The sequence below is a fragment of the Zonotrichia leucophrys genome, chromosome 4 (genome assembly GCF_028769735.1).
Source record: "Zonotrichia leucophrys gambelii isolate GWCS_2022_RI chromosome 4, RI_Zleu_2.0, whole genome shotgun sequence".
Taxonomy (NCBI): Eukaryota; Metazoa; Chordata; class Aves; order Passeriformes; family Passerellidae; genus Zonotrichia; species Zonotrichia leucophrys.
The window spans coordinates 51,924,383-52,051,558 of record NC_088173.1 but is presented as its reverse complement, the minus strand read 5'-3'; the positions used below and the strand labels follow the sequence as shown (position 1 = coordinate 52,051,558).

General features: G+C 44.3%; 1 protein-coding gene across 2 annotated transcripts; it reads right to left on the bottom strand.

The window, feature by feature from the left end:
• Positions 1-12,217: 12,217 nt before the first annotated feature.
• LOC135447015 (bifunctional heparan sulfate N-deacetylase/N-sulfotransferase 4) lies at positions 12,218-75,069 on the bottom strand. 2 transcript variants are annotated; one of them, XM_064711665.1, is made up of 15 exons: positions 74,395-75,069; positions 60,089-61,332; positions 42,511-42,598; positions 40,289-40,443; positions 34,245-34,430; positions 33,210-33,338; positions 22,769-22,951; positions 21,796-21,892; positions 21,572-21,695; positions 20,537-20,711; positions 19,847-20,017; positions 18,416-18,525; positions 15,602-15,704; positions 14,888-15,376; positions 12,218-12,718 (listed from the first exon to the last, which is right to left on the bottom strand). In XM_064711665.1, the coding sequence occupies exons 2-14, from the start codon at positions 61,073-61,075 to the stop codon at positions 15,257-15,259; spliced, it is 2,628 nt and encodes an 875-aa protein (XP_064567735.1). In that variant the 5' UTR covers positions 61,076-61,332; positions 74,395-75,069; the 3' UTR covers positions 12,218-12,718; positions 14,888-15,256. The 2 variants fall into 2 exon arrangements, with proteins under 2 accessions (XP_064567735.1, XP_064567734.1); XM_064711664.1 differs by having other exon boundaries at positions 12,220-12,731.
• Positions 75,070-127,176: the final 52,107 nt, after the last annotated feature.

Below are 127,176 nucleotides of genomic sequence, written 5' to 3'. Positions count from 1 at the left end.
GGTGTCCCACTGAGTGTGCTGAGGGCTGTGCTGCAGAAAATGTGCCTGAAACCAACATTTTGACCAAATTGTTGAACTTTGGTGGAAAGGATGAGTAACCTTGTTGGTGCATGGTCTGAAGCAGCGTAATTATGAATCCCACAGATTTATGCAGTGTTTGGATTCTTCCTGTGAGCTTCCATGAATGTGCTCTGTCCATCTTTTTGCACGCTATCTTTACTTTGTGAGTGAAGGGCTCCCGTTCGTCTCCCTTGCTTGCTATTTATTTCCACGTCCTCCTGGAGGGGCTGTTTTATCTGTAAAGGGAGGAAAAAAAATTCAGCATGTTTCAAATAACCTCCATCAAATTAGAAGTTGAGTGGGAAGCGTTCCCACAAATGTCCCTTGGAATTCATAAAAGGCCGGACATCAAAAGTGATGGAATTATTTAAGGTTTTATTTTCTCTGGCTGGAACAACAGGAGATAAATCAGGGGAACGATGTGATGTCTTCCCAGTGTCTGCATCCAAAGCTGTGTGAGAAATTCTGTGAGCATCTGTAGAGCAGAGCCTGTCTCCATTTCCCTTTCATTGCCATGCAGATTGCTCTCCCGGGGTGCTGGGAGTGGACAGGCTCATGTGTGCCGGGTAAACATTTACAGAACAAAGTGTTACAGTGCCCAGAACGATTCCAAATCGGCCCTGCTGCAAATTGCCGTGAGTGGGAATCATCTGTGGCCTGAGGGGATCCCTCAGGAGCCTGCAGAGCCGCGGGACGGCGTGAGGGGAGCCTGGGTGTGCCTGGCCCTGCAGCAGGGAAAGGAAGCACAGTCAGAGATCCAGCTCTATCCCGAGCTGTTTCATTCCTCCTGTGCGGGTGGGGAGGCCCTGGCCCAGGGGAGAAGCTGGGGCTGCCCCTGGATCCCTGGCAGTGCCCCAGGCTGGAGCAGCCTGCAGCACTGGGGGGTCCCTGCCCGTGGCAGGGCCTTGGCGCTGGGTCGTGTTTAAGGTCCCTTCCAGCCCAAACCATTCCAGGGCTCTGCGGCTTGGCAGCAGCTTCCACCTGAAGCCTAGCTGGTCTCAGCCACTGTCTGTGGGTACAAGGGACCTCCCCAGGCTCAGCAGGAGCCAAGGAGCTGGTTTTATTCAGGGAGCAATTTACCCATCTCTCACAATGGTGGCACATCCAGCAGCTGACCTGCAGGGATGGGAGCCTCTTCCCTGCTGCCTCGGCACGGTGGTGTTCAGCTGCTCTCTGTCCTGGGTACCTTTGCAGCTCCTCAGGAGTTCAGGATTTTGGAGCAGTCCCTGGTTTGCTGGGGAATAGTTCAGTTGCGTTTGGACCTTTGTAACTTCCCCAGTGCTCAAGTGTTCTGTGGAATGTGGGCAGCGCTTCCGGAGGCCTTGGGGACAAAGGCACCTTTGGATGAGGTAAATCTGGGTTGTGAAACCCCCGAAATGAGGAGACTCAGTGGGAAATTCAGGGAGCTCTTTCTCTGGGGTGATCAGAGGAGTGCAGGACACAGAGGAACCCATCTGATCCCACCCTGCTCTCCCAGGCTCTGGCAAAGGCAGATGGGGTTTGGGTTGGGGTGGAGAACAGGAGCCCTGGAGGCTGCTACTCCAGCTGTAAATCTGCTGCTTGTCTCCATCCCATTGCTCCTATAATTCACAGGCACAGCTGAGCTGTCAGCACTTGGCTTCTTCCTGCAAGGACGCTGAAATGGGGTTTATTGGTTCCTTTCTGAGGGTGAAGGGTCTTGGATGATGCTAAAATCCAGACCATGACATCCTCCTCACAGGAGGAGGCCAGATACTGCAGTTCTTTATTGCACAGATATATAAAGGAGGGAATATAATAACTAATTAGAAGGAAAATAAGTGTACAGACCTAAATTTTTTTTTTTTTTCAGAAAATCATCTTTGTTTTCCAGAAGAGCTCCTGATTCAGGGAGGCATTAAACCACCTGCAGTGGGGGACATGGCTCTGCCCAGCACCTCCTGTTTGCTCCCTGGCCAGGCAAGAATTAACACGGAGTTGTGAGGGATGAGAGACAAATGGCCTGACTGCAGAGGGAAGGGAGGAGAAAGAACAGGAGGAGTTCTTTGCTCAGCACCACTGTGCTGATCACTTATTAAATTACATCCATTGTGGCATCTGAAAGAGCTCCTCCTTTTATCTCGACAGCCATCAGGATGGAAACAATAATAAAACTCTGCTGACAGCTGTCACAAAGGCGGCTTTGTTTTCAGAGCCCCTCTTCAATTTCTGCTGGATCAGAGAGCAAACAAAAGAACAAAACCCGAGGAAGTTCTCGCTGGGCCGGTGCAGGGAGAGGAGGAGTGTGCTAAATGCTGCTTTTGGTCCTGGCTAGCTGCTGGCGGACCGAAGGGGAGATGGAACAGCAGGTTCTGGGTGTCACCAGGCCTGGCAGCAGCTCTGCAAACACTCCCTGTGCAGCATCACTGGGTGCTTTATCACAGCTCCTGACTCCGTACAAGACATTTTATAATGAGATTAGCAGGAGGACCTACAAGAGCAAAGCCTCCCACCCAGCACCACGTAATTAATCCATAAAAAATAAAGGCAGGTTCTCTCCTTGGCAGCTTATAAGTATTCCAGGCTTTGCAGTGTCATAGCCTTTGTGACAGCTTTGAGCTTAAGGAATTAAAGAAAAAAATTAAAAACCTTAATTCACTAATTTAATTCTAATTAATTCATTTTCCCAGAGTCTTCTTTGGATTGCAGCTCATAGCTACAATATTTCTCCAGATTCTGGATTTCTGGATTTCTTCCAGATTTTTTTTCCCCCAAGCTTTGCTGCTTTATTTGTGGGCAGATAAGGAGTGCATAGATACACTTGTGGTCCTCAGGTTGTATATTAATATTCTTTAACCATCCTAAAGTTCACCAATTTAATGCTGTATCATCCAGGAACAGCTTTTTGTTAAGCAAGTTTCAGGATTTTATGGCTTTTTTGCTTGTGAAATTTTTTTTAAAAGAGCATTAAAAAATTCTCTCTCTTCTCTAGCACTGCCCTGGAGAACTGACATTCCCACCAGGAGCAATCTTTCAGCAGACAACATTGGGGCACATTTTTGTGCCCCTCAGGTTGGTTTTGCTGAGTGCATCCACACACCCCTGGAGCAGGAACAGATTGATTCAGGTAACTCAGGTTGGGCCTGGCTGCCCACGTCTGTGTGAGCAGCCTTTGAGCCATTCCTGTGAGCTTTGTCCCCAGGCTGGCACCTGCTGGTGGCTCTGTGGGCAGGGTGGCAGGAGGCTGTGGAGGCTGGAGGGGGCTGAAGTCCATAAACAGGCACATTTCCCACCTGGAGAAGGCACGGAGCCTGCTCCTGGGAAGGCCTTAGGGCATGAACTGCCTGTGGCAGCCCTGCCCTGCTGCCTGGAGCATGAATTCATTTTGGGAGAGCAGAAATGCTGCTCCCAGGAGCTCGCTGAGAGCCCCCTGGGTGCTTTTAGCTCTCTCCCCTCGCAGGCCAACAAGGGGAAAGCTGCTGGAGGGCAGCACCAGAGAGCTTTGTAATCCTGGCAACGCTGCCCAGGAAGCCGATTCCCTGGGCTGGCATGGGGAAGTTTGTCTGCACCAGGACTGGACAGTGGGAAAATGCCTTTTAGAGGGAATGGGGTGGGTTTGTTTTCTTGTTTTGGGCTTTTTGATGCACTTATACGTTGTGGGGAGTGGTGTGTGTGTGAGTCAGAGGGAGCTGATGCAGCCCTGCCCTGCCTGGAGCTGCTGCCCGAGCAGAGAGCCAGGTGGCACTGTGGGGCTGCTCACCCGGGACCGGAGAGGGGCTCGGGGCTCTGAGCTGCTCCTCTGCCTCGCTTCCTGCTGCCTCTCTCATTTACATGAGATGGAGCTGAAACGTTCAGTTCCTCAAAGAAAAAAAAAAGAAGAAGAAAAAAAAAAAGAATAAATTCAGTTATGGGAGAAGACGCAGCTCCTTGCTACTGAGAGTATTTAAGCTCTGCAGGGTGGGAGACAAGAGCTGTGGCCCTTTTGCATCAGCCTTCCTGCAGAGCTGGACTGGCTTTGCCAGGAGAGGGGAGTGGAGGAAAAGTCCTCTTTTGAGAACATTCTTGCCCTCTTTTCTTCTAATAGCCATGGATGCATTCCTGCTGGAGGAGGGGAGGGCAGTTTTAAATACCTGAGTTCAGGCGTGGTCCCTCCTTTTCCCATATCCATGTGTCCAAGCAGCCTTGGAGTCACCTCCACATTTATTTTAGTGGGGATGCAGTGGGAGAGGGGCTTCCTCTGCAGCGCTGAGGGATTGTCAGGCTGGATTGTCACCCTGTGCACATCACCCAGCGATGAGCCCACCGCTGATCAGCCAAGGGCCTCAGTCCTGTCACTGCTCCTGTGTGGGGAGAGGAGATTTTCCACAGCAGGAGACAGACAATTCCTCAAACTCCAAGCAAAGCCTGCCAGAAAAACATCTGTTTGATACTCAGGCAGCTAAAATGAGCCATAGTATTTATTCCCAGCGCTCTGTCTGCCCTAAATATCAGATCTGTGTGAGTATCAAAGGGGCTTCCAACCGAAGCACCGTGGCTCTGACAGCAATAAAAGACAGGCACCCACGGATAACTCTTCCCAATGGTTTTACAGCCAGGTAATCAATATATCACCACAGACATGTTGTCTTTTAGTTGCCGTTTCTGCACCACCCAGGATGTGGTGTTGACGCCAGACAAGGGTACAGGAGCTGGGGGATCGATAGCAAACACTTCTTTAGGTGTATTGATTACCCAGAAAGGGATGAGGATAAATTTTTTTGTGTTCCCACTATGTCTCTGAGCCTGTTAAAAGGAAAGAAATGGCCTGGTTTGCTTCTCTATTTCTCTCTTCTGAGAAGCTGAAAAAGCCCCCAAAACAACATGGCAAGAGGTTGGGGATGATGGGTCTTCTTTTATTTTTTTAGACAGTGGGGAAATCTAATATATTTCTCTTTTGACCTTCTGTCCTCTTTCCGCATCTTGGGAGCAGAGAAAACAAGGATGACAGCTAAAAAAGACAGAATGCCAAAACAGGAAAAAAACCCCAACCCTGAAAAGACAACTCCTGACATGCTTCTATTAATCTAATGAGAATTTGGTTTAGTATTGAATTAGTGAAAAAAGGAATCTGATTACTTTTCATTGGTATGGGAAATGGAAGCTGTGTTCCACGGGGGGGGACTTGACCTTATACTGCAAGCACTCCAGACCTTGCCTTGGCACAACTTTTCCCACTCAAAATTCCAGGTGTGCTCAGCATATTCTGGAATTAGAAGAGTTCCTTCTGGGCAGGAAGGCCACCTCTCGAGGACACCCATCCCTGTTTATCTCCTGAGCTCCTGCAGAAGCTGGAATTGTCTCCGTCAGCAGCAGGCACCTCTCGGGGTCTGGAGAAGCTTGGTGAGAAGTGAAGGTCGAGAGTGAAACAAGTGGAATTCTCCAGCTTGATACCTGGAATTAAATGTAGCTATTGTGGCCAGTGTGGGGAGGTGTGGTGCTGGAAAATAAAACTTCCTGTGAGAAGTTAGTGAGCTCCAGGGCAGACCCCTGAGCTGCAGCCAGCCACACCAATCACTGCAGGGTGATGAGAGATCATTCCATCCCCCCTCCTCCACACCCACCAAAAGTAACCAAACACAAACTGGAGCTCAGACACAAAATACACCTGCTAGGTCAGGAGTTTATTTCTGCCTTAAACTCTCTGCTCCCCAGGCACTCCCTGGAATCACCTTTGCAGAGGGCAAATTTCCTTCTAGTAGCTTGGAAGATTATTATTATTAAGATACAATTGAGAAAAAAGATCTCAAAATAATGTCATCATCAGTGCTGCCAGGGTTTTTTTTTTTTTTGCTTTTGTTTTGCTTGGTGTTTTTGAGGAACAGCCTTTTGCTGTAATGTTGTTTTAAGGATTTTTTTTTCTTAGTTTCTTTTTTCCAAGTGATTTGTGAACATCTCTGTCACCCTTTCATCCCTTTTGAAAAAGCTTTGTTTTTGTGAAGAGGCTGCAGCATGTCAGAATGAAGTGCAAATACCCACTTCAAGGCTCTAACAAGTTCTGTGCCACTAAGAGCCTTTGATTCCTGCATTTAATTATGTCACATTGGATTAGAATAATCCTATTCCTCCTTGTTTCTCCAACTCAGGTTTCCATGCTTATCTTGCACTTAATTAAAAGTGCCTCCTTCACTGCTGGGCTGGTAGGGAAATGGAGGCTGACACAGGCGGAACTTTGCACTGGAGGGATCTTATTTTTAACCTGCCATACTCTGCACCTATAGACATATATTTATCCCACTTCTCATTCTCCCCTTGCCTAAAGCAATACTCATCTCAAGTCCAGGAAAACGAAAGGTTATTTTGTGAATTTGCTGTTAAACATTTGCAAGATATTCAGAGGTGTGAGGAAAGGAGAAGTTGAATACTGTGCTAATTTCTAGCTAAATTTGGCTAAACCTTAGCTAATTTCTTGGCAGAGCTTTCCCCACCTCCCCTTTTTCTTTTAATAGCTGTGTTTGGACTTGACAGTCTTAAAGGTCTCTTCCAACCTTAAGGATTCTCTGATTCCATGATTTTATGGTAGCAATGAATTTGGGATTTTTACCCACTGACAGGAAATGCTGACAGGAGACAAATAAAGCAAGTGTGCTTTTGGCACTCTGTACGTGATTATTAAATTTTGAGTTGGCAGCTGCTTTGAGGCACGATGCCTGATTTTGAGGTCTGTGTTTTTCATCTCTAACTTTTCTTTCAGCTCCAGGAGTTGAGAAAATTTGTTGGAATTTTCTGAGCACCTGCTCTTATTTCCAGCCCTAATAGCCTTATTTCAGCTCTGTTCTGTGCAGCTCCACTCAGCAGAGCAGCTTTTCCTGCATGGTCCTCTGGAGTCGTCCTGGTGTTTTGGGATCAGCCCAAGGATTTTAGGGCATTACGCTTCTTATTCCTGAGGCGGCGATTTGGGATTTTTGAGATTAACACGGCTTTTCCCTTTGATCCCTGTTTTCTCCTTCAATCCCTATTTGCTCCTTCCTTCCTGTGGTGCTACAAGTGCAGATCTGGCCCTGAGCCTCCTCTGCCCTGGCTGTACCTACGGTCATGGGGCTTCGTTTTCCTGAGCACTCCCAGCCTGGTGGTGGTGCTGGCTGTCATCTCTGTTCCAGTGGATAAGGAAAGTGTTTCAACTCTGCCACCATAACAGGATTATGCTTTTAAACCCTCCACGATTGCAGCTCCAGAGCAGCATGCTGAGATCAGGTTTGGGTTCCCACGGCTTTTGATTATTTTGGGAAGCTGGGGAGCGCGGCTGCGATTCGCTGCGCTAATTGTGGCGCCCGGAAGGGGGGAGCTTTGGCTTTCCCAGGCAGTCTGCAGCCAAAACCACCCCTCTGTGATCTGCCGGGGGCTCAGCCCCTCCAGGGCTGTCCCTGTCCTGGGTGATGCTGTGGGGGACCCCAGGAGCTCCCTCAGCACTGGGAATTCCTGGTGAAGCTGTGCCAGGCTGGTTTGGCTTCCAGCAGCTGGCTGGTGTCTGAAAGCACCTCCAGCACTCCTCCAACACTTAGTAACACCGAGTATTCAAGCCTGGTAATTGCTGCTGTGCTCCAGGCCCTGCAGAAGCACCTCCTGAGGCAGGATGTCCAATCCCTGTGCCACTGACATCCCTTGGATGAGGACTCACTCTTTGCGCCGCTGCCAATTTTCTCCTACTCTCGCTTGCTAAAATAATACATCTCAGTCACCTCTTAAATTAGATACAAGCTTACCCCTGTGACAGAGTTCATGAAACCCGTGTGCTGTTTCTGGAGAAGAGACTGGAATATGCTTTTAATTTGGGAAATGCCACAGGTGCCAGGTCAGTCAGCTGGATTTTATATAGCAATTCATAGGAACATGGATGGGTTTGGTTTGGAAGGGACCCTGCAGAGCATCTCGTGGGCTTGTTTTTCCTGAGGTGGTTTGCCAGGAACCCCAATTTTCTTTTCCATAGGCAAAGTTCTGCCTCCAAAGAAGTGCTTTCTCCTTCAGGGATGTGTTACTCATTGCCTATTCCCTGCTTTCAGTGATTTCTCCTTGGCATCACAGTCTCCCCTCCATCCACACATCTCTGAGTGCAGGGATGGCTCTCAGCAGTGCAGCAAACTGCATCTCCAAGCTTTCCCAGCACACACTTGCCTGCAGTGCCCAGCCTGTGATTCATGGGAAAGCCCTCTGCAATCCCAGCACAAGGAGCTGCAGAGTTTTCCTCCTTTATTACACAGGAGGGTGGGTGCCTGCCCCACAATTCAGCTCTTCCATTGGAAAAACAACAAAGCTGTGAAGGAATAAATTATTGAGGCCATTAATCAACAGGTGGCAAATGGAAAAGGCAGCCAAAATGGAAGGGAATTGTCTGTGGGCAAAATAGAGTAATTTTAAATGGGCACTAAGGTCTGTAATTGAAGGTGCAAGAGTGCAAAACTTTACGCTGGAAGGAAACCAGAAAATGGGTGTGCTTATGGTTGGGCACTTATGGAGTTTTATTGCACATTACCAAATTTTATAATGTCTGCATTGTGTCACTGCTAAGTGTCCAGAATTAATATTCTTTAATGTGTAAAATAAAAGTGTGTTTAATATGCCAGTATTAAATAGGCCCATGGCAAAGTCAAGTCTCCGAAGGATATTTCTCCTTTAGCACTCAGTATTTTGTCAAAGAACATTTTATGAAAAAATCCCACACTAAGTGGGCTGCTGGTAAATGCTTCCCTTCCCTCAGAGCTCAATTCCTCAGGGTGGTCTTTGTGAAAGGGGGCAAAAAAAGAGTTTGTCATTTCCAAAGGCCTGTGGATGGAAACAGCCTGGACAGGTCCGTGTGCAGGTGGGTCAGCACCTGACACTGGGAAAGGGGGATGGATTGCCCAGCCCGTGCTTTCCTGACAGAACTGGAGCTGTCAGACTGTCAGAGCTGGAAAAGCACTGAAGTCTTGGTGGAGATTTTCTAAACGCTGCTGAGCCTTCCCAGAGGACTCCCAGTTCTCTTCCTTTGGGATTTCCTTATAAACAAGCATCCTAATTTACAGCATTTCCCTGATTCCTGCCTCTGTTCTAGGCCCACTCACGGGCTCACCCTGCACAATTCACCTCATTCCTTGATTAATGCTTGGCTCTGTGAGCATGCCAAGCCCTAAGTAAAAGCACTTGGGCTTTATAAAAATATGGAGCTATTTTGGAAAAAAGGATCTGCAGTACTACAGGAATGGTGATTTAGGATCCACACTAAAACCTTCAGCTGCCGAGCAGGCTCCTGTGGCAATAAAAATCCTCTGTTCTACAGATGTTTTGCACACCAGGGCCAAAACACTGTCACAGGATGTCACCAATATAAAACATGTCTGTCAGAATTTTATGTCTTGGCTTGTCCCACGTGGGAGGGGGGAAAAATGGCTTGTCATGAGCTGGGCTTTAGAAAGAATGTGAAAACGTGGTCTGTGTTAAAGCCCTGACACGACACCTTCCCACAGCAATCCAGGCAAGCCTCCAAATGCTTCTTATTCTGCCACTTCTCTAACGTGGAGGGAAATAAAAGAGGCTTCCTGGCTGTGCATCTGACCTTTGGAGAAATGAGTTTTAGTGTTGTGCTGAGGTGCTTGTCCCTTCTGATTGTCCTGGCAGCTTTGGATTGCCTCCCTGTACCTTGCTAAGCTTTCATCCCCAGGTTTGGGATCACATCTTTTAAGAAGATTGAAGGGAATTAAGTCCCCAGGCTCAAGACTCCTTTTCCAAGCAGCTGACAAATTGTAGTGTGTTCTGTGTGGCAGTTACTGGAAATAGCTGAAGTCTGCAGAGGGTGAGCCAGAATCCATAAAAATGTTCTTCCTAGTTAGGATGACAATTTATAATTTAGCTGCAGCTCCCAGCCTATTGATGGCAGATTTACTCACAGTGCCATCCAGCTCTGCCGTGCTTTATGACCAAGGAGCTTCCCTGCATTGAAACAGAGTGAAAACTGTGGGAATGATGCAGGAAAACCACATCAGAGAGATCCTCAGCACTCTCCTAGAACACATTGTCCTAATTAACTAAAGGTAATAACCTAAAATAGGGATAACCTAAAAGTAATTGAAGCCTGTGTGGTCTGGGCAATGAAAGGTGATGCTTCCCTGGGAGATGTGCAGTTTTCCTCTGTGGAAGCAGGGAGCAGAAGTTAGCCAAGGAAGAAATTCAGCTGGGACTGAAATTTGCAGGTGAATGAATAAATGCTGCTGATGAGAAGTAGCCCCAAGGAGTGTGGGTGAGTAGGAAAGCACAAAGGGGAAGCAGGCTACAGCACTTCTTGTAGGAAGGCAGAAACCCCAAAATCTAAGACACAAAACTTTCTCCCAAAATAAAAAAGTACCCAAAAGGTGATTTTGTGCCTTTTTTTCTTTTTTAGATCAGATTGCTTATGAAATATTAAATGCTTCACGTTGCAGAACAATTTCTCTTTGCTTACTTGGTGTGATTACACAAAGCTCTGCAGGAAGATGTGCTGCAGCTACAATGTCATTAAATAACATTTTCTGTTGGTGGGTCTATTCTCTCCTTCACCAGAATATTTAATTGCCACTGATGCTGATGGGAATTGAGAGCCTTTGGAGGGCGTGCAGATTTAATGTGGAGATGATTCCCCAGCTAAGGCAAACACAGTGAAACACACACACAGAGAGTTGAAGAAAAACTGTAAGTAAATATCTGCCTCAGAGCAAGTTCTGAAAAAACTCATCTCCTCCAACATCCAGCTCTTCCTTGTAGCTCAGCTCCTCCTCTGAAGGGAAGCTAAATTACCAACAGGGTATGTGTGTTACAGATAAGTTCTGCAAGGCAGCAGAACATCCACCAGGCTCTGAGAAGTGGCAAGTACAAAGTCAATTGAATGGCATGCAGTTATCTCCCAAATTATAAACCACACTTTTCCACCCCCGCAGCATTTTATGGAATTGCAATTCAGATTGAGAAATCCCACTCCACCCGCTGCTGACCTTCTCCTGGCTGAAAATAACCTCTGAGAAAAGCCCAGGATGACTCCAAGTGCCAGCCCATAAACCCCCCTGACCTTCTGTGACGGAGACAGATTTGTGTATTAACGTGTCACATTCCCAGTCCCAAAGAAATAGGAGCACTATAAAACTGGCCCAGGTCTGCTTGGAGGGAGCTGCAGCAGGACAAACAGCTTTGCAAACCCAAAGTGGCAGATCTGGCTTTATTGAGATGTTTTAAATGTTTTTCTCCGCACCCAGCAGCTGCAGCTGACTGAAATGCAAATATCAATCTGGTTTCCTGGGAAGTCTTTAATTCCTCATGAGCAGAAATAGGAGTATAAATTATATGCAGGATTCATTTCTGCCATTCTATAAATCAGTTGCTGACTGGGATTTGGATATTTACAGGCCTGACAAAGAGCTCCTCTACTCTCCTCTCCTCTCCTTGGACATAGGAAAATCTCTTTACACCAACAGATCACCTCACAAGTTAGTTCAGCTTTCCAGGTTCTAGGACAGAATAGTCTGATTCATGAATTTTCTGGGAGTAGTAAAATTTTTCAAGAATTCTGCTGTTGTTTTATTAAATAAGACTGAGGCAGGAAATTTGCCTGGACCTGGAAAGCCTGATGGAAAGCCAGCTGATTTTTAGGGCCTACAAGTATAGGGGCCCACAAGTTTGGGGTTTTTTGTTTTCCTGGGTTTTTTTAACAGATTTAGACTCCTAAAATACTTTGGAAATTTAGCTACCTTTGAAAATTTGTCTACAAGTACCAGGCAGACCTGGAAAAAAAGGGCAAAACTTGTGGTGAGATATCTGTAATGTCATTTCTAATTTGCTCAATGATAGAAGCTCTAGGGAGGTGGAATTAGCTATTCTGGAAGGTTTGTAGAACAAATCCTCGACTCTGCTATGATTTCACCTCATTCTGACACAGATCAGTAAAACAATTGAATATTTTATAATAAAAAATAGAAGCATTACGAGATTTTAGGGAGAGAAAGAAAGCTGTCTCATACTTCTGAGTGCACAGTTTGAGGAATTTGCAGTAGCTGGAATCAGGGCCTTTCAAGATTCCTCAAACGGAGCAGAAGAAAATTATTTTTAATTAGGGCAAGAGCTTGCTTGGGGCTGCGTGTCCATCTCCTGTGGGGTGCAGGGAGGGCAAACTTAGGGAGGGCAGGCCCAGGTTTTGGCTCAGGAAATGGGAAGGAGGGTTTAAGGGAAGAAGCAAAGCTCTGTCTGTAATACACCATCAGAAGTGTTTATTCTGTGGCAGTGAGAAGAACCCATAATCAGCTGTGAGCACATCAATTATTTAAAACAATTCCAGCAAGTACAGCCCTTGACCTCCCTCACCATCCCCACCCCCCCCAACAAAAATACTTTGAGTGATCAAAATTCATTTTCATTCCTTCTGCTTCAACACCAAGTATTTGTTCAACTGGATTTGCTGTCATCATGTAGGAGGGGAAAGAAAAATTTAAGTAAAAAGAGCTTGGGCAAGACAGTGAAATTTTTCCTCAGCTCTATCAACAGGATGTCCTTTGCTCTGAAATACTGCAGAAATCACAGAAGTCTTATAAAAGTTATCCAGTCACTGGAGCACTGAACACTTCAGAATCTGTGTCGCTTGCAAATCCTGATTTCTTTTTGGCAGCTTTTCTAGATAGGAGAGTGATGGAGGAATCGAGTCCGTGGGCAGGTCCACACCTTTGCAGTCACACTAAAAGGATGAACTGGAACACAAAAAGAGAAATAAAGACAGTGTAAGAAATGTTGTCTGACAGGGAAATTCCTGTCCCATGAACACAGAGTTATGTAGAAGAAACCCCAAACTTAGCCTTAGTTCAGTACAATCAAATCAGCCATTGGTCACTGCTGATTTATGTCCCTGCTTGACACAGATGTCGCACACTCACATTCCTGTTAGAAACATCAATTTTAAGCCTGTTATGAACATAATTTGTTACTGATGGGAGCTAAATGAGTGGTTGATGTCTCCCTTTGGGTGGCCCAGCAGAGGGGCAAGGAGCAGCCCACCCCTGGCTGTTCAGGGGATGAAAGATCCCCCATGTCCCTGCCTCTTGTGGGGCGGGGAGAAGGAAGAGGAGCAAACACAGCTCCTGGTTCTGCATTCAGGGCACATCCCCACCGCCTCATTACCATCAGGGAGCCTGGACCCATCCGCGCTTTCGTTACACAACCTCCTCCTCCCCCGGGAATTTCTAATTCCGCCATGTTAATTTGTCTGGGGGACTCTCGGCAGCCTGCTCCCCTGTCAGAGAGGACATTTGCTTTATTAGACAACATCTCGGAGCAGTTAATCCTGCAACTTTATTTTAGACCTTGAGAGGTCAATGCATAATTTAGGGGGGTTTGGATTCCGTTCTGATCGCTTCTTGCTCAAAGACAACCTCAGTTATAGGAGCTCAGCTTTCCCAAAGCTCTGCTTTCATCGTCAGCTCTGCTGCCACGGGCCCTGACTGCCCTGCCTGCCCCACAGGGTCACATCCTGGCATTCTCATTTCCAGGGCCATGGGAGCAAACTGCAGCTGCAGCACTGTGAAACTTCAATCAAAGCCTGCAGCACAGGAATCCTGTGGCTTACAGACAGAAAGAAGGACCAGCACGGTCTTGCCCAGCCACAGCCCTCTTGCCTTCAATAATTGTTGCATTTTTGCTGCCTTTGTTTTGCTGGTCTGTAAGAATTGCAACAACAATGTGGTCAGTGACATAACAAGGCATAAGAAAGCAAAGGAGATCATTTCCAGGCAGTTCACAAAGGCTCCTCTGTCACACGGTGGTGCAGAGAAATTCTGTGTTGGTGGGTCCTGTTACAAGTGGAGGGAGTGAACCTGGAAATAATGTTATTTCATCTTTGTGACACATAAAGAAGTCAATTCAAATGTCAGTTCTCAATGGAACACGAGATCTCTCAGAAATGTGAGGCCCATTCAAACCTAAAAAATAAGAGTGAGGTATAAAAATATCTGGTGGATTTTCAGGACCTGGTGCCATTACAGAGCAGAGAGCTGGAGAGATGGACTTCTTTCTAAACAAAAAGTTAAGAACAAGAAATAATTTTCTGGATTCTCTAGTGTTTGTCTCATTTCCTTGAAAAGCTCCTGAAACCAGTGTCATGTTTATTCAGCTTTTAATCAAGAGTGAGGCAGTCCTTTTCTAATTAAAGCTGAGCCAGTTTTAATGCATTTTAACAGCTATAATTCTATCAAATGCTCCATTTAGATACTCTTCTCTGACCAAGCTTTACTTATCCAGAGCTCTCATTATTCCAGTCATCTGTGGTGTTGCCAGTGCTGTAAGATAAGGGATTGTGGGTTTCTATGTTACATACAAATACACGTGTTTACCACTTCCAGGTCTGAGGAATGACCTCCATCCGGGACAAGTAAGGAGTTTCTGCCCTGCCTTGCTGACCTTGCCCCCACAGCTCTGAGAACCAAGCACAGTTCATGTCACATTTCTGGTAAACCACCCTTTCATTTCCCTGGGGGCACAAAAAGCAGACTTTTAAAAGCGAGTGTGTGTCTGATCTAGAGATACACAAGGCAGATATTCAGGAGCGAAGATACGTATGTCATACATGTTTGTGTGATACACAGGGGCCTTTCAACTCCATAAAAGTCTACAGGAAGGCTTTGTGCTCCAGCACACTGTTTGTGTCCAGAACACTGAAAAAGGTAATTAAAGGTACTTTTCTGCACCAGTTTGCAGACTGAGACCCTAAATGACTCACCCAGTGTCTGAGGTTTCAAAAGCAGACAGGAGCTCAGCTGTCAATACCAGGCCGCAGGCAGCGCCCGCTGCACGGCCTGCTGGAACATGAAAGGATTTGCAAACCGAAGCGGGAAAAGCCCAGCGCATGACCAACCTCCGAGTGCAGCGAGAGACGTTCCCATCCTCTGCCCGCGTCCGGACAGCCTGCGGTGTGTCGTGCGGGGTCCGTCCGTCCCACGCTGAGCTCCCGGTGCCCCGGAAGGGCGGAGCGAGGCGCGGCGCGGCCCCGGCCGGGGTGCAGGAGGAGCGGCCGGGAGCCGCCCGAGGGGCTCGGTGCCGCTCCGCCGGCAGCGCGGCCTTTCCAACGCTTGTCGGGCTTGGGTTTGGGGCTTTTTATGTATTCTCCTGTGGTTTGTCTGGGTTCGCTGGGAAGGGCGCGGTCCGTGAGGTCCTGTCCTGACGATGCCGAGGGAGCCGGAGGGTGCGGGCGGGCAGGGATGCGCCGGGCCGGGCGCCCCCGGTGCTAGCGGACCTTCTGCAGCTCCTGGCGCAGCCACGAGGGCAGCGGCTGGCCCAGGCTGTGCAGCAGCTTGGACAGCTCCACGTTGTGCTCGCGGTAGTAGCTCGACAGAAACGCTCGGGACTGAGAGGGGGGAGAAACAAACCAAGATCAGGTTAAAGGAGACCCCCCCCCAACACAAATTGGCTCTCACAGGGGGAACTCAATGCCCTCTCTTCCAAAGCTCGAGTTTCTGATTTTTAAAAACATCAATCCATTGAAAATACAACAAAGGGGAGAAAAGTAATCAGTGTGTTTATTTAAGGTCGGTATTAAAACTGCTCCCATAAATTTCTGAACAGCCCTTACCTCTTGGTCCATTGGTGGGTATTTCCGACCTTTGCTTTTCCCCAGGCACTTTGTTTTCCCTCCTTCCAATAACTGGCACCAGAAGCCTTTCTGAGGGTCAAACCTGTGGAGGATCATATCTTTTAAAAGACCTTGCTACAGAAACATTTCCTGGCTACTGAGACATCAGTGTTAGCCCAAAATTAATGCTGCACGCATCTCCCTGGATGACTGGAATTCTGAGGACAGAGGGGACAACCTGTATAAACTCTGGGGATTCATTTTTTCCCACAAATCTGCCTTGGAAGTGTCTAAAGGCAGGAAGTTTTCCCCACGACCTGCACTGGGTAATTTTTGTTGTCCTTGTCCAGCCCACAGGGTGATGTGCAGGTCTCCTGAGGAAGCGCTGCTTGGGTGCTGATGATTTAACCTTCATGAGGAAGAAGCTGGCTGCTCCCTATCACTGCATCTCAATACCATTTTCCTTCCTAGGGTGGCATTGTAGCATAAACACTGTCTTAGCAGCCTTATCTGAGCCATGCCATTTGATTGTGGAGTCTGAAATGCAGAGATAGAAGGGGTTTGGATGAGGGCTTGGAAACGGGCTCGCTGAGGAACGAAAGGCACCACGTGGCGTCGGGTTTGGAATTTACTGCTCTGGGACTGGAAGCAGCCATAAAACATCCAAACACTGCCCTTTCCTGCTGCTCAGCAGATGTTTGAGAGGGATGAAAGATAATTGGCTGGAGCACAGAGTTAATTAGTTACACATCACCTTTCTGCCCCTGCCCTGTCCCTACAATACGGATGCAGAAGTGAGTGAATTTCAGGAGAAGGGTGAACCTCCTCCGTGGGTTTTTTCTTGCCCAGCCTATTAATGCAGCCTGACTTTTGTTTCCTAAATTGTCTCTGCAGCTGTATCAATTAAAAACAAATAAATCATTGATTAAATGGGTATATTGATGATAGATTCATTTCTGCTTTGGCCTTTCCCATCTGCTCCCTGCATGGTGAAGTGCTTTAGCTGCCTTGCATTGATTTCCCAAGAGGAGCAGCAACATCATGTGCTGGGTAAAAGGGAAACTGCAAAACCGTGCCCCAAACAATCCTTCTGCCTCAGAAGCACCTTATTGAACATTACGATGTGCAAATTTGGGAAGGGGGAAAGAGGGTGAGACAGTTCAGGCTGAATTCAACCCTCTGTGTTCAGAAATCACAGAATTCTCAGGGCTTCTGTAAATGTAATTGGGCACAGTGGAGGTATTTATTTAAAAATAGTGATAGCCCTAAGGCTGAAGCTACAGGGGAGCGTTTTAGAGCTGTCAGCAGCAAGCCTTGGAGGCCTGGTTATCTCCCCTTCCCTGCAGAGGAAGCCTGCGGGAGAGGCAGGGTTCTGGGAAGGCAGTACCTGATGCCAGAGGCAGGGAATGCCTGGGAGGGCAGAGCCAAGCAATGCACACGAGGATCTCTCTCACTCTCTGACAGAATGTAGCAGCCCTCCGAGGGAGAACACTTTCCTGAGCACATCCTCTCATCCTGCCTTTTCCTGCAGCCCTGCCTCTGTGCCCCTGCGCTCCCCTCCCATGGCTCCCCTCTGCCTGGCTTGATTTCCCTCTCCTGCAGGACTTTCACACAATTACTCAGGGTGATGGACTTGTTGCCCAGTGCTGTTCACAGGCCTGGCTCCTTAGGCTGCTTCCTGACACCTTTAGGAATGTGTGCTGTGCAGTGGTTAGGCAGTAATGACTAGGAACCATCCTAGGCAATCTTTTCCCCTTTGACAAGCCCTGCCAGAAAGCAGCTACACACTTTAAAGCATTTTCCCCTTCCATCCCAAATCCATGCAGAAGTGAGGGCTTCCACAGCACATTTGCATTCTTGATGCCTCTAAACAGGGAGTGCATAATTTTATGGATCTGTTTACAATCCATTTTTCCTGTCCAAACCAGTATGAGAGGCCAAATTTCTTCCTGCTGTGCGACTCCATGACTTTAATTTAGTTCCAGCAAGGAAGATGTATGTCTGTGGGTGTGGATTTTAAAAACCCAGCAGAAGGCACTGCAGATGTGCAGTTGTGAGTTGTTCAAGCATCGATAGCTCAGCTCTGTGATCAGACTCCTCCTCCCCTCCACCCTCTTTGGAAACTAGTGACTTAAAAAATTGCATTCTGAAATCCAAAATTCTTTCTCTAGAAAAAGGTTTTGGCAGAGCAACTTCCTTAAGCACTGAAGTCTTACTTTCAACCTGTGATATAAATACTCTGAACCCTGCCAGGAGAGGAAACATTAAATGGAAATTGCAAGCAGAGAGGAGCAGTGTGGGGCAGCTGCAAAGTCTGTGGTTGTGTTTCCCTCAGGACCAGCCTGCAGGGAAGGTGAAGCAGAGGCTTTGCTGCTTCCCACCCCATGTGCTGGCTCAGGGGCTTGGAGAAGCAGTGCCAGGCTTCCCAGGCCACACATGTCCCAGGGCTGGGGCTCTAAGAGATGATGTTCCTCACACAGGGAGGCTCAGGGCAAAAGTCCAATTTTCTGCTGGACTACGAGGGGGGAGGGGAATTCAGCCCACTCCCTGCCCTGCAGGAGTCTCAGCTGTACATGGAAATCCAGACAGGAAAATGGGACTGGGGAATGAGTGCTTCTCACCCAGCCTCTGCCATCAGGCTCCTTTGGAATGCTGAAGGCAAACTTTCCACACCTGACACTGCAGGGAAAGAACCCCGGGCTTCTCCAATTTATTGTTGTCCTGATGTGTTTGTAATTAGTAATGCAGGGATCCTGATGGGAGGGGATGTGCCCTGGGACCCCACAGGGCAGATAAGAAAGGGAACACACTCACGTTAGGGCTTCAGAGTAATTGTAGTGAGGAGAGACTCCCAGAAACTTCTGCACTTCATCCATCACAGTAGCAGGGTCACTTCTCAGCTGCTGTCCATCAATAATGAGCAACTGCAGGGGTAAATGTGGCACTGATTTGGAAACAGGACTAAGGGTAACCAAAAAATGGCATTATTTCACTTCTGTGACAATCTGGATTTAAATTAGCTTCAAATGACTTTGTACAGTGCTAAAAGCATTCATGTGGATGAACCCCTTTTTAGGTTTGCTTTTTACTTTGTTGAGTTGGATTTGCATAGGTGGGCACCTTGTAACTCTGTGTGTGCACCTTGTTCAAATGCAGGAGTTAAACCTCCCAAGCCAAACCTGACACTCAGACAACTCTGAGAAAAGAGATAAGGAAAGGATGTAAAATATTGTTGAGGTTTACGATGTGTCTGTTGCAAGTCCTGAGGAGAGAAGGCAGCAGCTCCAGGTGAGGGCAGAGCCCAGGGAACAGGGCATGGGATGCTCAGCACCCTCTGCATGCTCAGTTTGCCAGGACATCCCCCTCTCCTCTGCAGGAATAAGCTGGGATGAGGTGGGCAAGGAGGAGACGTGGCCTGTTGGGTCCCAGGGCAATGCTGCCCTTGCTGCCAGCTCAGCAGCTCTGGGCAGGACTCCTCCCCATTTATCAAAGAGTACAAAGGGCAGAGGAAAGAAAGAAGTAAATGACTGAGATTTCCTCCCTTCCCGTGGAAACGGGATTGACCTGCTTCTCCTCTCTTTAGTACAGCTGAGGCTGGATAAAAACAAAAATCAGGATTGCAAGAAGACAGAGCTTCTAATTCTTTTTGTTGTTTGGTTTGTTTTTTTTCCCCCGGGTCCCTGACAAAGTAGGCAATGCTCAGCTCTGCCTCCTTTCAGCACATTCTGTCCCACCCAGGGCACACTCTGGGCATCCTTGCTGGTGACAGAGCCTTGTCCAGCTTTGCCTGACAGCAGGCACAGACATGAACTGCCGCGTGGCCATGTCCTCGGATAAGGAGAGCCCATGCATGTGCTTTGCAGCACTAAAATGTTTGCTTTAGGTTATTTTATTATTTTATTATTAGTAGGTTATTATTACTTCAACAATGGAGGTATTCTTTAGATCTATGCATTTAGGTAAATTTTTCATGGCGAAGTTATAAAAGACAACGCAATAAAATATCTGAAGGAAGAGGGGGCAAAAGAAGGAATCTGTGCTCCAGCTCTAAGAAAGGCCAATTCCATCTGAGGATCAAAGACATGCGAAGCTTTCTATGATGGGGACTGGCTAGGGAGCAGGATGACATTTATATTTCTTGAAAGCCCTGGTGTGACGCTGCAGCTGCGGCTTTCGCGGGGCGCAGGAGCCTCGGGGCAGCTTCGGGCCGTGCCGAGGGCGGCCGAGCCGGGCGCGCTCCCTTACCTGGGCGGGCGGGAAGTGCGAGAGCCAGCGGTGGATGTGCAGCGCGTACCAGCCGGGCTCCAGGCAGCGCCGCTGCAGCGCCCGCAGCTCCGGCGGCGCCCGCGGCCCGCCCGCGATCACCTCGTAGAAAGCGAAGCGCAGCGCGGCGGGGTCCTCGTGCGAGCGCTGGTGCTGCGGGGACGGAAACACGAGCCGCGCTAGGGATGCTGCAGATCAAGCCTGAATGCTTAAAAACCTTAAAAATCGCTGTTTTACTGCCTTGCCTCGGCAGCTGGAAAGCTGACAGTGAGACGTGACCCGGTACAAGCTGCAGCCCCTGGCCGTGCTTTGCTCCTTGCAGAACTTGCTGGCAGGGTCAGAAATGATGTATTTCATGCTGTCCCGGGATTATTAATCCCAGGCTATTTTAACACCGCATTTAGTGTTTCCTTTATGTGTTTGCCTCTGCCATTTTCACAAGCATGATTATATATTTCCCTAAAAATAGGATTTATAAGTAGTGCAGATTTTGTTATGGAAGGGTGTGGGCTCAGTAAAAGGCAAAGAAGAGCATCCCGGAGTTTCCTGGGGAAAACAACAGGCTTGCTTCTGTTTCCAAGCAGAGAAAAAAGGACATGGGTTCCCACTGATGCCACCACCATCCCCTGGCAGTGGCCCCACTGTGCATTCCCGGGGCGCAGAATTCCATACCTGGTACCAGGAGTAGGCGCGGTCCGACGGGTCAATGAGGATGGTGATGATCTTGGCCTTGGGGATGAGGGAAGCAGCTCTCCTGGGAGCTTCCTCAGAGTGGAAATAGTTGGCACTTTTCTCAAACAGGAGGTTGGTGGTGGTGTTGGAAGGAGTGGGGAAGAATTCCATGTACCTTGGAGGGGAAGAGACTGGTCAGAATGAGCAGCAGCACAAAAGGGTCATGGCCCCGTGCTTCCCATTTCATGGTGGGTGACAAGGTGAATTTTCAGACATAATTCTCAAGAAGCAAAATTGAATTTTTCAGCTCAGCCCAGACTGGAGTAATGGGAATGCATCTTGGCTCTTAGGTGGTGCTGGTAATAGCTAAAGCCCTCATGAAGTCTGGTAATTAGGTTTTTCCTGTGATGGATGGGATTTTTTGCTAATAACTTCAGTGTCAAAGGGATATCTTTCACCAGTTTGGAGTGAGTTCAGTTTTAGCTGCAGGAAAAAAATTGGGAAAATCTTCAAAATGTCAACATTTAATGTCAACATTTAAATGTCAAACTGTTTCATTTTAACATTGTTGAAGTACTTCATTTTGGGACTGACACATTTTTGCTTTTGGACGCTTTCAGAATTGCAAGATTTGAATTTTGGCTTTGAATGGTCTTTTCCATTTAAAATTGATTGGATGGATCCTTGTGAAGAGATAAATGGAACGTCACTTCATGAAAAGCCACTTTGGAAGGAACAGAGTGTAAGTCAGTGCAGCTACAGCTATGACAAGACAGAGATGTTACTCATGACAGAACTGCCTCTTGCATTCATTTGTGTGAAAACTCAGAAAATTCTTACTGTAATATCTAAACAAAATTAGGGGCTTGATTAAATGCCCCATCATTACCAATTAGATTCTCTTTCCATCTGATAATTCCCAGCATAACAAATTCATCCAGTAATTAAGGGGATGTCACACCCGCTCCTGGAATTGTTCCACTGTGATTTTCCATGCATTAAGAATGAACACCTCGATTTTGTCATTCTCCTTACCAGTCAATCCCCTTGTGGTAGTTGTTGCCATTGAAGAATTGAACTTCCTCAAAAGTTTTTGGGCTGGGGAGATTGCTGATAATGGAAGGGTGCATCAGAAGGAATAAATAAAGGGCTGTTGTACCTATGGCGATGAAAAGAGGTGCCATTAGGAAATATTAAAAAATTAAAAAAGGACCTTTGACTCTGTAGAAACTTTTAAAAGCTCTCCTTGTGCTCCTTACCTGTTTTCTGGGGTCCTATCACCAGGAATTTGGGCAGGTGGTCACAAGTTTTGTCTCTGGACCAAATATCCCTGTGTCTCTTATCGTCACACGGGTTCTGAAGGACAAAAGGTGGTGGTGCCCATCACACTGGGAATCTGAAACCTCTGCAGGGTCTGAGTGTTCTGCACTAGTGCCAGAGCCCTACACTGAGCAGCAACACCCCACAGTGTGTGTACAGTGGTTTTGAATGGCTGAGGACAAGGTTCAGTCATTAGCAGAAAAGAAAAAGAAGGGGGAAAAAAATTGGAACATTGATTTAATCAAATTTCCATTTGAGATTCAGATGGAAGCCTCTGGATGGCTTTGAGGCATTACTTTTTGAGTTGTCAGAGTGGTTCTGGATGCATGGGGCTTAGTGCCAATTTTAATTTACGTGAGAATGCAAAAGGGAAGGACAAAATAGAAATGTGGGATATTATTCATCTCCTTATCTTTCTCCTACCTATGAATGCAAAATAAAAACCTGTGAACAAAAGGCCCTGCAGAAGAGGTTGGGACTGGCTGCTCTTCAAAGCAGTTACCATACAGATGCTGCTTTTGCAGAGGTAACAGAGGATACACTTTGCTGGTGAATAAAATTAACTAAATGTGATGGAGAAAATCATCAGCTGAACAGAATTGCTGCAGCCCAGTGAAAATATTGTAGATTTATACTTCCTTTGTAGCTGGGCCAAAAGTTATAGGGGAAATTTTCTGCACCTTTTTGCAAGTGCAAGCCCTAAATAAGTGCACAGGTTTCCTTGGTGCCCTCCTGGATTTAACCTTGTGTAACCACAAGCTCAGTGTGGCTCACAGCATTCCAGGCAGAAGAGGCAGGTACAGGTAACTGTGTTGAACTCACATTGCCGCGCTCGAAAAAGGCTTTTTAGAAGAAAAGATGCTCGCTCCAAGGAGGGGGCTGCAGCAGGAGGAGGAAGAGGAGGTGCCTTACCTGCCACAGCGGGTCGGTCTGCTCGGGGAAGAGCTGGAAGTACTTGTGGGCCAGCTGCACCGGGGGCAGCGTCTGCAGCCTCAGGTTAGTGGAGCTCCGCACAAAGCTGGCCAGGTTGGCAAAGGTGTAGAGGCCCAGGCGGTCGTTGCCGTAGTTGGACAGGTGGGTCATGAAAATGCTGATCTGGGGGCAAGAGGAGCCTTTCAGGCGTGGCACACCACAAATCCAGTTTGCTGTCCCCCCCCGGTGCTGGCTGGTGTGCCTGGAATAGCACGGCTGTAAGTAAGGGAATAAATCCTGACACGAACGCTCCCAGGCTTTGTGAAGGATGGTATCTCAGCTAAGTATCTCTGTCTTCATTTTCTCCTTAAAGCTGATATAACTTCTTGTTATCAGCCTTCACGTGGCCACTGCCTTGTAGACGTCATGATTTATTTCAGAGGAATAAAGAGAGTTTATAAGAATAAAGTGACAAATGTATTTCCCAGAGTTTTCTTTCCACGAGGGGATTAAACTCAGTTTTGTGGCTGTTTTACCTGTAGATTGTAATTTTTTACTTTTATGAAGATGGCACCAAACTGAATGCTGTCACTTGGCTGTTTTAGTGAGTGCAGTGGCCTGAGCTGGGATGGACTGACAGTGAAGGCAGATTTGGGGACTGAAGCAGCCTCTCCTGAAGAAATGAGCTGTCAGCAGTGGGGACACCTGGCAACACTGGGGACACCTGGTTCCCAGTAAATGGTTTGCTCTGCACAGAGATAATTGTGTCCAGGTGAGCCTCGTCTGGGATGATTAGGAATGGGAGGAGTTTATAAAGTCACGTGCAGGGCAGTGGCTGTGCTTTCTTCTTTTGGAAGCTGCTACAGGAGTTGTGTTCAGGTCAATGCATTTTGAGTTTGTAAATTCAAAATGAATGGAATTGATGTGCTGGAGGGTTTTTCTGGGTGTGTTTTGAGCGATGCCTTGCCCAACCCAGGCCTGAGGGACAGTGTTTTGTCAGCACCCCTTTGGAGCCTGGGCTGTGGGTCAGATATGCCTCAGATAGCCTCTGAAATACCCCTGTGTGTGTCTCAGGAGGGTTTTTAGCAGTGATCCACCTGCAGAAAAGCTTTCCCTCCTGCAGGTTCCTGCTCTGCCATCCCAGGCTTGTCCCTAGTCCATCAGGGGATGAGAAGGCACCAGCTGCCCACTCTCACCCTCTTGCTGTGCCAAGGTGATGCTTCTTTAAGCACCAGCCCCCAGTGCTTGGAAATGTGTCCATAGGTTCGTTAAATTATTAACAAGGAGCTTTTAGTGCTCCTCCAAGGGGGAGACAGATGGAGCTTAGGAGAAAGTGTCCCTCATGGCTCCTCTGCAGTGGGATGGCATTCTGCACACTTTGTGCCACAAAAGGAAATTTATTCTTCCCTTTTATTCTGCTCTGGGCCTGGGCTAAGCAGAGATTGGAAGCTGTACAAGTTGTTTTTTTCCTGTGGATTGATTTGGTGGATTCCAGTTCTTGTGTGTTTTATGACCCCAAGTGTTTGACATAAACAGAGCGACTTAAAATTGCCCTGAACTTGGTGCATGTCCCTAAGTACTACCCCAGAAACCATAGGGAAGGTAATAAATTATCCTCTCCTCACAAAATAAACCCCAGTGAACCCAAACAGATCCTTGCTAGATCAACTCCCGCAAATGTGCAAAGTTCTTCCTGTAAACTGTTTTAAAGTGCTGAAAAGGAAAATATTTGTAGGGAATGTTGCTGGAGAATATCACCTTGTTTCTGGAGCATTTGTTTGATGAGTGCTAAATGACATTTAATGTTATTGCACCAAATGAAGTATGCAAGTAAATCTGTGTGCTCCTTGTGCTTTGTTTACACTTGAAAATGGATGAGATTGTTTTCAATGTTAAAATGTACTTGTAGGAGAAGAGTATTTGCTTATTCTAGGAGTTTCATTTTGTTGCAAACCAATTTAAAAGACCCAGTCAATCGCTCTTCATGGAGTCAAAAGATCTTGGACACTCTTTTGACTTCTTGTGCTCCAGTGGTCTTTTTGGAAGTGAAAAAGCCCCAGATGTGATGCATTATTCATGGAGTAAAATGGGATTTAATTCTTTGCTGTCTACCTCCAAATCACTGGGGATGAAAGGTGATGGGTTTTAACTGCTCACTTTAGAGCATGGATGATCGCAGATTGTTTGCAAACGAATGGCAGGACCATCGCACCCTCTCACTGTGTGCTTTTTGTCTCTAGGGCTATTTCACATCACTTACATCTAGAATTTAGATATACAGTGTTTTCTCTATTTGGAATCTTGTTTTCTCTATATGGAATGTTTGTATATGCAGGCTTGTGTTATAGAAAATGAAACCTACAGTAGTTAGTAGAGAGAAACAAAGGGCTTTTAAAAAAACCTATTTGAATAGAAACCAGTGGCTTGAAACTGTATTCTCTACTCAGAGTTTGTGTGCTTGCTCTGGATGCACTGCCCTATTAATTCAGAGTAAAGAGCTTTTTTCCTTCTGTAACTGCCAGACTTAGCACAGCTTTACCTAAAAGCACTTGGTTTTGGACAAAGATGAGCCACCTGCCTCTGGAGGGCACAGCTGCAGTGCATCACAATCTCAAGGATGGCAATTCTGTGTTGGGAATAAAAGATTGGCTGATTCCTTTCTGTTGCTATCTGAAACTCTCCCTAGCCATCGATCAAGCACTTGCAATGAAAAAATCCATTAGGAAACTTAGGTATAAATGTGTTCCACCTCATCTTCTCAGCCACTGCACAATTAAATAGGATCAATGCTCCCCTTTAGGTCCTTTCCTCCTGCTGCCTGGCCCATTGCTGGAAAGCCCAGGAGCCAGAGCTGGGTGTCATGTGGGAATTCCACTGTTCTGAGAGGAAATGGATGCTTAGTGTCTTTAGCTTTTTTAAATAAGGTTTGCCAGAAGGGAGGAATTAATGTGGGGATTCTTCTGCAGCTAGGGGGAGGCTGGGAGGGAGAATTTTGTGTTGACAAAGCACTAATTTTAATAATGACAAATGGCTTCTCTAGAATTCAGCACTATTCATATTCATGACCCTTCTGCTGCTGAAGCAAAATCATTTATATGCCTGAAAATCGCACTTTTTTTTTTTTAGTTTTTCTCTCTTTCCACTCTGCACATCTGTTTATAATTTAATACTCTTGACAGCATAATCAAATATTTTCCAAATATAATATCTCTAAAGAAAGCAACAGAGTCAGTGTTTGGAGAGAAATATTTTTGTCTTTGATTGAAGGGGAAACAAAACCACGGAATGGCATTTTATTTCCTGTGCCCATATTCATTACTGTGTCTGCTCTCCACCTTGAGCGCTCCCAGGATGGGAGTTGGGAGCTGCTGTCCAGCAGTGGTGGCAAGTGGCCTTGGGACAGCTGTACAAATGCTGCAGAGCCTCTCTGCTCTTTTAAAATTCCCTATTGGAAGAGCAAAATTGGTTCTCATTTAGCCAGAAACGCTCTCTGCTTTTCCATTGTTTAGTTGGCAGGATTAAATGAATTCCTCAGTATTGACAGAGCAATCTTGTGCCTTGTTCCTTTCCTTCTGAGAATACAGTTGCTAGGTTTGATATTTTACTTTTTTTCCTGTTATCTCTCCAAGTTTTGCTTCTAAAGTAAAGGCTAAATCATGAGCACATTCCACCCCAGCCGATCATGTACATTTGTGACACCTCATGATGTGTGGGGTCCCAGACAAAGAAAACTGGTTGGGAGGTTCTAATCCATTTGTTATATATATTAGTTATGTATTGGTTTTTTTCAAAGCCTGAAAGTAGAAAAAAGAGGGGGTTTAGTTTTTTTCCCCTCTCAGCACATGCTTTGAGAGGCTGTGAGAAAAGTAACTACTGCTTCTGACGAATTTGTGCAATTGGTGTGTAGCTGGGTGAGGGTGGAAGATCTGAATGGAAGTTTTATGGCTGTTCATTTGTCACACTTGTGCAGGTGATCAGCAGCACAGCTAATTGTGCCACTCACGTCTGTGGGCCTCAGGAAGCCTTTGCAGAAGTCTACAGCAATTCAATTCTCTTGTTGTTTCCATTTTCTAGTGAAATTCATGATACAGGAATTTGTTTTCTTGTCATCTGTGTTTTCTCATTGAAAAGACTTCCTCAGACTATAAACTCTCTCTTAAAAAAGGAAATAAATCTACTCAGTTCAGACTTAAGGACAAACCCAAGTTCAAATTAAGGAAATGAAGCAGATTGCAGGGGTTTGGGATACTGTTGGTTTAGGTCAAGCTGAACAAGGGACATGCAGGCAAAAAGAAGCCCAAAGGATGATGACTTTGGATAAGTTTGTCTGCCATTTCTCTTTAGACATGTGGTAAATGAAAATCTGCTTCTGCCTGGGCTTGGAATGATGGAGGAATGATGTCTCTCATCCCTGACATGACACTCTGCAATCTCCAGGCCGAGGAAGGAAACATTCCCTGGCATTCCCTATGGACCCCAAGTTACAGAGCAAGTGTAAACCATTCTGTTTATTCTGAGCACTCCTATAAAAACTAAGAAAGAGTTTTCACCAGGATATTTTCTTTTGAACTGCAAAGAAATGCCTGGCAAGTTACTATAGGCTGGAGATGCAGGAAATTTATCATTTGTTTTTATGGCAGTTCTACTGTCATGTTGCTATCTTAGCAGTTTTCTGACTGCTCTGGGTGATAGAGTGTTCATAAATGATGATTAATTAATCCAGTTTGGTGGCCTACTCTGAGCAAACAAACCTCAGAGTTAATTTAATTCTCCACTCTTGGTTTCAGAGAAAAAAAAAAAAGGCAGCGTTTTCAGTTCACTAGAGGATATAATATTCTCAAATCAGCCACTTTCCAATTAATTTGAATGGCAAGCACAGTGAGGAAATTTAGTTCTTGGCCATTTACTTCTATTAAGGATTCATTTTCAATAATCAGAGAGTTCCGAGTCAGCTTGTTTTCACCTGGAAGACTTGCTGCTCTCACTCGAATAAATAATGGCATGGTGTGTGCATGAAGGTATCGGGTTCTTTCCCTCTCTCCCCAGTACCCCCTTGCTGACATGCAGTCGTTGGCTGCTATTTCTGCCATCACCCAACTTGCTGGGAAGGAATTCTGGTGAAATATCAAAATGTGTGGAGTGGAGCAGCAGCTTTCATAAAGCAGGAAAATGTCATGAAAGAAGGAAGAGAGATGTGCTATCCTTGAAATGTTTTCCTGATCCTCTGGGTTTCAAGCTAATTAGTTTCTAAATGTGCTGCTGAAGGCTTGAGTTTCCATGGGATAATATTTCCCTGCAGTAGCTCTGTGCAGCCATGTGGGATGGAGGGGGGAAAATAATGATTTACCACAGGGGGAAAAATATTCAGGACCATGAGAAAGGTCAGGGTTGATTTGTGTGTTTATGAACATTAAGATAAATTGTGATGTAACTTGTTAACGAAACTCCCTTTTAATTTGGCGGAATGAACCTTTCCCTCTTGCCAGGTTGGAGAGGAACACGTGTGTCCCTGTGGGCTGCACCCTGATAACTGCAGCCCCACAAATATTGACATTTTTTACTGGGAGGTTGCCTGCCTGATTTTTTCTGTCCCCAAAATGTGCTGAGATGCTCAGCTCACAGAGCCCTCAGCAGAACCGCACTGTGAATTACTTTTGGATTGCAGCACATTTCCTACAATGCCCAAGGTTATTTTTTATTCTTTCTATAACTATGCTCAGAGAAACAAAGCAAATAAAAAGAAAAACATTACCAGCACTCAAGATGTTCCATAATAACATTCCCAAATCTCTTGTGGAAGGTATAAATTAACCCCTCTCTGTATTTGCTTTTAATATGCCAAAGCAATAACGTGTGATTGTCCTGTCTCTGTGATGAGAGGGAGCAGGGAACAAGAATAAAGTCTTCCAAGTGTGGCACATGCAGGATGTGGAGAATGCAGATCCAACAGGCTGGGAATGAGCAAAAGCCCTTTAGTCATGGGGAGAGTTTAAAGATGGAAATGCCTTTAAGTGGCCCTCAGAATTAAAAGCGTCCCATGCCACTTCCCAGGGAGTTGGAATAATAATGTACATTATTATGGGCTGCCTGTAGCTTCTGCTGAGGGGAGTTCAAAGTTACCTTTCAATCACAGGTCTGATTTCGCTCTCGACAACCAAATTCCTGTGAAGAAAAGCTAATCTTCCTGAAACTCATCTGCCACGTTTCACCTCTGCTTAAAGCTTCTTAGGGGTGTTTGATTGAAGTGGGAAGAGAAGCCTGAAGTGTTTAACTTCACCCTTTTTCTGCTGCTTTTCCATTTTTAACCTGATCTGTCAGTTGCAAATATGTGATACTTTGGTGGCTTTATGGGCCAAATGCTGTGCAGGGCGTGCCTGACTCTACATCCTATGTGGGGAGGCAGGTGTAAACCTAGAATAGGGAGGGTTATGCATATAAAAATAGGGAGAAAAATTACTTGTGCCCACTTTGATGGTGGAACTACGGAAAGGAGTCAGTGGGAGATGGAGTAAAAACACCCTGTGAGAGGAGGGGGAAAGGAAGAGTCAGTGCTGATGAATTCCTGTGTAACAGGGAGAGAAAAAAGGGTGCTGCAGGAAAGGGGTGCTAGGATCCTGGGTTATCCAAAAGCTTTTCAAGATGAATGGGTAATGGGAAAACGTCTATCCCATTGGCAAATAAATCCAATTCACTGACTGCTCAACCAAGCCCGTGGGTGTTGCTGCTTCTCCTCAAAGCCCCACACACTCATTTTTGCTGTAGGTGCCTTTTGTGCTGTCACTTGCCGGCTTAATAAAAAGCTCTCCGGTTTAAGGAGGTGTTTTTTAGGAGAAATGACTCTCTCGCTGTTGTTGGTGGAGGCAATAATATTTAGGGCTGTATTTATTAGCTTATCTTGGCTGTTAAATGTTTATGGCTGTTGTTTATGGCCTGTGGAGCAGGGGAGGGAAGGAAAGGAGCCATCAAACAGATAGTGGGAGACCTTGTGGCTACTCAAGAGGTGATAAATAGAACAGTTTGTAAAAGCATTAAACATGTCAGGCTCTTCCCTCGAGACCGAATGAAGGGCAGGGTCAGAGAACCCACTCGGTTTTGAGTCTGACATTTGGATGTGGAAAATCTCCCTGAAAACTTCAGCACCAATGGAGCTCTCTCTAACTTTGCCTATGAGAAACCCTTTTTTTTTTTTTTTTTTTTTTTTTAATTTTTTTTATTCTGCCTCTGAAATCTTTAACGTTTTGGGGACTTGGTTACAAATGGGTTGCCTTTAATTCTGAGTTTTCACAGGTTACATTTGGAAGCAGAGAGGGATTTGCTCTGTTCATCCCATTTGCTCTCTCCTCCTCCTGTTCTGTGTTTGGTCATGATAGCAGATGATGGGAGCCTGGGAAAATAGCACAGCTTCCACACCAAATTCCCTTTCCAAAAAAAAAAAAGCAGGCTGGTTCTGCTGCTCGTTTCTCTATGGAGTGTGGCAAAGCCAGAAGTGCCTGGAGAGTTGATGGGAAGAGGTTTAAAAGAAAACCAATGTGGCACAGCACTGGTGAAATAAACAGTGAGGGAGGGAGATTGTGAGAACATATTCTGTGAGAAGAAAAAGTTATTCTAAAGCACAATTAAGCTAAGCAAATAATGAGCGGTAGAATTTTTAAAAGGCTGAAAATAACTGAAATGTTGAACTCCTTTGAAATGCCATAAGCTTTCTTTTTTCATCTTATATAACCCAATGAAGCAAATGTTAAGAAGATATCTCAAAGCACTGCAAAAAGTTGTAAAGAATTGAGAAGGTTTAGGAAGAGAAAAAAAAAATCACATGATGCTGTTCAACGCGGTTTTAAACAGAAAATAAATTTTTACAAGTTTCAAGCTGACTTTGCTGCTGGAGCTGTGGGATGCTGCACACCTGCAGAAAACCTAAATATTTTGTTCATAATGCTGATCAGAACCAGAGAATTTTCTAGCATATTTACATAGCTGGGTGGTGTTACTTTCCCATTAAGGACATGGTGATTTTCTTTTAAGATGCTCTTTGATACTGCACTCCTGTCTTTGAAGATACATCATGAGCAGCAATGTACTTTTTGGAGTATTAATGTGTTTTCTTCGCTTAAGATCTACCTATACTTAATAGAAATACTTGCGCTGTTACAAGAATCATAGTGTTGGGACAAGTTTTATTTTGCTATCAAAATTAGATTGGGCACAAAACCAGTTTTGTAAAGCTTTTTTACATTTTGGTTGGTTGTAGCTTTAGATGTAATTTTTCCCTCTTCCCTTATTTCTAGTGAGTGTGGTGGTTTTGCTGCTCTCTTTGCTGCTGTGCAAGTGCTGATGCTACAGCTTTTGGGAGGTCTGTCCTAATTAAGATTTAGTGACTAACTGGGTTTTGATGTTTGTCAAACCACATAGTAAATAACATCAAAGATGATTATAACTTAACTCTGATTGAACAGTCAGCTTTGGTCTGGCAAGGGAGATAAGAAACTTTAAACTAAAATTTTTCTTACTTGTATCAAATAGTAAAGCAAAAGTCCAAGAAGATAATATTTAATTTTCTGCCCCAAACTGTATTTGTATTTCTTATTTGTACATACATCTGAAGCTCCTTGTTATTGCTCTTAGCCTCCACATGAAGGAAACCCTTCAGAGGGGAGCTGGATTGATACCTTTGAAAGAGTTTGGCTATTTGGGTTTATTTCAAGGCCAGTCTGTTTGCTGAGCCTTCCCCACTAACTTCAATGAGCTTTGCTTTGAAGTGTTTATGCAAAGAGTAAGCACCCCAGACTGCAGACTTGAGCAGCCTGCTGCCTTAGCTGGATTCTGGAAAGGTCTGCCTGGGATTCTTGTAACCCTCATTAAAACTCCAAGGAAGTTGGTTTGATTTCTGTCTGTCTTGGTGGAATTTATCCCTCCTCTGCCTACCACTAAATCATCTCTGCCAGACATGACTCATCTTTAGGATTCATAAATTAGACAGTGAAAATATCTCTCTGAGCCACAGAGTATTTAGTAGAAGCCATTTAAAAAAAAATTCCATCAGAAGATCCCCTTGACAATCTCTCTGCAAACTTTATTTCAATGCAGTGTCCCTTGGGCACTTTCTCATTTAACCATCTGTGTGATATTGCTTCATGGAAGCACAAACATTTTTGGTATTTGAGCTTAATAGGTATTTGTAATATATTTGGTGAGATTGCTAACCATGATCTGAGGAAGGGATGGAGTTTGTATATATCTTTTGAAAAACTGTTTAATCAAAAGTTGATCACGGCAGTTTTTTCAAATACCACCAGCAATATCTAGGGCACTCTCAAGTTATTGGGACACAGACTGGCTGAGGAATTTGGGCTGTTCTAAGCATTGCTTGTGGGGTTAGGAGTTGTACATGCTCTGCTGCACTGCCCAAATCTGAGGAAATCACCTCAGTGAGAAAAGCACAGGTATTCATCCAAGTATGATAAAGCTCAGTGTGAATTCCAAGCACACAGTTCAGGAAAGCATGGGAGGAAAAGCCAGCCTGAGAGAAGTGCAGGTAGTGGGGAGGCAGGATAAAGAAGAAGGATCTGTTTTATTCTCAAGTGAGGTGTCATGTGTATGGTATAGAAAAATTCCTGATAGAAAAGTTCCATTTCTCTAAGACCACTGAATCCCACTCGGACACCAACTTACTTACCCAGCCAAATGTTCACTCACCAGCATCTAACTGTATAGCACCAAAAATCTATTTTTAGGTGTCTAAATGAAAGTGACCTGGATTTGAGTCAGCTCTACCTGAAGTTGCTTTAGCTCTGCAGAGGAGTCAATGAGTGCTGGAGTTGAAACTCACTGAAAATGAGGCCACCTGGAAAGACAGGGACATTCATCTTGTGCCTGGTGCAGCCTGTTCGGGTGCAATGGGAAGGAGGGAGGACAATGTCAAGAAAAAATAATCAATACATGGGGGGGATGGCTCTTTTGCTTGCTCCTTGCACCTCTAGGCTCCTGTCTTAAATGGTATCAGGCGTTTTTTTAGCAGCTCAAAACCTGTTTTTAGGAGCTGGTGATGGAGGAATGGTATCAGGCCTGAGCCCTGGGGTTTCCATTGAGCTATATGAGGAGTGCCTGAGGAGCTAAGCTCATGAAAAAAAGAAAAAAAATGAACAAGATCAGTTTTTTCTACCCTCGCAGGTTGGTTTCAGCTTCACACACGTCTCTCAGGGGGACCTGGCTTCAGGCTGGGAAACAATAAGGAGCTGGAATTAATGCATTTCCCAGGGAATTGTTGCAGGTACAGTTGTAGCTGGAAATTGGCAGAAGACACTTTTCTCCTTTGTTCTTAAACTGCTTGTTACGTCTGAGCAAGTGGTCCTGGTTTTGATTTCCCAACCTGATCTCCTTCCCTTTCCCCCTCCCTCCTCCCTGCCAGTCAGCACATCCAAAACCAGCACAAGAAGGTACCTACGGGGTTCAGGAGAACGGTGAGGAACAGTTCCCCTCCTCGGATACTTTTGTCCAGCTCCTGAGGACCACCAGGATATTCCTTGTAAAAAATAGTGTGAGTGAAAAGGCCACAGGTCTGTCGAGGGAGCACCTGGGAACAGAGGAATAGCAGCTTATTCAGGTATTGCAGTGCCATAATCGACCTGGGGAAGGACTTTGGTTTCCCTTAATTCAATATTTTATATAGCTTTACTCAGTTAAAACAACAACCAAAACCTACATTTGTAGAGCATTTGGTACACGTGCAAAAATACTGCTGATCTTGAGTCTGTTCCAGCAGTAATTGGACTCTGCAGGAATTTGCTTTTGAGCCACTCCCTCTGCCTTGTTTAGGGGATCGCAAATTGCCCTTGGTATGCACAGGCAATATTCAGAGCAGCTTTTGGGACTTGAAACCATCCCTTGGAATATTTGTCAGTTCACTTTAGAACACCCAGCTTGGTAGGACAGGCCTAAGGGCTTGCTAGGTTTTCCTGTCCTCTGTGCACTTTTAAGTGGATGGGAAGAGACTTCTCTGCCCTGGGTGAGGGGTGTAAGAGTCAGGCAGGTGTCCCGGTCCTGCCTCTGGGAATTTCAGGAGCAGAGCTGAAACTTCAGCTTTGCACAAGTGCTGGAGGAGATTACTTACACCTGTTCACCTTCCCAGGTGATGGGTTTCTAATCCTTTCCTGCATAGGGATGAGGCAGAGCTGGGAACAGAGGTCTTAGGCCATTTAGTGATTTCACAGAGTGCAGCCACAACTCGGCTGGTAGTGATGGGGCCACGAGCACATTCAGTTTCTGAGGAATACTTCTACAGCTGCCTGAGTCTGTGTGACTTTTGTCCCCCTCTTTTAAACTGCCTAACAAATGCACTCTTTGGGCATCCTTACAGCTGCTGGATCCTGGGGAATTTTAAGGAATGCTAAGGATGCTGGCAGAGGCGAGGCCTCCAGCAAGAGCAGCCCCTCTGGAGTCCCCGCAGTAGTATCGCTATGAACATGGAAATGCAGTGTACCATGATGCCATTGTGGATGAAGCCCCGTCTGTACCGTGCGGGTTTCAGGTGCGGGTACTCCTCTGTGCTGGTCACACGGATGTGCCACACCTTCTTCCAGGCCTCGTAGAGCTGCACGTGCACCGGGTACACGCCCGAGTGGTGCGGGGCCACCGCGTAGCCCATGCCCGTGGGGATGCCGTGCTCCTGCAGGGTGGGCACCACAGGGATGGACACGTTAGGGACACACAGAACACCTCCCACGTCGCCATTCAAATGTTGGAATTCATGTGTTCCTGCACGCTGGGGCACTGGAGAAGCTGCTGTCCCTACACAGAGTGGTACCTAGTGTAGCACGAACTGGAATTACAGCTGGGTGACTGCAGTGAGTGAGGAAGGAGTAATCCTTCTGGATTATGTTCCATTGCTGTTGCACGGAATAGATTTGCCTCCTGTTCCATTACATATTGCGCGTATTTTGCCTGCTTCTTTTTAAAGGTAATCTAGTGAACCACTGCTGCTTATTTACTAAGCTAGTAAACAGACGGAAAAAAAATGTTGCAGTGACATATATGGGGTTTTGTTTCCTAGTTCTGGCATAGGAGAAAGATTCCTTCCTAGTTTTATAAGTAAATGTTCCTCATATCTTCTGAATCTCCTGATTTTTTCCATGGTGTTAGAGTATAGCAAAAAATAGCTTGGACTGCTTTTACATTTTATCAATATTTATATTTAGCTCAATTCCTCTATGGAAATATATGCGTGTTCATCATATAATCTATAGGTTATCTTGCTAATTTCCTCCAAAGACACAAATTCATCTTGCTCCCAGTACTACCAGACACGTCAGCCCTTTTCTACTCCTTTAAAACTGATCTGCAGAGAGAAATGGCTAAAATATGAGATGATTATTTTATGGGGGGTTTTTTGTCCTTCCTTTTGCCCACGTTATCCATTGATTACTTTAATTCCAGGAACAGCAGGTTCTGCTGGGCATCCTCAAGTACTTAACAAAGAAAGGGTTTTGATTCATTGGCAAAAATGAGGTTAAATCTGTAGGGAACACTAATTCCTACATTACATAATGCAACCACTTTAAATGACCCACTCCTTATAGTAAAGACCTCCGGTTACAGACCGATCCTGTAAAAGAGAAACCCAAACTCTCTATTTTGTCATTTGCTGAGGACATAAAGTAATTTCAGTTTGTTAATGCTGTTACCTACTTGAGAGGCATGAGTCAGTTTAAGGGTGGAATGAGGGATAGCTCTATAATGACAGATGGTAAATCACCCTGTTCTCTATTTAATTTTTTTTTTTTTTGCCATGGACATGTAAAAAGGAAAAAGCTGTATCAAAAGATTTCTTAGAATCTGGCCATTTATTGCCATGCCTGGGAGGTCTGTGATGCTCAGACTGTGAAACTGTTAACCTGAATACCCTGTCTCAGCTTTCATGGACAAACCTTCACAAAATGTGGGGTAGGGAGCACACAGAAACAGAGATGTGAGGCAAATGTGTCCTGGGGTTGACAATGAATGCTGCTCCGGATGACTTATCCCAAAGTAGGGATCTGGATGAATGTGTGTAAGATCCTGTTTATCTCCTGGCTGTTTGATGCTGGAATTGCCATGGCAACAGAATGCTGAAATGGTGATCTGCCATTCACAAATCAAATCAGGCAGTTTTTCAGGAGTTCTCAACACAAAGCACAAGTTAGTCTCTGAATAAAACCTGCTCACTGCATAGCTCATCACACAAATACATCCGATAGCCAATATGGAGTTAAGAAGAAACAACTATCAAATAATTCTGTTTTCTTTGGGCAGTTCTATTTGCAGTTGACCTGGGAAGATTAAATACTGTGTGTCCCCTTTTAATGATTTTCTGATTTTTTTGTTATTAAACTTATTTTGGGAGTGAAAACTCATGTGTTAAAGGAGGAGTATACTGGTGTGTCAAGATATAAGAAATACTGAGTATTTTTCTTGTGTATTCTAAGGAGCAATTGCCGGATTTTTGCCTTGAAAATGGGTTTTTTGATTTCAAAATTTGCGCTTGTGGGTTTAGTTTGGAATGTAGGTATGATTTGCCATTGTTAGAGAAAATAAGAATGCTAACTTTTAATTTAATAAATTTTATGTCTACTGTAGGTCTTTGCACACAGTCAGTCAAGGTGCAGGTGTGAAGGCTTTTATTAGATGCAAAAGCTAAATTCAACCTCAGCTAAGTTTGCACAGCCTTTTGGCTTTGTCTGATAGCAGGTGATGCAGCAAATGAGTATTTCAGAACAAAACAAGGTGAGGCAGAATAAATCCGATCCTGCTGCACAGGATGATCTTATCCCATATTCACAGCCCATTTTTAGAGGCAGTGGGCAGCTCTCCTTCCCCACATGAAGTACAGATATTAATAACGGGCCAAATGATGCTCTTTTCATCACATGTAGATGCTTTAGCCTTGACTGTGCGGTCCCTGCGCCCTGCCACTGTTGGGATTTAATTGGTGTATTAAAAGCTCCTGCTGTCCTTGTGGTTTGAGCAGCTCAGGAGGTGCAGGCAGAGGAAGTGCTAATGTGCATCTGCAGTTGGCTGTGAGCAGGAGGTGGGAGCCCAGGAGTGCTGCCAGACAGGTCCTCAATTGATTTGTTTGGTTCTACATCTTTGTTTCTCCTTCCTGTCAGCTCCCAGCTGCCTCGTGGGGCCACTGACAGTTTTTGCCCTGTCTCTGCTGTGCTTTGGGCTTTGTACTCGCAAATGAGCACAGGAGATAATCACTGAGCAAACAAACCAGGGATGGAATAAAGAGCGACAGGCTTTGAATTAGATACATTCTACTTGTTTTTGTCAGATAAGGATGTACAAGGAGGGAGGAGGAATATCTTGTTATTGATGGCAGGGAAAGCTTGGTTTGTTTTAGTTTTGGAATATATGCTGTCAGAGATTTCCCCTTGAGTAATTTTTTTGCCTCTCTGTGTATCCATTGCATTGCCTATAAACAAGGAGAATAGTACATGAGGAATTATCAGTTTGTAAAATTTGTTCTGAGATTTTGTTCATTAATGTTTTTAATGGATTTTGGGATTCTCTGATAGAGAAAAAACCCAAACCACAAAACACGATCAACTCAAACCCAACTGATAATCAAAATAATTTTAATTTCCCACTTCCTTAGGTAGGCTCTGGAACACACCATCCATATTTGCATAAATAGGATGACATTGGGATAGCAAAGCTTTGGGTAGCCTGTAACTTTAGCACAGTTAAAACCTCTGCCTCTTGCTGGGGCTGAGGGTCTCACGCTTGATGGGGGATTTGGCTGTGAGGACTTTGGGAATGGGGCTGTGCCTGGTGCAGCTGTGGGGCCACCACTCAGGTACACTTGGATAAGGATTTTGCCAGGCAGATTTCCCCTGCTGCCTACCAGATCCAGAGCAATGGCACAACGACATTTATTGCAGGATGTGAGCAAGTTTCTTCCTCTCACCACGGAGGCAGTGGAAATGATAAATATCCCAGGGATGCAATTTGGAGGGCTCTGGGTGAGGGCAGCCTCCCGGTTCACATGCAATGTGCGTGGAAGGGAATCCTCGAAGGCAGATGCACAGAGGTGTCCATATCTGCACTGAGATCAAGGCAATTAGATACCTAATTAGCAATTAGTTCTGTGTGTAAAAAGCTGTTTAGGTACCTGATTTCTATCTGTGTGCTGACAGGGCTATTTGAGGCTGGCTGCAATTGTAAGCTCCATTTTACAGAGCTTTGTTAGGAGGTATGGATAAAGCCATGTGAAACAGAGCCAAGGCTTTTATCTACCAACCAGAGGAGACAAAAGGTCATAATAAACAGAACTTTTGGGTGTTATTTGGCATCTTCAGCAACCTTGAGTATTGTTCTTGGATATAATGGTGTGCTCTCCCTTCCAGAAAACCTTGTTACCTCCTTAGCCATGTTTAAAAAAAGTGAACAAAGAAATAGCACCTTAGGTGAAGAATTAATGTGCTCACACTTCCAAATAATTACTGCAGCTTTTCTTGCAGAAGCTGACACAAAGTGTCACCTGTATGTGCAGCCAAAACAGGAGGCAGGGAGATATGGTCAATAAATGAGAAATGCAGGAGAAAATGGCACCAGCATCAAGCTGTGTTCTCCTGACTATAATTTAGTGGCCAACGGACAAAACACATGTAACATCAAGCAAATTTTCCATGTATTGTTCCAGACGTCTAATTTAAATTTGGATCCACCTTGGACATCAGAGAATAATGGGAAGAGGTTTGCTTTAACTTGGAGGGCTCAGAGAAGTGCAGCTGCAGAACAGGGAATTTGTTTCTCGAGTAAGACATGATGCTGAGGATGAGACAGCCAGGGAGGAATGAAACCACTCTGAAGCCATGGCTGGGACCTCTCTGATAGCTATCAGGGAGGCTGTCATAGAGGGAAGATGAATTTCTCCCACAAGAGAGAATTTCAGAGGAAGCCTTTTGAAAAGAAATGTTCTCATAAGTAAATGGTACAGCTCATATAGATTCAAGGTCAAGGGGTTGACACAACCCCTGTTGAAATGTTAGCAGGAAATAAAAGTGTAATAACAGCAGCTTTTCACTGACATCAGCTCCTTATTTATAGGCACCCTAAGGAGTCTCTACCCTTCAGGACACAGGCTTTATCTTTCTGGAGTGGAAGTTACAAACAGATTCCATTACCAGCTCTGTTTTCAGGCCATGCTATAGATTTTACTCCCAAAGGTAGCTCGACCTGGGTGACTCCACGCTTCCTGAAAATACTAGAATTTCCCCAGAGGTTTAAAGATGAAGGGGTTGTGTATTTTTGAGATATGGATTATTTAAAAAATTACTCTTGCATTTCAAGTCTCAGATCTGTTTGTGTCTCTGGGCCAGGCTGCACCAAAGGCATGAACAGGCTGTGCCAGGAAGGCTGACAGGGAAGCAGGAGTGTAGAAAGGAAAGGAAGCCATCCTGCCAAGCAGGAGATGGGAAGGGAGGCAAGTCTGGCATAACAAGTAAACAGTTAAGCCATTTTTAATTAATGTTCTTTAAAGGTTGGTTGGAAAGTATTTCCATAAACAAGGGAATAAATTGCTTCCAACTGCTTGTTCAGGCATCTGCCTCTGCCTTTTTCCTGATGTGCCTTGGCTCATGTGAGGGTTGGGAGGAAGGGGCTTGGCCTTTGGAAGCTGGGAAGGGTTGGGGAATGCTGTTCCCAAAGCAGCAGAGAAAGCCCCACTGTGTCCCTCAGCTCCTGTGAGCAGCTCTGGTTGCTTGGCATTTCTGTGCCTCACCAAAGACCACACGGTGTCTTTGCAAAGCCAGCATTTATGGATTTCAGGTTCTCTGCCATGTGCAATAAGCCAGCAGAATTATCCTGAAAAGGCTGTAAATAGTACAGTATTTATATATATTATATAAATATATATTATATTTATATATAATACAGCTGTACAAGTACTGTGAGGTGTGGGCAAGGGGGAGGGTGGCTCATGGAAGTTCAGAGCACAAATGAGGAAAAGGGAAGCACAATTATCTGTCGATAGCAGCAAGAGGTTAGCTGTATTCAATGACCTGCATTTTCCAAGCCAGTCATTTAAAAAGACACAGTGATACCCAGAAGCTTCACTTGTCAGCATCAACATTTGCCCCAAACCACACACCAGGTTTAGAGTTCACTGCAGCTTCCTCCCTGCCTTGCTGAGTGTTTTGCAGCAGATTTGCCAAGCTGATAACCTGAGTACAAAGTGCTGCCTAAAGCTGTTTAGGCCAGCTGCTGTCTGCTGTGTTTGCACGGATTCTGATCCCCACGGTCCTGCCAGGACGCTGGGGCAGGGCTGCTCCCTCTGCAGAGAGCCTGTGTCAGTGGGAAAGGCCAAGACAAAATTTAGTTTTAGTCACAAACAGGCTGGGCTTGGGATGAGTGTCTAACCTCATGCCTCTGTTTGCATGCCTGAGTAAATTATAGGTATTGCATAGACAAGCATGAAACCCGTGGGGAGGGCATGGCCACGGTAGTGAAGGCATCCCAGTAAATCTCTTGGGAACTCTTCCTCACCATTGCAAACTCTTTGTTGAGGATCATCTGCTCCACCAGCGAGGACTCGTTGTGGAAGAGGTGTGGCTGCATGTGACTCCACATGTGGGGAAACCACCAGAACTCATCCACAGATCTCAGCAGTAGGTCATCACCCTCATCCTCCTCCTCTGTCCCTGCAGAGGGAAGAAAGGAACAAAAAAGTTACTAGAAAGCCAAAAAGGCCCATAATTGCTTTTTATACACAGAAGAGTCTGCCAAAAACCCTGGTGTCCTTGGCTTGTCTCACTGTGTTCCTATTATGTTTACAAACTATGGGAATATTAAATATAAACGGTAGGACTTTCTTTTTAACATATAATGATCTTCAAAACCACCCCCTCCCCATTTTCTCTATTTGCTTTATTTTAATGCCACACTATCTTTTTATCCCATAACCTGGCAGATGGATTTAATATGACAAAACAGTGCCAGGAATATTAATGCTGTTTTCCAGGTCTTTTGAAAGCTGGACAAATGATGATGTTTGGTATTAAAGAAAAGGTATCAGTTATTTTCCATTTTGTCCCGATGATAATGTCACTATTAAATACCAAGTACTCTCCATAAAGGCAGCATATGGATAAAAATGAAATCTTATCAAAGCTTCCCTTCCATCCTCCTTGTAACTACTCCTTTATTAGCCTTGGTTAATTGAAATCTGATCATTTCTGGTAAAGTGTGAAACAAGTTTTAAAATACAACTAGGTGGAAAGCATGAAGCTGTAATGGCAAAGGCTTCCAAATATTTCTTAGGGTTCAATATTCAATTTTGACCAGATTTAATCTTGAAGGAAACCCAATAAAATCTCCTGTGTTAGTGAAGGGGACCTGCTTCAGGCAGAAGCGAGGATTTGTGGCTGTGACAAAGAAAACCTTCAATTTGAGAGAGGACACAATGCTGCTGCCACCATTTGCAGACACATCTGCCCTGCTTTTCCAGCCTGGAAAGGCACAGTGACATTCCAGTAACCTCACCTTCAAGCCACCCAGCAATATTTGGTTTTTAGCACATTTCCTTTGTGTTCGTTGCAATTGGAATGCTTTCATTTTGTTTCAGTCTAAGAAATAATTGCCAAAACCAGTCTCCTGATGCAAACACAGAAACCCTGTCTTCTTACAGGCCCTTTCATGTTTTGCAAAACTCATTGGAAGCGAAAGCTCCACGGATGTCACTGTTTACTTGGCAGGAAGATCCAGAGATCCCTGTTCAGTGCCTGCACTTCAGCTCTTGGCTTTTATTTTCCATTTCTGCCATGGTTTTTGAAGAATGCCACTACAGAAGGAGAGCAGTGCTTTGAACCTTTCTCCCAGAGTCACTGAATCCCTTTGCTTCCCTCTCTGCAGCACTCTGCGAGTTCTAAGGAAGCTGCTCCCCTATGATGGGAGTGCTGCAGGAAAAAGAAAACAGCCTTGTTTACTGGAGAATTCCATACTGGAAAGAAAGGCCTGATGGCTGCTCCCTCTGTGCCCTGCATTTTGGGAGGGACTGCTGGCTGGTTTTGGGGTTTGTGATTCACTTGCAGTCACTCAGGGCATGGGCAAGTGAAGAAACTTAACCCAGGCCTTCAAAATGGGGCAGAGCAGGGAGAAAATGGAGTTTGTGAGGCAGCTGTGGGTCTCTTTGATAAGCCCAAGTTAGGGATGGAGAGGAAACAAGTGGGTATTTGAAATACAAAAAGAACTACAAGAAGAGATTGTAGATTTAGGTCAATTTAGTGCCTTATTAACTTGTGAAGTAGAGTGTGGTTCTTGAAAAAAACCTACTTTTCCCCATTATTTTTTTCGTACATTTAGATATACACCTAATAAAACTTTGCATTTTTACTATAACAAAACCCAACCAAGATGAAGCGTAATCCTTTCTGTTTTAAAGAAGAACAAATAGATGTTCAACCATTTCAGTGTCCAAAGGGGTAAAGACACACTATGAATGAACTGCTCAGGTACACAAGGATGCCCTTGGTGTTTTCCTGAATGATGTGTGGTGGTAAATCTTAGTGTTATAAAGGAGGCAAAGTTGTTGCAGAGATCTCTCTAATTCCTCAGGAGACAGAGTAAGGTTTTTCAGGTGTGATAGGTATGATGAAATATAAAAGATTGGGAAAACAATGTCTCAGAGCCTCTGATTATTTAGAAAGGGAATGTTTAAACGTAGATTTAAAATTCTGTCACCTATTTAACTGCATGAAGTTCCTTCTTACCTGTGTGGTAAAATTTTCCTGAAAATCCAAGGTTGAAGGTAAAATTTGCAACCTGAGTGCGCAGTAAATTTTGAGTCTCTAGTAAAGCCTGAAATAAATAAGAAATTAACATGGATTTAGAAAAATTAATATTATTTTGGGCTCATCTTTTTTTTTATAGGTCTATTACAGAGAGCTTAATTTGTTCCATGAGAGTTTGATGGGCTAGACAAGCTAGTGGGAGTGTCCAAGGAGGTGATGGTTCTGTGCCTTGGCCCAGGATATTTTCCCCTGGGGCACTGATCCATAGCAGGACCCAAACCCTGCCACTCAGAGGCAGCAATATACTGGCTCACTTCATTAGTGAAGCTTGATAAAATGTGCTTAAACCCCAAAATAAAATTAGGAGTACTGCTCATCATCTAGGCATGAAGGTGTTGGGATTTGCTTACCTGCAGGACCATTTTGGGCTGTGTCTGAATAGCAAATTCAGGCTTAAGTGTGAATGAGCAAAGCTTCAGCTCTGGCCTGTGGTAGAAGCTGTGTCCATGTCATAAATGCATTTTTAATTTAATTATGTTTATTTATATTCTCTCCTCCAAGCTAAGATAAGCCCGCTGGAAATGAAAGGAAGCAAAGGGTGCTGCTTATGGAAGAAATAGTCTTGGCCACTGGTCCAGTTTTTGTTCTGGACATATTTCCAGCTCCTAGGGAAAGGGAGAAGATGGTTAAACCTGTGTGAGCTTTACTTGATGTTTGCTACTGGTTGTTAGCTCTGCACTGCTCCTGGAGCTGCTCCTTGTGCACGGATCTGCTTTGGTTCCCAGCCCCTAGAATTTGGGGTGCTGCATGTGAGATGGGGAGTGCATTTCTCTCCCTGTTGGCCTTGCCAATGCTGAATAGGTTATAAACTCTGTTTTCACCCATTTTCTGCGCCTCCATTATGTGGCCCTGGAGAACTTTTCCTATTATCTATTAATAACATTCCTATTGATTGGACCTTCCTGTTCTTGCAGAGTTCGAAGATAAAATGATTGCAGTGGTTTACACCCTACCCCAGCCCAGATAATGTCCTTCATTTGAAAAAAATTACATTCTCTATGGTCATAATTTCCCTTAACTTCATAGGAAAATAGGTTTTTCGTCTAATTTAAGCAAGGACCAGAAACCAGAAGTATCTCCAGTGCAGGATAAACCACAAAAGCAGGGTTTAAGCAGCTGAGGTGTGTGAGTGTAATACAACAGACTTCCAGGCAGGGTGCATCTGCCTTGAGTTTTTAAAATAGAAACATACTTAGAGTGACAAGGAAGATGTAAAATTGAGATAGTGTTTATCAGCTGCAACAGTCACCAAGCAAATTCCTCTCCTTGCCGAAGGAAATAAAGCAATCTTAAGTCAGTAAATCTTGTGCTTTAGCATTAAATATTAAGGTGGTTGTATGGTTTCCAGCCTATCTTGCCAGACATTTTGTAAGTTGATTATTTCAATCCTGTGACAATCTCACATATGGGACTATATTTACATAATATATAACAAGTAAACGTTCACTAAAATGCAAAACCTCAGAGATGAACACCACTGTTAGCTGAGACATTGAGGAAAATCCCCAGCTGGTAAAAATCCCCACTAAATTGACACCATTAAAGTCAGAAGCATAGAATCACAGTCGTTATATTTTAGAAGATAATTTTCCAAGCTATCTAGAGCATTTTCGATATGTTGAGAAAGACTGATGGGCTGAGCAAAATCAATTTAATTTTCCTTTGAGGGAAGAACATCTTGAGAAATTATCATCACTTAAGGTGCAGTAGGAGAAGGGGCAGGGAGCAAACAGCATTTCATCACCTGGGCTCCTCTCCTGCTCCCCTCACATCTCAGCAAGGTGACAGAGGTGCAGGATAGGCAGGAGCCTCCCAGCCCAGCCTGGCCTCATTAAAAGCACAGAGCGAGGATTAAGATGTGAATCCTGGAACCTGCAGCGTGCCGAGCATTTTCCTCTGTCTAAAGGGCAAATCTGTCACTCAAACTGGCTTTGGCTTGGTCCTAAAGGCTTTTATCTTGCCATTTCAATTTCCATATATGCATATTAATTCATATAATAGGCAGTTCAATTTTGTTGTCATGACCTCCCCTCTATTTAATGCTAAGAAGATATTGTCAGATAAGGCAGTCTAAACTCATTTTGTCACTGCTTGTCTGTTTGGAGGAAGGGCACTCATGTCTTAATATGGAACAACTTTTTAGGTGATTAGGGTCTGCCTTCCCTATTTTTAATGCAAGAGTGGAGAAGCTGCATATCCCTGGCACCCAGGGCCAGAAACCTTCCTAGGATTTGCCCGGGCTCCATGGGAGGCAGAAGGTATTTATCTGATTTGATTCTGAAGGCTCTGCAGGGTGGAGAAGGTCTGTTGGATTTGAACGGCTGGAAAGCTGATCCCGTCCCAAGGCCACGTGTCACACAGCTGTTCCCACTCTGCCTGCTGTCCCTGGCTTCACAGGCATCCCCCCTTCCCTGGGGGCTCAGGGATCTCCATCCCACCCCTGTCCCCACTGCCTGCCTGTGGAGTAAAACCAGCACTCCCTGCAGAACCACACGTGGTTGTTTTTGGACGGCTGAACAGATCATGCTTACTGATTATCCCTTTCCAAGGAAAGAGCCATGGAGCACACTGTGCAGGGACAAACAGGCACATCTCTATGCCTGGCTAAGCAAAGACAGGGCTTTTCTTAAGGTAAGCCCTTAATTGCCTGGAATCTCTCAAAACTCATGGATTTAACCTTATTAATTGATTCTTTGCTTTGTCAGCGAAGCTTCTCTCTGACACTCACAAGATACAGTTTCTTCATTACATTGCATTCAGTAGCTTTTTACATTAATCCATATAATTACTTTTTCTAGATTTGAAGTTGCTGTGTCTTTATTCTTCATAATTGGTGCATCTATTAGGAAGAAGTTGATATTTCCCTGCTATGTCCTTGTTAATTCTAACTCTATCACTCATTTACATAATAAACTTTTTGGGGCGATTTCTGCAGGAACATTTCATGCCTAATAAGAAGCAATTTGCTTTCCTTCATTAAGTACATTAAGACTTCATGCCCCAGACATCATTGACTGTAAACATTTGATTCTGCTCAAATTTAATGCACCAAGGCATTTTGCTCTGCCATATTAGGTTTATTTATGTGCTGTGTTCTGGATTGTTAGCTGCTAATGAGACTTTGGCTCTTATTGCTCTAAGGCCTGAACAGTAACCTCATTTTAATGAGTTCATTATTTGCTGCCTTCTGAGTGGAAGACAACAAATTTTCCTTTTAATTAAAGGTCAAAACACCTGTGGCTGAGGGAAGTGTAGAGGTTATCAAATCCTTAGAGAAGGCAAATGAATGACTTGGTGTGATTTTGATGCCAAGCATGGGCTGGCCAGGCTGAGGTAGAAGGTGCCTCTCTGGGGAGCAAAACTCCAAATCTGAGTTAGGCGATAACAATGCCAAAATGCACTCAGAGGTGTCTCAGGGACATGGTATTAATAACAATTTTTTAATGCATTTATTCATTTTTGTCCCTAACATCTGTCCTCAATGCTTGTGCAGCTACGTAGCCCTGAGGTTCATTCCCAAGCTGTTCTGTGCAGCAATTTGCTGCTGGTCCGTGCAAAGTTGGAGGGCTACAAAGTAATAGTTTTTACTCTAAATTTCCAGCTGAAATTTTCTGGAAGGAAAAAAGAGAAAGCAAAGGATACTTCCAGCAACGTTTCTCTGCACTGCAGGCAGCTGCTGTCAGGATGTGATTTTTTGATTGCCTCTTCCTGCTCTTGCTCCCTCCCTGAAATCTATGCTAGGATAAAAAAATCTGACTAAGCCTGCTGTGGTCTTGGCAATTTTCAAAGCTGGTGGAATTGGAATTGATAGGAATACCACAAAGCAGTTAAAATCATAGTAATGACTGTAAGGAAGGTGTGAAATAACTAGCCACTGCTATTTTCTGACAGGAAAGCTGTCAGTAAAAAAGCGATGTCTAGCCTGACATTACTGATGGGGTCACTGCAAGACCGGGATTTTAAGTTCCTTATTTTCAGCTTTCAGATTGGAGCATAAATTTCTGTCATAAGGGGGACAATCAACTCAGCTGTGTTTGCACTTGTTAAAACTCAACTTGCTGAGGAATTTTTAAGCCCAGGGAAGCTGAGTTGATGATTTCTGTGTGGTGAGGATTTTAGCCAACTTCCCATGCTTATAGCAGATAATACCAGAGTGTAGGAATTAGCAAGAATCCACATTATTGACTTGGTGGCTAGAGTCTGAAAGCAGTTTAGAAGTTGGTGTCAGTAAAATCTTTAATGGGATTTTGAAATCACTTGCTCTGTACCCTATGCCAAACCTGGCTGGAATAGCAGGGCCTGGATCAGAGGGAAGCTGCCAAACCTCACAGAGCTGGGGGCACGCAAATGGTGCCACTCCCAGTGCTGGCTGCAGGGCACTGGGCACAGCCAGGGCTTGGGCCCTGCCTTCCCTAGGGCTGGGACTGCATTTCCTGGTGCTTTTCTTCCTGTGAAGCAGCCTGCTAATCCATAGTGCCATATAAATAATTAACAGGGAGCTCTCAGCTGGGGCTGAACACAGCCAGCTCTGGCTGCAGATCTATTTTTCATTGTAGAGCTATTACTTGAGCGTGTTCAGCATTTCCCTGGAGTTGGCTGCCTTGGTGTGAGGTCTGACAGGATAGGTGGGTTTCTTAGAAGCAAGAAACAGGTGATGATTTGCAAATATTTGTGTAGTATGTTTATTGGAAACAGGAAAAAAAAATCTTTTTATTTCTTGAATAGAATACCCACTTTATCAGATCCATTTCTGTGGCTGTGTTGTAACTCTGTCCTAAAGTCAGAAAACTGTCAGGGGTCTACCTGCATTTAATTGGACCTAGAGGAGTGCATCTGTCCCAGCAGAGGTTCAGCCAGTTCCAGCTGAAGGAGATGAATGGGGGGATCCTGCAGAAAATTGACAACTCGCTGATGACTAAGTGGTGAATAACATCCCTGAGAACTCAGGAGGTGGCTCTGGATTCAGTATTAGAAGAGAGGTGATGCTGAGTGTGACACAGCCTGGCACTGAGAGCACCTTGACCAACTGCTCAAGTGTGGGTGCACAGATACATAAAAATATCCACGGCAATCATTCAGTCTCTTGTTGGAAAAATGAATTCCTGGCCTTGTTAGAGCACCTAGCAGCAAAAAGCTCAAGTGAAGAGCAAGGGGACAGTGTAACAGGGCAGAAAGTACGAATGGGAAATAGGGAGCATGAATAAGAAGCAGGGTTTATTTTAACAGGCCCACACAGATGAGTTAAGGCAATTGCTCCCGTTCTGGGGAGGATCAAAGGCATTAGGCCTGGCTGGGAGCATCCACAGGAGCTGCTGCTGAAGCTGCAGGAGGAGCAGGGAGTGGCTGCAGCGGCTCCCTGCCAGCAGTGATTGCTGCTGTGTGTCAGGAGAGAGAAGATTTACAGCCTGTTTGGGCCAGAGCTGAGGGTCTCCAGTATCAATCACTGCTGATGCTGAAGGATTTTCCAGGAATACTAACCAAATGTGCTGCCAAATGCTGGGAGGGGAGAAGCCAGCCTGTGCCCGAGCTGAGAGCAGGGGCAATCTCCTGGGCTGTGGGGAGCTGCTGGCACAAGTCAGGGCTGAGCAGGATCCCTCCCTGCAGCAGGGATAGGAGCTGGGGCATTGGAGCAGAGCAGCAAAGGGGCTTAGAGATTATTTCTTATCAGTTCTGACTTCTGAGAAGCTTAAGCATTTCCAGCAAAAGAAATCTCTTGAAGAAAGGCTCTTCAGGCAGGAGAATCAGGGAAGGCAATCTGCCAGTGGGAGATCAAGGATTATTGGTCCAGTTTTTGAAACAACATGATCAGGAATGCCTGTTTTGATTTCAGTGGCTGTGCTCCCTGTGGCTGCAGTTCAGCCTGGCCAGCACAACAGCTCCATGAAATAAAGAAGAGATGCTCTATTTCCCCATATCCAACCTGCATGAGGCAGGTGGGGTTTGTCTCTAATTCCACTGTAGAGCTCCCGAGGAAGAGGCCCAAAAGGCAGGGACAGAGTCCTCATGTCAGCTCTGATCAATCACAAAATCAATCCCTAAAATAGAAATTGAATGGCAAAACTGTCTCAAGGCTTTACAGGGACAGCATCAAGGTCTAAAGTAGTATGTTAATAAAAAATGGTTGTTGAGCCATTGTGGTCTTGTGGCAGGAAATTTTGCTGGTGTCAGTCACTGTGCTGCATGTCACCCACATAAAACCCACACTGCTCATTAGTTAGCTCAGGTCATGACTAGGCCATGCCCCAAAAAAAGATCAAAGTCTCTCTCTCTCCTTGGCACAATACAAATATAGGGTAAAAGAGAAGTAACAGCAACAACTGCATGTTGGTTGAGTTGTATATTCTTTCTTGTGTTTTGGTGCTTCAGACTTGTTTTCTTATGCAAAAAAGAGAAAGAATTACAAATACACTCTACAGTCTGTTACAGTCTGTTACAGTCTTTAAATAAATTATTTAAAGACTAGACTAATGGAGGCTACCTTATTTATCTTCTTTAATTTATGGACTTGGATCTACTAAGGTTTAATCAGAGTGGTTTTCTGTTCCTTCACTGCCCTTGGAAATCATTCACTTGGATAACTTGTCACAGAAATCAAACTTCCTTCAAGTTCTCATCATGTACATTCATCTCAAAATTCTGAGCACCGACCAGCAGTGTCAAATCCCTGCCTTAAATTTACTGCTTAAAAACTACCTGCTGTATACGCTTTGTGGTGGGGAATTAAGGGTTTTTTCTGCACACATTCAATCATAGAGGAGAGATTGGAGCAGGTGATGCATCCTGAGCTGAGGTGTGTCCTTCAGGGCTCAGAATGGGCATGCTGGCACAAGGATGGATCTGTCCTGTGGCATTAAGAGAGTGCCTCCACGTTTGGGGCTTTTCCCTGTGTGAGTCTGCCCATTGCCCACCCTCTCCATAAAAATCAGCAACCAGGGAAGTCTGGAGAACTGTTTTCCTTGGTTATTGTCAAACTTTGATTTTGCAGAATCTTGATGAGTAAGGGTGTGCTCTAAAAACCACTAGGATTAAGTGTTGCTTTTTAATATTTTTGAGATGCTTGATACTTGTCTGGCAGAGCTTAACTTCTCTGACCTTCCTCCCTTCTTTGTGCTGCTGCCTTCCATTATCCAGGGAGCTGGCTTCAGTGTTTTGATAACTAGAATTGGATGTTTCTGTGGAACAAAAAGGGAATTTCAAGATAAATGTTCTTGCTTTGCGCTGCATCTCTTTCACCAGAGATCAGAGTGCTTCTGCCACCCCCTGTTCCATCAGGTTCAGTGCAGAGAGAGCTAAAGCCTTTGTTGTCCTCCAGGATAGGTTTAAAATCCCTCCATGCCAGAAAATCCTGCTGCTTACCACTGCTTTATTATCCTTCCCAGCATGAAGACAGCTTGGGTAGCTGTCCAGAGGAGGAGGCTGAAGATCCAAAGTTAAATGGCAATGCCCATCTTACATTTCCACTCAGTTCTCTTGAACAGAAACATGAAAGGCCAGTATGTTGTCCAACAAAATCAACCCAGACCACCAACTGAGGCTGCCACATTTGAAATGAACAATTGCAGAAGTTTCAGTAGGCTGCTTCTTCATAAAACTAGGTGATTTCAGGTAAAATTGAGAACAAAGCTCTTTAACAGTCAAAGGAAATGTTGCAGGTTCAAAAGTATCACCACACCTTTCCCATATGTGGGAAAATTACACTCAGAGCAAAACTGAAGTACTGCTGCTCCTCAGATCACTCTGGAATAGAACCTGGCAAAAAACTCAAACCTGCACCTTGAGAAATTCAAGTGGTCCAAGGTAATTGTGGAAAAGTGATGAAGCCTTTCAGTCCTTGCAGTAACTTCCTAGGAAGGAAACTTGTGCTAACAGGAAGCCCTTCTACATGGCTTTTCCAGCCTTTTTCCTTGTGTTCTGGAATGCTCTTCCCAGGGAGGTGGTGGAATCACCATCCCTGGATGTGTTTAAAAAAAGACTGGACATGTCACTTGGTGCTATATTGAGTTGAGGTGTTAGGGCATAGGTTGGACTCTGATCTCAGAGGTCTCTTCCAACTTGATTATTCTGTGATTCTGTGAGTGCCCACAGCCAGCCAGCTGCTCCCGAGCTCCCTGAGCACACCCTAGAGGAGCAGTAATAATAATAATAATCTTCCAAGAGTAATTATGGCTGATAGCAATAATGACCCAGTGAAAAATCAGTGTGCCATCCTTTCCTAGGTCTCCTAACTGTTGGATCTTGTGGCTTTCCTCTGTTCTCACACCCAGGAGCACCCTGGTTGTGAGCCCTCGTGGTGAGAGGTCTCCAGCACTTGGGAACAGGGAGGAGAGCTGATCTCACCAGCACACGGAATACTTGCATGGCATTGTCTTAAAAAAGACAATGCACATCATGTGAATAATGCCAAAGTGCTAATTGAGACAGAAAGGTTGGAGAGGAAGGTTTGGTTTTTGCTTAAAACAGATTGCTGTTTCAGAGCCATTCATAGGGATTTTGGTGGCAGCCAGAAAGTGGCATGACTGAGGCAGTTAACTTTTAAATCTACCTGCTTTTGATCTTAATCATTAAAGGCAGCATTTTCCCTCTAAATATTCCCATTGAAACCTCTGTAGCTGCTTGCAGTGTAAAGTATGATTTCATGTAACACAGGATCATTAAACTGGGAAAAATATGTTCAGCAAACTATCAAGCTTTTAATTATAGTTGTTACACTAAATTCCACTCATTTCTGAAGTGAGAGATTCTATTACTCTCACAGCTGAAGGGTAATGCCATAATTTTTTTTTTATTTGGGAATAGCTGTTTGGAAATGACAAATACTGAATTGCTGTGACAGGCTTTGCTCGGGTATTGCTCTGCTAGCCCAACAGGGCTGTTTGGCCAGGTGTACATCCAAATCCTGGAAATAATTTGCAGCTGTAAGATGAGAAAGTGCTAAAAGCTGGGTGATTTTTTCCATTGTGGAAATCCTTCCTTACACGTCAAGCCCTCCTTTGAGCTGTGCATTCCCCCTTGTTTGCACACCCCATGTGTTAGGTCACCAGTGAAATGAATAATCCAGAATATTTCTGTGGGTGCAATCTCAGCTGGCTTTGAGCAGTTGAAGAGCAGAAAGGTGGTTTTAGCCATCCTGCAGTGGGCTCTTTCCAGGCACAGGTTTCCTGCCCAAAATTCCCTCTGGTCTTTAACACTCACCTTGCAATATTTACAGCAGGGATGGTGGGTTTTGTTTCCTGATAATGTACTGGGAGCCTGTGCCCAGTTACAGCAGAAATAAGAGGGAAAGCATATGGGAAACCATATTCCCTTTCCTAATAACAAATACAGAGGAATTACACTTGATAATACCACAGACACGTTTGTTTATGATGCACATAAATCTTGGGATATGTTACTAGGAAGAGACATTCAGAGCTTTTTCATTAAAGAATTCACATTCTGCAGATGAACCTGTTTTTTAAATGTAATGCATTATTGTTGTTATTATTGTTGCTATTAACCATGCAGAGCATAGCCTCAACAGTTCACGCTTGTCCCTGTAACTCCTAAAGTAATAAAATTATAGAGTATTTAATCTCTATTAATTATAGATTCATGCAGATTAATGCTTATTTATGTATGTATATTCAGTTCCCCAACATCTGTGCTAATTTGTTGAATAACCTACAGTAAATATTATTACAAAGGAGGTCTCCAGTCTTGTGGCCCTCAGGGATTAAATATTACTGGGAAATGGACAAAGCACTTTGATCCTCATCCCCTGAGCCCATCTCCCTTGTCCTGCTTTTCCCCAGGTACAACTTGCTGCCCTCTAAAAACAATTGGGTCTCCACCAAAAAAAGCACTTGTGCTGTCAAGAATCACTGACAGCTTGAAGAGCCAATATTTCATCAGGTTTGGGCCAGGCAGGCAAATGCAGTCTGCTGTCAAAAAGGTGAATTCCATCATTTTTTAATACCATTTTTTACTTGAAGGGCTGATGTTTTGGGGTAAAAAACACACAGGTGCTGAAGCCAATGGATTTAATTGATTCTGATTCAGTCCCAGCAGTTCAGGTGGAATATTGAGACAGCTTTAAGGAATTGCCTCAGTTGTTGGTATTTTAGATTTAATGTGTAATGTAAAAGCTACGTTAATAATTCTGTCTCTTAAGTAAAATGAAGAGGCAGCAAAAACCTGAAATATCCATTTCCTTGAAATTCTTGTATTAAAGGAGTGTCTCAGCAAATTGTGTATTACTTGCATTTTTTAATTTCTGGAAGATCAGCAATTCCAAGGCTACATTTAATTATGATCTTTGGAATTAATTTTTTTAATATTCTACAAACTGCCCTCTTTTCCTTTAGTCTGCCAGAGCAGATGAGCTGGCAGAACACAATTTTGTTTGAATCATATTCCAGGGAAACATTGTGCATTTCATAAATCAACATTTTGCCACAGAAAGCTGTTTCAGTGGAGCAATCCAGGTTGATCAAGTAACAGGAGTATATTTTCCTCTGCCTTGTCACTTTGCCATTTTAGAAGGATTTTCCACCCATCTATAAGTATAAGGATAAATGGCTAAACAAGTAGGATGGAAGGAAAATTAAAATCCTAACCTCTCACTCTTTGAATATTTCCATACCATTGTCAGAAAGTATCGGGAGGGTGGTATTAGCTTTAATAGATTTAGTTTGTGGGGTTTTTTAAAATAAATGTTAAAATTCCAATTAAATGATGGCATCAATTAAAAATTAAACTCTGAGATAAGAGATTCATCCTTTTCTGATCAGAAGTGTTAAAAATAACAGGGATGTGATGTGCCAGAGAAGCTGAGTGTGTCCCACAGCACAGATCCCACTTGTGTTTGGGTGTTGTCTGGGTGGAAAATGGGAACAGCAGACTAAGAGAGCGCTCGTAATTAGCAGAAAGAACAGAAACATAGACAAGGGTAAGACTTACAAATGCTTACAGAAATTGTCATGGCTTGGTAAAGGAAGTGTAAAATTTGTGCTTCTGAAGGGGAAAAAATACTTGATCCATGGCTTTGTTTCCTAAAGAAAGCCATGAAGTGTTTTAACTAATACACTGCTTTGCAGGAAATTCTTATTAGCTTGTCCTTTAATTTTCTGGAAAATACTGAAAATGAAATTCTTAATGGAATTGAATAAAAATGGTTTTGTTTTCTCCCTGACATTTCTGGGGAGAAATTGTGAACTAACTCAACTTACTATCTTAAGATATTATCTATAAAATGGGTGTGACTATTTAAGTTATAAATTACCATATTTAACATTAGAAATTTTGTTGACACAAAATGACAAAGTTAAATTCCTAAATAGTCTTATATTAGAATTTCCCATGAGGTGAAAAAAACTCTGTAGTACTTTGTTGGGTTTTTTTTCTGCCTGGATGGAAAGAAGGCAGGTGGAGGTGTAGAACACTGGGAGTAAAAGCAGTAACTGAAGGGATCTTTGGCCATATTCACAGAAAAGACAAGGACTTTAAGACTTAATTTCTGTGAGCATATGTATGTAAAGTATAGGGGTGGATGGATATGGCTAAGGATTTGAAGCCAGACATGGTCAAATATTTGGTTTTATACTTCATTGTGACACAGAGGTTGGCAGAAAACTCCTGGTTAATTATTGCTAAGTAGTTAAGTCTCAAATTTCTCATTTTCTCTGGGAGATTTGCTCAGTTTCTCACCTGTTTGTCCATCCCTCCCTGTCCCCACCCTTTTCCTGGGCACTGCCATTTGCGCATCATTTGAATAATGCCAAGAGTGCTAAATTGAGCTTTTGCTCCAAGCGTTCCTCCTGCTCCCATTTGGATGACAAAGGCTTATTTAAAGTCACTTAAGTAACGCTGCTGAAGGAGCTGCATTATGGATGGGCTCCTGCTAATGTGTTTATTGCTGCTTCAAGTGCTTTTAAGGCAATAATTATGACTGCTCTTGCAGCCTGCACTGCCTGGCCCTTCTACAAGGCCATTCCATCATTTCAGAGGGTTGTTTTCTGTGCAGGAAGCAGCTGCTAGGGCTCCTTTTTAACTAATATGTGTTGTTTTAAAGCTCAGGTTAATGCAGGTCTCTGGAGGCGTTGATATTAAGCAGATGTGTTTTTTGGCTCCTATGGATTCCTAAGTGAGGCTAAATTAAATAGAGTACCACGTGTACCCTGGAAATATATTCCATTTTGCTATAACCTATGACTTCAGAATTAGTTTGGAGAAAGGATTCAAGAAATAAGTGCAAATCCAGGAAATCAGTGCAAGTGTAGAAGAGCAATGTGACACAAGTCAGCTTGTGAGCACCAGAAATCTGAATTTGACCTGGAAGACCTGCCATTTCTATATTATAAAATGTATTGCGACATTTTTTAAAACATCAAATTTTAAAATGCTTTTCAAAATGAAGTTCTCTTGAGTTCTTATAGCCAGAATGAAGGATGATTTCTCTCACTTTTTAAAATAATTCAGTTGTTGTTTTGTTGAGTGTTAGACTTTTTTCCTTGGGGGGAAAAAACCCCAAACATCTGAGATTAATTCTGTGTTTACAGAGGTTATTCTGAGATGAATTGCTTGTACAAACAATACCAAATTGAACCCTACAGACCAAACACCAGTGTGTTCCCTGGGACAGAAGAATATCAAGTGAGTTTTCAAACATTGAGGAAAATCTTGCTAGGGACATAATTGTTCAATAAATTCAAGAGGTAGAAAATTTGAGCCACCAGAATCTGTTTTCTGACAAGACTCTATAAAACACTCTGAAGACCACCTAATTTTGAGTGGGAAGGTGGCAGATGAGAAAACCCCAAATCCATTAGAATTCAGGAGGGTCCTTGGATAGACAGTCAATCCATCAGGCTGCCAAGGAGAAGGATACAGGTTCTGCTGGTGCCAAGGGAATTGTGGTGCTTAACTACACTGCTACTGAAGTTGTGAATGAAGGAATAGGGCCTGTTGAAACAAAAGAAGAGTGAAACATTCTGTCTGATGTGTCTTGACAAGGCACTTGAGCAGTATTCAACACTCAAATTATTACAGAAAGAATTGGGTGATTCAAGAGACCTGAACAAGGAAAATATTGAATTAACTGTCACCTCTGATGAAGCAGAACGGAGCAGGGACTCCCATTTAAAAAAAAAAAAGATGATTAAAGTTTTCATGTAATGCCTCTCAGTTGCTTTTTGAATTCATTTTTAAGGACTTTAAGACTGTCCAAAAGTGGGAGCTGCAGACTCCACTTCATTGTGTGCCTCTCAGGTGCTTCAGAAGGTGACAGAAGTGCCACCCAGGCTCAGTGACTAATGCCTGGCTCTGCTCTGGGTTTCTGGGCTCAGCTTCTCTCTGGGCTGGCCATGGCCATGGTTCCTTTACTGGAAGGGGCTTATTGTGATTAAAATGGTATCAGGGTGACTGTTCTATCTCAGGACTGACCATTCTGCCATGCCTGGTGATGGGGCCCAGACATTTCCAGAAGTTCCACCTGAAAGCAGCTGTCCTTGCACAAAAACCAGGGATAATCATATGCTGGAGAGATGGAGAGGTTGAGCTCAGCTCCCTGCTGTGCCAGTACTTTTTAATTTGGAATTGCCAGGAAAGATGCAACTGCAACCTGATTTTTGTCTTGAAAACACTAAAATGAGCCAGAAATCACAGGCTTTAAGTGTTCCAGGCATTTTAATGATGGTGAAGGTCAAAGACAAAGTGCAGACTGTGGCAGTGAGGGGGTGTCAGAGACAAATTGTTATTTGCACTGCAGGAAGTGGAGCTCAGAGGGGGAAGGCAGACAGGCTGCAGGGTGAAGGGAGGCCTGCAGTCAGCACGAACAGAAATGACATTCCCAAGCACGGCTCCATCATTTACTGCAGCTGAGAAAGTCCCAGGATCCTCCCATCCCTATAGTGACAATTAGAGGGGTTACAGAGAAGGGAAATGGAGCTTTTAGGGAAGGGGGCTCTGGGATGTGGTGGTGCTGGGACAGGCAATTTCTCCTCGATGATTATCTCGTCAGCTCCAGCTGGGAGAGCGGGATAAGAGAGGGGAGCAGGTGGTTCTGACTCCACCCAGAAGCAGGTTTGTTGCAGTCTAAATCCTGGGGCTGAGAGGAGGGTACCAAGTGAAAAGCTAAAGCTTTTTGTTTCATTTGGAGTAGGTTTTTGTTTGTTTTATTTATTGAAGGGTAAATGCCTTAGCTTGCGCTGTGCTCTTGCAGGGCTTTTGAGTTAACAATAGAGGGTGTATTTGTGAAAGGTGCTGGAAAACCCTGGTGGCTGCATGGAGCTCTTCCTGGGTGAGTAAATATTGTACTGGCTCATACTATGGCAACAGGAAAAATAGCAATACTTCAGCAAGCTCTTACTCCTTGTTTGGGAAATGCAGCCGTCTTTGTGCTCAGTTAAAAGCAAACTTTAAGGGTGAAAGCTTTGTGTTTTTTCTGTGTGGCTCTCCCAGAGACAGCATAAAAAGACATTTCCAGAGGTTTTTTGCCAAATCACTGATGCCAATGATACTGGACTCATGTGGCTGGGACCCAGTATCATTTACAAGAACACAAATTCACTGTTTCTGCAAATTAACTGAAGGATTCTTTTGCCTTTGAAAATCAAGCACTGAGATAATGTATTGGCAGGCAGGAAAGGGAGAAATTCATTTGCAGAGGCTCGCTAGGCTCAAGATAGAACTCCACAAAGCTGGGAAAAACAGCTTTCTGTGGCTCTGCTGAGTTCCTGTTAATTACTTAGCCAGACATGACCTTGCACAACTTCTTCAACACCAGGGACTAGGAGATCTTCTGTGGTAAACAGAGCCCATAATAACCCTGTTCTCTAATCTCTATTTCTGTAGCTGATGCCACCCTTTATAAAAGTGTGTGTGTGTCTATATATATGTTTATCTCCCTGAGGCACCTAATTGACAAATGACTTTGTGAGGGAATAAGAACATTTGGGTCGCAGGAAGTCATTACACAGGCACAGGTTGACTTGTTTGATTACTGTTACATGCCAAGATTGCTATCAAGGGACTGGCTGGGTATTAAAGCATTCCTGAGGGGTTTGGGTGGGCATGGCACCTTTGGAGAGCCCAGCAGAGAGTCCCCAAATCTCTGCTCTCTGTGAGCAGCCACAGTCCCTCCTCCCAAAGGCAGGGCAAGGCTTTGCCATCACTGAAATATCAGCCTCCTAAGTAGTTATTTTTGCCTCTCAAGCAGAGCTGCTGTGCCTTCCAGGGTGAAGGCAGGTCTGCTGGTTCTTAATTGCCTCCTTCCCCAGTGACTTGGGAGATTGTTCTCTAACTGGCTGTAATTACCCTTTTCTGTAAACTAACCAAAGTGCACTCTGCTTTCAGTGTTATGCTCATTAACAGGATTCTCTTCTGTGGGTTAATGGATGCTGGGAATGTCCAGTCTGTAGAAGCAGACTGATTTGTGTAGCAAGTGTTTGTGAGTTACCCTGAGGAACAAATCTCTGCCAGGTTTGAAATGAAATCCATAACATTGAGGACAGAGTATCTGTGGGTGCTCAAGTTGCAGGGTGGATTTATGTGTGAAACATTCACCTAAAAATGGGAGAAAAACTTTTTATTGTCCCCAAAAGAGAGCTTGAGGTGAAGGTTCTTTCTGAGCTTGTGCCTGCAGGAGATTTCTCCCTGTGGTTGGTGTTTGTGGTGTGATTACTTGTGTGAGGTGAGGAGGGGATTTATCCTATGAGTGGCACTTCTGGTGTTTTTGTGAGGAAGGTGGGCTGCTAATTTGGCATTGAGAAATGTGGGGAAAATGAAAGCTTCCCTTTGTACCCTGACTCAAACATAATGAATGAAAGAAGGCTCACCATGCATTGCTTGGAAAAAAAATTAAAAATGTCTGAATCCCAGGCAGATGTTTTTCCTTGTTATGGTTTAGTTATTCAGCAGCGTGGACTGGTTGGTTTTCAGATGGATAAAGGCAAGAAGCACATAAATATCATTCTGAATGCTTTTAACAGCATCCAGCTCTTACTTCAGCCCCTGGATGTGGAGTTTTCTGCCGTGTCTCCTATAATGAGCGCAGAAGTGTGGCTGCTGTGCCAAGCACAGCTGGAAAGGTTTGCCTGGCAGTGTTGTTGACTGCTGGACAGTAATGGGGGTGACTTGGGTGTTTTCCTGCATAATGAGGTGATTCCAGTGAGAGCTCAGCTCTGAATCTCCAAGTGTCCCTGTGTGGACACCGCTCTGCTGGCACTGGGGGCTCTGGAACTGCTGTGGAACAGTAACCTTAAGGCTTCCTTAGTGCAGCAAACCACATCAGAAAGGTGCTCTCAAAAAGGTGCAGACAGGAAGCTATTGCTGAAAAACTTGTTTCACAAGTGCCTTTGGAGTGAGTTTCCTCTTGTGTACGAGCCCTTGCTCAGAGCATTTCCCCATGTATTTCCAGAGAGAAAGCACTTGATGCACAGTGCTCAGATCTCAAAGGCACCAGGCACTCCAAGTGCTTGGTGCTCAGAATCAGCCCAGATGAGCATTCATACACCTGAGGTGGCTAATGGCTGTTCTGATGTGCAAAATTGTTTCAATTGTATGTGAGACTACTGCTCTTGCTGGGTGTTTGGCTACCCCAAAGGTCTGGAGAGGAGGCTGAGGAACACAGAAATTGTAGAAATGGAAATAAGGGTTTAGAAATAAAATAGAAATGTGCTTTTGAAAACAAAAGGCTTGCTTATTGTTCCTGAAAGCATTGGGTATTTACAGGAAAAACCCTCCAGAATAAATGCTGGAGATTGTGATATTGCATGCTTAGGGATTCAATTAATCTTTATGATTCCCACATGTGGAAAATGACAAGAAATAACTGTCATGCTGTTGAACTCTGTCTATTCTTTCTGAGCTGCACACATCTTTGAGAATTACTCTGACCAAATTTAATGGTGTCCCTGGATACAACAAATCAGGAAAATAAGTGTGGAAGAGCCCCCAGTGAGTAGTCTGTGGGCCTTTCACTCTGTCAGATGGTTATGCCACTTGCTCAAGTGCATGATGTGCTTCCACCCTGTAACTGGTAACTTTAAATGCTTACCTGCTAGTCTGTAATGAGAATTATCCTGACAACTCTTAGGAGTCATGCTGGGGCTGTGACTTCTTCAGGCTCTTTTTTTCCTTTTGCTCTTTGTTTTTTTTAAATGCAGTGATGGTGAGGTTTACAAAGGCAACAGTCTTGCAGTGTTCTGGCTACTTGACAGCAATAGTGAGAGAAATAATACAGAACAGGCCTCTAGAAGATATTATGTATGTGCAAGATATTATGTATGTGCAACATGTGTATGCCCCTACATAGACACATCCATAAGTGCATCTCTGTATGTTTGTGGGAAAAATGCCTTTTCATCTCAGGCTGTGGTTTATGCATCTGCTGGCTGCACTTGTGCACTTCAAGCCCTTACCAGGAAAAAGGGCTGCTCAGCTTTTACAAGCTTTGCCTCCTTTTACACTCCCATTAGCACGCACCCGTGTCTGGGACGGTATCCCCCCGTTGTTGCCTTACCTTTACGTCGTTGACGTTCATCCTCGTCCCCTCCTTCCCCACGAAGATGTCGTCGATGTCCACCAGAATGTACCTCTCCAAGGAGAGCGTCAGCTTCTTCCCCGACAGGAAGGAGATGGCGTCGATGAAGATGAGCTTGTGGAGCCAGAAGGTCAGGTTGTTCCCAAAGAGGACTCTCTGGATGCCGTCGTGCAGGCCCAGGTCCTGGATGACAGTGGCGTGGAGGGCGGCGCGGGGCAGCGAGGCCGGGGTGGGCCGGCCCCCGTGGGGCTGCAGCTCGCCCAGCAGCACGGGCTGGTAGGTGGAGTGGTTGAACTGGAACACCGTCCAGTCCTGGCCGGGCAGGGGGCCCTGCTCCAGCCGGGGCGCTCTGGTGATGCGCAGCAGGGGCGAGCGAGGGTTCACCACGCAGTCCCGCAGGGCCACGTTGTTGTACAGCTGCAAGGGCAGCCCTTTCAGCCTGCTGCTGGGGGAGCTGTTCTCGTTGGCTTTATGAAAACCAATTATGCTAGCACTGTATTCCACACAGTATTTTTCCAGAAGCTCTCTATTCCACGAGTCCATGGACACATACTTTAAAATATTCTCGTATATAACGATGGTGTACTTCCCTCTCCCGTTGTCTGTGAGAGGGGGAATGTCCCCCTTGGCTGGCGCAATGACCATGTGGTACTGAAACCTGCTGGACTCGAGGATGGCTACGATGTCTTGCCCCAGCTGGGAGTACTGGCTTTCCACGAACAGGAGCACAGTGGGATCAGTCCTGGAGGGATCGATTGGCTTAGGTGTTCTCAGCTCCGCAGACCTGTGGGGCAGAAGTTTGAGGTCCTCGCACTCTGCTTGCCCAGTGGTTTCCACGAGGGCCATTTCCTGCTTGTAGCCAGTGTAGAGGAAATAGGCAGAGATGACAATACTTGCCAAGCAGAAGGTGGCCAGGAGAATGACCAGCATTCGGAAGCTTCTGTGGAGCTTCCCGATGAGATTCATCTTTGGCAGGGCTTCCAGTTCCTGCTGGACTTAGCACTCTTCCAGGTGCTCCTCCTAATGTGCCATGGGAATGAGGAGTTGCAGAAGTTCCCTTTCCGAGGTGTTCATGTGACCATTGCAGTGCATTTATGAGGCGTTCGGGGAGGCTGTAAGGCTGTCGGAGCGGGAAGTCAAAGGATCGGGAAAGACAAATTGGAAGAGGTTTTCTCACAGAGCAGCAGCTGCCAATAATCGATGAAGAGGACTCTTAACATTATCTGCAACAAGAAGTAAAAGAAGAGTAAGTAAAACAAAATCCATAAAGCAATTAAAACCACACATTAATAAGGCCAGTGATTGATACCGGTAATGTGAGTAAAGAGGGAAGTTCTGAGTAGTTCAAGGAGCACTCAGTGTCACTTGCTTTCTTGGTGCATTAAGATAAACTGCATTAAACAGCTCCCCCGTGTTCTTAGGATACAGAAATGAACTGAAGAAAACTAGTTGAGGATGTGCATCTCCTTATCTGCTTGTCTTAACTAAAATGTGTCGTTACTATTGCAGATGGAACAATGGAAGATTTTAGGGGCAATGTTTGGACCAAGTGAATATTTGTTAAATCTGGGACCATACTCTGCATCAAATTCAAACTGCATAAGGTATAAATTCTGTGTTGGGTTGAAAAACTAACGTTACCAAAGTGAAAGATATGACAGGAGTTTGAGGAGAGATTTGTAGGGCTTTCTCTCCAGTTTCCATTCTGCACTTAGAGCAATCAGAGTTCATGGTCCGGTTTAGGAGCTATAAAGATTCTGTGGGGATTTTCCAAATGAATGAGCAGGCTGCTACTAATGTGGGGTACAGCTGTGCTTGGCTCTGCCTCCCTCAGCGATCAGTGGGAGGTGCTGTGGAGTAGTACCTCAAGGAAGCTGTTTTAGTGCTGGGTGGGCAAGTAGGTGGTGTGTGTGCTGGTCCATGGCACCTCTGGCTGAAGCCCTCAGCCTCTGGTCTGTTCCTGTATGCATCAAGGACAGGGTGCTCAAACCTCATTGCTCCCAAGCCCTTGTGCAATTCCTGGCAGTTCTGCCTAAGTTCATGAGAAATTGCCACTGGTAACAGTAAACCCCATGATTCAGAGGCAGTTAAAGCTAACTAAATAAATAGCCTTTGCTGCTCTATGAATTTAAGCAGGAATTAACATCTTTGTGAATTATTGATATTGGTTGTTTATTGGAACAATGTGAGACAGTAAACAATGAACTATTTTGGAACTGCTGGGAAGAAATGCTTTTTCCAGTCAGATCCTTCCCAGCTGATGTGTCCTCTGCCATTAACTCAGATTACATTTTTGACTTGTGTTCTGAAAACTATTCATTCATCTTAAGGTTTGCACCTAAAACTGGAAAATGCTTGTAAGAAGCATTTAGAAAGAAGAAGTTTGTTTTCTGAGACCATTTGTGACGCTGATGGGTTGAAGCTTTTATCTGATTTACCTTCCTGAGCTGGAAGTTTGGAAGGAGATATTGAGACCCATGGATTCTGGGCTGTTCCAGTAGTGACCCTGCTCTGTCACATAACTGGCCAAGAGGGGGAGTGAGGTAGGCACAGAAATAGGAAACCTCTTATGCATTTACTTGTTTCTTGTGTGTGAGAGAACAAATGCAAGAGGAATCACAGCTACCATTAGGAAATTGAAGTCATCCTGATAATCTTAAGAGCATTTGCCCTGCTTTGGTGCTTCCCTTGTTCTACAATTATCTGCCTGCTGGAATTTCACTTCTTATTAAACCTCCAATTAAGATTCCCTCAAAAGATAACACCGGATCAAGTGAAGCATCCTCTGCAAGACAGTGCTGGAGTTTGGGTGGCATTGAGGACTCGCTCAGGACTTTATCAGTTCAGGACTCCTGCTCTCCGTGGAGGGGCAGCCTGCAGGGCTGGGCCGTGTGTCCCCCCAGCAAAGATCGGACTGCAAAAAGCCTGTTCGGTCAGCACCAGACAGGCAGGTGCCTGGGGAAGAGCCTTGGACTCCCGCTGCCCGGGCTGCGCATCCTCGGCTTGCTTTGGGCGCTAGAGGGCAATCGCTTCTTGCTTTGCGAGGCAGCGCCGGCTGTCCCCTCGCTGCGCAGCGCGCTGCCCTGCTCCGGCCGCGCTCCCGCCACAAGGCAAACCCCCAGGGCACCCAAAACACCTTCATTAACACCCCGGTGTTTGAAATGAAATAAAAGCCAGGAGTTCTGCTCGAAAAAATGTGCCGCTGGATCACCCTGGGTGGTTTGCAAATGTTTCAGCCTCCACCTGTGGCACAAGGGAATTGCTTGTGAGAAGACCTAAAATGGCACAGTTTTTCTTCAGTATTTGGCCCTGCTGGATCTCCTGGGTACTGGTATTGCAAGCTGTCAAAACAATCGACTTCACCAATATTATAGCTTGTGTTACTAAAACAGGAGAAGGCACTGACTTTATACTAGTCAAAACAAAAGTATGGTCTTCATCCCTAATTATTTCCTCCCAATAACACTGGTAAAATCTCATTGAGACAAAATAAGAATAATCAGATTTCATATTAGCTACTATCTGTGGTATGTAGACGTTGTAATTAAGTGCGAGTGTTCCCACTTATTGAGATGCATAATTACCTAAAATTGATAAAGAATTTACACTTGCATAAGGAAACCTGGCATTGGAGCGGACCTTTTTTTAGTCTGCCCATTGTTTTTCAACTGCTCTGTTGAACTGATTATACTGTTCAATAAAAAAAAAAATGGTGTGAAGTAATTAAAGGTTATGAAAATAAATCAGCTAAATTAGCCATTAGTGGAACTTTCTCCAAGGCATAATTGGAAGTTAAGTGCCATTTGTGCCTTTGAAACTCTCCTCCTTAAAGTTCAACAGCTTTGCATTCACTCCAGAATTCAACTATCTTCCTAGAGTTCCGTTGCTAGATGTATTTGAGCAACATGAAAATAGGCCATATTTCATAATTAGTGTTACTTATGGAGCTTCATTTTGGTAACTGGTATTTGAGGTACTGTGGTCACTGATGAGCACTCAGTGACTCTTCAGAGAGGTAAAGGCCAAAGCTGGGCGCATTTGGTTGAGGAATCAAGGCTGCACTCATCCAGGGTTGGTCCTTCAGTAGATCTTGTCCATTCAGCTGATTTCCTCCATGTGGGGCCCAGCAAGAGCAGAACGCTGCAGTACAGCTCTGTTGTGATGTCAGACACATCTGCAGGGACTCTAATTTTTCTTTAATTCAGGCAGCTGAAGAAAAATGGAGGTTTAAAAATTGCTGCCTCCTTGCTAAATAACACTTCCTGCTTGCCCGCAGAAAGGCGTGTGATGGATGACTAAAGCGTGCTACTTCTGAAGATGATTGATTGGGAGATTAGGACTTGACTATTTAAAACTGATGGCACGACAGCCAGGAGAAGCAGCCCCCTGGCAGTGCCACGTGGTAGCTGTGCGGCAGGAACTGAGGCTGGCTCCTCATGGGCCAGCTCCCACGGGCGGGCACAGCTTCCCCCAGGGCTGGGTGCCGGAGCCAGCACACCTGGTGTGTGGGCTGGGGGAGCTCCTCTTGCCTCTGATCGGGGTGGGCAGAGGATCCCTGAGCTCCTTGAGCTTGTGGGAAGTAGAAACAGGGATATGAAGCCATCAGCTGTGCTGGCTCACCCTGAGGATGGAGCTAATGGGCTTGGCATCTGCAGAGGGCTCAGAGCGTGGCAGTGCTGGCACTGCCCAGCAGAGCAGCAGGGCCCTGGTTGTGCCACAGCACTGTGGCCATCCCCAATCTCCTGTCTGCACCACAGGGCACTGCTGGGAGCAGTTCACCTGGAGGCAGGCCAGAGCTTCCCCTTCCTTATTCTGTCATCAATCAGAAGTCAGAATGTCTTTATTGTCTATATATAAAACTTCCCTTTAGGCTAAAAGCCTAATGTAAAGCCTTTCCTTTTTCTTTTCTTTCTAAGCTTGTATGACTCCTGTCATTTACTGCCAGCCCAATGAATTATGACAGCTGCCTTGCTGCTCCTTGCTTGAGACTCCTCATTCATTACAGAAACAAGCAGCCTGATTTGAGTGATAAATGACTCCTGGTGACCATTTGCAAAAATTCAGGGTTTCTGTTCACTGAGGAAGGAGAAAAAAAGCATTTTTCTTTTCTTTCCCTCAGAAAAGTTTCCAGGAGATTTTTTTGGCTGAGCTCACAAAACTCACATCCTCTTTGAAACTAATTATTTTTTTGAAACTTAACTAAGCTGCAATGTGTTTTATGTTTGTAAATGTGGCTTTGTTTGAGAGACGTCTCAATACCAGCTTCTCATAGCTCATCACAAAGTATTAGAAAACTCTTTTTACCTAGCATAAGGCCGGCTTCTGAGCTGATAAGGGCTGGAGAGCTTCTGACTTCTATTTTATTATTTTTGAGTGGAGAGGCTGCTCAGTACTTTCACCTCTTTTGTTTCTTTTATATGCATAATCATGTGTAAGTTGAACACCCAATTTTTCACTATTTTCACCAGTTTGATCAAGTCTATATTGTACATATAATCTTGTGTGATTTCAGAAAGCTAAATGATGCCAGAGGGTGAAGTCAATAATCAATGAATATAAAGCAAAGACTTTGAAATACCTCAACTGGTGCACTTGATGAAAGCTGGTGTGATTTTTAGCATGAAACAATACTTGGAAGGGAGCTGTTTGACCCTTCTGACTTCTATTTCTCTTTGAGCTTTTCCAGATGATTTCAGAAGGTGGTGAGAAGGCTCCCTGGTGGAGCAGTGGTTGGAGGGTGATTTGCAGATGAGTTTTGCCCATAGAGGGTCTTCTCACACCTGTGCACATCCTTTGGTTCCCCAGCCCAAATGTGACATTTCATGTGGCTTAGCTCCTTGTAGAAATGTGTTTTAAGACTTAGCCAGACCACCCTTGTGGTGAATGTTGTCTGATGTTCAGCCTCACCGCTTCCTTCTTGTGCCCCATTAACTTCCAGCAGTCCCACGGTCATTTGGGCCACCCAGAAATTCCGTAAATGTCCCATCTGGGATGTTTCAGTGAGGCCTCCTCCAAATGGCACCGTTTATGGGTCTCTAATGCATTGGTACTTCTGAACATAATGAGCAGTTGCAACATTTTCTCAGGAGTTTCTGGCTCGTGCTCTCTCTGGAGTGTCAGGAGTGGAAGCTCCCAGCAATCAGTAATTAAGGTATAGTCTGAGGAGAGCCATGCATGAAGAGAGAACCTATGCATGTATTTCCTGTTTCATGACAGAGTGGCTCTAGTGACCATCCCAACAGATAAGTGTTAGTGACCACACTCACCATCTGAGCAGCTCCAGATGTTGTGTGGTGGTACCACAATTATCACAATACACATGATATTTTGATGTCACAGGCAAAACAGCTTAACTCTCAGGGCAGACTTAATTAAATGGTTATTTTAAATATACCTTCTCAATGCAGTTCCTAATAAATGTGTCTCTCTAGCATGACTGATGGTGTTAAGATCCACCACTTCTCACCAGTAACTCACCAAAAATTCAAAAAGCTAAACAGCATTAGAGGGATCAAGCCTGGCTTTCCCAAGGTGGCTGAGCTGGAAACAGCAGCCCCTTGCATAATGGCCTTCAGCAGCTGTTTCTTGATGTGTGTAGGGCAGCAAAAGGCCGAGAAGGTGGTGTTGAGAGATGATCTGAAGGGCAGCAGCTTCGTGCCAAAGCCACGATGACAGAACCAAAATGTCAGGGCAGGGAGCTGGGGCTGCAGTCACAGAAGTGCGTGCCCTGCAGGATTGAGTCCTTGCTTTGCTTTCCTGGTGGCATTACTGGAGAGGGCAAGTGGAATCACCGTGCTTTCAGTGCCCCAGCCCGGGGGAATGGAGGCGAATAAAACCAGGCTTTGCACGGTGCTCTGAGGCAGCCCACAAAACATTGCCCTGACTTGATGCAGCAAATCTGCTCTCGCTTGGTTAATGGCTCTTCATCACTTTTCAATTCATAGTTTAATGCTCCAATGGAAGCCAATTCGAATTCATTTAACTCTTCAAATAAAACTTTTGTGAGATGCTGTATCAGATGTTTTAATACAGTCCATCTATTCTGGTACTGTTTTCCCCTTTCCTAAGGCTGTCAATTAGCTCTCCAGTTCCAACAGAATGATTTGTGCTGCGAACTCAGCTGAGACACAACATTTGTGCAGTAGAATGGCTGCCTAACTAGGACTCCTAAAAGTCAATCAATGTAGTAGCCAAACTCTGTACGTGTTGCCTGAACGGGTAGAAAAGCTAAGCCTTAAAAAAAAAAAATTGCTAAAAACCTTTCTTATGGTTCTATTAGAACCAAGTAGCTGCAGATTTTCTGTATTGATTTTGACAATTTACCAAGGATTACAGGTTTATGGGTGATTACTAAAACTTTACTTTTACAAAAAAAGGAGATATATTCCCAGGCTCTGGAACAGCCTGTTAGAAGCTGAAGTATTTGGTCTTTATGATTTTTTTTTTTTTTTGGTAGTTAATTGTTTCCCACACTTTCTGTTGTCCTATTGCTTTTCTGGGAGCTAAAAATGTTTGCCACCATGTGAGATAATTAAAATGTGTCCACTCTTTTACCAATGCCAATATATTTCACTGAATAACATGTTTTGTGGTGTCTGTATCCTGTCACAGGGACTGTTTGTGAGCAAGTCAGATGTGGTCACATCTGTGCTAGGAATTAAAAGGAGGCCACTAACTTATTTCAGAGGGACTACTGCTGTCACATAGCAGTGATCTATTGCTGCTGCAGAGGAAGTCTATTTAAACCCAGATAACAAAGACTTTGTACTTTAATCTCTCATACAGCACGTTTGCCACGTGAAATTTAAACAGGGCTTTATGCTGAGTTTGCTCAAGCCCAGTTCCAGCCAGACACAGTTTTCAAGCTCTGTGTACATTGATTCTCATTATAACAGCTTCTCTTTATTTATTCTTTGAGTAATTTCTGCCGGAATCCCCTATCTCTGTCTGTCCTCACTGGCTGAAGGATTTGGTTATTGTTGAGAGGATTTGGTAGACAAAGAGGGAGAAGACTCAGAGTTTGGTCCCACCAATCTCTGATCAGAGCAGATGTGAGGGCTGGGGCATCACCCAAGCCCCCAGTCCTGGTGTCAGCCTGGCAGGGCTTGGCAAGCAGTGGCTTCCAAGCAAAATGAAGCAAGGAGAGTAGATGAAGCCAGGGTGACCCTCCACGTGTGCCTCCTTTTTTGTGTGTGTGTGCTTCTTGGACTTCCAAACACCTTCTAAAGGGGAAAATTCAGTCTCTTCCACCTTGCTCATAAATACTTGCATTTAGCACTGCTTCTGTTGCATGGCAGCTGGGGAGCAGCAAGTTAAGTTTATAGCATCTCTCCTGTCTCTTCCTAGTCTTAGTTCTGCACTAGGTCCTAGGCAGTCCTCCAAGAAAATTTTGAGTCTTAGTACCAGTTCTTTACAGGCAAGATCAGCTTTTTGTGGGGACCACTTAGGGCTGCACACATGACTGCTGTCAGTAAACCTAATCTAGACAGAGAAATGTGGCCATGTAACAAAAATACTACAGTATCCAAGAGACTTTCCCTTTAATGTACTGAAGTGTTGCAGACAAGACAGTCAGAGGAAGTTTTATGCAAGATGATTAACACAAATTGAAATTCTTACCTTGAAATGACTGGAGGGGTACTGTTTGCCTATCAGGAGGAAAAATGCTTTATGGTGAAAAGATAAGGCAGGGAGTAGAACCTTTAATTTCTGTCTCTGCCACTGTCATGCTTTGCCCTCTGGAGGCCAATGATTTTTTTTTTTCAGTATTTCATTTTCCCTGTCTTTGTTGAGGGAATACTGGTCTTTTCTACCTTTACATGGACATTAGCTGTAAAATGCTCCAAGATTATTTGTTTGGTTCGCATGTGTATAGCAGGGATATTGCGAAGTGTGCTTTTGGGAAAGCCAGTGCAAAATTCATGCTTTCATGTGCAGGCAAATGTGTTTGCTGTGCTTGCTTCCTATTTCTTCTTTTTTGTTGTACCCTGGTTAAATTCCTTTGTGTTTATTCCTGCCTCTGCTTTATGGGGTTTCTCTGAGAGGAGCCACTTTGTCAGCCAAATGAAAGATCTCTGTAGAGATTTCTGGTGTGTCATCTGTGACCTATAGATATTGTTTTGCTCTTGGTTCAAAATACAAACAAATGTTTCCTTTTGGAAGATCTATTCTTTGTTTTGTCTAGATAAAGTTCAATTTGGAAATGCCACTAGTAGGATAAGGGTCCTGCTTGGGAATTCAAGGGATTTTTTTGTTGAGTCACGCTCAGCTCAGAGACTGGAACTAGAACTAATGCCATTAGAGCTCTGTGATGGAATAGAGAGGCTTTGATTAACCTCTTGCTTTCTTGAAAAATCTCTGTTTATTGAACTACTGAAGCATTAACTGATTGTTGACGGGGGAGAGTGTGGAATAAAAAAAAAAATCCAAATGGTTGTCAGTCTTTCTGAACATAGTGCCCCTGAATCAGGCTGGAATTGTCTTTACATCCCTGTCCTCCTCTCCTGGAGGCTGAATCCATAACTCCACTTGGTTTTCAAAAACAATCTCCAGGGTGTATCATGGACAAGGAAATCCAGCCTGACTTTCTGGGTTATGGAAGGGGCTAACAAAATTGTCTCCTCATTTGACACATCTTGTAATCCATAAAGGTCAGTTTTAGGTAACTCTACATACATAGAGACTTTATTTTCTGCCAAATATTTTTTTTCACGGGGGAGAACACCTTATGGGAGGTCCTTCAGTTAAAAATCTAAGTGTGCAGAATGATTGCCTGTGGTTGATGCAGGCACATAGATCTTGCACCAAGGCTGATGGGGAGTTAGTCTGATGGGAGCCTGTCAGGTGTTTGGAGGCATGTGTGGCTCACTTTGCTTGCTGTGTGCACACTGGATATCACAAAATTCTCTTAGTCTTTAACTGTGATTTTTGAGGTACAAACAATGGTACCATGCCTTTCTGCAGGTGATTAATTCACCAGGACGCTGATGCACAGTTCCACTCTAAACAGCAGGACTCAAAGGGGCAGAGTAGTGGAACCATTTAAAATTGCACCCCAAATAGGGTCTATAGAGTAGTGATAACAAAAAATGCCCACCAGCTATTTAGGGGGGGTGGAGTGCAAGTAGTCTGGCAAAATATCAAGGCAGCGGGCCCTGATTTTTTTTTTTTTTTTTTTTTTTTGTTTAAATTAAAAAACCCTGAGAAGCTCTGAGGGCTTTAAAATCAAATGTGATCAGTAAGTCTAATTTCTGTATCTTACCTAGAAGCCTAGAAGAGTGTCCTTTCCTCTCATTTCCAAACATTTCTCTGTGAATTACTTACTGACCACCTGCCCTCCCTTCTGGTGCTTTAGGGGGTAATCTCTACCCCAGTGAGAGAGATTAAATTCAAGAATACTCTGAGGGTCTGAAACTTGAACCCTGGCCTCCTCCTTGCACAATATGGTCCTATGGAAAAGGACAAGATGTTGGCTGGAATAGCCCCTGGAAGTAGAGCACAGAGGAGGTGGGTGCATATTTCATGACAGACTGCTTTAACTTTCCAAACAGCCGCCTCTTTTACGGCCAGCAGCTGCTATTAATTATTTATCAGAACACTTATTTATACACTAAAAGCTAAATGCAATCCTTTCAGTGGAGCCTGGCAGAGAGTGGGCTGGGATAAGTAGCTGTGGATAGTCCTTCAGGAGGGGAGGTTTCGTGCAGAGCTCTGCTCAGGGGAGAGCCTGTCCACATGATTCTCTCTGCTCTTTGTGCCTGGTACCGATATTTACATGTGGGAGATGAAAACCCAGCCATTAGCAAGAGTCTGGAGCTGTGGGGCATCAGCCTGATCTCCCTTGGCCAGGTTTAGTAAGGAGAGCTCTTATGCCACCAGCATCCAAGGAGGAAGAGAGAATCCCTTCCCACCTTGCCCTGGCTTCTCCTTCTGTGTTGGCTCTGGCTCTGTAAAACCCATCCTTGCAGCAGAGGAGGGAGGATGGATTTGCTTCCTTTGCCTCCACTTGGGGAGAGCAGCTGTGACCCCTTCTGCAGCCAGAGGGAAGGGAATAGGTTTTAATATTTCTCTCTTCCTTTTGAATTGAGTTCAAATGGCCATCCATGACTTGTGGTGCCAATGTGTTCTCCTCATCAAATACTGACATGGTTTCTGTACTGGTGTGCTGTTACCATGTAATTCTGGTGGCATTGCTGTTTAGGTAAAATATTATTATTTTTCTGTAGCAACTGTAGTTTCAGTAGGAATTCCAATTCCATTGTAATTATTAGAGACCGTAGTTGTAATAAATGTTTAGGATTGATGTGCATGATTTTCATTTTCTTCCAGCACCTGAGGCTTTTAATGGCTCAATTTTTTCTAATTTGAATGTTGATATAGATGGAGAATTGATGCTGAATTTCTATCTAGCACTCTTCTGGGTGGCTTACCTTGGTGGGGGGCGTTGCTTTAGCATCTCAATAGGAGAGAGAGACTTGTTGCTGTGAGCTGTGCCTTCTTCAGCCTATCTCAACATGGGAGGCAGGACACTGATGTTCTACCCAATTCCCAGCAGAGACCCTCCTTATCCCTAAGAGTCCAGCCCTTCTACCTCCTCTGATGGTCCTCAGCTGCATGCCAGGCCTGAGAACAAGGGATGTGATGGGCTGCCTCCTTACACTGTGCTTTTTTACACGTGCAAATGGTTTCAACCCAGGCTCCCCTCCCTTTGGGAGGCGTGGAGAGCCCTTGGCTCACCCTAAGCTCAATGCCCTGCTCCTGAAATGGCTCCCCAGGCTGGGCCAAGTGCAGCTTCCTGCACAATTCCAAGGTAATCCTGGATTCCTTCAGCCATCCAGGCCCCAGCTTGCAATGCCTTGCTGCTCTCAGCCCAGGGGTTGCTTTGTTCAGAAAAGCCAATTGTGTGGCTATGGAAAGCAGTTTCTTGGATGCACCTATGGACCTGCAGAAAGAGGGTTGGGATTGGGTGCTCTTTAAGGTCCCTCCCAAGCCAAACCATTCTTAGTTCTGGGATTATTGCAAGGCAAACGCTTGATGAAAGCAAACAGCAGAATATTCATGCAGCTGAAGCTCAGCCAGCCCTGTGGTCATAGAGGCAGTCAAAGCAAAATTGTTTGTGGACAAATCAGAATGATTTGGAACAGAAATGATACTTTTTATTTGGTAGAAGTTCATTATATGGCTTCCTTTACTGCTTGTAGAGAAATGATGAATCTTTTTCTGGGGACATAGAGTTAAATGCAATTTTTTGTTTATCTAACTGAAAACTCATAGTCAGAACTAATAGGAACTTATCAGCATTTTCTGTGCTCAGTATTGCCATGGGTTTGCAATATATGGTCACATTTTCCTTAAAGTATCTCATTGTACTGCTGGGATAACTCCTGTACTGCAACCTTAAAAAAGCCCCTCTTTACTTTTAGCATATTTTTATCCTGCTCGTAGTGAGTATGGCAGATGAACTCTAGAGCAGCTCATGATTCCTGCACGGTGCTAAGGCTGATCATGGGCATTACAGGGAGTGATACAGCAGATATCACAGCCTCTAAACACCCATGAAGTTTTAATAGGGCTTGCAGAACTTGATGGTGTGGGTTAATAGGGTGTTCAGGCTGAAAAGGATTTGTATGTGGGGGGTGTGTGTGTGCGAGTGGTCAGTCACTGAAGCATCCTGCTCTCTGCTGAAATGTAACCCTTTGAATTTGATTTACTCTGATAAAAGGCAAGTTAGAGGAGCATTTCCCCAGCCTTGCAGAAGAGAGTGGTGTCAACAAGACATGAAGATACTCTGCTTTCAATTCTGAGGCTTTCAGACATTAGGCATCTACTATGAATCCAAAAAAGGCCATGTTCTGGGGAAATGGCACAAAAGCTGACAGACAGCTGTAAAGTTGTGCACAGAGCAATGGCATGAGAACATCCAACCCAACTGGGCAGATCATCGGGTCTGGTTGATAAGATTCTGGAGGGAACTCAAAGCCAAGAATTTCTTTAGTTAAATGGATTGGCAGTGCAGAGCCCACCCCAGCCCCTCCTTTAGGGCAGCATTCCCAAAAGCAAGGCAGGCAGTACAGCTTTAGGGAGGGAAAAAGGTGCATGGGGAGAGTGCACAGATGGGATGGGGCAAGAGAGGGAGCACCTGGAAACATGGGCAGCTATTGGAACTTTGTGAACAAGGAGATCCCGCTGTCCTTCCAGGCTGAACATTTGGAGCAGGAGGATCATGATTCAAGCTACTGAAGAAATGGGGTGAAAATGAGTTACTTCTCTTTTTATCTTGTTCTCTGAGAGCATTCAAAGCTAGGAGAGGTGGAGTAACCTGCTACAGGGGGTAGGCCAGATTCTGCAGCGTTGATTCACACAGAGGGAAGGAGGGAGGCTTCAGGCAATATGAATGAGAATGTGGAAAACTAATGTTTTACTAACAGGAGTTAGTAAAAATTGACCTGGTAAATTCCCTGGGGAAAAACGAATTTCCTGAGCCTGGAGTTTTGTTGGTATGTGTGGTTAGGACAGTGCAGGGCTTGTGGGAAGAGACTTCTTCACCTCTGAGCATTTTCCTGTGAGTGTTCATTCCCAGCAGCAGTGACTTGGAGCCCCTGTGCCAGCTGTGGGATAAAACCCCTGGGCTGCTGCTGGACTGGGCTCTGGAGCATCTGAAGAGCCCACACTGATTTCTTCAGTTTAGCTCTTACTGCCTCTGACAATCCTTGCTTTCACTCTATAAATGATCATGCTGTTAAAAAAAAAAAGTTTCTGACAGATGTAGTTTGCTATCAAAGTGCTGGAAGAGAGCAGATCTGTAGGTTTTGGCTTCCTCACAGTACAAATACTCTTGCTTTGGTGCACAATTAATGTATCTCCGTGGAAAGCTCCTACCAAGTCATTTCAGTGCAGTAGTACTGCTGAACTTTGCTGGATGGTAGCAAAAAAGGCAAAGGATGGGGAAGACTAAAGAAGCAATTGTATCCTCTTTTCCTCCTCACCTAACTTCCCATGCTCTCCCTTCTATGATCTTTCATACACATAGGCAGACAGCTGCTTCCCTTGGGAACAACACCCTTTGGCATCAGGGGATGTGGCAAGGACTATCTCATCTCAAACTTTCAAACAATCCTTGGGATGGCAGGCCCCGGGCAGCTTCTGGAAGCACTCACTGTGCAGAGGTTCCAGGCAGATCATTGGGCACGTTCTGGGTATTTGTACCTGCTCTGAGTGTAGGCACTGTCTGTGTGCTGCTGTGAATGTGTGCCCACAAGCAGAAGTTGAGAAGCTGAACAGCTTACCTAGAGAAGAATTTCTTTCCTGGTGTGCAGCAAAGAGACTCCTGCTATTCCAAGCTCTTCACAGGGCTCCAGGTGAACCAGGCAGAGTTCTCAGCTGCCAGCAGCTCTCAGCAGCATCCCAGGAAGGCTCCTCTTGCTCCAGCCCCAGGCACTGAACTCCACCGGCGCAGTCACATCTCATTTGTACCCAGCCCGTCCTTTCAGAGCGAGCAGCCAGCTGGAACGATCCAAACCTCTGCTCAGCACAGCGTTCCAAATGCAGCTTCCTTGCTGGGCACGGGGATGGCGCCGGGCTCCGGCAGAAAGGCTGCGGGAGCTCTGGGATCAGCCCAGGAGCCGCCGCTCGCGGTCCTGGCGCGGCTCCGGCTGCCGCGGGTCTCCGGCGGCTCCGCGGGGCTGCGCTCGGCAGCAGCGGCCGATCCCGCCGCTACCCAGCCCGCAGGCTTGCAGGGACTCGGAGCTGCCCCGGTGTCATTCCGACATCCGAGCGGGGATGCTCGGCGAGGGCGCCGCGGCGGGGGCTGGCTCGGAGATGAGCCGCGTTCCTCGCCCGCCGCCCCGATGGATCCCGCGCTCCGCCAGGATTTGCATCATCTGTCACCGTGCGGCTGGACCACCTCCCCTCCTGCCCGCCCCAAAGGCGGGAGGGAAGTGCCTCTTCCAGCTCCCGGCTTTACACCTGGAGCCTGCAGCGGAAAGCCTTGGAGCAAGGCAAAGTTGGCAGAATCATTTTTCTAGCAGGAGGATGCTTGTGCCCCCAGTGCCCCCCATCACTTCTCACTGTCTCCAGGTGCTAAAAAAAGAGGCTTAACAGAATCCCAGCGCTGGAAGGTTTTTGGTTCCTTCTCTTGTTAGGTCACTGATAGGATCATCTGATACAATAAAAGGTGGGTTTTAGTGCGTGACCAAAATCAAGGAGGAGTCACCCAGCAAACATTCCCTGGCACCAGCAAATATTCGGTGCTCGGAGGTGAAAAGTATTTTCTTGCTGTATGTGACACAAGTTCCACCTATTTGTTGCATAATTTCTTATTAAAAGCCTTCATTTCATCCAGCTGGATACAAAACCAGCCTCCACAGCCAAGAAACATGATTGCTCCGTGATTTCAAATTATATTACAGAGGCAAAACTAAACACTTTGTATATTAAAAGAATTAGATTTCATTCCAATCTAATTTTCAGTTTTTGCCAGCTTGACATCTTTCACTCCAAAACTGTTCTTTGTACAATGCACCTTGGAATTGAAATTCAGCCAGTTCTGTGCAGCAAATGTGAGGAGAAAATAGTTTTGTTCAAGGAGACTGGAACACACCCGGTCTGAGATGATGAATGACACTGTAAACTCAGATTTGAATCATAGGAGGGTCAGCTCAACCTTTTGTGTTTCCAAAGCAGCGGGAATAAATGGCGTTCCATGCAGTTCAGCATTTACATCCTTCAGCTGGGACCTGCTACATGAAGAGCTGTTTGCTCTCTGTGAATATCCAAGTTTCAGAGACAGTAGAGATTCTGAACTGGGGACTTATTGATTCCTTCTGACTAAATTAGAAACTGAGGGAAAATTAAGACTCAAACCACTGAGTAATTTCCTGCAATTCCTAATTACAAAGCACTTGCTGAGAGATCTTTAAAAAATGCCTTACACCTACTGCCTGCCTCTAGATTTGGGATTTGTTTTCCAAAGACTGTTGGGAATGCTGGGCATGGAGATCCCATTGCAGCTGGGTGGTACGCAAGTGCCTCCTTGCATTCTGTGTGAAGGTCAGAGCTTTGGTCAGGCTGCAAACTAAAACAGCCAAACTGAGTTAGAGAGTCTCTTCCCAACACGAGGAAATCTTCTGGTGCAGTTTGTCTGAAAAGCGCCAGAGGTTCCATTGCTTATCTGACGGCATGAAAAGTCCAGTTTGAGGGGAAAATAGACAAGAAAGAAAACAGGACAGCAAGAAACAGAAATTGAGTGTGAATGGAGAGAAACAAGAAAATAAGAGAAATCCTAGTAATAAAACAGTCTGTTAATGAGGCAGCACACTTATGCTGAGATCCTTGCCCCAGGATATAGGTTTTTCTGGCTCTTACCCTGCAGCACAGATTTTGCATTGGGTGCTGTACATTATTCTGTAGCTGTTAATCCTCATGTGGTTTGTTTCCTCCCTGTACAGGCAGGCAATCACAACAGTTTATTCTACTTATTTTGGTAGCACAAAACCTAGAGATGGAACCTACCACTGCTTTGCCCAAAACTTTGTGGAAAACGTGATTTTCTGGTTCTGAACTGTAGGTTTGACAGTGGCTGGGTTTTTTTGAGTTTTGGTGGGGTTTTTTAGGTGGTTGTTTGTTGCTGTGCTTTGTTGGTCAGGTGAAAGTGAGCGTTGCTGTGTTCTGTCCAAATCTTCTTGCAGTTTACACACCTCTCACTGCAATGTCTGTACACATTTAAAAGTATTCATCTTCACACCAGCAGATGTGGAAAACACAATTCCTGCAGTTCTGTGGTTGGAAACACAGAATCCTAGAACCATTTATGTTGGAATACACCTTTAATGTTATGGAGTCCAGCTATTAACCCAGCACTGCCAAGCCTAGCACTAAATGATGTTCCTAAATGTGCTGCAGAGCAAGCAAAGCCTCTCGGAAGTCAGTGTGTTAATTAACATCAAAAGTGCGAGAAACACAAAGGCATAGTGGAATGTGGTTTTTTGAGTATTCATATATTTCATTAAGAAAAGTCTATTTTGTTGTCTTGATGTCTCAATAAATTGTTGGGGTTTTTCATCTGACTATTTTGGCTCTGGCTCAAAACATGTCAGAGGTTTTACAGAAGCAGAAATGCAGGGATGAAATGTGGATACCCTTGGAGCTGAGTTTTGTGCATTAGAACTCAGTCAAGGCATTCATGTCTTCTACTGGCAGTGCCTGCCCTGTCCTGGGCTGTTCTTGTTTCCCAGATGTCAGGGCAGAACATGCTGCTGGTGGTGCTCTTAAGCATGAAGTGCTGATGTGCAACAACATCAACAGCAAAAATGCTGCTCAGTCCTCAAGTAAAATTAAAGAATGTAAAAAATAGCTGGATTTCCTGACTGCTGACTTTTTCCAGCTACACAATCTCTTTTCCAGCTTCTATGATCCCCTCTTTATGTCTGGACACACTTGTACAGATGATAAAGGCAAATCAGTGCATACCAGTTCTGTAATGACCTTTATCTTATGCTTTTATTGCTCTGTAAGGTTACTTTGATATCCTAGTGTGGCTTTGTTCCTGTATGGCTTTGGATGTATTAGTTTCAGAGAGGGTGCTGATAGAAACTGATGTGGAAATATCTGTTAAACCAACAGACATTCATTTACATCCAGCATTAGAGCTGCTCCACATATCTCTAATTACATTACTGTTTTATGTCTTAGGTGCTTACTCAGCTATAAAAACATAAACTGCAGTTTTAAACTGCTCCCATTGAGATACCATCAAAGCAAAAATTGGGTTTGTGCTTAATCCACAGCCTGACCTTTGTCACCACTTGTGACACTGAGCCAAGGGCTCCTGATGTGTGACAGAGATGGATGTCTGTGTGTATCCATGGAGCCTTCTGGGCTCTGCCCCACAATTTCCTTACAGAATCCTTCCCAGGTTCTGCTTCGGCCTGAAGCAGCTGACAGCTCCTGGAAAGGGAAAGGGGGCAGGACTGGAGCTTGGAGAGAGAAGAATTTTTTCCCAGGCCACACTTGAGTATAGCAGGAGAGACTAAAGCAGCGAGCAGGGTTAAGCTCTGCTCAGCCCCCTTGGGTTTGTTGTTTGTCCCTGCAGCATGTGACACTAAGAGTTGTGTCCCCTTTGCTCTGTGTCCAGAACAATGATCTCGGTGTGACAGCAGCGCTCTGCTGCCATGTCTGAGCTGTGGCAGGGCTGCTGCTGGCACAGCAGTTAGCATAGGGAGTGTCTTCCATAACATGAAGTGATGGCTTACAAATCTCAAACACAAGCATTTCTTCTTTGATTATTAAAAACAAAGGGGCTTGAACTCTTGGTTTGATGTATTAAGTGATTACTTTTTAAAAGAAATTGAGTTAGTCAAACTGGAATGATTCCTAAAGTAGCTTAATTAGACCAGAGCTCCAGTGGGAGTCCCCTTTAACTTGCCTACAGAGACTCTTTTAATGCTCTAATCCACCTCTGAATTAAAGGTGAAACCAGGAATGGTAGTTTCAAAGAATGAACTACAAAGAACATTTATCTTTCTCTTTTTGCTCTTCTGTCCTTGCCATCTAGATATCAAGCTTCCACTGCATTCTAAGGATGACTCTTTTCTAGGTTAGCTCACACAAGCAGAGCTTTTTATATCCCATAATTTAAAACTTAAAAAACACTCAAAGTGAAAAATCCATTACTGACACACTCTCAAACTGGTATTCAGGAATTGCTGTAATAAATGATCCTGTTGTGCAGGGTTTTGTTTCACCTCCTAGCAATTTTTAATTTTTTAGGTCATCCTATTATAATTTGTTTTCTGCTCTATCTGGTGCTATAGGAGGAGGAGGCCTCGTGCTCATGCTCCAGTAGGGTGGGAAATCCTGAAATGGGAAATGGAAGTGTGCCCTAAGGTCTCTTTTTAGACTGATGTGACTAGGCTGTGCTTGAAAGTAAAATTTTAAAAACCCACACAGACCTGGGCTCAGCAAAAGGGAGGCTAAAGACTTGAAAACGCTCTAGTCTGACAAGGGAAATCAAGATCATGATATTATACTTACTTTGAACTGGCCTTCTCTAGAGATGTGAAATGTCTCTGCAACATCTGCTAGAACAGAGTTAATAAGCTACAGAAATACTTTTAATGTCTCACTGCTATTGCTTCCCATTGCTGGAGGTAGGAATTGCTTACAGACTTCCAGCACTAACCCTAAAATACCAGGATGGTGGCATAAGGAATGGTTGGGTTTTTGTTTTGGGTATGCAATACAGTTCAGTGTGAACAAGGCCCAGTGATCATTGCTCTCCAGCCATCTTTTGACTGAGGTTTCTTTTTAAAATACATTTTTCTCATGGAAAGAAAACAAGAGTGGCTTAATTAAAATAAGCAAAGGAAAATATGGATGGAATAATCCAGAGAGCACTCCGAGTGAATAAGAACTTGATACTTAACCGTTGTACTTCTCTATCATGCTCATTCCTGCTTTACTTGTGGCTCTAATGTTCAGCAGGTTACATTTGAAAATATCTGTAATGATATTCTGGAGTTGCATCTTGGCTCCCCGAAGCGTTTGGGGCACTTTAGAAATAATATTCCACATGTTGTTTGCCTATTCATACCAGTGCTGAGGCTACTGCCTTGTGTGCACTTGGGTTTAATTTTTGTTTATTCATTGTCTTTGTGTGACAGAAATGCTGACACACATGGAGCAGGGCTTCTGTGAACTGAAATTATCACATAAAAGCTAAATGCCAGTAATGGAGATATCTGTTACAATTCGAAGGGTAGGCTTGAAAGAAATAAATTACATGATAAGAGGATAGTAGGTTGATTTCTCCTGGTGGCATAAAGCTTTTATGTTCAAGAGAAGTGTTTTAGGAAAGTAGATACTATGCTAAAAAAATGAACGGGACCAGAGAGCAGCAGCGCCGTGTTCCTGTTGTAAATCTGTTACACCTTGGGCTCCCATAGAGGGCAATGTTGTATCACAGATGGCTTTCAGCCCTGGATTAGGGGTCTGCCAATTCATCTGTGCTGATGTACCTTAAGGAAAATTGCTGTTACAGTAAATTTGATGGTGCATTTCCCTTCAGCCAGGCTGTGACTAACACACACAGTAATGCACGCCAAACCACATCACAGAGCCTCGTTAGACGTGAAGGAAATTAATTTTGTAGATTACCTATCGTAGGTTGTAGGGGGAAAGTCCCATTTTAGCTTACAGTGTTCCGTTCAGTCAGGTCACAGCAAGTGTGAGCCCTCCTTTAGTACAGGTGCTTGGACAAACCCATAAGAAAAAGGACCCAAGTTGGTGGTGTCTGTTGTGGACACAGGGTTTGTAGAGATGTGTCTGGGGTGCATGGAATCCTCTGCATTCCTGATTGTACCCCCTGTTTCCTGCCCGTGGGACACATGGGCACAGTTATAGTGATGCTTTCCTTCTGTGCTTCTCTGGTTTTGCTGTGTGGTTCAGCACAAGGCTCTGATTTCCATCTGTCTCAACCCCCTGGGTAGCTGGAACACTGAAAGGTCCATGCCCCTTTAAAACAAGTTCATATCCTAAATTTCTCTCCTATACTTATTTACTGCATGGAATCTCTGCTATGTTATCCTGCCTAAGCTGTGGAAGTACAGAGATGGTTAAATTATTTTTATTACATCTCTATTCCAGCAGTGACACTAAGGACAAGCCCCGCTGTAAATGTTGTACTCAGCCCTGGAGCTCAGTCAGTGAGGCTGAAATCCGTGGCACTCCTTGTTTCTGGCACTCTGTTTCCCAGCAGAACTGATCCAGGGAGCCTCACAGCAGCTTCTTGTTGCTGGCATCTTGGAATTCTTCACATAATAGGAAAGAAAAGTAACCAACAGGAGCACAAGAATACTTAGATTAGACCCAAAACAGCAATTAGAAGGGAGCTCTGATAAATCTGTTTGAGGCTTTCTAGAATGACATGGACACTTGACATTTTTAATAACGCATTTTTCAATAATCAATAACTATCCAACACAGCTGTTCTTTGTGTTGCTGTTGTTATTTTGCTGCTAATAAGTCATTGGCAATGACATTCCAATGCAGAATGTGTATGGAAAATGAAGATGAGTAAGCAGCATATATTGAAAGCTGATGTCAGTCATAAATAGGAGCACTAATTATGGCAGTGGATCTGTCTCCCATCAAACAGGAATGAGGTGTGGAGTAAGGACATGGGTATGTGCTCCAGAGTTCTGCTCTGCATAACTACAGCCAATTTGCATAACCTCGGGGGTTTGGATAATCCCCTGTAACCCTGATGAAAGAATTTTAGGTTCTTTGTAAGCTCTGTAATTTGAGAGGCTTTGCACACGTTGGTGAGAAGAATTATAACACCACTTCTAGAACTACTGAAATGCTGCCAGCAGAGTTATTGTTGGAAGAGGAAAGCTTAGTGTTTGGGTTAGAAATGGAAAACTCCATAGTAAAGTGCATCCTAAAAGTTTAGTCATGCAAAAGATTGACTGGAGTTACAAGTTTTGAGGTTTTATGTCTAAGTGGTAGCAGCTTGCTGCTTCTCAGTGGTGGGGTTCTCTTCAAGAACTTCTCACTTTGACTTTTTGTGGAACACCGGGTACGGAACAGGCAGGAGTGGAAGCGAAGGTTTGCGTGCAGGTTGTAAGAGTAGGGAACTATTCCATTGTGCACCAGCCTGGAGGTGGAAGCTCGTTTGAGGGCACTCCAGCAGCTCTCCATCCTGCCTGGTGGCCCTGCCATCCAACCCTTGCCTTTCCCAGCACCGCAGTGGGACTGACAGGATCCAGGTGCCCTGGACACCTCTGTGCCGCCTCTGGCATTCCCAGAGGATCACACCCAGCTGCACAACCTGCACTGGTGTGTTTGGAACCAATTTTGGCTGTTAGAGGTTTAGAGTCTTCCTGTGTGTGTGTGGGGCTGACTGCCCAGGAGGGAGAGCAGGTGACCCAAGATCCTCTGTCAGTAATTGCAGTGTGGGGTTAGGGAGATTGCAGTGGGGTAGAAATAATTTCATTCCAGGATAAATCCAAGCTGGAGGGTGTGTGCCTGGTGTGAGATACCTCCCACGGGATCTTCTGTGTCCATTGCAGTTAATACATCAGCAGGAAAAATCACCCTCATTAAAAAAATAATGGAGAAGACAAAAGGCTTCAAGCCTAACAAAGATGCAGAATTGGAGTTTAAAAGTGTTCATTGATTATTATCCACTGCTTTTCTGGCTGTGTGCCTGCATGGGCATGCTGATGTTACCAGCTGGAGATACTCTTTAAATCAGCATTTCACATCCCCTTCTCCAGGCACCAAGACCTTTTCAAACAAAGGTGCAAAGCCAAGACCAGTCACAGTTTTAAACTCTGTTCAGGTGAACAGGAGAAGTCGCCAGGGTGCCAAAACTCTGAACTCCTGGTCCCTCAGCTGTTCTGACAGACTTCACATAACTGTGCAGACAGGGCACATCTATAACCTCAAAACTGATTTTTAAAATCACAGTGGTGAATGTTTGGGTTTATTTGGTTTTCCTAAGACAGCAGGAAAAAGTAGATTTATTCTTGTGCCCACTCTGGGAACAAATTTTGCTTCATGCAAAAAACCACCCTTCTTCTGCTTCAAGGAAATGATAATTTAATTTAAAAATGAAATTAGTTCCTCACCATTGACAATTTGGTTTTCTGTTTGTCCATGACCAAAGAATAGCCACATAAACCAGGTTCATTTAATTGCAGTTCAGTAATGCCATGCAGCTTTCTGTACTGATAGAATGAACCTAGTCAGCTGAAATAGGCACAGGTGTTTCAAAGCCAGCAAGAAGATATGAATATGAAAGCTCTGCTATTAGAAAGCTAAAAGCTCATTTTCTCCATGTTTAAACTCACTTTGTGGTGGTTGCTATGCTACCATCTCTGCACCTACTTCATGGAACTTTGAACTACAGCAAAAGACGTCTCTGAAAATGACAGACCTGAACTAAATGGAAATTGAATGCGAGACCATCCTGTGAAGTTTTTACAGTGGATAAAACTTTATATTTAGCAATATTTAAATTGGTTACTATGAGGATTCAGCTAGCCTTTTCTTCCAAACCTACTGAATTTTTTTTTGTTTTCCAACACGTTTGCTAAGTTTTATCTGTTACTGAGCTTATACTACCAGCATTAACAGTGTTAGTTTCAGGATGTGTGTAATTTGCAGCTACTGCTAAGAGCACCAGCTGTTACCCTCTTTAATGTACATGGAAATGGATCAAAATCTCAGTAAAAAATGTATTTCCATAATGGGAAAAAGTAGCCTGCATTCAGATGATCCATCAGAAAACTGCTAGGCAGGTAGTCTGGTGTTCAGGAGGTAGAAAGGTAATACCAGGTAAAGGGTCTGAAGATATTCAAAAGCTGTAACAAGCAGATTGCTGGGAGAAGGAACATGGGAAAGAAAGTTTTCCCTTTGGAAAACCAGGAAATGCAGTCAGCTGTGAGTGTAAAACGTTGTGGTAGATTTCTTTCAAGATCACATCTGCAAAGCCCTTTTAGGGAAAACACAGGTACCATTACACCAGGAGGAAGCAGGGCCACGTTTGGATGATGAATTCCACCCAAGGGAAGTGGTGGTGGAAAACTTGGGTGCTGCAGCTGGAGAAGACCTGGAGGCAAAGGGGATGAAGCTCCTGCTGGTCTCTGCTCCTGGTCCAGCCAGTGAGGAAGCATGGCATGGCTAAACCTCAGGTGCTAATGCAGGCAAGCAAGGAGAGCCTCCTGTTTGAGGCTTGGGCAGCTAAATTCAGGAAACATGAGGCTTTATTCTGCAGAGCCTACTGGCAAAGAGATGGATGGGATCCCCTCATGTGACCCATTTCACCCCCAGAGTGATTGTTTCTGTGAAGTGGAAATAGATGAAATTGCATGCCAGGAGATCCACCTGACTGCTCTGAAGGCACCTTAGGAGAGCCTTCCTGGAGGGGGAATATTGGTCATGCAGCAAACCCCTGCTCTCTTTGCTTCTGCCCTGGCACACCTGTGTATGTGCACATGCTGGCACTGGGGACTGGCAATTCCTCTTCGTGGCTCTGAAAGGCTCCCCGTGGTTCCTCAGCTTGGCTGTTTGTCACATGGCTGTCACTGCTGAGCCTCCACACTGGAGCAGAGAGGGAGGGATGTGCTTGGCTATCAATACCTGCACTGTAGGGACTCAAAAGATGCGGAGGAATTATTGAGTATTTAAAAGATGTAATGGATGGGAACCAAAACAAATAAAGTTATTTCTATGCTTTAGGAGAAAAAGGCCCTCTTGAGGGAAGGTCAGTCTGACAGTAACCTAGGCAGAGCAAGTTGACTGTGACTGTAGAGGTGATGATGTGAGTAGCTGATAAGGTACAGGAGAAAACATAGAGGCATAGAAAAGTAAATAGTAAATAGGAAGCAGTTTGCTGTAGTAAATAGCTTGTAGAAAATGTTAATGCACTAATGAGCAGCTGGAGGGGAGAGCCTGGCATTCCTTCCCCATCCCTGGGCTGTTTAGGGCTCTGCTCCGGTGACAGCAGCAGCTGTTCATGGCCAGGGGAAGGGAGGCACACCAGGATGATCTAGGAGGCCCCTCTCAACTTTAACATCCCCAGGATTCATTTGGCTCCCTCTTGGCACAGGAGTGAACTCACCCCACTCTGATTTATACATCCAAGGCTTTCATTTTAGTACTCTTGCATGGAGGGGAAAATATTGCAGCCTGACAGGAACTTGGAAAAGTTACTTGCCATGGGAAGAAGTGCATTTCTGCTGTTGTCACCAGGGATTGCTCATTTTCTGCCCACTGGCCACAAGTGCATTAAAGGCTCAGGAATGGTAGCACCAGTAATAAATAATTATCCTAAGCTGCAATATGTGCTGTGCAGAGACTTTCAGCCATCATAAAGATTCCTTTCTGTGCTGTCAGATTTCTGTATTGTGGAATTACAAGGATTTATTTTACTGAAAAGAAAAAGCTGTCTGCTGATAAGATCACATATCAAAAAGATGCAAAAATGTTCCCTTTACATTGGCTAAGGCAGGGACTGCATCCTTCTTTTGCATCCTAATTTGGAGACCCAGAAAGCGTAGTGCTAATGTTGAGTGTCTCAGCAGTGTTTTCCCTCTGTTCAACTCCACAGCACCCACATCTCATTCCTCCATCAGAAAATACAGGGAGCAGGGGGTGGTTGTTCTGTAGGAGCAGGGTGCAACCTCTGTAAGGCTGCTGTGCAGTCCTGGGTGCAGACAGATGCATCCAAGATGTTCAATTTCCACCAACTGCAAGGCAGCAGGGGGGATAATTTTTTTTTTCCTGTTTATCACTTGATTTCAGTCTTAATTTTTCCCAGAAGAACTTTGTTTTGTGTTTTGATTTCCTCAGTGATATACAATATTTTGGGAGCTTTGTCTGTACAAAACAGACTGGATTTTTTATTCCACTTTGCAACTTGATTTTTTATTCCACTTTGCAACTTGAGTGTGCTTCTCTTCCCTTTTAGAACTGAGATAGCCAAGAAAGCACCCAATACAGAGTTGGCAAGGTCCTTGCACAGGGACCTTTGTATCTTAACTCTTCATCCACCCCTTTCTAGTTTTTAAACTCTCTGTTGCTGACTTGCTTTACTACATGTTCCTTTCAAGTCTGTGCAGGCTGCCCAGACTTCCTCCCAAGCATTCTATAGAAAAGCACAGGCAAATACTCGCAGTCTTCATGTCTTGCATCACTAAGTGTTCATACTTGGGACTATTTTATGATTTTTGGCTTTTCCCCTGCTTTTGACCCCGGGTTTTAGGGCTGCTGCGTTTCAGGTGACCTGGCTGCTTTCTGAACTCCCAGTCTCCATCTTTGAATCTCTTCTTCCTCTTCCAAAGCCCTTAGTATTGACGGATTCAGGCAGGTGATCCCATGACACCCGGACATAATGTATCCTGAGGTTTCTCTGCAAACAGGACTCCTGTTTGTTTGGTGCTCTCGGTGACAGCACCTTCCTGCCCAGGGCCATGCCCAGGTAGCTAATTCCAGCAGTCTGCTGCCAGGGAGGGATGCTGCTGGGCTGGGCTGGGCTGGGCTCAGGAGGTCACTCCCAAGCAAGCTCCTCCTCTGTCAGTCCTGCTCCTCTCAGCTGCTGATGAGGATTGGAGAAATTTAAGAGCCAGTCAGGAGAAATGGTAGAACAATTGAACCCCAAAGAGGGGTGAGTAAGGCAGAGGCCAAGTCTGCATTGCAAGAGGAGAAGCAGAGACACTGTCAGCCTTTGCAGATGCGCATTCAAAGGCACGGCAGGTTCAGTGAATTGCTTTTGTAATCTGTTCCTAGCAGCCTGGGCACACCCCAGGGACTCTGGGGAGGGACTGAGGGCTGCTGAGCCCCCGCTGCCAGGCTGCCCTGGCCATTTCCCAGTGCCAGCACACTGGAGCTGAGGGCAGCCACTCGCTCAGCCGGAGCAGGGCAGGGATCTCGCCAGAATGGCCACAGCACACGCGAGGGAGTTGAAGGGAGCAGACATGACAGCTCATGTGTGCTGTTCCTTAGCTGCAGTCACTCTAAGTAGGTGTAAATTGCTGCATTTTAAGAACAACTTTCTTGTTTTCACTGACATGCCAGCAAAGTTCTGGCAGTTTTCTTAAACATGATAATTTTGTATAAAATACAAAAAGGGCCTTCAAGGGCACATGTAAATCAAACGCAGCCGGTTTTAAAAATGCAGCTGGCCTTTATCACTCTTGTTCTTCTGTGTCCTGAGAGCAATGGCCAAATTAACTGAGCTGCATCCCAGTAAAGGTAACCAGTGCCCGATGTAATTCATCCCAGGCATTGTCATGACCCTTCATTTTATGCCAAGTTCCTCTAGCCCAGCATCTTGCTTGCAAGTTCGAGTTCAGATCTGAAATGAGCTGATGCTTCTTTCAAGATTTTTCTTCTGCTCACTCCTCAGAGCTCTTGCCAGCCGACCTTCAGCAGTAACAGGTATGACAAGGGTTTGATTTTTTATTCTTAGGCCCTGCTTAACTTACTCCACATTGCATGAAAGAATCCCAGACCAGGCCCAGAGAGTCAGGAAAATCCTTCAGAATCTCTGGGGTTTGTTCCCATTTTTCTTTGTAACATCTTTCAGTCAATTAGAACAAAATTGTCAAATGAAGTAAAAATCTGGTCTTCATTATAATGACCTCAGCAAGGAACAGCAAACAGAGAAGGAAAAATCTCCAGCACTGTGGGAGCATCCTGCAGCACCTGTGATCTAGCCTTTGATGAACACAGAGAGAATGTGAGGTGCTAATGATACATTGGACACAGAAAACAGGTGCCAGCAGGGGATTTTTTTTTACCTGTGTTATTCCCACAGAGCTTTTGAAAATAATTATGCCTTTTTATACTATTTCAATAGCTCCTCACGCCTACTGTATTCCAATTGCACAATTCCAACTATGAAATCACTAATTAAAATGTATTCACATTGAGCATTGGTCACACCAGAGCCTTTAAAGCAACAATTGCAGAAGAGTTACAGCAATTAAATTTGGAATTGTGAATGAAAGCACCATGGCTCTGATTTTCTAAGGGCTTGCATACAATCAAGAAGCAACCTATATTGAGAGCACCAAATGTTCCATCAAAATGTTCTTCATGTCAAATGTTGGTTGCTCAGGAATAATCTGAAGCCAAGAAATTAAAAGTTTTACCCAAGAAATAAGACAGAATATTAAATATCTAACTTGAAATGAGCCTGGAAACAGTAGGGATGCTGTGTTTTCTCAGTGTGTGATTTAGCACAGCTTACACATGGAGTAAGTCAGGGCCTGGTTTTTAGCTGGTTTCTGTGTTCTACAGGCTCTCCAAAGCTTGGTATACAATATAACAGGGAAAACATCCTTGTGAAGACTGGAAAAGCTTTGTGTTTGACATTCTCCATGACAAACCCGATGTGTCAAGACAGGTGTGGTTTTGGCTCCTCGACTTGGAGCACTTTCCAAGTCGCTGGTTTTCAAGAAATGAACACTCAGTACTTGGGAAAGGCTTCCCCAGCATCAATACCTGTGGGACTCCAAGTCTGAATAGGTCCCTAAAAGTGGATAAAAATTACCTTGGTCATACTCATAATCTGTTATAGGTAATGCAAGCACTTCTAACTTTCCATTTCATCTTGTTCTAGCTAATACATTTTTGATGGGCACTGTGAAATATTTTTGCAGACTACCAAGGCATTTCAGGTCACAATGGTGTTTTATAAGTGCCCCTTACTGACTCTGGTGAGCAAGAACAAGGAGTCACTCTTTGTACACTACATATTATCCTTTGCTTGTAGGTGTTTTGCCAGGCACTCAGAACAAAGTGCCACTTCCCACCTCCAAATCTCCTGTGAAACAAAGACTGAGATGAAATCCCTTGGGTTACATGGGTGGCTAAGATACAGCACATCACTCTTGTGGACAGGCTTGTTCAAAAAATAGCTGATATCAAATAGGATCCAATGGGGCTGTGCTTTCTTCCCACCACATTTTTATATTTCCATTAACCAAATGCTGATAACCACAGGATCCAGCAGTCTCATCCCTGAATACAATACCTGTGTGCATGAACAAAACTTCAGAGCAAGTGTTCAAAGATAATTGAAAGACTCTGTCATCAGAATTTCTGAGCAGTAGCTGTGCTGTTTACAATGATTGAGATGTTTTGGCTACCTGCAATAATTTTTTTTACACCAGAAATTTTGGTCTTTGACCTTACCAAAAGGAAAATTGTAGTCAGTGTGCCACATCTGTTCAGGCAGTTGTGCTTCTGCCCAGCCCCAGGGTGCTGCTACCAAGCATCACCCGAAATGGCAGCTGAAAAGCTGCTCCTGGAGAATTTGTATCCACACTTAGGGCTGCACACATCCATTTAGCAGGTAAATGGGCATTCCCATGGATGCTTTAATTACCCTATTATTCTGCAAAACCAGACACCACAGCGCTTTTATGGGGGAAGCTCGGAGTGGCTCCTTAATTGTTTTGCTAGATGCTCACATAAAGTCCTGTAAACTTCAAGAAATATATATAATGTTCAATCATGTGGCAGTAATCCTGGTGTTCTGGTGACAGAAAAGGCTATTGGTATCCATCTGGGAATGTAATTTTCAGCTTATTTACAGGCACAGAGCAAACTCTCTTCTTTTCTCTCCTTCTCATTTTCTCTCTCCTGTCTTTGTTTCTTCTTTGTGGGTATTAATTTGCTCTTTGGTGCTTGAACCCTTTTTCTGTGTCCACCTTTCTACTGCTCCTGCTTTGAATTTGTTCTTAATTAGCATTCTTAAATGTGCATTTATGGGTATGCCATGGTAGGTGGGGAGGACTGAGGGAAAAAGGGCATAGTTCTTTTCAAAGGAAAGAAAAGAAAAAGTGAAACTTCAAATCTTCTCACTTTCCATTAGGTTTTACCATTGATTTCTGCATTAGCTCGTTCACAGTGATCCTGAGTGTAAAGTTAAATTATGTTGTCCATTATAAGTAGGGAGCTTTAGACCCCAGTTCAGCAAAACAAGGCCACTTAAATGTTTACAGCTAAGCCTGGGCTAAATTTTGCATTCAGCTGGGATTTTAATAGGCTTCTAGAATTTCCTCCTTTGTTTACAGCCTGTCTTGGCTTTCCCTGGCCTGAATCAAGAGTGTCTTGTCTTGCAAAAACCTGGAAGGAATCAGCAAACAAAAGTGTAGGCAGGAATATTTCCCTTTTGGAGCTGGTTTTGGAGTCAAGAGTGCATAGGGCTGAGTGGCTGTGCCACTAAGGCATTCTAAACTTGGAAAATGATGGAAAATAAATGCAGGTTAAAGGAATACCAAAAAATCACAGCATGTACCAAATTCTGATTTGGATTATGGGAGTTTGCTCTGACACTACAAAAAAGCAGAAAGATAGAAGAGAAAGTGTCTGTGGTTTACTGGCTGTCCTGCCTAAATATAAACTTCAGTTAATTTTTCATGTGGTATTTGGAACAGAAATATTCTGAACATTTCACGAAGTAAACCTTACAGGAATCCAGGTGGTAGCTGGATTTCAATATGGATGTGATGAAAGATTGATAAATTTAGATGTCCAGAGTAGGCTGGAATGTGATGTCTCCTAGACAGAAACATATTTAATGTGGGTGTTGTCAGAAGCACTAATACAATTGATGCTGCTAACTTACCTTCCAGCAAAGCAGGAAAATCACAAGAAACAAACCTGCTGCTTTGAGTCAGTTGAAAGAATGAATCTTATTATTACCAGATACTAAGGCTAAGAGGAAGAAATAACAGATGTGTTTTATTTCACCTGTCTGACCTAAAGCTGTTATTTAAACAACATAACCTTTCACAAAGGGATGTTTGAGAAAGAATTCCTTGGTTACTTAGGCCCTGGCCTAGAAACAAGGCACAGTAGACAGCCTCTTGTCCAGCTGCAGGTGTTGGGTTCCATTCACTTCAGAATCCCAGATGAGCCTTGCCTTAGAAATCTTAAACAAGGCTTAATAACAGGCTGAGCTGGAAAGTTTTCTCACCTAGCACTTTAATCACAGTTAGTGTGGAGCAAGTTCTCAGCTGACAGGTTCCACAGTGCAGAGATCTGCAGGATTTAAGGTTATTGACATTGCCAGAAGGAAATCTCTGACTGGCCAATATGGACTACTAAAACTCAAAACCTTGTCCTTTGACATCTGGAACTTTCTAGAACAGCACTGTCTTTGTTCATTAGGCGACAGGGCAACACAATGAAATTCTCTGGTTGTTTTCTTTTCAGTTAAAGAAACTGTTCACAACCACCAAAATTAGATCAGGGCCTGGATGCTAAAAGCTGAATGCAGCCAGGAGTGAGAAATAATAAATCAAATCCTGTAGTTCATGGATTCTTTGTAAGAGCAAACTTAGAGACAAAAGAGCACAAAGGAAGATCTATTGCAAACCTGTGGACTTGAACTTCTCAAAAGGATTTAGAGCTCATCTTTCCAGTCATGTACATGCTGACAGGGCTGTGTGGATGTAATGAAAGGTAGATCTGATTTCAGGTGACAAAAATTGCAGTGTTTAGAGAAGGTCAGATATTCTTTCCTTCTCCCTCATAATCCTATTTTTCAGTTCTTGACCAGGGAAACAAAACACATCTTGTTGCAAACACCCAAATGCTTGTAAGGCCTGAGGAGTACTAAAACAATTCCACCTCCCCTGAAATCTTTAACTCTTTAGGAACAGCATGCATCAAATTTTAAGGAAGTCTGATCTTTCCTAACACTTTAGGGGTACACTCAAGGGTGAACTGCAGGAATAATGCAAACAGAGAATGAAGAGTGTGGGCTTACCTTGCATTAGGCACTGCCTGTGTGAGAATCCTTGCTCAGGGGTAGGTGTGAGGTTGTACAGATCATTTTGGAGAACCTTATTGCCTGTGAGATTAAAATTGTTGTATGAAAGCAAAATCATAAAATATTTATAAACTTGTTTTAAAAGCATAACTTAAACCAACATATTTCCAAAAGCTGTAATTACTCAATGAGAATTCATGAGGAAAAGGCCAAGGGCTGGTTTCTGTTTAGCCATGTCAGTCCCTTGGGAAGCTCACAGAGTCCCAGAATGGTTTGGGGTGGAAGGGACCATCAAAGGGCAGATCCCTGCCCTGAGCAGGGACATCTGCAGCCACGTCAGGGTGCTCAGAACTCTGCCCAGCCTGGAATGGCTGCAGGGTGGGATGTGTGCCACTGCCAGGCATTCCTCTTGGGAAAAACAACATTGGACTTGTTGATTTGCTGCAGACATTTCTTTTCAGGAACCCCTCACTAATATCCCTAAATGATTATCTGGGAGAAGTGTATGCACATGGGACAAGTTGGAACAAGGCACAATATTTGTGTCTTGGCAAAGTAGGGGGGTTGTTTTCTGGCTAAACCTGTGAGGTCATGCAATGTTCAAAATAAACTCTCCCTACAGCATTAAATAGAATTGTTATGTGGCTGATACAATATCCTAATCAACATCTTATTTTGGGTTTATAGAGGTGTTGTTATAAACAGGCAGCTTTAACCTTCATTGATTTCAAGGACTCTGTCATTATCTATTTTCCAGGGTGAGGTCTCTGATTACTGAGCATTCTGGTGCTTAATTTCCTGTGATAGGCCTGAAACTCATGGATAAATTGTCTCACATCATTCTGAAGGCAAAATCCTTTCTAGGGAAAGCCCCTTTGAAAGGAAAATCTACAGGTAATAGCTAAAAACACACATTTCACATGGCAGAATATCATTTAAGCAAGGCTTGTCTGCTGTTAGGCCACCAAGAAGTTTCTTCTGTCTCACTTTTCTGGCACTGTGCTAACACAGCTCCACCAAAGGAGGTCATTTTTTCACCCTTTCAGCCAAACCTCTCACCACAAGGCACGCTGCACTAACAGGAGTTCATGATTCATTGAGGAGTTGTCTTTGTGCCCTTGGCTGTTTGCTTTGAAGAAAGCATGTGGGCCGTAATTTCCAAATGCCATTTTTCTCTCTAAGAGCACTGCACCTGCTAATGAGAGGTTCTCACCTGCTCACAGAATGAATACTGTAGTGCCATGGTGCAACAGGGGCAAAGGGAAAAGGAGCATGGGACAAAATATAAAACAAAAAGTTTTGACCTATGAATTGTGCCCTCAGTTGTGCATGAAGTTACCATAAAAATCTTACAGGAAAATGCTCTGACAGTGCATCAGGCTGAGAAATCTCCTTGCCTGGGAGAAATATTTTCTTAAATGGGCTTGGGTTCTGGAAGTCAGGCTTTGTCTATGTATTCATCTGATATCTTTGTTAATTCCATCTTTGTGAAGATGGTTTCATGGTATATTGCAGTGCAATTGGGCAGGTTTCTTAGAACTAGTGCAAATCCAACCTCTTGGGTCGTGTACAAAAGGATCTCTGATTCCAGAAAGAGCAATTTAGTGTTTAGGAACTCCTGGAAGACATAGCAACATTTTACCTGCTGATAAAAAATGTATGAGCTGGAAAAAGTCCATAGGTGTGACAGGTACAGATATCACTGAACTGTCTAGATGAATCAAAGCCACTTGGAATTCCTTTAATAAGGACAACAATGCAGCCTTTCTGACAAGAAAAATCCTTTGATACCAGTGGTTTTTATCCTTTCCCTCTTGTTCTTGCATCAAGAGAGAACAGAAAATATTCTTAGATGCCACAAAGATTTGTGGTTCTGTTCCTTCCCAGCTATCAAGTGTTTCCTGTTTTTTTTAATATTTTTTTCCTATTAATGATGTAGGGCACAGACTTTATGATCAAGATCAGATGTTTTGCTTCAGAGATAGGGGAGGGGGGCTGTTATTTCCTGACAGCTAGCAGAGTCACTGCTCTAGCTTGAGGGGCTCAAAAAGAGACAGATTGATTCCTCTGCGAGTGTCCCCTGCCATTCCTTACAGAAAAAAGCCTACTGAGGAACTGGAAGTGTTGGGTCCTAAAAGCTCAAAAATAATTTTTCTGGCAAATGACACGATGCTGAGTGTGCTGCTAACAGTGCCCCACTGGTGTGTGACCTGTGCCCACCCAGAGCAGGAATCAGGCAATGGATCTGTGTGGGACTGAGGTTCAGCCTCAGTCCTGAACTGCAGGCTCTGATTGGGATTAGTGGCACTTACACACTGAGGCAGAGACATTTCTTATTGTGTGAGCTACAGTTCAACTCCATTTGGCATAAAGGTAAAATCATTTTTCCATGCATAAAAACTGTAAATTGGATAAGAATTGATTGTGTTTGTTGGTTTAATGAAGTAAGATAGTGGATTTCTGACTAATGCTTTGCAGAGTATTTATACAAGAGAGCGTTCTGCCATCATAAATCACTTTGTGGCGAATGGAACAATTTCTTGTTGGAGGTCACCAGAGTTAGCAGCAAAATCAATTCAAATCAAATCACAGAGCTGCTGTACACGTCAGGAGACTGCAAAGGAATGAATGCACTGATGTATTTGCTCACTGGGCACGCCTAAATTAAACATTAGCAGTGTGCATGGAGATGAAGATGTCTTGCCTTACAGCCAGGCCACGTGCTCTCATGCCAGGCAATCCAGGTCCTGCTCCATGGAGACTGGAGGAGTTTGCATTGAGAAAATCAGAGCACATCCCTTTGGCCAGAGAACACATGGGTGGTGTTTGTCCACTGTGCAGACCAGGAGTTGGTTTTGGAAATGTGAGGAATTGCTCTCACAGTTAAATTCCTTCTTTGGCCAAGAAAAGTTCAGCCCTGAACTTTTCATCATTTTTTTCATGTTGTCTAATTAATACCCACAGAGCAAAATTGCTGCAGTGGGTGTTGTCAAAGCCATTTCTGCTTCCTCTACAGCTCAGGTTCAGGGTCTACTCCCCTATTTTCTGTATCACTCCCCCATTTTCTGTAATGGTTCTGCCCTCACCAGTTCTTCCCGCCATGGTATTGTCTGTCATTTCTTTACCTTGGTTACTCCCGCCACAGTTTATGTCAATCCTCTCTGTTATATAATTTCCCCTCCCCTGTGTTTCCTTATATGTGAATTTGTTCTTCTCCCTGGGCCCAGTCAATCACTCCCCGCTCCTCCCAACCTTCCAGAATCTTCTGTGCTTAGGGAGACTTGATTGGCTGTGGCTCCGGGGCCCCTCCCTTATAATGCAACTATTGGTTTCTCCCCAGTGCCTATTATGTTAAGTCCACTCCCTTACCTTCCCCTATTGGTTCCTTGTAAACCCCTCCCATGAATTCCTCCCCCCTTTATAACCCTGTTGCACCCTTTGTTCGAGGTCACTCACTGGCTGACACCTGTTGGGTACCAGCCAGGTTGTCACTCCCTGGTTGACACGTTGGGTTCTACAATAAATCTGACAAGTCCCCAGTGAGTGTCCGGACTCTTTGCTCTCGTCAGCCAGCAGCGATTCCGTCCGCTGTGAGCACAGCCCGAAGCCCTCGGACGCCGAGGGGTGCTCGCATTTGCAGTTGGGTGTTGGCCGCCCTTCTGCCCGCTGGACACCTGACTTTAAGGCCACACCACACTGCACCATTTGGCCCTAAGCCTGGAATGCCAGGAGCAGAGCAGAGCCACTTTTCCCTGAGCTGTGGCCCCTTGAGCACACTAACACCATACAAGGGGAAGAAGCTACACAAAATTGGATCAGGAAAGCCTCAAACCAATTCCTGAGAGCCGAGGACTTGCGTGAATTAAACAAAATCACTTTGAGGTGTGCTAGATCCTTCCTTGCACTCCACATCACAGGGGATACCTGCTGCCACCCACTCATTCCATAACCAAGCTGAGTCAGAGTGGATCAGGCTGATCTAAGCATTCCCAAATTTCTATTAGGTACCTGGTAAAAATGTAAATGAACTGTTAATTTCAGAAGTTAAACTTGATTATATCACTATATAGTTTGAATTATAAATGCATATACTTTATACATGTCTAAATAGAGGCATTAAGTATAGAGCTATATATTATAAATTATATAGAGGCACGCAAAGAATGTTTCACCATTAATGGGTGATTAGAGCGAAACAAACCCACATTTAACAACTACAATGGGTGACCTTTTACTCCGATTACTGTTAACCCCTAAAGTCCTGCTTTGCTTGCAAGTTTGGATTGCTCTGAAGGCTGGGAGAAAGCTGTGCTTAGGAGCAGGCTGTTGGAAATTGTTTAACCCAGGATATGGCAGAGGCCTGCTGGGAGCTGACTGATGGAAAGTTTCCTTGCACGTGCCCACAGCCAGGGCAGGGCAGGCTGAATCTGACTGTGGTGTCTCGTACCAACAAAAAGCTGATTATTCCTGCTGCAGCTGACCTGACCTGTGTGAAACATTCATGAGCTGCAGCCTCCTGCACGGTGCTCCGCTGGAAAAGCCGTGCCTGGTGTCTTCTGCTGGAACACATTCTGCTCAGGGTGGCTGAGCTGGGTTCTGCAGAGTGGGTGGGCAGCGTTTCTGTGCTGGATTTACCTCTGACAGAGAGGGTACTCAGACTCAGCCAATGTAACTCCTCATATGATGCATTATTCACAGTAATGGATTTTTTCTTAATCCCATCAGCTTTATTGCCAAAGAAATGGGATGGGCCTTTTGAGGGAAGTTAATCTTCAAGATGTCCACAAAAACTGTGCTGGTAATGGCCATGAAATGCATCAATGGAAGGTTTGGTAAAGCTTTCCTTCAAAACTGGGCCTAATTTTTCTAATCTTTCCATAACACATTTCTCTCGGGTTTATTTTGGCCTACATAATCCTGTTTAGCTTTTCCACCACTGATTTCCAAGATGGAAATTTTGCAAACTGGCAAACATTTTGCTTCTCTCCAATGTTTTGTACTCTGTATTTTGCAGCACTTTGTGAAATACAGAATACAAAATATACTGGGTTTAGCACTGGTGCAAAAACCCTTCTATGTTCCCCAAACTTTCTCTGCTAAAACTATGAGCTCTTTTGCTGCACAGAGACTTTTTGAATTTTTGTGGGTTATCAATTCTTTTGCAATCAGCTGCCACTTACTAAACTTTAATTAGAGATTGCTCACACTTCCAGGTCATATGGGTGAGGGTACAGGTACTAAGATTCAGATTACTGTTATTACCAATTACCACATGGTATAATAGTCTAGGAAATGTGATTTTAAATCTATCTGGGATTTAATAAAACAGTTTGGTGGTATTTGCTGTGATCTGTAATTAGGATCTCAAAGACCTAGTGGCAGCCTGCCCACCACAACCGCTAAATGACAGCACTCTTGGACATCAACCTGAGCCAGCAGCTCCTCAGCAGGTACGGCCTGAGGGGGAACAGCTCGGCTACAGCTGACAGCGGGGGCTCAGGGACGGGGCACAGCTTGGAGACCCCAAGCACAAAGCACTGACCGAGCCCAACCAATCAGGGGTGGTGACAAAGTGCTCCAAATCCCTGCCTGGAAAAGCTGCTGGAGGAAACCTGTGGGCGCTTCTGACCCTTTCCTTTCTCTTTCCTGCTGAAAAGGGGATGCTCCAAGCACAGTGCAGCAGAAATGCTCCTCTGGTGGCAGCTGACAGCTCCTTGACCACATTTCCTGAGCAGTTCCCATAACAGAGAAAGGCATGGCCTGTCATTCTGAGTACTTCCCATCCTAAACAGGGCTGAAGCTCAAGACTTTTCTGAATTGCCAAAATGACAATTCGTCTTGTGCAGGGACCTCCCCTTCAGAAGCTCTTACGCTGGTGTTTGTCAGTGCCTGACTGTAACCAATAAATGCACACAAGGCCACACAGAGTGACTGCCCTGAGAGTTCCCTCCTGTGACAAGGAGTCTGAAAGCTGCAGGAGCTGAGAATTCAATGTCCATTATAGTGTGGGCTTCCAATTAAAGCAGGTGTAGCACTTGATGGAAGGTTTAAAGGGGGAGAGTTTTCCTCGTGACTTTTGTGCAGACCAACGTGTGTGGAGGGCTCTGCAGTGCTGTTGGTGCTCCCCAGTTTGTAGCTCCAAGGAGCTATGGCTGCCCCATCCCTGGCTGGATGGAGCTGGGAGCAGCCAGGGCTGCTGGGAGGTGTCCCTGCCCCTGGCAGAGGCTGTGCTGGATGGTCTTTAAGGTCCCTTCCAACCCAACATTCTGTCATGTCTCTCTGCATGCCACAAAGGAGAAATCCAGCACATTTTCTGGTGGAATATAAGCTTTTTCGCTTGTGGCAAGGTTTTAATAAAACTCCTCAGGTACTTTTCATTCAGTTTCTCTGAGAAAACATAATAAAAATCTGCAATGTTTCCCATAATTAATGCATGTGTGGGCTGCAGCAGAGCCTCCTTTCTCAAGGCCAGAGTCTGCTTCAGACAGTGGTTGTGGGAGAATCACAACCCCAGTGCAGCGAGGGAGCTCCCACACAGCTGAACAGCAATCCTACGGGAAAAGAGCGTGGCTGGCTGTTGGATTTCTGACTTAGCTCTCAGCTTCTTCACCTTCAGGGATCCTGAAATGGCTCCAAAAAGGGGCAGAGAGCCACTGAGGAGTCTGTGTGGAGTCAGCAGGTTCCCAGTGCAGAGTTATCAGGTGTGTCTGTTCCTGGACTTGGGTACAGTGTGGGAGGGGGAAATGAGCAGGGGTGGAGGGCAGGGAAAGGAGAGAGAAGAAGGAAATGAGAGAAGAGGAGCAGAGCTGTGAGCAAAACACTGACACACATCTAGGTGGGAGCTCTGAGCTGATGTGGCACTGTGCACTGCAAGTGCAGCTCTGCTTGGTTCTGTTGTCATGCAGGAGTTCTTTCTGTAAGACCCTCCCTCATTTCCTGGGAGAACCAAGTGCAAATAATGTTGGTTAACCTCAAGGTGTTGTATGTTCAGTGCATGTGAATTTTTTTTAGAAGCTTAGCGCTTTGGGAAATCAGTGATAGTAGACTCCAAACTTCTAATCAAACAAAAAAACCCCACTTGGCATTTCTGTATCTAGGTGGATGCTCATAGACATAAAATCAAGTTGCATATGCAGCTGGATGACCTTTAGCATCACCATCAAACCTCAGTGCCTTGAGCAGGTGTATGGAGATGTGATGACAGCTGAATAAAAATAGCCTATTTCAGCATGGATTTATTATTTTGTTTTATTTCCTGTTCTGCCGTCTTTGCTGTGAGGTTTCTTCTGGTTTTCCTATTGATGTCCACAGTTAGACATCAGCCAAGTGTTTGGAATAAGATTAAATGAGGAACATGGGATTAACCTTATCCCTTGTGCATGGCTGCTTCAGTGTAGAGTGTCTGGTTGGTGACATGTATTCAAATTTGTGTGCATATCGTGTTTCCCTGTGTCATTTTTAGAAGAGAAGCTGTGTTTCTGCTATAGAAACTTGGCTTTCCTGCTTCTGAAGCCAAGCTAAACAGGTGGGAATCCTGTGGAGCTTTTTTTGTGGCAAGGTTCTGAAAGGTGAGTCCTGCTTGTTGAAGACTATCAGTTTTCTCAATAATGTGAAAAGCATTTCAATGTTTCTGTGCTTGGCTTAGCAGAAAAAAAATTGAACATCATATCAGCTTTGAGCACTTTCTGACCTTCAGAATTTTTAACAAAGTATTCTTCAGGGCAAACACAATTCTGCACAATTGTACAAAAGCTTCCACAGGAGTCTCCTGTGATTTCAGAGCTTCTACTGGGGCGTTTGGAAAACCTGAAGACAGTCTGGTTCCATGGATGCAAAAAGGGGGAAAATGTGAGACAAGAGAACCTAGATAGTTTGGCATAAAAAATCCGAATCTGGGATAATAGAAGGAAAATCAAATTAAAAAAAACCACACCCAAAACCCCCCAAACCAACGAAACAAATTTTCTAAAAAAATAAACAAACTGATCAAGGAAAGAAACGAAACAAAACCCCTCAACTTCCTCCAAAATCAACTTGTTCAAGTGCTTGAACAAGATTAGAGAGCAGCATAAAAGCAGGTATTTTATAGAAATGATATATCAAAGAATGAACAAGAATGAAGAAGAAAATGCTTTAAACTTTAAGGAGAAGCATTTTTTCAAAAACCTGAGTGTGTTTTTCCACCAGTGCAGGACGTGTGAGTATCTTCAGGCAGAACTCTGTGGGCCAATATGCAGGCAGCATCCTTCAGTGCAGTGAAAATGGAGTATAGAGAGTATTAAAATGTTCAGCACAATCATTTCCAGGGATTTCTACAGCATTTGGTCTTTTATGAAATGACAGACTGATAAAAGTACTTCTGGCAAGAGTGCTTAATGTACATTGGTAACTCTGGGGGATGTAATTGCAAGGGTGCAATCCTGCTTATTCTCGGGGAAAAAAATCTGTTTTACTTGGAGGGAATAGGATTACATTTCCACAGAGCCACGAGTAGCTGGTGTGTACTAAATGAATCTGCAACACAGCATAATGGTGAAAAAAAATAGTTCATAGAGCATCAAAGAACCTTGAAGTCATTGTTCAAGTTTTACTTGTTCCTACATCAGTTTTCAGTAGAAAAACTTTCACTTCTCTCAGCTCTGAATGCACTGTTACCTTCCTGTGAGTAAATAAAGCTTGTTTGCCTCAGGACTTCTTTGCAAAGGAAGTTTTCATCCTGGCCTAACACTGAATGTTATCAGGTGAGGAGCAGCCTCCAGGTTTTTACAGGTAAGAGTGTGCCTGCTCAGACATGCAGAAGCCTTCAAGGTAAAACGCACAATGCTTGATATCTCACTGCTGTTAATGCTGAAGGAAAACTGAAGGGAGCTGTAAATAAATGTGAAAGTGCGGGAGTGTTGGTGTGTTTTTGTGTCTGTGTATGAATAAGGGGTTCTGGCTGGAGGGTGCTGTACAGCAGTGCTTGGCTGCAGTGAATTAAGAGCTCACCCAGCACAAATGAGAAGTTCAGGGGGTTGTGTGGGCACAGCTTTATTCTGCAGCAGTCTGAAAAAGCTCATTTTTAACTGGAGAGGAGCTTTGCTCACAGCAGAAATCAGAAGCAACAGGAAAGCCTCACCTGAGGTGCTGCTCAGCCACTTCCTTCCCTCTCTCCCTTCCTCTCCCCTCTCTTGGTTCCTTGGAGCAGTTTTTCTTCTGTGCTCCCCTTTGGCCTCCTGTACACCTGCCCCTGTGTTCTCACGGTTTTGTTCTGTTTGTTAATTTGCCTCTCTGACTGAGACGGTCAAAAGCGGAACAGGAATTAGTGCAACATTCAGCTTCCCCAGAAAATCAGCTGCAGGGGCTGGGAAGGTGTTGGGTGGTGTTCCAGCAGGAGCTCTGCTGCGGTGCTTGTGGAAGGGGCAGAGTTATTCTAGTGGAAGAGCATTGCTGCTTTAAAGACGGAGTTCCTCACACTGGATATCCATGGATATTTTGCTACAGAATCATTTTCCTTTGTAATGAGAGAAAGTTATTTAGCCATTATCAGTAAACAGTGCATCTTAGAAAATGTGATGCTTTTCCTGACACTTTAATCTCTTTTTATATCCCAGAAAGCAAATAACATCATGATTTCTCCCAAAGCATTAGTGAGATTTATTTTAAACCCACACAACCAAGCCTTGTAAACAGGTGTTAAGTCCTTTGGTGATGACTCTAAAGCAATGTTAATTTTTTTTTCTGTCAAATTGCTTTTCATCTTACACTAGGATTATGTGACTTTCTGTGCCTCATATAGGATTAAATTTCGAACTGTCAGAAAGTTTTTTGGAAATGATTTGCACTTTTTGTAGTCAGAGTCCACATGAGACTCGTTCCTTAGGTAAAGAGCATCTCCCTAACAACAGGCTGGTGCAGGACACATCTTTAACTGCAGATTTTGAAGTGTGCCGCTTGTAGCCATGGACTGCTTGAGAGACTCTCTTAAGGCATGAAAATATTCAATAGCATTGGGCTATTTTGTCTTCATTTCAGTGTCTGTTCTATAAGCTTGCTGTGCTTGACTTAAAATATAAAAAAATGTCAGGAAAATTAACAGCTCTAGCAGTTAGTCAAATGATGGAAAACCAGCAGTTCCAGTGAAAATGTTAAATATTTTCTATGGCATCAGAGCCTGGAAAGGCTGGTGCCTTTTTGCTGCCCTGTGTAACAGCCAGAGGCATCTGTGTGCTGCTGCTGAGATGGAGACCCTCTGCAGCCTCTTTGCTGGCTGTATTTCATTAACTTTTATAAACCTCTTGCCTTCGATAGCAGCAAATGAAACTGCAGCACGACGCCTCCCTCTAGGCCCCAGACAGCTCCAGCCCGCAGCAACTCCGCGCTGGAGCTGCATAAAGACAAATGATTCTGTCACCTGTCAGCAGCTGCAGCTCATGGGGGCAGCGCCGGGCACTGAGAGCGGCAGCGGCGGGGCTGGTCCCGATTCCTCCGGCTGCTGAATGCCCCGCGGGGCTCCGAGCCTGCGGCAGGGCCCTGCTTCCTCTGGGCCCCGGCCCTGTGCTCCCTGCGCTCCGTGTGCCCCCTGTCTGTGCCCCCTGTCTGCACCCCCTGTGCTCCCTGTGCCCCCTGTCTGTGCCCCCTGTCTGTGCCCCCTGTGCTCCCTGTGCCCCCTGTCTGTGCCCCCTGTGCTCCCTGTGCTCCCTGCGCCCCCTGCGCTCCCTGCGCTCCCTGTGCTCCCTGCGCCCCCTGTGCCCCCTGTGCTCCCTGTGCCCCCTGTGCTCCCTATGCTCACTGTGCCCCCTGTCTGTGCCCCCTGTGCCCCCTGTCTGTGCCGTCTGTGCTCCCTGCGCTCCCTGTGCTCCCTGTCTGTGCCCCCTGTGCTCCCTGTGCTCCCTGTGCCCCGTCTGTGCTCCCTGTGCTCCCTGTCTGTGCCCCCTGTGCTCCCTGTGCTCCCTGCGCTCCCTGTGCTCCCTGTCTGTGCCCCCTGTGCTCCCTGTGCCCCCTGTGCTCCCTGTCTGTGCTCCCTGTGCCCCCTGTCTGTGCCCCCTGTGCTCCCTGTCTGTGCTCCCTGTGCCCCCTGTCTGTGCCCCCTGTGCCCCCTGTGCTCCCTGTGCCCCCTGTCTGTGCCCCCTGTGCCCCTGTGCCCCCTGTCTGTGCTCCCTGCGCCCCTGCGCCCCTGCGCTCCCTGCGCTCCTGCGCTCCCTGTGCTCCTGCCCCCTGTGCCCCCTGTGCTCCCTGTGCCCCCTGTGCTCCCTGTGCTCACTGTGCCCCTGTCTGTGCCCCCTGTGCCCCTGTCTGTGCCGTCTGTGCTCCCTGCGCTCCTGTGCTCCCTGTCTGTGCCCCCTGTGCTCCCTGTGCTCCTGTGCCCCCTGTCTGTGCTCCCTGTGCTCCTGTCTGTGCCCCCTGTGCTCCCTGTGCTCCCTGCGCTCCCTGTGCTCCCTGTCTGTGCCCCTGTGCTCCCTGTCTGTGCTCCGTGTGCCCACTGTCTGTGCCCCCTGTGCTCCCTGTCTGTGCTCCCTGTGCCCCCTGTCTGTGCCCCCTGTGCCCCCTGTGCTCCCTGTGCCCCCTGTCTGTGCCCCCTGTGCTCCCTGTGCCCCGTGCCCCCTGCACTCTGCGCTCGGGCACACGGTGCCAGGAGCACAGCCTGCGCTGGCAGTGGTTTTTGGGGGGAGTTCGGGGAGGTACAAGGTGTGATAAACTCAGCTTTACCTTCTGCTCTGTGTGTTTGTGTAGGGCAGAGCTCAACCCGGGCAGAGCACAGCAACCACAAGCACACCCAAACTTGTGCTTGCTTAGGAACAGACTTTGTGTGGTCTTGCTCAGAGCAAAACAAGATGTGAGCCTTCCAGGCAGCTCGGCACAGCGGCTCTCTGATGCTCTCCAGCATTGGTTCCTTCTCCTCCACATGGTCTGTGTTGCACGTGGCACATTAGTACTGATTGAGAAGTGATTCTGGTGACAGGTCCTGATTAACCCTACTCTGAGGACTGACAGAAACAGTGTTCTCACAGTGTCCACCCCAGACAGCTGTGTCTTATTTTACCCTCTAGAACTGATGCAGCTTGTTTTATTTACTAGCAAATGTTTTAGTTTGTTTTGTTGGTTTTTATTCTTTTAAAAGCTTCCTAAGTCTCCAGTACCTCAGTACTTTTTCAGTCTAATGAAGCATTTGATGCTGAAAGGAAGCCTACTGAAAAGTCATCTGTAAATTCCAAAAAGAAAGCAATGTTTCTATGTATTTGTTTTCATGTTTTCTTTTTCAGACCACGGAGCATTGTTTCTCTCCCACAGACACACACAAAATCACCCAGAGTTTGTCATTTGAGTACAGGAGAGGTTGGTTTCCTGGAGCCTGTCTCTCTTGCTGTGGGAGGTCTCAGCTATTGAGGTTTCAGAACTGAGACAGCCTCAGTTTGGCAGGTGTTGCCATTGTGTGTGTGGGGTTGTGCTGCTTTGGGCTGGACACAGGGAATGTAATTTCCCTTGTGATATCCTGTGTGGTTCCATGTTTTGCTGAGTTTAGGCCTGGGTGCCTGCCTTGGTTAAATTCCAATAGGGGCCATGCCCGATTCAGGAAACTGCTTGGATCCTGCATGGAGCTGGAAGTGACCTGATTTAATGCGTTCAGTCCTTAAGCTGCAGTTTGCAGAATTAGACAGAAAAGCTTCTGTGATTTATTGCACAGCTGCTTATCAGAAAAGGACAAATGTATTTGAGACTTGCTAAGTAATGTGTGCATACAGCAAGCTGCTCTGTCAATGTTACATTAATTATCCAATAATATTGGACTTAATTCTTGGTGTAAACTTAGATGTGCATTCCCTTGCATCGCAATCAATCATCTGCTAAGCCATACCTGTTACTGCAAAAATGCTTCTAGTAAAGCTGATCCCCCCAATTAGCTGAGAATAGAATAGGAAGAGATTTCCCCTGTCCTCTATTTGTTTCCTCAGGCATTAGAAATTTATTTCATTCAGTTGGTGTGGACAGATTTGCTGTTTAATGAGCACCAGCATGGGATGATTGTGTTGCAAAAGTAGCAGTCTAGTTAGAAGATTGCAGTTTTCTGTTTCTGGCCTAGACTTCAGTCAAGAGATGAGCTGTAATCATTGCATCCAGTTTCCCTGATCTTTATCAGGATTCTCTGCAGCTAACCTTACAGTAACTGTTTCTGTTTTGAAAACCTCTTTGTTCAAACTAATCCTTCAGATTTTAATTCTTGTTTAAAAAAACCCTAAACAAAACCAACAAATCATAAAACCCAAATCCTGTCTCCTAGGTCTTTGGGAAGTGAGAGAAAGCATCATAAGTTGCTGTTGTTCTGCTGGAACAAACTGTGAAAATTACTTACTCTAGTTTCAGTCCTTGTTTTATGCTTGGCAAATAAAAGAAATAGAATGAAAAGACACAAGTTATAAGAAATGCCGGCTGTTCTGGGATTTATTTTGTTTTGCAATTGAAAACTAGTAAAGCTAGTTACCATCTGACTGTCAAAAACCTGCAGTCTGTCAAAATATTATGGTACAAAATGAGGTGGACAATCCTTGCATCTGATGAATGGGAACAGGGAAAGGAAAAGCAGGTTAGAGAGACATAAGAGAGAACAGGAGGAATACTTTTCCTGGCAACTTTCTCACGGCACACTGCAGTGCCGAGATGCTTCTCTCTAAATTCATTGGATGTGACAGTGATGTGAAATTTTACAGCTTGTTTCACAAGCTTTCCTTTTTGTTCAGGCAGTCTAAAGCTCTGCTCATGGCAGCAGGGAAAAGAAACCCAGGAGGTGATAGGGCTTCACTTCTAATTGGTCATTTTGCATTTGTAGCTGGTGTTAGTGATGAATAGCCCAGAGCTGCTGTTGTAGATGCAGGGATGGCTTTTCTGCTGCACTCTCTCCTTCACTTGGTAGGTACAGAGGGACCATCAGGGCACAGGTTTTAGCTCTCACTGTGTCTAGCTCCATGCTTGTTTAAAGCCATCCTAATAATTTCCTGGTATCAGCAGGTGCATTTCAGGAGTTTGCCAAATAACTTGAATGAGCAAAGATTGTTGGGCAGTGCCTTCTGTCCACGTGGCTTTAGGTGCAATATCTGAGTCAGGGAAGTCACAGTTCAGATTATGTTTTGAAGAAAGACAAACAAGAAAAGCAGCCAAAACACTGCACCACCACCCAGAAATGAGACAAAGAGGCTTTAAAAGTACCCTGTGTTTGCTGTAGAATTCCTCTGTTTTAAAAATGCTTTCTAGTGACCTCTTGACTTAGTGTCTGCAGAAGAACCTGCCAGGAGTACCCAGCTGACCACCCTGATCCTGCTGTCCAGAGCAGGACTCACTCCTGGAGCAGGGATGCCCCAGTGTCCTGTGTGCACCTGCCCTCTCTGAGGTAAGCCCACAGGCAAGGACAATGGCTGGAGGGCTGCGCCGTGTCCTGACTCAAATCCTGCTCCCAGGATGCTGGAAAATGGTTGACCAGGTTGAGGTAAGTTGTGTTGGCTGTGTCTGAGGTGATGTGTGGTGATGGTCACTGCACACTGACAACACCTTGTGCGCACCTTTCCTCCGGCTGGGGAAGCCCACACAGCTGAGGAGTCCAGGTTGTTGGATGCTGTGTGTGCATTATTGTGTGTGCATTATTGTCATGTGCTTCTGCTCGTCATCGTGGCTCTCACACAGTGTGAGACAGGGTGTGATTAATGAGCAGACAGATTTGTTTTAGGAATAGCTGAGGTAGTTCATGTCCCCGGGTTATGGTACAAGGAGATCATCCCAGCAGGATGGCAGGACATGCTTCATTCATCTCTTAAGTCTCATTATCTGAACAGGCTCACAGAAACAGGCCAGGGAATGCCTTAGGAACATGACAGCTCATTAATCATGTAGTCCTGCAATAGAAATAGACTTCAAGTGCATTAATTACTCCTCAAACAGTTACATTTGTTGGGACTTTCTCTTAGCTAGTGTTGAAAGATGGCTCATTTTCCAGAATAACACTCACTTTGCCTCCTTGTTTCTAAATAATCAGTAAAGTTTTAACAGAAAAATATCTCGAGTGCCAACATGTGTCAATATAGATTAATGTGCTTGAAATTCTAAGTCATATTCTGTGTTGCAATAATTATTCCTTTAAAATGGAGCTAGGTAAATGTTGTTTGCCTCCAGTTTTATTACATGTTACTGCTCTTAGAGCTAAAGCAGTCATATGGAATAAAAGATGCATAATTCAGAACATGAGGTGGAGAATGAAGACTATCTGCTGGGCCAGTAGTTCCTCTTTTGAGGTACCTTTTTAAAACATCCTTCCATCTTTTCCTTGGATGCTGATTTACCTCTAGGAACTCTCACAGGAAGAGTAAACATTAGGAAAGGTGGTGATGGGGGCTTGTGCCCTTAAATCACTGTGGGGGTTTTTTTCCCCTTGTCAATCAGCAAGCCTTATAGCCAAGCAAAAGTCAGTCTCCTTCTTTGGAAATGCAGTCTCTAAGGTAATAACTCAGGAGACCACACTGGTGTGCACCTGAAGAAGTTTAAAAGCCCAATGTCAAGGAGAGAACATGCTGTGGGCTGGTAAGATTTGAGCAGGTTTTCTTAAATGCTTCAGGGATTTTGGTGAGTCACTGGGGGCAAAGCTTGGTGCAATTTCTGCATAGGCTTTATTTTTTAGCTAGACTTTAAAACTTGAAGAAAAATAAAATCAGATGTGTATAGATAAATGATGGAATTGATACAGAGAAAAGCTAAATTAATATTAAATGCAGAGATGTATTGAGAATGTGGGCTTGAGCACATTAGACAGAGCACATCATCACTGTGCCTGTTGGAAATAAATCCCTTGCCCAGCTCTTAATTGTCATTCCTACGCTGTGCAGACATCATTTCACATCATGAAGTTTGTAATCCTTTTGCCTGTGGCTTGAATAAAAGCCAGGATTCATTCTTCTGGCTCTTACTGTCTTTATGGCATTTCTTTCAGTAGCAGATTCTATGTTTAATGAGGCTCTGAGGTGCAAAATTTAAAGTGACATCCTGTTTTCATGCAAGTTACTAGCAAATGGCCAAAAGTACCAGGAATTTACCTTAACTTCTGAGAACCAGCCTGGAAGAGAGAACAGGAGAGTGGTTTAGGCACAGGTTTGGTTTTCTGGGACTTGTGGATGATACTGGTGGCACCTCACCCCAAAAATCCTGGAGCCATCAGTGCCCCTGGAGCTCACAGTCTGGCTTGGCAGTGAGTTGGCTTTGCTTGCAAAGAAAGAGAGCACTCGGTGTGAGGGAGCAAGTGTCTACCAGCACTAGACATGAGCAGGAGCAGGTGCACTCTCATCATAGTGAAATCAGGACTAATCAAGTATTGGCAAAATGCTGCAACTCATTTGTGATTGATTTGATCCAAACTTTCCCATTTATGTTTTTTCCTCTGAACCTAGCATTTCCCTTAATTTGCTGCTTTTGATGATTTATCAGTTCTGGTTTTGAGTCCAGGTGTTTAGATAATAGTGAAAAACTCTGGAATGGGTGATCCTGGCTCCTGCCTGATAAGAGGAGCTGGTTGTTAATCTGCAATACCAATATGTACAAATTTAGTGAGGAAAAACAAAGGGAAATGTGGATGCATTGATGTTTCCCACTGGTTTTTTCTCCCATATTCTTTGAAAATAATATCTTTCAGTACCAGAACTGTGAACTGTGGAGGGGTCGAAAGGACTGGGGGAGTATCAAGCATGAGAGCAAAGGATTAAAAATGAACTGAAGGGACTGAAAGATTAATCAGATTTATTTAATTTTAAATCACTCAGCCCTGATGCTGTAGCATGAAAGGCCCAACAGAAAAACAGAAGCAAGAGCAGTGGGCAGAGCACAGCAGCAGGAGTTAGCCAAGGCATCGGGCCATGTTAGTGGGGGTGCTGTGTAAATCTGGATTTGTGCTCCTGCCTGGGCTGTGGTGCCTTGGACTCAGCCCTGATTGCTGCTGGGAGTGAAGGAGCAGCTCTGTCCCTCTGAACACCTGTCATGAGCCAGTGGATATCTCAGGAAGAGCGCCAGTAAAACTCTTGCATTGGACTCCCGGAGGGCAGGCTTTGGCCTGTTTAGGAGACTTATTCAGAGCATCCCTTGGGAAGCAGCCCTTAAAAACAAAGCAGTTCAGGAAGGGTGGGCATGCCCCAAACCAGAGATCTTGAGGGCACAGGAATGGACAATCCCTGTGTGCCGAAAGATCAGTCAACGGGGTAATCATCCAGCCTGGCTGGGCAGGGAGGTCTTGGAGGAACTCAGGAATAAAAAGAGGATGTATCAGAGCTGGAAGGAGGGTCAGGTCTCTAAGGAGATACTCAAGAAGGCTGCTAGAGCATGCAGAAAAAAAATTAGGGAGGCCAAAGCTCAGTTTGAACTTAGAATGGCAACCTCTGTAGAGGACAATAAAAAATTAATGCTAGAAGGAAGGGTAAGACCAGCCTTTGTTCTTTACTGGACAAGGGAGGAAACTTAGTATCTGCAGATGAGGAGAAGCAGAAGTGCTTAATGCCTACTTTGCCTCAGTTTTAGTGGGAAGATGACTTGCCCTCAAGACATCTGCCTGCCTGGGCTGGTTGGTGGTGTCAGGGAGCAGAATGGTCCCCCCATTATCCAAGAGGAGGCAGTCATAGAACTACTGAAATGCTTGGATGTTCATAAATCTATGGGACCAGACGGGATCCACTCCAGGGTAATGAGAGAGCTGGCAAACGAGCTTGCAAAGCCACTCTCCATCATTTACCAACAGTCCTGGCTCACTGGTGAGGTTCCAGATGACTGGAAGCTGGCCAGTGTGATACCCATTCACAAAAAAGGTGCAAAGGAGGATCCTGGTAATTATAGACCAGTCAGCCTGACCTCAGTACCTGGCAAAATAATGGAACAGTTTATATTAAGTGCCATCACACAGAATTTACAGGATGGCCAGGGTATCAGACCCAGCCAGCGTGGGTTTAGGAGGGGTAGGTCATGTTTGACCAACCTGGTCACCTTCTATGACCAGGTAACCCACCTAGTGGATGCAGGGAAGGCTGTAGATGTTGTTTAGTTGGATTTCAGCAAGGCCTTTGACACCGTCTCCCACAGCATACTCCTAGACAAGCTGGCAGCCCATGGCTTGGACAGGAGCACTCTTTGCTGGGTCCAGAACTGGCTGCATGGCCGGGCCCAGAGAGTGGTGGTGAATGGTGTTGCATCCAGCTGGCAGCCAGGCACCAGTGGTGTCCCTCAGGGATCTGTGCTGGGGCCAGTTCTGTTTAATATTTTTATTGATGACATGGATGAGGGCTTAGAGTCATTTATTAGCAAATTTGCAGATGACACTAAGCTGGGAGCATGTGTTGATCTGTTAGAGGGAGGGAGGGCTTTGCAGAGGGACCTGGAAGGGTTGGATGGATGGGCAGAATCTAATGGGATGAGGTTCAATAAGTCCAAGTGCCGAGTCCTGCACTTTGGCCACAATAACCCCCTGCAACATTATATGCTGGGGACGGTGGGGCTGGACAGTGTTCAGGTGGAAAGGGACCTGGGGGTGCTGGTTGACAGTCGGCTGAACATGAGCCAGCAGAGTGCTGTGGTGGCCAAGAAGGCCAATGGCATCCTGGCCAGTATCAGGAATGGTGTGGCCAGCAGGAGCAGGGAGGTCATCCTTCCCCTGTACTCAGCACTGGTGAGGCCACACCTTGAGTATTGCGTCCAGTTCTGGGCCCTCACTTTAGGAGAGACGTTGAGATGCTTGAGCGTGTCCAAAGGAGAGCAACGAGGCTGGTGAGGGGCTTGGAACACAAGCCATATGAAGAACGACTGAGGGAGCTGGGGTTGTTCAGCCTGGAGAAAAGGAGACTCAGGGGTGACCTTATCACTCTCTTCAACTTCCTGAAGGGTGGCTGTGGTGAGCTGGGGGTCGGTCTCTTTCTCCAGGCAACAACAGACAGAACAAGAGGACACAGTCTCAAGCTGTGCCAAGGGAGATACAGGCTAGAATTAAGGAGGAAGTATTTTACAGAAAGAGTGGTCAAATACTGGAATGATCTACCCAGGGAGGTGGAAGAGTCACCATCCCTTGATGTGTTTATGAAAAGACTGGATGTGGCACTTGGTGCCATGATCTAGTTGAGGTGTTAGAACATGGGTTGGACTGGATGATCTTAAAGGTCTCTTCCAACCTAGAAATTCTGTGATTCTGTGATCTCACAGTTACAGGACACTGTGCTATGGACATGAAAGTTTATTTTATTAACTCATTCAGAAATCTAACAAGACAAGGGTTCAAAATGCAAATCTTGCATAAATGTGTCTGGCAATGACTCTACACAGAGCTGTTGCTGTGATTGTCCTGTTTGCTTTAAGCTGCAGCACATAATGAATTCAGACAGAGAAAAATGACTGTATTAATGCACTAGGAACAAATTTCGATACTTCATGTGAAATCACTGGAAACTGGAGATGTATTCCCATCATACTGCCTTCATCAAATTCCTTTGTAAATAACATCTATTTTTCTTAGGTTCAGGTGGTGTTGAACATGACCCAATTTAACTACATTAATTTTTACTGTTTCATGATAGAAGCCTGGAGATTCAACAGTATTTTACATTCTAAAATAGTGTCCTGATTTTATATGATTTATACTGTAAATTGGTGTATATTTCTCAGGAATGGCTGCAGATACTCAGCCCTAGGTAAGTATGATCAACAGGATATAAAGCACTGGATGATTCCTGGAGGTAAGGAATGTGCTTGTTTTATGAGGCAGTAATGCCTGTCAGCTCCAGCCTGTTGAAAGATTCTAACTTTGTGTTGCTGCTTTCAAGCTCAGGTGAAAGTTTGCTGTACTTTGGAGTTGATGAATACCTAATTTTCATAGACTGTGAATTCATAGTAATTTCATTTTGTAATAGGCATCATGCAACTTGAAGGAGACTGATTTATTTCTTTTATTATTTGTTTTCCTTGTGCCAAATGCAAAGAATTCTGAAAAGCAGAGAGAATCACTGTACATTTGTATGTTAATGCTACCAGGTAATCATCTTGAAAGACTGGATGTGATTAACACCTTGAATCTTAAACTGAGGGAAATGCACAACACTTGACAGGGAGGGAAATGTCTGATACAATGTGAAAACATCTGGCCAGGAAATTGTTTTCCAAAAACTGAAAATCACAAGCAATTATCAAGTGTTTTACCTGACTATGCTCAGCACTCTGTTTCGGTGACACTTAAGCTGATATCATGTTTCATCTCTCAGCAGTGTGGTTGTTGGATAATCACCCTAGATCTGTGTTTTGCACTCTCCCATCCTCCTGCTTGATGTGCACAGCAAGTGCTTCCCTGGTGCACTTGAAGGGGCAATCAAGGCTGCAGCTGGAAGCAGGCACTCGTGACAATGGAGAGGAAGAGCTTCATTTGGCAATTCTCATCAGGAGGGGGCTGACAGGATGCCCAGGTGGCCCTAAAGCAGCCTGAGCTGAATTCCAGGGAACTGAGCCTGCAATGCCAATTCTGTTAGCATGGGCTGGGGCCTTCTGTCAGGAGCTTTGCTCGGGGTGAACAGATGGACTTCGGGGTGTGAGGAATTGCCAGAATACGGTGGCACTTGTACTGCTTTATAATAACAATTAAAGAGGAAGCTTGTCCATGATACCCAGCTGCATAGCCTACAGGAAAAGATAGGGCCGCTCCAGCCTTTCCATACCCATTTATGCATTTTATTTTTATTACATATTTTCTCAGAAGAAAAGGTGGAGTGATAGGGACAGAGCCAAAGGATGCTGGGTTCCCTTTGACTCTGAGAACATTTATAACTCATAAATCCAAATGCTGTTTCTGGCTTTGGAATATGGTTGTGAACCATTCATGGTTTTTATTGTGCTAATAACCCTTTTCCTGTTGCTGGCCTCAGACACTCAGTAGAAAACTGCCTTTTCATGTCAGAAGAGGAGCTTCCTGTCTCAAATCATTCCAGGACACACCATAAAACTGACATCCCTACTGGTTTGTTCCTCATCTCAGAGATGAAGGTTGCAGTAAGAAAAAACGGCACTCTGTCCCTCAGGGATCAGGTTCAGAGTAGGTCAGGTCCTGACATTCTTACACAGCTCCAGGAAAAAAAAAAAAAGGATGTAAATCAGGTTGGTTTGTTAAGGAAATGAGGTGAATTTTCAGCTCAGGTGGTGACAGTGCTTCCCTGGCACCTGCCCTTAGGCTGTGTGAGGCCAGCTCTGCCCTACAGTAGAATTCCTCACAGTATTTTATCAAGCAGTGCTTTTTGGGTGAACCTCCTAACCTGACACAACATGAGGGGCCATTGGGTACTGCAGATCGCACATGAACACAAAATGTTATTGGCTTTTATTTGAACTTCAGGTACCATGACCTCACGGAGGGCTGTACCTTCCTAGTCTGGTGTTTTCATCATGCTAGAAAACCACGTTGGTTTTAGTTGGAGACTGTTTCTTTGATTTTTAGCATGTTGAGGGAATATTCTTGCTTTTTCCCCCATGATAACTTTATTATTTCATGAGCTGGAAAAATAACAGGGAAATTTTCAAGCAATTTAGTGGTTTCATTCTGAAATATAGCAAAAAAATCAAAGTCTCAAAATATTTCAAGGAAAGGCTAAAATAATCAAATGAACTTTGGAAAACATTCTTTTTCACTGCAATTGAATAATTCATATCAATGCATACAGGAGGATTAAAGATAAATGGAACAAGGGAGTTTGAAATGAGAAAAAGGAAAGCTTAAGATGAGATAAAAACAGTCTGAGTTCTGCATTTTGAATTTTCCTGGTTTAAAAAAAAAAGAATTTATTTCAATCAGCACATTTTCCACCTCTAGGAGGTTAAAATCACTGCTTCACATTACATGTTGAAAATGTTTTAGGTATTCCATTTAATTCACACGCTCCATTTAATCTGCAAGTTACGTGAGTCAGAGCTGACTCCTTCGATCTCCAAAGCCACAGACATACCTGAGGTGCATCTGTGTACGACAAGGACTGAAAGTGGAGCTGCCCATTGGACCTCTGGAGACCTGCTTTAGTTTTTGTCTGCCACTGGGTGGGTCTGGAGAAGCCACATTGCTCTGCTGCATCCTTGGTTTGCCTCTCAGGAGGGAAAAGATAATATCACTGACCTTTAGAAAGCACTTGAGATCTAATTATTTATAGATATGGGAGCATTACAGGACAGGTTTGCATTTTTCAGTGTAAAAACTTGGTTATTTTTTGAGCGGCAACAGAGCTTTTTCCCTCTGAATTATTTATAGATGAAATCAGAATTTAATGGTCAGTCCAAAGCAAGCAGAGCTTTGAAGAGGAGGCTGAAGGCACAAGATGACTCAGACCATTGGAAGAGTACATTTCATTTGCAACAGGGTTAAACACCATTACATTTATTAAATGTAATGATCTAGTAATCAAGGAAAGATAAAAATCTCTATTAGCTTTTCATTGAATGACATTGTAAAAAGTAGCTCCAAAGGCTCTTTGTGGTAATGTCTTTGAGTGAATGTCTTCTACTCACATTCTACCTTCTCAAGTACTTGAATATGGAGATTTCAGGAGTTTTTACATATTTCTAGTACAGAGCCTTCTGAAGAGATGAGTAGGTTATGCCATTTCTCTTGTTTAGTAAGTCACAGTAAGCAGCATCTGTATTTTTATAGAGCACAGCCCTATTGCTCTTTTAAACAGTGTGCTGACAAAACAATTTCACTGTAATTGAAACAGCTCACTGCCACTCCTCTAGAGAAAATAAAACTGAATTTGATGCCCTGGTTGTTACTGACAAGGCATTTCATCACGAAAACAGTTAAAGTTTCATTTAAATCATTAGACTAGGTTATAAACAGCAGAATACCTCATAGCCAAGTTTTCTTACTTGTTCTTGTTGTGAACTTTGTGTTGCACGGAGATTATTGACACAAACAAGAGAAACCTGCAGCACTCTGCAGCATTGGCTTTATGGATAATCTTTGGCCAGAACATTTGTACTAATTGAGCCTCTCCAGTCCCCTGCCTGCTGTGTTGGTTGTAAACTGGAAACCATTGCTGCATAAAAACAGAAACCCAAATATTTGGGTCTATCCAGCCAAACAAGGACTGTCTCTAGGTTAGCAGTCTAGCTGGTTCCACAATGGAAATGATGAAAAGCAAATATGCAGCAAAAGGGAATAATTCTGGGCATTATCTTGTACTCCCGAAGGAGTTATCCACAGTTCAGTCACTGAGTGTGGATAAAGCCTGGCAGAGAAACCAGCTCGGTCTGTGTGAGCTTCCTTGTGCTGGGTATTTGCACAGGAAACGTGCTTGGGGAATCTTGTCTGTGTGTTCAGCTAAAGCATTTCCCTTGCTGCAACCTGCATTTGAGTGCTGACTTACCTAGCTGACTAACTTTGGAAAAATTCAGACAACTCTCTGAAATTACCTGAAAATCACTGCCTCAAACAGGTGAATGTGAAGAACTGGGTTTAAAAAGAAAAGCAGAAATGAAACAATTTTAAAAAACTCGTGCCAAAACCCAGCAACCCCCCAAATGGGAAAAAAAGAAACATAAACCCTAGCCCAAGCACTGTAAGAATTATATTTCACCTGCAGACGTTGAGTGCTTGTCTTTTCAGCCTCTGACCATTACAGATCCTTTCTCCAAAGCATCTTGAAGATGTTGCTTTGCTCTATTGCTCCCTGAACAGACTTTGAAAGCTTAATGTCCCAATTTTTGTAACGAATTCGTGTATGATTGGAGAGTGCTGCCAAAACATTGTGTACTGCTGAAGGTTCTGATCATTTTTAACTTTGCTTTTTATTCCTCTGCAGCCTCCCAATTTTCTTTTGCCTGTAGAGTTAAACTTGCCTGATGTTTTGGTATTTGTGATTTCTGTTCAATTTTTTGGGCTTTATTTCATTTTACACCATGAGAGCTCAGACAAGGATATGATGTTTCCTTGACACTTTCAGCAATAATGTAAAAGAAAAATTTTTAGACAACTTGATCATACCCTGCACACTCTGAGGGGTCAAACTGTGTGTCACATAGATGTTTTCCAGTTTTGGCCAAACAGAGAAGGAAAAAAAATTCCTGGAAATTTAAATGTTAATAAGATTTTGCCCTGCTCATTTCATGTGCATTCTTAGAAAAATGTCTCATTGGGTTGCTAAAAATTAAGCATATAATCCACAGAAGATGTTAAGCACTGATTCACTTCTAATGCTTTGAAACTGAATTCCAGAGTACATAGCTTCAGTTTCATATCTAATTTTTAGTGCTTATTTTCTTGCTTGTTTTTTTCAAGTGCTCTTCCATAGTTGGATTTTTTGTCCTTTAACAAATGTTATAGACTCCAAACAGTGACAATGTTCTCTCAAATTTTTATCCCTATTCTTCAATTCCAGCCCGAATTAATTTAGCTGCTGTATTTCAGTGGATTAAGTGATTCTTATGCACAAAGTCAGACAAATATTTTAAGCTCCTTTGGGATAAAAGTTACAGGTGATACACATTGCATTTGGACCAGATGATTGCTATGGTTCTCTTCCAACTGAAATATTTTCTTCTCTGAAATATTTTGTGTTATTGCCAAGTCTTGTGGAAAAGTTCTACCTGTCTTGATTATCAAACAGTTTATATTTGGTCAGTGCCATCAATATCTTTTTTACGGCCTGTTTGGATGCAGATGTTCCTTTCCTTGCAGCATAAACTTGAACAAAGCCTAACCTGATCAAAATATTTTTTTTTAAATCCATGTTTAACAGTTGGGTCCTAAACTCTTCTGATGTTCTATGGTAGAAGGATGAGTTGAACTGTTTCTGATAACCCAAGACAAGATAAGCCAGAAAAGAGTTAACATCATGGATCAAGAATGTAAATTCAAATAAGGAACTTATTTTTGTACTGCAGAAAAGCTGAAGGCAAGCTAAAACTGGAGTTTTCCAAAATATTTTAATGACCCTTATAGTATGCTGGTGGGGTGCAAGAAATGCTACTTTTTAATTTAAAATAAATCCAGTTTCTGCCTAATGTGTGTGGTGGGCAATTTGCAATTATGATCTTCATGATGAGATTCCTCCATGAAATGAGAGGTGTATTATAATTTAAATAGAGCTGTAGATCTGGTTGATTTTAATTTGTGACCTAGGGTCAGCAGTGACTGGGTGTAATAACCCTGCAGTAATGTGACTCCTCAAGGCACATTTGTATAATGAGAAATCAGAACTAGTTATAGGAAACACAACGATTTTTTTGCCTTTCCAATTCCAGAATGCTGCTCTCTGAGTCTCCTTTTTGGATGCCTAAAACTCCACTTAGCATGGGGTTTTTCTTGCTGTAAAAACCTCTGAAGGCTTTTACAAAGTGTGGCTGTTCTGGGACCCCAGACTGAACCCAGGGTGTGCACTTTGCCTCTCAGAGCGATTTCTGCAGGCCTGGAGAAGGAGGGAATGCCCTCCTCACACTGCTGTGCTTTGACAGATCATCTTGATGAAATAAGCAGTACCTGTTGGAAAATTAATGCGCCTGCTTCATTAGAGTTAATAGAGGAGACAGAAATGATTATCAAATTAAATTTTAGAATTACAAGATGCTTCATGGATGACATGCAGCTGGTGTCTTGAGAATGCTAAGTTCAAAGCTGGCAAAGGATGTGTTTAGCCAGGCTTTCTGCAATACGTCTTTTTGAAGAAATATTCATGGGGTAAGCTCTGATAGTGATGTTGGTTCTCATTTGACCTCAGTTTGTCACTTGGACACCTCATTTGGGCACGTCAGGAATTTGTCTCTACCTCCTTCCTCCTCACATCCTCCCTTCTCACCTGGGCGAGGATGTGAGGAGGAAGGAGGTGGAGACAAATTCAGGGAGAAGCAGTACAGATGCACACTTGGATAGGATGGGTGGTTTTCCTGTGGGCTGTTGGACTGGGTGCAGACAGGAATGGTGGCAGAGGAAAAACAAAACCTCCCTCACTTCTGATTTATAAGGGCTTAACACAAGGTGTCTGGGGGCCATGGATGGGCAGGGAGGGACTGTGAAAGCAAAATAATCCTGGATTTAGAGCAGGACTGCAGAAATCAGAGAGGCCCTTTGTAAAGTAAACCTTGGGAGCTCACTGAAAAACCCTGAAGAACTTCAAGAGACTGGCTGTGGGGAGACAAGCCTCGAAGCCTTGGGCACATCTGGGAAGAGCTAAATGGCAATAAAATAGTTCTGCTCACACCTCTTGTCTCTCATTCTAATTCTCAGAGGTCTCTGCACTGACGTGAGAGCATTTGTAGCATCCTTAGGAATGGAATATAGCTCTGCAAGTGTCCATTCTCAGCACGTGCAGACCAGAAATGGGATGTCTGAGCTCATGAGGCCAGGTTCTGTATCTGACTGCTTTGTCTGCAGTTTCCTTCCAAGAACAGGCCCCTTGCTTTCCAGTTTAAGAGGGCTTTTAAAGAGTTCTTCGGTTGTCCATGAGTAAAAAGCAGCAGTAGAAGCAGTGTGCATTTCCTGGGATTACTGTGTTTGTATTAGAAAGATATATATATATATATATACTTATTTATGTTTCATAAAGTGTTGCCCACCTCCTCTGTATTGACACTTAAAACCTTTTTCTTAACGATTGTTCAGAAATTTGTCTAGGTACTGCAATAAAAGCAGAATTTTATATATGGGGAAGCCTTCACAGTGAAGTTTCTGGATTAATTGACTTCTTACTGTGTTAGAAGTTATTTATATGCATTTCCTGTAATTCAAGTTGTGAGCTAAATCTCTTGATTTAATACAGATAGCACTGAGGTGGAGCTTTTTCAGACCCAAGTCAGTGGTGGAAGGGGCTTGGGAATTCCTCAGGAGAATGACTGATAATGCAGACTGGTCAGTTCAGAGTAGCCAAAAAAAAGCTGTTCTTTGCTAAAGCTACTCACTGATTTCAGTGCTAAATGCAAATCTTATAGTGCCATTATTTGTTTAGTATTTTGAAACCTCATTTGCAGCCATTTAGTCTGTTTGGTTACTCTCTGTTAGTGGAAGCATCTTTTCAGTTAAAGGCAGCAAAGGTCACTATCCTACAATAACCTGAGAGGTTTTTCCATGTTGCTCATGACAAACTTCTCCAGCAGTCAATAGCAAGTATATATTTATTGTCCTTGAAAATGTGAGCTCTCAATTATATTGATGTAGCTGCATTTTTCTGGGATGCATTCAGTCTCCTGATGCATTTTGGTGCTGAGAGTTCTCCTTTGCATTGATTCAGGCTTGGAATGCTACAAAATTTGTTCACTTTAGCCTTCCTCGAGGAAGAAAAAACCCATATGCTTCCTTGAACAAGAAAAACAATGGAATTACCCAAACTGATTTCCCCCACAATTTAACTGTAAAAATGCAAACTCTGCATTCTGCAGTCCCCCAAGAGCCCTTCTGGGAGAGTGAGGCTGCAGACAGGGACACATTCCTGCAGCTCTCCTTTACCAAGGGAGCATTGGAATGTGTCCTAAGATAAATGGACCTTTTGCTTCCATGGAATTAAAGCTGGAGAAGTTACTTAAAACTTCCTTAAAATGCAATGATGGGGAAATTACGCCCCTAAAAAAAGTACTTTTTAAGAAATGATATATTATTCCTTGATTAAGAGAAGCAAGCCTGAGCAAAGACTCTTAAATTAGGTATCTATTATGCTCCAGGCAAGCAGGCTTCCAAAGCAGAAGGAAGTATTGATCCCATGTCTGGCTCTACAGCACAGAGCAGGGAGTGCAATCCATTATCAGCGAGAGCAGAGCCATTGGCCTCCTGGAGCATTCAATTGGGCTATTACTTGATCTGCCTTAATTGATGCTGCTAATGGGATCATATTTATTGTTCCACAGAGGGGGAGAACAGGCTTGTGGTGAGCCTGGGCTCAGTCACAGGGGGACATTTAAGCAACAGCAGCAGAGCCTGGGGTGGGTTCCTGCCCAGCTGTGGTCCGAAGGGGTTTGTGTTCATTTCAGGTGAATTCAGTGCAGGGCACTTCGAGTTTGCTTTCAAAGAATGTCCCTTAAATTGTGGGAATTATTCAGGGGCTGGCTGTTGATGGTGTTTTCCCATGTCCCACTCTCTCTTCTCAGTTCTTGTGATAATAATTGATAATAACTATTGATCCAGTGAAATCTCTCTGCTTAGAACTTCATAACAGGCATAGACATGTGTGCATGTGTAATAATAGATTAAAATATTAAAATATGCATATATGCAAATATATATGTGCATTTGTGCATATGTAATATATAGATATACACATGTATATATTTCTGTCATGGCTAGGGGGCGGTCTGTAGCTTGGATCCCATTTGCAATTAAATACCTCCTTTCAAAACTGTCTCACCTTACACTTGTGCAAGGATGTATCTCCCAGATTGAAGCTGAGTTCAAGTGTGGTGACAGACTCCTACTGAAGTTTGGTTGGCCTAAAAGAAGACAATGGAGGCCCATGACAAAAACAAGAAAGTGTGACATGACAGCAATTGCAAACTCTTTTAGCCATTCTATGTGAACATTTGGTGCATTTGGTTCATCTCTACTAGCAGCCTGCTCTTCTTCTCCACAATGTAAAAGGACAGGAATCATTTAAAATGAACCTGATAACCCACACCAAAAACTTCCCTTGCCCAAAACAAAGCCCCAAACTCAAATACCATCATCTTAGCATTTGATAGTTTTTTGGAAAGTTACAAGTAAAGAATATGACATGGTCCTTGTTAAAATGACTGGCTGCTGATGTTTAGAGAGCATCAGCTGTCCTTGGCAAGCATTCTTGGTGAGAACGAAGCAGAGGAATTTATCTGTTTTTGTGAAGTGGAACTGTTGAAATGTCTCTTACGAGTCTGAAAGGTCAAGTTTTCAATTGGAGTCTCTGAGCGAGGAGTAACCAGGGAATGTTCACCCTGGACAGCTTCACGTTCAGAGCTTTGTCAAAACTGATGCATTTCTGAGAGTTCTGCTTTTGAAACAAAACCTTTCAGCAAAGGTGGATCTTGCACTGCTTGGAGGTGTTTTTGCTGTGTCTGTTTATCCATAATGTACACAAGGGATAACATTTAAAACTATTTATGATATATTAATCCATTTACCACAGAGGTGCTGACTGCATCAGCGATACACAGTGTAGGCTTCGTGCTTATTTACAATTAAGCAAATGAAAATTAAGGCACAAATTTCTTTTATATGTAGATTTCTTTTAACATGTGAACTTTTTTTTATTTTTGTGTGCATGCTATTTCTTTCTCCACTTCAAGCAGTACCATTTTTACTGGTACACAAACGCATGTAAATACATAAACATACTGGTTTGTGACATAAAAGGCAGTTACAGGAAAATAATACAATAAAATGCATGAAGTAACATAATTTATATTTTAAAAATTGTCAAAACAACTTTCTTTCAGAGGGCCGCATATTTTATCAAATGTGACTGTCAATTTGTCCTGCTGAAACCTTGTGAACAGTCAACTGCTTTTTACTGACTGTAAGTTTTAAAGTAGGATTATGTTACTCGACTGGAAAATAACTGAAGAACAAATTGGAAAAGGAAAGTCTCTTTATTTTCCAGCTCAATAAGATCTTTAACTGTTCCATAAATGCTAAACTATACAGCATGTAATATTTGAAAAGCACTTTTGACTTGAGCACGAGATAAGTGTTTTTGTTCTTATATTGCATCAGTTTGGAAAGTCTAAAGGACATTTCAAATAATCAAATGGCAGCACTAAACCATGAGAATGTAATTATCTTTCTACAGCTATTCTTAGCTTCACTTTGAACAGTTTGATAATTGAATAAGTCAATTATTCAATTATCTGTGTGGGGAGAGGCCTGAAGCCTTCTTTGGTGTTGGTCGTGCCTCTGTTACGTAATGGTGACCCTGATGTGACTCCAACGTGGAGCTTTCTGATGAGGTGTGGGGTTACTGGGTATGGGGAGTGCTTAAAGCCTTCTGAAATTGTGTGGTGTTACTCAGTGTGTCCTGGCTGTCCCAGCTGCAGTATTTGCTGCAGCACAAACCTGGCAATCTGTTACTTGTAGAGCATCTTTCAGTTGTGTGGAAGGAGCTGGGCTTTAACCTAGAAATTGCCATCATAGATAAAGCACCCAAACTGCAGAGGCCCACAGAAATCTAATCCCTAACCTGTCAACTTCCCTGAAGACACAGGATTCATTCCCTCTTCCAAAGTGTTACCACGTGGGCATCTAGGGAGAAACTATTTACTCCTGGAAATAAAAAGGAGAGGAAAAGGTGTATTCAGCCTGCCTGTTACCTTAAATCTCTTCTCTAGGGAGAGGTTATGCTTTAACTTTTCTGTGGCTTTTTTTGATGCCTTCATGGTTGTTCTGCAACTCTTGCACTTGTTCTCCAAGTGATGGTGAGATTAATTAGGGTTTCCTTCAGGCTGGGCTCCAGAGGTGTGACAATAATTTTGCAAGCAGTGCTCTCCACAGTCTGTGTTTGTTCTAAGAGAATTGAGCACAGATGGTAATTAGGTACTACCTTGTTTACACCTGTGTGAAGGGCACAACACCACCTAACAAATAGAAGTAGTATTGCTGCAGGTGTGGAGAACTCTTAATTTTCATCAATGATCCCATTTTAATGCATGCCCCATCTTGCATATCTTGTGTTTGTAGTTGTCAGCTTTTACATATGCAGTTACAGATACTTCTTTTTTTTAAGTAACTGATGCTTTATAATTTTAGAATTTATTGACAATGGCTTTGCTTGTCTAAAACAATATCAAAAAGTGAACAATGACTGATGTAGTAAAGATAAAGTTGACTGGGAATCTTTCAGCTCTGTATATTAGATACTGCTTTCTAAGGTATTTAATGTAAGGTTTCCACATAAAAATATTTAGGGAGTTTTCACCTGTAGAGGCATGTATTGACTGTTCCCTCTTGAAATTCCAGCATTTTTTTCTATTCACTCTGTCCCCTTGTCCCATATGTACCTTTCCAGCTTTCTCCAGTGGTGTTGCTCCTGCCTGAAGCACTTTCATAGATTAACTGTTTCCAGGCTTTTATATTTCAAAATCACCTCTCCTGACTCTCTTGGGAAGAAAAGGTGTGATGTTGGTCACCTAGGCAGCCCTACACACACTTTGTTTAAGTTGATCCGAGTAGGATTTGGAAGGAAGTGTTCCACTCCCCTCTTCTTTCTCTCCCTTTCCCTGTCACCATTCCCAGCTGCTTTCACTAACTGCACCCAACTTAGATCACCAGTTGTTATTTGTCAGGAACAAATGCGTAATCCCTGTGTGTGTCAGCCATAATGAAGTAAATGTCACTCTCTGACATAGGAAATAGCAGTGTAGAATGGATTTTATGAAAATCATGATAAAAAAAATCTTTCTGTTCCTTTCCTTCAGTTTCTGACAGTTTACAGTAAGAGAGAACTTAGAAGTAACAAATGAAATTCTGCCTTTCTCATGGATGGTTAAACTGCCCTCAACTTAACTTCCACTTGTGCAGGGATTGACACCAAAACATAATGACCACACTGCTAAATAACTGGAAAACCTCTTGCTCTGTGTCTGTGGTTTGTAATATGGTTCTCAGTTTGGTTTAACATTATTGAAATGTTGGAGACAGTTTGTCTCTGCTGCTGGCCAGTTGTGGCCATGGCATACAGCCTGAGAAAAAGTAAATCTAAATCCCTGTTTTCCTGGCTGTGTGTGTTCATGAGGTAGGTGTTTAGCAGTGCTAAGAAGTTTTATAGTAAATGCCATCATTCCTTGTTCCAGTATCAGATTCCCTGTAGTCATCTCTCCCAAAAGCACTCCTGTGCCCTGCCCTGCTGAAGGTACAAAGTCTGATAAAAGTGTGTCCTGGTGTGGCTCACGTGTGACAGCTCCTGTTCCTGCACTCCCTGCACTGCAGCCCTCCTTGGAGCAATTCTCTTTCCAGCATCGTGACAAAGCCTGAAATGCTAGAGAATGGGCTGGAGTCGTGGTACTGGGTCAGTTCAGCCCAGAGCGTGCCTTGCTCTGGAAAGAGAGGGGACAGAGCAACCTGAGCCTGCACAAGGAAGCCTTTGGCATCCAGGCACTCACTGCACCTGGATTTCTGACAGATTGCTGAGGGACTGCGGGGAGGGATGTGGATACAGGTACCAAAGAAAATAACAGGTCGCCAGCCTGTTATTTCTGGTTGTGACTGTTTTATATTATTTGGACATGCAGGAGAAGCATGGAGGAAATGTTCTCTGTGTTAGAGACATGCATGGCTAGGCAGTAATGAAAGGTGATGGGAAGCTCAAGCCTGGCGTCCCTTGGCAGAGGAAGGCTGGGGGTGACGTGGGAGGGCTGGAGTTCCAAAGGGAGAAGGGATTCTGGCCCCTCCTCTTCCATGGCTCAGGAGATGCTGATCAGACAAGGGAGTCATTTTTGGTGTCAGTGCCAACTGAACCAAGGGGGTCAGGGAAAAGGGAGGAAGGAAGGAGAGCGTGGCTGTAAAATTATCCGCAGTTTGTTGTAAGGAAAGATTTGAATCTGCTCTACCTGTCAGCAAAGCCATAAAACAAGAGATGAACCACCTTATTTTAGATTATATCGCTCTCTGAGTTTTTATGGTTTCACTGACAGTCAAACACCAAATGAAGGGTTCTTTGCTCTCCTCCAATGTACATGAGGTGCTTTATAGTCCAGCCTTCTTTCCCTGCTTATGCTTTTATGTCTCCATATTCGTTATGTCCTCCCCAAAGCTCTCCCTTTTCCCTCTCTGCTTCCATGTAAATGAGTCAGCAACATTTTCTGCTAAATATTCTAATAATTTGCCTACTCTATCACTTATTTTTAAACAAACAAGAAATATGGGGCCCTTTTGAAGTAGGTGTATGTAGGCTGGTGAGAGGTTAGAGGCGTGCAACAGCTCTACCTGCCACCACAGCTTGTAGAAAAATAGAAACCAATCATTATTTCCCTGCTGCCACTGATCCTGGGGCCTTATCTGTGTACCGTCCTTATGGATGAACTCTTAGGTAATAAATATATCACTTGGACAAGGTCATCTCACCCTAACAGGAACATTTTGCAGCTCCCCAGCAAAGGGACAAAAGAGGGAAGAGGCTGTGCCTGTCAGAGCTTTGCTTCCTGCTGCCTTTCTGTACTGAGACTCCCCAGCCTTAGCTGGCAATTTCCACATGCACTTACAGCTCCCATCAGCCTTCCTTCCATGGAGATCTTGGTGAGGATTAGGGATAAAAGTCATTATATCACGGCTACCTGTCAAGTGGCTTAATACAAGGCAGTTTGGAACATAACATAAACACTGATGGATTGGAGGCTGGAGCTCGTGTGCCTGAGGTCTGAGAATCCTTGAGTTGCCTGAAGCAAAACTCTTCAAACTTACTTGGAGCTGGAGAGTTAGTGCTTTTTAAAAAATGTACCTGGGTGCTCTTGTCATATGGGGCCTAGGCATGGGAAGCTAATTTATATATCTTCAAAATCAGAATATTAATATGTTATAAACTCACAGAACTTGGAGGTACTTAAGTAAATATATTGAGAAATAGCATTGGAACTGCTTCCAGCCTGCTGTGTGGGGTATCCAGAGAGAGAAGTGCTCCAGGAACACAGGTGAATATTCCACTTGGATTTATGTCAGCAGGCAGGATTCTCTTTGTGCACATTTTGATACAAATCACTTTCAGAAATGCACATTGAAAGCTTTTTCATCTGTGTTCACATCTTAGAGATTTTCATTTTGCCTCTTGTTTACCTCTGATTGCTGCTCCAGCTCTTCTCTCCTTTAGTACATCAGTGGCAGTCAGGCTGCTGAGGTCACAATTAATATAAAGAATTCCAGCACCTTTCTTTCCTTTTAGTCCAACACAGAGGATGCCTGTGGCAGACTCACCCAGCTGGTAGAGGTGATAAAACAGCAGGTTACCATTTCATAGGTCATGTTAAAATGTGTGTGTATGCGCTGTTCAAGAGAGTTGTGTTTGCAAATTATAATTGTTTGTTAATTTTACTAATGAAGTGTAAATTAAATGACAAAAATATAATTACTAATAGCAAATGGGCCTTGGGACCAAACTGCCTTTTGATCATGGAATGGACTAGGGCTGTTAAGAGTGACCTTAGTGGTTTTTTTTTTTTCTTAAGGAAACATGTATTAAGCAATCAAAAGAACATGTCTTAACTGCTAAGTCATCAGGATAGGTACCTGCAATGTTGTCCCTACACCTGCAGTGATTAGAATTAACACTTGTTCTGTATCAAACTGCAAACCTTTGTGTTGTACTCACCAAAATACCTGTTTCACTTCTGTGTTTCCAAAGCCCCCTGTGCAGTAGCTACAGCAGCTCCAGGTCCACCAAGTCATCTCCGGCACAGTCATTTCATTTGCCTTTTTCTGCTTTGTGTTTTACCCTTCCCTGTGTGGTTGAATCAGCTCCTGGCACCGGGGCTCAGAGGGGCTCTGTGTGAAACTGCTCCAGCTGGGATTCCCAGCTCAGGGTCAGCTCTGCCCTCTTATCCTCCCTTCCCTCCGCTGATATCCCTGTTCCTGAGCACTGAGCTCCTCGGGGCTTTCACTCTGATGTTCAGTGTGGGCTCAGCTTTAGAAAGCAGCTCTGGCAGGACTGCTTTGCTGGGAATCCTGAAAATCCAGCGGGAGCTTTATGGGAAGGGAAGCACCTGCAAACCAAAGGGGTTTTCAGTGCAGCACTGAAAACCAAAGGGGAAATCAAGTTTGGAACCATAAAAATAAAACCTCTTGGGTTTGTTTAAATAATTGAATGGTGCATTTAGCAGCAAGGAGCACATTCTCCTGACTGCCTGAGACCTGCCATAGCCTCCTGAGCCCTTGCCTCATGGCAAAAGCTGCTTAGTGCTTGTTGTGGTCTTGGCTTTGTACAGCTTGGATTCTGGCCAGCTGGAAATGTCCTGAGCCCTCAAATCCATTGCACTGTAGCCCTGGACATCCATCAAATGCTGACAGTGTGTGCTGCAGGCTCTCATTTGTTCCATTCAGTTGTTGTTTGTGGAGATGTTTGGATAGGGAAGGGCACGGACCTGGGCAGGCTCCACGTTACATAAACTATCTAATATATATGTAATATATATATGATACCTGTGACCTCTCCCTCAGGCACAGTGTTGGTCAGACAGGAGAGCTGAATTGCCAAGAGCATCCATGCATATCAGAATCCTCAGTGAATGCTTGGTATGTGGTTTATTGAAAGCAACTTAAGGACAGGGCCCTATTTCTGAGTAGTCAGGAGGTACAGGTACCTGTTGGTGGCAAAGTAATTACTGAAAGCCTCCTCTCATCCCTCTGTTATCTGGTCCTTGTGCCTAGACTGGCTTGTGAGCTTGACAAGGAAAATACCGATTTGCCACTTTTCCATGAGAGGAGGTGGGAGAAAGCCAACATGAGGTGAGACAGGTCACCATTTTAAACACACCTTAGAGGCAAATGAATATCAGAGGATGTTACCAAAAATCCCTATGTGAGGCCATTGCAGTTTTCACTCAAGTTCAGTGATGTATCTGCTCCAAATAATTAACCTGTGAATGCTTCCTATTATTGATGGCATGGACATGCAGGGTTTGTTCATGTCGGGGTGTTTTTGCCCTTTATTTTTGCAGTTGGGTTTTAAAGTGAGCCATTTTCAGGACAGCAGTGTCCAGATCCATAACTCTTCATCCATCACTCTGTGCACAATGTGCATTGCAGGATCTCCCTTCTGGAAGATAATTGTGAACTCGTGTCCCTGGAGTGGTGCAGCCTGCTTTTATCACTGGTCCAAGGTCTGAATCCCCCCCATTGTTT

Coding starts and splice junctions, on each gene's coding strand:
- LOC135447015 (XM_064711665.1), bottom strand. CDS start 61,075: ATGAATCTCATCGGGAAGCTCCACAGAAGCTTCCGAATGCTGGTCATT. Junction 34,431..40,288: donor TCAACAAAGAGTTTGCAATG/GTGAGGAAGAGT, acceptor CCCACCCTGCAG/GAGCACGGCATCCCCACGGG. Junction 22,952..33,209: donor TCACCGTTCTCCTGAACCCC/GTAGGTACCTTC, acceptor TCTTGCCCCCAG/ATCAGCATTTTCATGACCCA.